Below are 144179 nucleotides of genomic sequence, written 5' to 3' on the forward strand. Positions count from 1 at the left end.
GCACTACCTTGCAGCAGCATCCTAAGGAAGGACATGAAGCAGAGTATTTTGTGGAGAAATGAGATCACAGCACAAGGAGATAGAACCAGTAGGAGTCGTGCACCGAGAACGGCAAGATCCTACTGAGGCGCATAGCCGGTGGCCGGAACGCCGAGGAAGTAACTGACTCCAAGCATTACTTCAAACAGCAGCAGGACAGTTGATTACAGGTTGGCTGTCTACCTTAAATTACCTAAGCGGACATAGGGGGCAAACGTGGAGAGGGGCGTCTCTAGGGTCCCAGAATTGCTCCGAGCCTACCCGTCATACGGGTGCTTCCTAGCCAGATAAACTTGGGGGGACGGAGAAGAGAAAGAACTGATACGAGAGTTGTGAGGACTATCCCGTGGTGCTCAACAGGGAAGGACTACAACACACAGGCGCTAGTTGGTAGGCAACGATTTCCACCTGCAAAGGGAACTCTGGATGTGCCTTCGGACCGGCCGGTCTCAGCCAGCCCTGTTAGCAGTGCTCTGGATTGCGGATCCCGAAGCCTTCAGTAAAAAGGTAAAGAGACTGCAACCCTGTGTCCTCGTTATTAATCGCACCTCGCATCATCACCACCTATACTACTGGGAAGCCCTGGGGATATACTTCACCTGTGGGAAGGTATACCATCTAGCTGCCATCACACCACCACAGTGGGCCCCAGCAGCGTCGGTCACCCTGACCGAATACCACAGGTGGCGTCACGAACCCTTGACAGACTTTCATCACCTTTCATTGGACGCCCTTTAGCAGGGTCACGGACCGGGTCAAGCCACCGTGACAACCCCAGGACCGAAACAGAGAGGACCGGTACCGAGTACCCTGCGGCCCTGTGTCTGGGGGCGCTCCATACATGTCCCATGGATTATGTGGGCAAGACTGGTAGAGAGGTCAGAAGAAGGGTGGGTGAGCACATCAGATAAAAAACAAACGGGATACTTCCCTGGTGAGACATATGAATGGAACCCATCAGGGTAATCTAGAACAGGTTTCTTTCTGCGTCCTGGAGGAGGTGAAGCCAAATCCAAGGGGAGGAAATTATGACAGATATTTGTTACAAAGGGAATGAGAATGGATTTTCCATATGGGATCCCTAGCCCCTGCTGAGCTTAATGTACAAAATGCATATGCCTGCTTTCTCTGAAAAACCAAAGCTGTTAAGTCCTCTCATTGTGTCATTTTTATAGCCATGCTTCTCTGTAATGTCCCAGTTTAGGGACTTTCACCTATTATGGTGTGTTATCTATTGGTGATATGTGATTATTAATCACTGGGACTATCCGTGTATGTGAAATTCAATCTCCATTTTTATATACCCCACCTTCCCTTTAATATTACTTGGCAATTCCAGGCTCTTCTATGTTCCTATCTTTCAATCAAGAGGGGTGGATCATAGATATAGGTAAAATCAAGGATATATGTTAAATAGATTCCATTATTGCATTTTGACGCTATGTCCTCTGATTTGTATACATCTGTACGGGACAGGAGTAATTCTATATAAATAACACAGGCAGAGCTCCTAATAGACTGCGGGCACCATAATAATATTTGGCAGTGTGTGCAGTCCAATGTGTGAAATACAAGCTAAAAAACCTTATTAGGGTATGTTCACACGTTCAGGATTTCCATCCTTTTTTTTTCAGGACAGTTTTTTTAAAAAACTGCAGCTCTTGGCAGTAAACGCAGGTCCTTTTTTTGGTCCTTTTTTTGTCCTTTTTTGATGCGTTTTTTGATGCGTTTTTTTATGCAGTTTTCTATGCAGAGACTGTTTCCTAGGAAGCTTTTTAGGGCTAAAATGGCTGAAAATACCCTACCCCTAACCCTAACCCTACCCCTAACCCTACCCCTAACCCTAACCCTAACCCTACCCCTAACCCTAACCCTACCCCTACCCATATTCTAACCTTAGTGAAAAAAAAAAAAAAAAAAAATTCTTAATTTTTTTATTGTCCCTACCAATGGGGGTGACAAAGTGGGGGGGGTGTCATTTACTATTTTTTTATTTTGATCACTGAGATAGGTTATATCTCAGTGATCAAAATGCACTTTGGAGCGAATCTGCCGGCCGGCAGATTCGGCGGGCGCACTGCGCATGCGCCCGCCATTTTGCAAGATGGCGGCGCCCAGGGAGAAGACGACCGGACGGACACCGGGACGCCGGGTAAGTATAAGGGGGGGAGATTAGGGCACGGGGGGGGCATCGGAGCACTGGGGGGGGGCATCGGAGCACGGGGGGGGGCATCGGAGCACGGGGGGGGGGGCGGGATCGGAGCACGGGGGGGCAGCCACACTCCGCCCACGCACTTCCGCCCGCTCCCCCGCACTTCCTGCTGCAGCGGTTCTGCACATCAAATCGCAGTAAAACCCGCAGATATATTTTTGATCTGCGTGTTTTACTGCGATTTTGACCTCACAATGGAGGTCTATGGGTGCAGAACCGCTGCGGTTCAGGAAGAAGAATTGACATGCTCCTTTTTTCCGGGAGCTATTCAGCGCGGCTTTTTTTTTACAATTTCCGGACCATGTGCACAGTGTGTCCTGTTTTCCATAGGGTACAGTGTACTGTACCCTGCATGGAAAACAGCTGCGGAACCGCAGCGGCAAAACCGCCGCGGTTCCGCGGTAAAAAACGCACTGTGTGAACATGGCCTAAGGATTGCATTCCATTAGGTGGAACGCAAACTCATCCAACGTATGTGCAGTTCCGTGTACATCGTCACTTCTTTTATCGTAAGACGGAAGTGCACGGAGCGATCAGGACAGATGGTTCCCCGATGCGTTCCAGGCTGGAAAGCACGCGCACGCTGCCACCAGGAAGAACTGGCAATTCCTTTATGCATGAAACTAGTGCACCATGTGAGTACCGCAACCGACATTTCTGAATGGCTATGTACTATCTATAGGATGCATACGACTATGTTCATGTATATGGGACATCTATTGCTGTGTACATACCCTGGACTCTATTGAGGGATGGACTGGGGAATTAGTTTGATAAAGCCCACTTTATAAAGCAAAGTGGGTTTGCATTGCGGCATCTATTCATCTAACCTCCTGAGGAGCCATAAAAGTAACGCAGCAGGGCCTTCTAGGGGTAGCCGTCGTGGAGCTGGGGCGCTATATCTGCTCACATATAGTGTGCCAACCTCCGCTGATAGGTAGGGAGCAGCAGAGGTACAGTTTAGAAAGAGAGTTCATCTTATCAAATTTACGATTAATAATATCTTTATCAAGCAAGGCATTTCATTCCCTTTCCCTGGTCTGAAATACATATATTAGATGCACTGCCTGTTTTTTCTGACCTATACTATAGGGTACTATCTTTCCATGTTGTGAAAGTGTATCAATTGGCACTTACCGGTAGGGCACAACAAGACAATAGGGTCAGCCATCGGTGAGCGGGGGTGCCATTCTCGTGTGGGTTGATATAGGGTGCCAACCTCCGCAGCCAGGCAGGCATACAGACCAGGGTTCATCCATAGAGTCAATGCAGTGTGCACTTTTTGTGTGCGGTGTTTGTAAGTGTTGTATGCCCCGTTTTTAAAGGTTTATAATTAAAAGTTATATTTTATCTTATTTCTTTGGGCTTTTTCTCTCATGCCCAATACAATCCTAACAGTGAAACATGGTGGTGGCAGCATCATGCTATGGGGATGTTTTTCATATGCAGGGACAGGATGACTGGTTGTCATTGAAGGAAACATGAATGCGGCCAAGTACAGAGATATCATGGATGAAAACCTCTTCCAGAGTGCTCTGGACCTCAGACTTGGCCGAAGATTCACCTTCACCTTCCCTCACCTAAACCCAATTGAGCATCTCTGGAGAGACCTGAAAATGGCTGTCCACCAACGTTCACCATCCAACCTGATGGAACTGGAGAGGATCTGCAAGAAAGAATGGCAGAGAATCCCCAAATCCAGGTGTGAAAAACTTGTTGCATCATTCCCAAGAAGACTCATGGCTGTACTAGCTCAAAAGGGTGCTTCTACTAAATACTGAGCAAAGGGTCTGAATACTTTAGTCCATGTGATATTTCTGTTTTTCTTTAATAGAAGTGCAAAATTTACTACATTTCTGTATTTTTTCAGTCAAGATGCAGTGCAGTGTGTACATTAACCCCTTCATGACCCAGCCTATTTTGACCTTAAAGACCTTGCCGTTTTTTGCAATTCTGACCAGTGTCCCTTTATGAGGTAATAACTCAGGAACGCTTCAACGGATCCTAGCGGTTCTGAGATTGTTTTTTCGTGACATATTGGGCTTCATGTTAGTGGTAAATTTAGGTCAATAAATTCTGCGTTTATTTGTGATAAAAACGGAAATTTGGCGAAAATTTTGAACATTTCGCAATTTTCACATTTTGAATTTTTATTCTGTTAAACCAGAGAGTTATGGGACACAAAATAGTTAATAAATAACATTTCCCACATGTATACTTTACATCAGCACAATTTTGGAAACAAAATTTTTTTTGCTAGGAAGTTATATGGGTTAAAATTTGACCAGCGATTTCTCATTTTTACAACGAAATTTACAAAACCATTTTTTTAGGGACCACCTCACATTTGAAGTCAGTTTGAGGGGTCTATATGGCTGAAAATACCCAAAAGTGACACCATTCTAAAAGCTGCACCCCTCAAGGTACTCAAAACCACATTCAAGAAGTTTATTAACCCTTCAGGTGCTTCACAGCAGCAGAAGCAACATGGAAGGAAAAAATGAACATTTAACTTTTTAGTCACAAAAATTATCTTTTAGCAACAATTTTTTAATTTTCCCAATGGTTAAAGGAGAAACTGAACCACGAAAGTTGTTGTCCAATTTGTCCTGAGTACGCTGATACCTCATATGTGGGGGTAAACCACTGTTTGGGCGCACGGCAGGGCTTGGAAGGGAAGGAGCGCCATTTGACTTTTTGAATGAAAAATGGGCTCCACTCTTTAGCGGACACCATGTCAGGTTTGGAGAGCCCCCGTGTGCCTAAAAATTGGAGCTCCCCCACAAGTGACCCCATTTTGGAAACTAGACGCCCCAAGGAACTTATCTAGATGCATAGTGAGCACTTTAAACCCTCAGGTGCTTCACAAATTGATCCGTAAAAATGAAAAAGTACTTTTTTTTCACACAATTTTTTTTGCCTCAATTTTTTCATTTTCACATGGGCAACAGGATAAAATGGATCCTAAGATTTGTTGGGCAATTTCTCCTGAGTACACCAATACCTCACATGTGGGGGTAAACCACTGTTTGGGCACATGGTAAGGCTCGGAAGGGAAGGAGCGCCATTTGACTTTTTGAATGAAAAATTATCTCCATCGTTAGCGGACACCATGTCGCGTTTGGAGAGCCCCTGTGTGCCTAAACATTGACGCTCCCCCACAAGTGACCCCATTTTGGAAACTATACCTCCAAAGGAACTAATATAGATGTGTGGTGAGGACTTTGAACCCCCAAGTGCTTCACAGAAGTTTATAACGCAGAGCCATGAAAATAAAAAAAAAAAATTATTTTCTCAAAAATGATCTTTTAGCCTGCAATTTTTTATTTTCCCAAGGGTAACAGGAGAAATTTGACCACAAAAGTTGTTGTCCAGTTTCTCCTGAGTACGGTGATACCCCATATGTGGGGGTAAACCACTGTTTGGGCACATGCCGGGGCTCGGAAGTGAAGTAGTGACGTTTTGAAATGCAGACTTTGATGGAATGCTCTGTGGGCGTCACGTTGCGTTTGCAGAGCCCCTGATGTGGCTTAACAGTAGAAACCCCCCACAAGTGACCCCATTTTGGAAACTAGACCCCGAAAGGAACTTATCTAGATGTGTGGTGAGCACTTTGAACCCCCAAGTGCTTCACAGAAGTTTATAATGCAGAGCCGTGAAAATAAAATATCATTTTTCTTTCCTCAAAAATGATGTTTTAGCAAGCATTTTTTTATTTTCACAAGGGTAACAGGAGAAATTGGACCCCAGTAATTGTTGCGCAGTTTGTCCTGAGTACACTGATACCCCATATGTGGGGGTAAACCACTGTTTGGGCACACGTCGGGGCTCGGAATTGAGGGAGCACCATTTGACTTTTTGAATACGAGATTGGCTGGAATCAATGGTGGCGCCATGTTGCGTTTGGAGACCCCTGATGTGCCTAAACAGTGGAAACCCCTCAATTCTACCTCCAACACTAACCCCAACACACCCCTAACTCTAATCCCAACTGTAGCCATAACCCTAATCACACCCCTAACCACAACCCTAATTCCAACCCTAACCCTAAGGCTATGTGCCCACGTTGTGGATTCGTGTGAGATTTTTCAGCATCATTTTTGAAAAATCCGCGGGTAAAAGGCACTGCGTTTTACCTGCGGATTTTCCGCAGATTTCCAGTGTTTTTTGTGCGGATTTCACCTGCGGATTCCTATTGAGGAACAGGTGTAAAACGCTGCGGAATCCGCACAAAGAATTGACATGCTGCGGAAAATACAACGCAGCGTTTCCGCGCGGTATTTTCCGCACCATGGGCACAGCGGATTTGGTTTTCCATAGGTTTACATGGTACTGTAAACCTGATGGAACACTGCTGCGGATCCGCAGCCAAATCCGCACCGTGTGCACATAGCCTAATTCTAAAGGTATGTGCACACGCTGCGGAAAACGCTGCGGATCCGCTACAGTTTCCCATGAGTTTACAGTTCAATGTAAACCTATGGGAAACAAAAATCGCTGTACACATGCTGCAGAAAAACTGCACGGAAACGCAGCGGTTTACATTCCGCAGCATGTCACTTCTTTCTGCGGATTCCGCAGCGGTTTTACAACTGCTCAAATAGAAAATCGCAGTTGTAAAACCGCAGTGAAATGCGCAGAAAAAACGTGGTAAATCCGCCATAAATCCGCAGCGGTTTAGCACTGCGGATTTATCAAATCTGCAGCGGAAAAATCCGCAGAGGAACAGAATACGTGTGCACATACCGAAACCCTAACCCTAGCCCTAACCCTAGCCCTAACCCTACCCCTAACCCTAACCCTATTCTAACATTAGTGGGAAAAAGAAATTTCGTTATTTTTTTATTGTCCCTACCTATGGGGGTGACAAAGGGGGGGGGGGGGTCATTTATTATTTTTTTATTTTGATCACTGAGATATAATCTATCTCAGTGATCAAAATGCACTTCGGAACGAATCTGCCGGCCGGTAGATTCGGCGGGCGCACTGCGCATGTGCCCGCCATTTTGGAAGATGGCGGCGCCCAGGGAGAAGACGGACGGACCCCGGCAGGATCGGTAAGTATGATGGGGTAGGGGGGAGCACGGGGGGGGGGGGGGGGGGAAAATCGGAGCATAGGGGGTGGATCGGAGCGCGGGAGGGGTGGAACGGAGCACGGGGGGGTGGAACGGAGCACGGGGAGGGTGATTGGAGCACGGGGGGAGCGGAGCACAGGGCAGAGGGGAGCCGGAGCAGTGTACCGGACAGATCGGAGGGCTGGGGGGGCGATCGGTGGGGTGGGGTGGGGGCACATTAGTGTTTCCAGCCATGGCCGATGATATTGCAGCATCGGCCATGGCTGGATTGTAATATTTCACCAGTTATAATAGGTGAAATATTACAAATCGCTCTGATTGGCTGTTGAAAGTGAAACTGCCAATCAGAGCGATCGTAGCCACGGGGGGGTGAAGCCACCCCCCCTGGGCTGTACTACCACTCCTCCTGTCTCTGCAGATCGGGTGAAATGGGAGTTAACCCTTTCACCCGATCTGCAGGGACGCAATCTTTCCATGACGCCACATAGGCGTCATGGGTCAGATTGGCACCGACTTTCATGACGCCTACGTGGCGTCATGGGTCGGGGTTAATGAGAAAAAAAATGAACTTTTTTGAATTCATCTAATGGCTGCAATGAAACAAAGAGTGAAAAATTTAAAGGGGTATGAATACTTTCCATACCCACTGCATATATGTGTATATATATATATATATATATATATATATATATATATATATATATATATATATATATATATATATATATATTAGCTGAATAAAGGAAAACTGACAACACTGTGTTCTTGTAAGAGGGTGGACAAGAAATCCTGTCCCCCTTAAGAAGACGTTGTGACAAGTGTGTCTAAAGTTATTTTTGTGTGTTGTTATATTTATGGCTATAATATAAAAATCAATACTAAAAGGAAAACCTGTAGCGCTCACAACAAATTATACCTGCAGCAAACAGAATAGCGGTACCACCCACCGCAAACAAAAAGATAAATCTGATAAAAGAGAAAATAACTGTCTGCGCTGGAAAACCCGCTAGAGGACCATATGACAAAGTCCGTTGGCACAGTAAATAAGTCCAGTGAATATTACTGTTACAATACACGCTCAAACTACCTCAAAATATATAAAAATCAATAAAAAATATATAGCTACCTGAGGAAGTAGTCAGAGGGAGATAAGAATCCTTCAATGTATTTTTCTCGAGACGCCCGAAATAAGTGAAAAAGATGAAGTGCCAGATGATTTTTGATCAGTAGCGATTACTTTAAAGTTGTTGTTTTCTTCCAATCCTTTGCTGGGAAAAGATATAGTCCACAACTAATCCCGTGATGATCCGGATCGCCGGCACTGCCCCGGCCGGTGGCAGCGCACGTCTGCGTGCAGAGAAGTGTGTCCACGCTGCTGGACGAAGCCGTTAGGTCTTCTGCACTCGCAGGACCTAGTGTGATGTCACAGTCACGTGAATAATCACGTGACCGGCTATGGAAAGAGCTTAGGATCACGTGATTATTCACGTGACTGTGACGTCACACTAGGTCCTGCGAGTGCAGAAGACCTAACGGCTTCGTCCAGCAGCGTGGACACACTTCTCTGCACGCAGACGTGCGCTGCCACCGGCCGGGGCAGTGCCGGCGATCCGGATCATCACGGGATTAGTTGTGGACTATATCTTTTCCCAGCAAAGGATTGGAAGAAAACAACTTTAAAGTAATCGCTACTGATCAAAAATCATCTGGCACTTCATCTTTTTCACTTATTTCGGGCGTCTCGAGAAAAATACATTGAAGGATTCTTATCTCCCTCTGACTACTTCCTCAGGTAGCTATATATTTTTTATTGCTTTTTATATATTTTGCGGTTTGAGGTAGTTTGAGCGTGTATTGTAACAGTAATATTCACTGGACTTATTTACTGTGCCAACGGACTTTGTCATATGGTCCTCTAGCGGGTTTTCCAGCGCAGACAGTTATTTTCTCTTATAATATAAAAATGCATTTATCCCTATGGCCATTGTCTATGTCATGTTCCTACGGTGTTAACTGTGAGGCTGGCCCCTGGAGGACAGGGGGAAAGGTGCGACCTATAGGGGATCCAGTAGGAAGGTTTTAGTGACATAGGAGGAAAGTAGTCAGTGTTGAGGAGGAGTGTGTTGGAGAGCAGGTGACAGGGAGAAGACAGGTTTAATAGTGGTGGAACTACAATGCTCAGCAAGGAAAGGAATTAGTTACAGAGGCGGCAGGGTATCACAAGCAAGTGGAGACCCCTGTAAGAAAAAAGCTTATAAGTCCAGGAAACAGTGCGTAGTCGTCGGGAAAGGTCAGAGAGGCCCGGCGCCTGCGCACTGCTGTACTTTGCTCTGCCCTCAACAGGGCAGACAAAGTACGCCTGCATGGGGCCGAAGAGTGAAGACAAGAAGAGGACGTCATTGTAAGAAGATGGGAGGCCCCGGACCGGACCGCGATGCCCATCGGACCAGAATTGCAGCGGGACCACCCCTGGGTGAGTATAATATAACCTCTTTTTCTCATCTTTCAGGATACATCGGGGGCTTATCTACAGCATTACAGAATGCTGTAGATAAGCCCCTGATGCCAGTGGGCTTAGCTCACCTTCAATTTTGGGGGTGACAGGTTCCCTTTAAAGACACAGGTTATAAATTCAGCCACCACTAGATGGTGATATAATGCAACAAACCAGCACATAAATACAAACATATTGCTCTATATTCAGATGGTCAGAACACAAGGAAAAACAAAATAATTTCTCCTGTTCTGAGTTAGTTACTTGTCTCACACTGTTGACTCCCACCTATATTTAAAATAAGCTGGAGTCATTGTTATCATCCAAGTACTTCCTGTCCATAGCCTGGAATAGGTCATTTACATATAAATAAAAAAACCTGTGGATTTCTCTGGAATGAGACATGGAATCACAGATATCAAGGTATAATTTTATCCAGCTTCTTATGACCTGCATGCCCATATACACTGATGAGCAAAAGGGTAACAATGTTTTGAACTTTTGAATGTCAGGCTCCATATCTCGTTATCTACTACTGCTTAGAATGTGAGACTACCATCTTTTTATAGACAATCATATTGGCTATCTCATGCATAAATTTGACTGGCAACTATTTAGCATATGATTAGTTATGCTAATCACTATTATCATTATTATTAATGATGAGCCTCCAGCTCAAAAATATCTCCAGAATCCTTCCTTTCCTCAACCGTCAATCTACTAAAATGCTTGTGCATGCCCTCATCATCTCCCATCTTGACTACTGCAGCATCCTTTTTCGTGGCCTGCCTGCTACCACCCTTGCACCAGAGGCGTAACTAGGGTTTTGGTTCAGGAGGGGCGAAGCTTCTGAGTGGGACCCTAACCAGGTAACCTTGATTACAACTCGATGACGCACCCTAATAGTGGAGGAGAACCTCAACAGATGACAGATGTTACTGAAAAGAATCTATATATACTGTATAATCGGTTAAGGTCCATTTCCGTCTGTTTGTTTGTTTGTCTGTAACGGAAATCCCGCGTCGCAGATTGGACGCGCCGGCCGGCCGCGTCTAATCAGCGATATTGGGGCAGGATTTAAACACCGCTTCACTTTTTAATATTGATGCTGCCTATGCAGCATCAATAGTAAAAAGATATAATGTTAAAAATAATACCGTATTTTCCGGCGTATAAGACGACTGGGCGTATAAGACGACCCCCCAACTTTTCCAGTTAAAATATAAAATCTTAAAAATTGGGGATCTTCTTATACGCCGTATGTCATCTTATACGGCCGGTGACTAATGTGCCTTTTTTTGGGGGGGGGAGTGGTCCCGATGACGGAGGGGGCGTCTCACAGGGAAGTGTGAGTATGCCCCATTACCTCATATTATAGCTGCAGCGTCAGCGTGGGGTGCTGGGGAGCGGCGGCGGCCGCTGCTCCTTTGTGCCGCGTGGGTGCTGTGGGGCGGCGGTTCCTTTTGGTACAGCGTCGTGGCTCTGTACTGTGGGGCGGCAGCGGCGGCGTATCTTCAGGGAGAGTCAGTCGGGGCTCCTCCGGCATCTCCCGAAATCCCGGAGGCGCCGGCAGCTCCATTGCTGCGATGCGGTGGCCTCCGGGAAAATGGCCGCTGGGGGCGGCGCAGGCTCAGATTCAGATCTCGTCCCGAGATCTCGGGAGAAGAGATCTGAATCTGAGCCTGCGCCACCCCCAGCGGCCATTTTCCCGAAGGCCACCGCATCGCAGCAATGGAGCTGCCGGCGCCTCCGGGATTTCGGGAGATGCCGGAGGAGCCCCGACTGACTCTCCCTGAAGATACGCCGCCGCTGCCGCCCCACAGCACAGAGCCACGACGCTGTACCAAAAGGAACCGCCGCCCCATAGCACCCACGCGGCACAAAGGAGCAGCCGCCGCTCCCCAGCACCCCACGCTGACGCTGCAGCTATAATATGAGGTAATGGGGCATACTCACACTTCCCTGTGAGACGCCCCCTCCGTCATCGGGACCACTCCCCCCCACCCACCATAGATACCCGGCGTATAAGACGACCCCCGACTTTTAAGAAGATTTTCAGGGGTTAAAAAGTCGTCTTATACGCCGGAAAATACGGTAATTAAAAAAAAAATCGTGATATTCTCACTTTCCGGCGTCCCTGGCAGCTTTTCCCGCTCCTCGCGATGCTCCGGTCCCAGTAATGACCCCAGATGATGTAGCGGTCTGACCCTATAGTATAAGACAGATCCCCATAGGCAGACCCTGTAGTATTAGGCAGACCCCCATGGGCAGATCCTGTAGTATAAGGCAGACCCCCATAGGCAGACGCTGTAGTATTAGGGTACTTTCACACTAGCGTTTTTTTAAATCCGTCACAATGCGTCGTTTTGCAGAAAAAGCGCATCCTGCAAAAGTGCTTGCAGGATGCGTTTTTTCCCCATAGACTTCTATTGACGACGCATTTGCGACGGATTGCCACACTTCGCATCCGTCTTGCGACGGATGCGTCGTGCTTTGGCGGACCGTCGGGAGAAAAAAACGCTACATGTAACGTTTTTTTCTCCTGATGGACCGGTTTTTCCGACCGCGCATGCGCGGCCGGAAGTCCGCCCCCACCTCCCCGCACCTTACAATGGGGCAGCGGATGCGCCGGAAAAATGCATCCGCTGCACCCATTGTGCAATGCAGCAAACGCTAGCTTCGGAATCTCTCCCCGACGCATTGCGACGGGGAGATTCCGACGTTAGTGTGAAAGAAGCCTTAGGCAGCACCCCATAAAAAAATAAATACTCACCTCTCTTCTTCCTGGTTGCTGCGCTGCTCTGAACGCCCGCTCATCTCCTGACAGCGGGCACCGGGCAGTGACGTCATCGCGCCCGCTGTCAGCGTCACCAACATCAGATGCTGACAGGGGGATGATGGGGGAAGGAGCGCAGCGCTTCTTCCCTCATCATTGCGGTCAGCAATATCGGCTAAATGCCGATACAGCTGATCCTGCGATGACAGGCGGGGAGCCCACTGCTGGCATCGGGGCCCCCCTGCCTGCTCAAGGGCCCCATAGTGGCCGGTGGCAGAGCAGGGAGATCTATATTCTCTCTGCTCTGCTGCAGAAGGTAACTGTATCGGTGCACTGCACGCTGATACACTTATAGTAGCGTAGCTCCAGGTGGGCCCTCTCTGAGCACCGGGCCCGGGGCCACCACACCCTCTGCTTCCCCGGTAGCTACGCTACTGCCTTGCACCTCTCCAGTCCATCCTTAACTCTGCTGCCCAATTAATTAATCTCTCTCCTCGATTCTCCTCCGCTTCCCCCCTCTGCAAATCTCTTCGCTGGCTCCCATTCCCTCAGCGTATCCAGCTCAAATTAGTAATACTAACCTACAAAGCCATCCATAACCTGTCTCCTCCATATATCTCTGAACTAATCTCCAGATATCTTCCCTCACGTAATCTCCTGTCCTCCCAAGACTTCTCTCTTCCACACTTATTCGCTCCTCATCCAACCGCCTCCAAGACTTTTCCCGAATATCCCACATCCTCTGGAATTCTTTGGCCCAACACGTCCGACTATCAACCACATTCGGATCCTTCAGACGGAACCTGAAAACCCACCTCTTCAGGAAAGCCTGCAGCCTGCACTGATCCCGCTGCCTCCTCACCACTACCGAAGCTACTGCCTCACCAACACCAGAGCTGCTGCACCCCCCCAACCTACTTTCTCCTTCCCCACCATCCTGTAGAATGTAAGTACGCAAGGGCAGGGTCCTCGCCCCTCTGTATCAGTCTGTAATTGTTTGCTTACTGTAAGTGATATATGTAATTTGTATGTAACCCCTTCTCATGTACAGCACCATGGGATCAATGCTGCTATATAAATAAATAATTATAATATTATTATTATTATTATTACTATTATTATTAGTTATGCAGATTCCTGTCATATCACTGCTTTGTTACTGTTTTGCTCCTGGTTGTGGAAATATTTCTTCCTGTATACTGCAAATTACAACCTGTTCTCAGATTCCTTAATAGCTCAGTGTGTCATTAGGTTGATTCCCAAGCGAAAGGTCACTAGTTCGAATCGAGGTGCAGCAATGATGAAGATTTACCAAGAAAAGAGAAACAGCATCATCCAGCTCATCCATAGTGGTCTCTTGGCCAAGAAAATTGCTTCATGTGAATGCCATGACAATTGGAAGAATATAAACTAAAGTCCGTACATCCATGAAAAACCAACAGGTGGATGTCAAGACAAAAAATTGGAGTCAACAAGTCGGCCCATCACAAGATCTATTAGTTCTGACTTGACAAACACAGCAGTGGAGGTGGCTCGTAAGATTCGTAATAGTGAGATCACGGATATCAATGTAAGCACCATGCAACACACATTACACAAGTCTAGAATAGCAGAGAAGCCTCGACTTAAATATCATATGAATCGCCTCAAGTTTGCAAAAAAGTAAGAAAACGTGACAGTAGAAGATTGGAAATGGGTGATTTGGAGTGAGGAGATTAAAGTCAATAGACTAGACTTTGATAGCTGAAAATGGGTCTGGAAGAAACAAGGGATAACAGGGCTAACGGATTGAGAAATTGAAGTTCACTGCAGTCCTCCACCAGTCGGTCCTTTATGGCAGAGAAGCCCAACAGAAGTGCAAGACATATGAAAGCCTGCATAGAGTTTTCTAAAAAAACACATGAAGGACTCCCAGACTATGAGAAATAAGATTCTCTTGTCTGAAGAGACGAAGATAGACCTTTTTGGTAATAATTCTAAGCGGTATGTGTGGAGAAAACCAGGCACTACTCATCACCTGCCCAATACAATCCTAACAGTGAAACATGGTGGTGGCAGCATCATGCTATGGGGGTGTTTTTCAGCTGCAGGGACAGAGCAACTGGTTGTCACTGAAGGAAACATGAATGCGGCCAAGTACAGAGGTATCCTGGATGAAAACCTCTTCCAGAGTGCTCTGGACCTCAGACTTGGCCGAAGGTTCACCTTCCAACAAGATGACCCTGAGCACACAGCTAAAATATCAAAGGAGTGGCTTCAGAACAACTCTGTGACTATTCTTCACTGGCTCAGCCAGAGCCCTGACCTAAGCCCAATTGAGCATCTCTGGAGAGATCTGAATATGTCTGTCCACCAACGTTCACCATCCAACCTGATGGAACTGGAGAGGATCTGCAAGGAAGAATGGCAGACGATCCCCAAATCCAGGAGTGCAAAATTTGTTGCATCATTCCCAAGAAGACTCATGGCTGTACTAGCTCAAAAGGGTGCTTCTACTCAATACTGAGCAAAGGGTCTGAATACTTATGACCATGTGATATTTCAGTTTTTATTTTTTTAATAAATTTGCAAAAATTACTACATTTCTGTTTTTTTTCAGTCAAAATGGGGTGCAGAGTGTACATTAATGAGAAAAATGAACTTTTTTTAAATTACTAAATGGCTGCAATGAAACAAAGAGTGAAAAATGTAAACGTGTATGAATACTTTCCGTATCCACTGTATCTTCCCTGTGATTTATGCGATTATCTTCTTCTTGCTGCAGGTTTTTAACATGATACCCTTCCCTAAGCTTAGCTTCCTTTGATACTTATCCTTTGGTCTGAAAGTGCACAAGTGGAGAGGGTCGTTATGGACAGGCTAATACACTCCCTACCGAGGCCAGTGCAATCCTGGGATGCCCAGGGAGATCCCCGTAATGCTGATGACCTAGTGAACCTGGCTGAGAGGTACCTGGCGGTCCAGAGTTCTGTGGGAAAGCAAGGAGTTGTAGCATCCCCATACTGGGGTTCCCAAAGCAGAGCTGACACCCAAAAGAGGAGAGCTAGAGCCACACCTGGGAGTGTCCAAGAGCACGGGAGTTAGTGTCCAAGGTTCCTTCACATAGCATAACTTGTTGGAGGTGTCATACCCCTGGCCACATAGCCACCCGTTGTCCCATGACCACCGAGCCAATGGACTGCAGCACAGGATGTATTTTTGCATATCCGGCCTGCAGTGCTGACCCCCAAATGGGAGAGAAGCTGCAGGCATGCCCCTGTGACTGTAAGCGGGGTGCAAATGACTGGTCTTCTGGACTCAGGGAGTTTGGTAACCCTAGTGAGGGCTATCATTCCCCATCGGCTGATTCCTGGAAAGATTGTGAGCATCTGCTGTATTCATGGTGACACTAAGGGCTATCCCATGGCCCAAGTGGTCATAAACACAAACTGTGGCACCGAGTCCCATTAGGTTTACGTGGCCAAGGACCTAATGCACCACTATGTATTATTTTGGGACTTGTAGGCAAAAGGGAGGATGTCTGGTTGTCCAGGCAATAGCCAGGTTCCTCCCAAAGAAGCCTCATCGCAGGCTGCAGATGATAGGTTTCCATTTTGTGTGCTTGTTGGCGATGAGGAAGCATCAACTGAGGCCAACGATCCTGAGCTGGAGGTGTCTGGGGGAAACTTTGGAACTGCCCAACTCAGGGACCTAATTCTTAAAGGGGCATTTGAAATTGTTACTTTATTAAATGGTGTGCCTCAGGATCAGGGAGCCAACAGAGAGTTTCCTCATTTTGCTGTGATTGGTGATCTGCTTTATAGGGTAACCACGCCAAGAGGTGAGGTGTTAGAGCAGTTATTGGTACCAGGGCCCTATAGACGCAGAGTGTTAGACATGGCTCATTCCATTGTGTTGGATGGTTACCTGGGGGCAGATCAGACCCAGGAGCACATTCTGCAAAGATTCTACTGGCTGGGGTGTTACAGAGAAATTATGAACTTTTACTGTTTCTGCACCATGTGCCAGCTGGCCTCCCCAGTAGCCCACTTCTGCAGTTCTCTGGTACCATTGTCCATCATTGAGGTGCCATTCAAGCGGATAGCAATGGACCTAGTGGGACAACTGGTGAAATCCGCAAGAGGACATTAATATACATTGGTGGTCCTGGATTATGCTACCCAGTACCTAGAGGCAGTACCCTTAAGAAATGCCTCTAGCAAGTGTATCTGCAGCGCATGTCAGGGCCATTGGGATACTTTGTACTGGGCCGGCGGTTCTTAAATTGGATGTGTCACGGCAGCAGTGACCCGGTCCGTGGCCCTGGGCGTAAAATATAAGAGTCAATGAAATGGGAATAAAGTCTATGGGGAAAAGGGGAATTGTTCGTGACGCCACCTGTGGTACTCGGCAAATAGGAGATGCTAGCTGGCGTTGTTTAAATAGATCACTGGGGCTGATGGTGATGCAGCAGAGTTGGTACAGATCTCCACAGGTAGAGCTTGAGTCCCAGGCCACATAGGTTGTAAAAGATGGAGATGCTGATGATGGATGTTGTGCAGGGCGGATGGCGCAGTAAATAAGTGTGAGGACACAGCGGGGTGCAGTTTCCAATGCTTCACTCACAGTTCTTAGTTGCCCCAGCCAGGGTGCTGTGCCCTCCGAGTAGTTGGTCCAGCCAGCTCTCAAGCAAATTGGGTGCACCTTCCAGAACCCCCTTTCTATGCTGGTTTCACCTCTCCTCTCCGCGCCTGCCACACAGTGTCCCAAGCCAGAAGCCACAGATCTTGTCAGGCAGTGAGCTCTAGTCCCCCTGCATCCTATCTGGCTGCTTTTTCAGCGAATGTTTGCAGATGTGGCAAAAACCACAGCCTCCGGTTATCTAGCTGAGTCTTTAGTTTGTCCACTAGAATGGGGACAGTCCCCTGACTGCGACCTGGTCACTCCACCTGACTATGGTCAGCGTGAATACGAGCCCCACGGGTGGACTTCTCACTACCCGTGCCTCTAGGACTCCTTCCTTCTCTTCTTCCTTTAGCTTTTTTCTCTCTCTAGCTCCCTCTGACAGGAACTCCTCAGCATGTCTGCTTCTTTTCACTTCCTCTCACTTACTAACTATTTAGATCTTTCCTGACTCCCTCTACTGTTTCCATGACATCTCTGCTTTCTCCACCCACACCCTCTACCTATTAACCCTCTCCAGACTGGGATGAGGCCATCTTCCCCAAGGGTACACCCAGATGCCTTGACTGAAGTGTCTAGTGTTGGATGCTGGTGTTAAGGTTCTGTGCAGTGCCTCCTCCTTACCCGAGAGCGGAATACCACACCTGTGGATGAGGTGCAGTATCTCTGTGGCAGCTGGACCCCAGGGGTGCCACATATCTCTAAGGAGCTGATCCAAATCTTCTCCCGAACTGGGCAGTTGAAAGACATACTAATGGACCAAGGGACCCCCTTCATGTCGAAGGTCATGAGGGAGCTGTGCAAGACCCTGCAAATTTCCCAGTTCAGAACCTCGGTATACCATCCCCAGACTGATGGACTTGTGGAGAGGTTTAACAAAACCTTGAAGGCGATGCTAAAAAAAGCAGAGGAGGACGGCTGAGACTGGAACTGTCTCCTTCCTTACTAGTCCGGTTCACTATGTATTGATTTAGGCCTTCGCCGGATTTTTTTGGAGAGTCTGAAAACTATACATTTTTGGAAAGGTTATAGTATAAGCAATACGAAAAACAATGTTTCCATTTGCCCCGAGTCCCACGTGACCGCCATATTGGATTTTACAAAATGGCTGACGTAAAACCAATTTTCGTTAATATCTCAGCTTATAAATAACATAAAAATAAAATTTGACAGCTAAACATACATTTTAGGGCTAAGAAATGCAATATTACTAGTTGCAGATGTGTTTTAGATATTTACTACAGCAGTTTTTTATAATTAATTAGTATTGACATAATAATACATAATGACAGGAATCACATGTTTTTTTTTTCTTTTATTACAGGAGTTGAACATGACAGACAAACCACAAGCTACTGAAGTCACTTGTGAAGGTGAGGCACCTATCAACTGGAAGCTATGTATGCTCTGTCAGTCTTCCAATGGCAATGAGAAGTTGGTGCAAAATCCTCGGATACAGTCTTACCAGCGCGTTTTGGACATAGTAGCAGAGAGGGCAAGTTTACAAGATGGCAACTATGTTGATATCCATCGACGGATTAGCAACAGGAAAGACACAATCGCTACACATCAGGCAGTCTACCATCGAAGTTGTTACACAAATGCAATTAACAACGACCAAATACAACGAGCCCGGGACCGTTATGCACATGCATTAGCTACTGGTAGCCACATTACCAAGAAACGAGGATTAAAAAGAGGACGTGCTGAAATGGACGAATCAGGTTCATTAACATCTGACTCTTCATCACCATTCACGAGGTCACATACATGGCCACTGGATAAGGAAAAATGTTTCTTTTGTCAGAACGATGAGAATGAGAAGCTTTATAATGTGAGGACAGTCAACGCAGGGAAATCGTTGAAACAAGCTATTGAAACATCAGATAATTTAACACTGAAAACAAGACTGAACACATGCATTGCACCAGGGGATGCACATTCTATTGACGTCCGGTACCACAAAAGCTGTTGGACAAAGCATGTTTTTCATGGACAACGAGAACGTAGTACCAACAGAACAGACCACAAAGAACCCTTATTACAACGTGCAAGTCTGCTAGAGTTGATAAACCTAGTGGATATTCAAACACAGAACCAATCATATCTATCTATACAAGATATCGAAACCACTTATTTGAATATGCTTGGTATAGAAGGCGTGGAAAATCACAAACCTACATTCACTAGAAAGTGGCTCAAAGAAATTATAATGAATGCCTTGCCACATCTGAAATCCTGTCTTTCAAAAAACAGAAGGGAATCAGCAGTTCTTTATTCACCAGAAGCCTGTGAGGAAATCATGGTTAATTCTGCAATGGAATGTCGTAGTGATGATGCAGACAACATGCAGACAATCTACAAAGCAGCACAGTTAATTAGGAAAAGCATTGCTAATTTTACAACGGAAGTCAATGATAAAAACACCATAACGGTCACTAGTGACATAAACGACGTTCCAGCAGAATTATATTCCGCTATCCGTTGGATCATAACAGGGCCGATTGACAGCCTTGAAACTCAAAGAAGGACCAAAATTGTTGACCGAGCAGCACTCACTATGAGTCAGAACATCATGTATGAATTCAAATCAAAAGCTTTCGACTGAAAAAGAAGTGAGCAAAACTATGTTGTCAACTCTTGCTACCTTCGTATGTTTTGCTTACTCTCCAAAAGGCATTTTTATTAAGAATATTCCCGAACTGCGATGGCATCTATTTTGCAAGCATATGGCAGAAAGTGACAGGTTACCTCCTACACTCGGAGCTCTAAAACAACATGTCCTCAGAGTCCATATCCAAGCCAGAGTGTGGGGACAAGCTAACATTGCTTTGCAGGATTCTCAGCTGGATCCCGAGAAGAATGGCTATCACAAAGGGTTGGATGGACAGTTGAAACCAACCATGACAGATGTTCTTCCAGCTCCAAAAGCAATAATCGAGATGATTAGTTGTCAATGCAAACATGACTGTTCTTCTTCAAGGTGTTCGTGCCGAAAAAATAACTTATCCTGTACCGATCTTTGTCAGTGTGACAGCGAGTGTATGAATGACGAGGACACTCAGACCAAATATGAAACTGATGATGACAGTGATGGTGGCGATATGTAAAGACACTCTGGTTGTTCAAAAGTTAAAAACATTAACTCTCTGCTTTTCGAGTTCGAAAATTTGTTCAAATATAAACCGATACAATTTGTAGTCGTATATAGAGTATTTATTTGGATACCACTGCATTTCTTAGTACTCAAAATGTATGTTTAGCTGTCAAAATTTAAGTTTTACGTTACTTACAAGCTGAGATATTAACAAAAATCGATGTAAATCAGCCATTTTGTAAAATCCAAGATGGCGGCCACTTAGGACTCGGGGCAAATGGAAACATTGTTTTTCTTATTGCTTATACCATAGCCTTTCCAAAAATGTACATATTTGAAACTCTCCAGAAAATTCCGGCGAAATTACATAGTGAACCGGGCTATACCTGCTGTTCTCCATCAGGTAAGTTCACCAAGCTTCCATCGGCTTCTCCCCATTTGAACTGCTCTATGGACAACACCCTCGGGGACTCCTGGATGTGGCAAAAGAATCCTGGGAAGCGGAAACCACCCACTATAGAAGTGTGGTAGAGCATGTCACCCAGACGGAAGAGAGGATTGCCAATGTGATGCCCATTGTGAAGGAGCACCTCCTCAAAGCTCAGGAAGCCCAGTCCAGAGTGTATAATAGGTCAGCCAGCGTAAGACAGTTCAACCCAGGAGATCGAGTACTTGTGCTGGTGCCCTCGCTAGAGACCAAATTTCTGGCTAAGTGGCAGGATCCCTGTGAGATAGTGGAGAAAGTTGGTGAGGTCAACTACAAAATCCACCAACCTGGGAATCCGAAGCCCTACCAGGTGAAGCTGATTAAATTGTGGCAGGACAGAGAAACCGGGGAAGCTCTTTGTCTGCTGGCAAAGTCTAATGTTAGTGCAGAGGATGTTAAGGTGGCAGACACCTTATCCCACTCACAGAAGCAGCAGTGCTGACAGTTACTGCAGCATAACAGGGATCTGTTCTCGGAACTTCCAGGATGTACAAATAATAGAGCATAAAGTCCTGACGGAGTCTCATGTCCTGGTCAACCTGAAGCCTTATCGGATTCCTGAAGCCCGCCAAGAAGTGATCTCAAAGGAGGTGAAATAGATGCTGAGCCTGGGAGTCATCAAGGAATCCAAGAGTGGCTGGTCCAGTCCAATAGTGTTAGTGCTAAAACCGGATGGGGAATGGCGATTGTCTAACAACTGTAGGAAGCTGAACGAGGTGTCTAAATCCAAAGCATACCTAATGCAACTGGTCGATGAGTTAATTGGGAGGCTAGGGCCGGCTCAGTATATTACTACCCTTGACCTCACAAAAGGGTATTGGCAAATTCCCATGTTCCAAGATGCCAAGGAGAAGACTGCCTTTTCAACACCAGATGGATGCTTTCAATACACAAGGATGCTGTTTGGGTTATAAGACACTCCAGCAACATTCCAGAAAGCCATGGACTGGATCCTAGCTCCCCAGAAGAGGCATGCAGCAGCCTACCTGGACGATATTATGATCTTCAGCAAGGATTGGGGAAGCCATCTGACCAAGGTCCAGGCTATATTTGATGCTCTACGGAAGGCAGTGTTTTCGATAAACCCAAAGAAGTGCACCTTGGGAATGGAGGAAGCAAGATTCTTGGGCTACGTTGTAGGCAGGGGTGAAGTAAAGTCCCAGATGAATAAACTTGAAGCGATCCAGGGCTGGCCACAACCGCTCTCAAAGAAGCAGGTCAGGGCATTCCTGGGCATTGTGGGCCATTACTGCCGGTTTATCCTGAACTTAGCCATGGTAGCTGCCTCTCTGACACACCACTTAACAGGACAAAGTTGGCTATGGCTAAGTGGTCTCCAGAAGCGGAAACGGCCTTCCAGGAGCTGAAGCTGGCCCTGTGTAAACAGCCAATGCTGGTAGTGCCCGATTTCTCCAAGGAGTTTGTAGTCCAGGTGGACACATTGGATGTTGGGCTGGAATGCTGTGTTATCGCAAGAGGTGAACAGCGAAGAGCACCCCATAATGTATCTTAGCCGTAAGTTGTCATTCTGCGAGAAAAACTATTCCATAGTAAAAAAGGAATGTTTAGCCTTCGAGTGGGTGCTGAACTCTCTAAGGTACTATCTCTTAGGCAGGAGGTTCATACTAGAGTCAGACCATGCCCCACTGAAGTGGATGAAGGAGAAGAAAGGGAACAATGCCCGAGTGACCAGGTAGTTCCCAGCACTTCAGGATTTTAACTTCCATGTGGAGCATAGGCAATGAAACAGCATGGCAATGCTGACGCTCTGTCGAGAGTCCACTGTTCATTAGCAGAAGGTGTTAAGCCCCCCAGCTTTGGGCAGAGGGGAGGGTATGTAAGATGGCCACTGGACAAGTCCTTGAGGGGAGATATGTGTCATTGCGGCTATTCGCTGCGGTGATGTGAGCTTGGAAGCATGCTCCAGCACATATAGTGATGAGAGCGTTATTTGGCCATTCCAGTGCCGGGTTTTACAAGCAGTCATAAAAGATGGGTGGGAATGACTGCTCACATATCCCAACCCTCCAGGGGCATGGTTTGGCATATAAAATGGTGGCCGAGACTCTCATTTAGTGTCTGTGGCTGGAGGTGTGGAGACCTCCATTGTGTGTTGCTAAAGACACCGACCTGAGTGGGTGAACCAGCTTTAATATATGGACTATTAGTTTCCTGTTTGTTGTTTACTTTGTGCTGGAAAAGGCTGTTTGTATTTCTATCCAGGGCGGTTAATGCAGTTTTAATAAACGTGCTTGGACATTTCTGCAATACCGCTTCTTGTGCCTATCTCAACTGCAGCCGAGTGAGTACAGATCTCTATAACACCTTGTCACTTGGCAACTTTCTTCACTATCTGTTGGCACTTTCATAATATCTGACTTTATAAATAGGTACACAGATATTAATGTCATTTATTAATACATTTCAATTTATAAGTATACCATCCCTGTATTTATGTGATCATCTTCTTGCTGCAGCTTTTTTATATGATACCCTTCCCTAATCTAGCTTCCTTATACTTACCCTCCGGTCTGAAAGTGGACATGCGCTGCCTTCACTATCCCATTTATTTCCGAAAGTGCTTTACAGCTGACCGCATGTGTTCCAAGCATAGGGTTCACCTAGCACTTTTCAGGAAATTCAATTACCATCTGGGGTGTGACAGATGCGTCATTTGCTGCTATGTCATTCTTGTCATCGGGTCTTCTCACATTGGTTGCTTATCCGCATTAGTAAACTGCTGCCCCTCACTAGAACACACCCTTAGAAGAAGTTTGTGGCAAGTTAGGACGCTAGTCTTGACATCTCTGGTCATCCTGTTATTGCTGTATCTCTCAGTTTAGGTGATTATTTACTGAGGCGAGTCACAAGACTTACAGGTGCTTCTCACAAAATTAGAATATCATCAAAAAGTTAATTTATTTCAGTTCTTCAATACAAAAAGTAAAACTCATTTATTATATACAGGTCCTTCTCAAAAAATTAGCATATAGTGTTAAATTTCATTATTTACCATAATGTAATGATTACAATTAAACTTTCATATATTATAGATTCATTATCCACCAACTGAAATTTGTCAGGCCTTTTATTGTTTTAATACTGATGATTTTGGCATACAACTCCTGATAACCCAAAAAACCTGTCTCAATAAATTAGCATATTTCACCCATCCAATCAAATAAAAGTGTTTTTTAATAACAAACAAAAAACCCATCAAATAATAATGTTCAGTTATGCACTCAATACTTGGTCGGGAATCCTTTGGCAGAAATGACTGCTTCAATGCGGCGTGGCATGGAGGCAATCAGCCTGTGACACTGCTGAGATGTTATGGAGGCCCAGGATGCTTCAATAGCGGCCTTAAGCTCATCCAGAGTGTTGGGTCTTGCGTCTCTCAACTTTCTCTTCACAATATCCCACAGATTCTCTATGGGGTTCAGGTCAGGAGAGTTGGCAGGCCAATTGAGCACAGTAATACCATGGTCAGTAAACCATTTACCAGTGGTTTTGGCACTGTGAGCAGGTGCCAGGTCGTGCTGAAAAATGAAATCTTCATCTCCATAAAGCATTTCAGCCGATGGAAGCATGAAGTGCTCCAAAATCTCCTGATAGCTAGCTGCATTGACCCTGCCCTTGATGAAACACAGTGGACCAACACCAGCAGCTGACATGGCACCCCACACCATCACTGACTGTGGGTACTTGACACTGGACTTCAGGCATTTTGGCATTTCCTTCTCCCCAGTCTTCCTCCAGACTCTGGTACCTTGATTTCCGAATGACATGCAAAATTTGCTTTCATCAGAAAAAAGTACTTGGGACCACTTAGCAACAGCCTCTGCCGCTGTTTATGGTTCAAAAGTGGCTTTACCTGGGGAATGCGGCACCTGTAGCCCATTTCCTGCACACGCCTGTGCACGGTGGCTCTGGATGTTTCCACACCAGACTCAGTCCACTGCTTCCTCAGGTTCCCCAAGGTCTGGAATCGGTCCTTCTCCACAATCTTCCTCAGGGTCCGGTCTCCTCTTCTCGTTGTACAGCGTTTTCTGCCACATTGTTTCCTTCCAACAGACTTACCATTGAGGTGCCTTGATACAGCACTCTGGGAACAGCCTATTTGTTGAGAAATTTCTTTCTGGGTCTTACCCTCTTGCTTGAGGGTGTCAATGATGGCCTTCTTGACATCTGTCAGGTCGCTAGTCTTACCCATGATGGGGGTTTTGAGTAATGAACCAGGCAGGGAGTTTATAAAAGCCTCAGGTATCTTTTGCATGTGTTTAGAGTTAATTAGTTGATTCAGAAGATTAGGGTAATAGGTCGTTTAGAGAACCTTTTCTTGATATGCTAATTTATTGAGACAGGTTTTTTGGGTTATCAGGAGTTGTATGCCAAAATCATCAGTATTAAAACAATAAAAGACCTGACAAATTTCAGTTGGTGGATAATGAATCTATAATATATGAAAGTTTAATTGTAATCATTACATTATGGTAAATAATGAAATTTAACACTATATGCTAATTTTTTGAGAAGGACCTGTAGAGTCATTATAGAGTGATCCATTTTAAATGTTTATTTCTGTTAATGTTGATGATTATGGCTTATAGCCAATGAAAACCCAAAAGTTATTATCTCAGTAAATTAGAATATTTTATAATACCAGCATGAAAAATGATTTTAAAATCTGAAATGTTGGCCTACTGAAATATATGTTCAGTCAAGGCACTCAATTCTTGGTCGGGGCTCCTTTTGCATCATTACTGCATCAATGCAGCGCGGCAAGGAGGCGATCAGCCTATGGCACAGCTGAGGTGTTATGGAAGCCCAGGTTGCTTTGATAGCAGCCTTCAGCTCACCTGCATTGTTGGGTCTGGTGTCTCATCTTCCTCCTCCCATAGAATCTATGGGGTTAAAGTCAGGCGTGTTTGCTGGCCAAGCAAGCACAGTGATACTGTTGTTTTTAAACCAGGTATTGGTACATTTGGCAGTGTGGACAGGTGCCAAGTCCTGCTGGAGAATGAAATTTCCATCTGCAAAAAGCTTGTCGGCAGAGGGAAGCATGAAGTGCTCTAAAATTTCCTGGTAGACGGCTGTGCTGACCTTAGTTTTTATAAAACACAGTGGACCTACACCAGCAGATGACATGGCTCCCCAAACCATCACTGACTGTGGAGACTTCATACTAGACCTCAAGCAGCTTGGATTGTACGCCTCTCCATTCTTCCTCCAGACTCTGGGACCTTGATTTCCAAATGAAATGCAAAATTTACTTTCATCTGAAAATAACTCCTTGGACCACTGAGCAACAGTCCAGTTATTTTTCTCCTTGGCCCAGGTAAGACGCTTCTGGCATTGACTATTGATCATGAGTAGCTTGACACAAGGAATGCGACATTTGTGTCCCATGTCCTGGATATATCTGTGTGTGGTGGCTCTTGATGCAATGACTCCAGCAGCAATCCATTCATTGTGAATTTCTCTCCCTAAAATTTTTTTGAATGGTCTTTTCTTAACAATCCTTTCAAGGATGCAGTTATCGAGTTTGCTTGTGCACCTTTTTCTACCACACTTTTTCTTTCCACTCAACTTTCCATTAATATGCTAGGAAACAGCACTCTGAACAGCCAGCTTCTTTAGCCATGACCTTTTGTGGCTTAGGCTAGTTTCACATTTGCGTCTATGTGCATAGCATATCATCCACATTGATAAATGCATGAAAAAACGCATGCAAACGCAGCATTTTTTTTATCTGCATCAGCTTGCACATGACAGCAAAAAAAACCAGTGTTTGCATGCATTTTTGCTTGCATTTGCACTTTTTATGCGCATGCGTTTGATATTTCCTGGAGGGCGTGTCTCAATACAGTTCCTAGACATGCGCAGTCTGAAGTATGCAAGCGCATCGAACACATGCTTGTGGAGACTGTCAGTGACTGCCTCCTGGACATCTGTCAAGTCAGCAGTCTTCCCCATGATTATGGAGCCTACTGAAAAAGACTAAAGGTACTGTCACACTGAACGATATCGCTAGTGATCCGTGACGTTGCAGCGTCCTGGATAGCGATATCGTTCAGTTTGACACGCAGCAGCGATCTGGATCCTGCTGTGACATCGTTGGTCGGAGCAGAAAGTCCAGCACTTTATTTCGTTGCTGGATCTCCCGCAGACATCGCTGAATCGGCGTGTGTGACGCCGATTCAGCGATGTCTTCACTGGTAACCAGGGTAAACATCGGGTTACTAAGCGCAGGGCCGCGCTTAGTAACCCGATGTTTACCCTGGTTACCAGCGTAAACGTAAAAAAACCAAACACTACATACTTACATTCCGGTGTCTGTCCCCCGGCGCTCTGCTTCCTGCACTGACTGTGAGCGCCAGCCGGAAAGCACAGTGGTGACGTTACCGCTGTGCTCTGCTTTCCGGCCGGCGCTTACGCAGTGCAGGAAGCAGAGCGCCGGGGGACAGACACCGGAATGTAAGTATGTAGTGTTTGGGTTTTTTTACGTTTACGCTGGTAACCAGGGTAAACATCGGGTTACTAAGCGCGGCCCTGCGCTTAGTAACCCGATGTTTACCCTGGTTACCAGGGGACCGGCATCGTTGGTCGCTGGAGAGCTGTCTGTGTGACAGCTCTCCAGCGACCACACAGCGATGCTACAGCGATCAGGATCATTGTCTAGATCGCTGCAGCGTCGCTTAATGTGACGGTACCTTAAGGGACCTTTTTAAACACTTAGGAAGCCTTTGCAGGTGTTTTTGTTAATTATTCTAATTTACTGAGATAATGACTTTTGGGTTTTCATTGGCTGTAAGCCATAATCATCAACATTAACAGAAATAGATCACTCTGTTTGTAATGACTCTATATAATATATGAGCTTCACTTTTTTTTTATTGAAGATGGAACTCAAATAAATTAACTTTTTGATGATATTCTAATTTTGTGAGAAGCACCTGTATGTATAATATCCTATGTATGTTTAATCTTCATAGTGTCATCTGAACAGCTATTAATATCAGGATATAGTAGCATCCTTTCCATGAGGCACTCTGTTAATTTTAACTGTTCTAATTTTACTATTATTAATATTTATTTTTATTATGATGGATTTTTTTGTTACTTTGGAAAAGTATTAATTGCCAAAGAATGGATTAACTGCCTGTCTGTGGTCTCTAAGATGTCTCCTGTGTGCCTACGACTTGCAGTACCTTTGCTACCTGTCTGTGATCTCTCAGATGTCTCCCATATGCCTGCGGCTTCCTGTATCTCTGCTACCTGCTTGCGGTTTCCCCTACCTCTGTGACCTGTCTGATCTCCAGGATGCCTCCTGACAGCCTGTGGCTTCCAGTACCTCTGCTACCTCTCTACATCTGCTGCCTGCCTGCTTCTGCTACCTGTCTGTGGTCTACCTCTTCTAACTTTCTAACATTAGGAGAAAAACGAGTCAATGCTAGTTATTAGAAATATGAAAAAAAACTTTATTTGGGTCAATTAATCACATATAGAAATCTTTTAAGATAATTTTAAAAAGGCACAGTTTACAGAGCAACCAATATTAAGGCAATGTAAAGGCATATAAAATAGCGGTAGGTGACAAGTAATCCAAATAAATGAGTGCCGGTGAGAAATGCCAAGGCATAAGAGCTATATACTGAAAAAAATGCTGTAGCAGACAAAATGTCTTATTTAGACCATGACTGAATAACTTGAGCCAAGCAATGTTATGGATCCGTTAGGGCCAATGACCAATGCATATCCATGTGGGTGCTAATAGCTACCAACTTGTACTCTACGCCCCCTGAAGAAGGAAAATCTGTATCAAAATGTGCGTTGGGGAGTGATTTCCGGGACGTATGCCAGGCAATATGACGGGTAATTAAATCTTTTGACTTCCTATATTGCTGTCTTTATTACTCTTAGTACAATGACTGTTTAGAGTCGACTCATTAGGGCTTTTTTGCTTTGTTATTGGAGTACAAGTTGGTAGCTATTAGCACCCACATGGATATGCATTGGTCATTGGCCCTAATGGATCTATAACATTGCTTGGCTCAAGTTATTCAGTCATGGTCTAAATAAGACATTTTGTCTGCTACAGCAATTTTTTCAATATATAGCCCTTATGCCTAGGCATTTCAGACCGGCACTCATTTATTTGGATTACTTGTCACTCACCGCTATTTTATATGCCTTTACATTGCCTTAATATTGGTTGTTCTGTAAACTGTGCCTTTTTAAAAATATCTGAAAAAATTTCTATATGTGATTAATTGACCCAAATAAAGTTTTTTCATATTTCTAATTACTAGCATTGACTTGTTTTTCTCCTATAATGTTATATATTATTGACTCGCTTTGTCTTCACAATATGCAATTTAGCATAGGTAATACTTTTTGACTGATATGTTTTGGGGATTATTTATACAACTCTTCTAACTTTCTGAAGTCTCCCAAATGTCTCCAATCTGCCTGAGGCTTCCAGTGGTGTTTCTACCTGTTTGCGGTTTTCAGTACCTCTGCTAGCTGTCTCCAGGACATCTCCTGTCTGCCTGCAGCTTCCAATACCTATGCTACTCGTCTGTGGTCTCCAGGACATCTCCTTTCTATTTGCAACTTCTGTTACCAGTCTTCCGGTCTCCATGACGTCTCTTGTCTGCGTGGGACTGTCAGTAACTCTACTCCCTGCCTGCGTTCTCCTGGACGTCTCTGGTTTTCCTGCAGCTTCCAGTGCCACTGCTACCTTTCTGCAGTTTCCTTTCTGCCTGTGGCTGGAAGTGCCACTTCTGTCTCTTGTCTTCAGGCTGTCACCTGCCTGCAGCTTGCAGTACCTATGCTACTTATTTCCCACTTGTTTCATCAGCCTGCTGTACCAATGCTCATTACCTATGTGCCCACCAGATGCTGGGCTTTCAGGATCCACCTGATCTAGTGAGCCTTAAATAATGTTACCACAGCAGCTGGTTTGACTGCATGTGCTGCTGGGTTGGTGGCAATCACCTCGTTCCATGTGCAGCTAAATGACCTGTTATGTAAAGAGGAGTTATAGGAGTTTAAATCGAATTCATGTAAAGTGTTCATTCTCCAACACCTCATGAAATGCTGGGTAGCACAGCAGTTGTCCAGACTCAGAAGGCCTGTATTACAAAAACCATGGCTGACAACAAAGTATTTCTAGAGCTATTCTGTGACAAAATCACTAAAGAAGGTGCAGGATGGCTAAAACACTGGGTAATGATGTATGTGAGTGTGCACTCAGCACACAGCCTGCAATCACGCACCAATTGAACACTAGCCCTTCTTTTCATCAACTATAAGATAACAAAAGAGGCAGAAAAGGTGTTTGTCTGCAGAGGTGAGGGCTTCCTCTTCGCAATCATGGCAGGAGGTGACAAAGGGTTACTGATAGCAAGCAGTGAGCCAGCACTGCAATGTAACACACAAACTCATAACAGTCTCACCCCACCTACTTCACCTTCAGGCAAGAAAGAGTGTTTTTACTCTGATTAGGTAAAAAAAAAAAAAACATCTTAAACAGCACCAGTGCCACCCACTGGCCATCCTGTAGTAACACATGGCAATAACTCAGCAAGGGAGAATTCTGAGGAGGACTTTTTGAACTTTGACATAATTAGTGTTGCAGCATACTAAGATGTGGGGCGCGCGTATACCAAGATGAGGGGCAAGTGTTTGCATGTTCAGGGTATGCAGCCTAGGTTAAGAAAGCTTTTACTAAAGCGACGCAGGCATATGTGAAATTGGCTGTAATCTATGGCTTGCTAATGCAGGCAGTATGGTCACAGTGGCTGCACGAGGTGCCGCAAGCACTTATGGCATGAGTACAGACAATGATGTTATTAGAGTCAGAGATCTGGAACTCCAGCTCCCAAATACTTGCCCGATGCCCCAGATCTTCAGCTGCCATCACTTAGAAATGTGTCAGCCTCACCATGACATTATCATAGTTTGATCACTTGATGGAGCAAGGAGCCACAAGCTCCCTGCCATATCACTCTCCGTATTAAGGTACCATCACATTAAGCGACGCTGCAGCGATCTAGACAACGATCCCGATCGCTGCAGCGTCGCTGTGTGGTCGCTGGAGAGCTGTCACACAGACAGCTCTCCAGCGACCAACGATGCCGATCCCCTGGTAACAAGGGTAAACATCGGGTTACTAAGCGCAGGGCCGCGCTTAGTAACCCGATGTTTACCCTGGTTACCAGCGTAAACGTAAAAAAACCTAAACACTACATACTTACATTCCGGTGTCTGTCCCATGGCGCTGTGCTTCTCTGCACTAAGCGCCGGCTGGAAAGCACAGCGGTGACGTCACCGCTGCGCTTACACAGTGCAGAGAAGCACAGCGCCGGAGGACAGACACCGGAATGTAAGTATGTACTGTTTGTTTTTTTTTACATTTACGCTGGTAACCAGGGTAAACATCGGGTTACTAAGCGCAGCCCTGCGCTTAGTAACCCGATGTTTACCCTGGTTACCAGTGAAGACATCGCTGAATCGGCGTCACACACGCTGATTCAGCGATGTCTGCGGGAGGTCCAGCGACGAAATAAAGTTCTGGACTTTCTGCGCCAACCAACGATGTCACAGCAGGATCCAGATCGCTGCTGCGTGTCAAACTGAACGATATCGCTAGCCAGGACGCTGCAACGTCACGGATCGCTAGCGATATCGTTCAGTGTGACGGTACCTTTAGAGACCGCATGCCGCTAAAGGACTACAGATTAAAAGGTGTGAGTGTCTCGATGCAGGCGGCATAATGACTTGCATTGCGCCACCTATGCTAGCTGGCTGTGTGTGTGCATCAGAAGAGGAAATAGAGGCTGCAGTGGAGACAGAATCAGGAATAAGTGGGCATAAACTTTATTGATGTTTATATTAAGGGGTCCATGATTCGGGGGCTGTTGTGTCCACCATACTGTGTTGGGTCTGTGGGGGCATCATATTATGCGAGGGGTATCTGTGTGTGTAGGGCTGTGTGGGCAACATACTGTATGTGAGGGGCTGTGGGTGGTAACTGGGGATATACCGTGGGGACTCACTGTGGCATCATCTTGGGGGCATTATGGGGCATCATCATACCTTGCTGGAGGCAATGTCAGATCATCATACGATGCATGTGGAGGGGTTACTGTGCGTGTATCATTTTGTGGATAAGAGGCATTTTTGAGGGCATCATTCTCTGTTATGGCCATGGAAATGTTATTGCAGTGAATAAGAACACCAAGGGGCTTCAAAGGGCACAAAAAGCTGAAAGTCCCTCTCTGTCTTCAAAAGTTAAAAAGTATGTCCGTGTCTGCATCCATGTGCTGTGACTCCACCTCTTCCGACAATTTTTTTGTACGTGAGAGGGGGGCCCAATAAAGGCTTTGATATGGGGCCCTATGATTTTCATCCACTGCTCAGAGGCATTATTAATTCTGAAGAGGGCACTCATGGACCTTATTTGTTTTAAGTGACGGCATTATTCATTTTGATTGGTGCATTCAGGCAACATTATTAATGTTAATAATAACATTATTAATACTCGGTACTCAGAAATTATTACCTTCAAGTGGACACTTTACGCATTATTACTTTTTATAGAGGCAGTGCAACGATTGGGGGAGATGTGGAGGGAGGTCCACAAATGCTGAAGTGGATGCAAAACCACCTACATAACACAATTCCACCTCTAACATAACTTTTTGAAATTATGAAAATGGTACCTGAGAGTGTGGATGACGTCCTAGACCATCACCCAGACTTGGTAGCTTGTTACTCGATGGACAAGAGGGGCAGTCCTTCTTCCAATGTCCCGGATCTCCACAATAAAAACATAATTTCCCATCACGTCATCATTTCCTCTCCTTCTCTTTGAAGTTGGTGGCACCAACTTCCATAGTGTCCTTGAATGACATCATCTCAGACTTGGCAGGCAATACAGCAATCTCACGCTGGATAATTCCTCTCTCCCGTAACCTCCCATCCATACAAATGGCCTGGGTCATGGCCTCCTCCAGGGAACTAGGTAGCGTATGAAGGGCCAGCGCATCCTTGAGATGATACGAAAGTCTTCTCTCAAACATCTGAGAGCAGAGTCACCCCAAGACACCTAAACACACCAGCGCCTAAACTCAGAACAGTACTGTTCAGCAGTGAGTTCATTCTGGGAGAGACCCATGATCATTGCCTCTGCTACCCTGACCCGGCCTGGTTCATAATAAATCAGTCCCAAAGCCTCAAAGAATCTGTCCACAGACACACGCTCGGGGAAGAAGCAGGAAAAGAGAAAGCCCACGACTGAGGTCCCTCCCGTAGTAAGGAAATGATTATCCCCACCTGCTGACTCATCTCCAGAAGATCGGAGTCTAAGAGAAAAAAATAGCTTGCAACTCTCCTTAAAAGTTTGCAATCTCTCCCTCTCCCTGGAGAAGGTATCTGGGAGCTTGACTGTAGGTTCAGGAGATTGCAATGAGACATCAACAGTGTTGCTTACAGTCAGTCTGCAGCGATTTTACTGTGTCAGAAAGCTCCCTTTGCAGGTGGTTATAAGACGAGGCCAAGGCCCTCTGTTCCACAATCGGGTCTTGTATCACCACTGTCAAACTGTTCATTTGATCTGCCAAGGTATGGAGTGGATCCATAGCAAACAGAGCAGAGGAAAAAAATGCAGAAATCCCTTTAAATGTATTGGTCAGCTATAATGTCATGCTGCTGCATTGCAGTATAGCGCAACCTCCACCAGAGGGAGGTTGAGAGGGAAGTGAGACTGCGTACACAGAGGAGCACCACAGAGCAGCAGCACAGGCGCCACCAAGTGGCGAGAAAGTGGTCAGATAAGCCGAGTCAAAAAACAGAGGCAGAAGTACTAAAGGGATCAGAAGTACACGTGGTCAGGAACAAGCCAGGAGGTACAGCAACGGTTAGTAGTGGATAAGACAAAGTCAGAAGGCAGAAGCAAGTCCGAATACAAGCCAAGTCAGAAACCAGAGAAAGGTAGAACTATAGCTGACACCACCAGCAGGATGCATATGAATAAATAGCAAACCTGAACTCAGAATGACGCAGAGCAAAGTTAACCCTTGACATGATCCGCCCGGAAAAATAGCAGACAGGATTAAACCCTGGAACCGATCATGACAAAAAGACTTTATTCTGACTGTGTCTTTATTTACCTTGTAATTATAGGATTAGTAATGGATGGGTGTCTTATAGATGCTTCTCCATTACTATGCCGTGGACTTGATGTCACCTGACAATACAAAGGTGACATCAACCTCACAAATATGAACCTCACTTGCTATCGCTACAAGGCAAGTTGGAAGTGTTAGGCAAAGCACCAGAATTGGCGCATCTAATAGATTCCACCTTTTCTGGGCAGCTGCGGGCTGCTATTTTTAGGCTGGGGGGCCTATATTCATGGCCCCTTACCAGCCTGAGAATACCAGCCCCCAGCTGTCTGCTTTAGCAAGGCTGGGTGGAGACACCGTGCCGTTTTTTTAAGTTATATATTAACATAATTAAAAATACGGCATGGGGACCCCTCTATTCTTGATAACCAGCCTTGCTGAAGCTGACAGCTGAGGGTTACAGCCCCAGCTGTGAGCATTGCCTGTCTGGCTATCAAAAATACAGGGGAACTCACTCAGGTTTTTTTAAATTATTTATTTCCAGCACAGGAGCAGCTGATGAATACTCCCATCCGCCGCTCCTGCTCTCACTGTTATTAGCAGCAGCAAGTGTCAGCTGATGGGAGCTGTAGTCCCATCAGCTGACACCAGTGCCCGGAGGTAAACTTTATACCACCAATCACAGCTGAGGGCTCACGTTGTGTTTTGACAACATATGTATTGTGAGCTCCTCATCACGGTCTCTTTTTGCGTGTATGATACAGACCCCTTGGGTAATTTTTGGAAAACTTTGCACATTGTGCAATGGTCAAATTTATACTCTCAATCTCTATAAGTAATAACTTATCAAATCCCCCATGTGTATACTAGAGATAACAGAGGAAAAAAACAAAATAACATTTTTTAAAATTAAATAATCTATTTCACATTTAAATAATAAAATTAAAACAAGGGAATATCACAAAATTATTGAGGGTCATACAGAGACCAGGAATTATGAACAATTGGACATCTAATATATAAGGCTGAATGTATGTGTGTGTGTGTGTGTGTGTGTGTGTGTGTGTGTGTGTGTGTGTGTGTGTGTGTGTGTGTGTGTGTGTGTGTGTGTGTGTGTGTCCGGGATAGGCATCTGCACCGTCGCAGCTACAGCCACAAAATTTTGCACAGTCACATGTCAAGACCCCGAGAGCGTCATAGGCTATGTTGTGAGGTGAAATTTTAACCCCGCGCTTTCCAATTCACCAAACAATTTTGCCCCTATCTACATAATGGGGAAAAGTGAAAGGAAAAGTGTTGGAGGCAAATTGACAGCTGCCAGATGTGAACAAGGGGGATTTAAAGAATGAGAGCGATGGCGCCAAAGAGTATATACCGTACAGTTGCTAAGGTGGGGCCCCGACATGGGATACTCACCATACACAGGGATATGAACACACACACAAAATGCGCCACATACTACCACGTGCTTGAACACATATTACCCTCAGCACACATTTCACCACACATACACCAACCTCGTCACATAAAAGTCGAAACACAAAAGTCGCTGCTCAAAACTCGCCACGCGCAAAACTCGCCACATGAAAAAACTAGGCTCTTGCAAAACTCGCCACAAGTGCAAAACTCACCTCATGGAAAACTTGCATACGCGGAAAAATTGCCACATGCACAAAAGTTGTAACACATGCAAAAGTTGCCTCACACAAAACTTGCACATACTCAAAAGGCACCACACATAAAACTCGCCACACGCAAAACTTGGCATGTGCAGAACTTGCTGCACACAACTTGCTACACTAACCTGTCACATGCAACTCGACACGCAAAAAGTTGCTACACGCATGTCCCCACACAAAACTCATCTCACAAAAGTCGCTACATGCATGTCAACACACACAACTTGACAAACGAAACTCGCCCTAAAACACACACAAGTCTGGTATTATCCTTCAAAAATAAAAATCTGATTAATAAGCAGACAAACTACAAGAGCAACAAATGTACCATATGTACATATGCAGCTGTCAGTCACATGACCTGTCTATTATGTGTATGTGTGAGTGTGAGCTAATATATACAGCCAGGGGAAGGGCTTCCTGTTGGCTGGGGATTTATCAGGCTGCCAATTTAGCTTACAAATACTGAGGTAAAAATACTAAGCAAATAACGTGTGAACGAGGTCTAATACAGGAGGAGATGACACAGGTATATACTATATACAGGAGAGATGACACACAGGTATATACTATATACAGGAGGAGATGACATACAGGTATATGCTATATATAGAAGATGACATACAGGTATATACTATATACAGGAGGAGATTACACACAGATATATACAGGGGAGATGACACACAGGTATATACTATATACAGGAGGAGATGACATACAGGTATATACTATATATAGAAGGAGATGACATACAGGTAGATACTATATATAGGAGATGATGACATACAGGTATATACTATATACAGGGGAGATGACACACAGCAGGTATATACTATATACAGGAGATGACATACAGGTGTATACTATATATAAGGGAGATGACAAACATGTATATACTGAGGTAAAAATGAGAGGTGTGAGGTGAAAATGAAAAGGTGTGAGTGCAAAATGAGAGGAGTGAGGGAAAATAGTGGAGTGATCGGAAAATGACAGATGTGAGGTCGAAATGACAAGTGTTAGGGGGGAATGAGAGAGAAAATGAGAGATGTGAGGGGGAAAATGAAAGATGTGATTGGGAAAATGAGAGGCGTGATGGGAAAATAAGAGAAGTGAGATGCTATAACTAACCACAGATATTTACTATGCCCAGGCAACGCCGGGCTCTTCAGCTAGTCTAATATATAAAGCTGAATGTGTGTGTGTGTGTGTGTGTGTGTGTGTGTGTGTGTGTGTGTGTGTGTGTGTGTGTGTGTGTGTGTGTGTGTGTGTGTGTGTGTGTGTGTGTGTGTGTGTGTGTGTGTGTGTGTGTGTGTGTGTGTCCGGGATTGGCATCTGCACCGTCACAGCTACAGCCACAAAATTTTGCACAGTCACACGTCTGGACCCCGAGAGCGTCATAGGCTATGTTGTGAGGCGAAATTTTAACCCCGCGCGTTCCAATTCACCAAACTATTTTGCCCCTATCTACATAATTGGGAAAAAGTGAAAGGAAAAGTGTAGGAGGCAAATTGACAGCCAGGAGGAAATGGCATACAGGTATATACTGTATACAGGGGAGATGACATACAGGTTTATACTGTATCCAGGGGAGATGACTTACAGGTATATCTAATAAATAAAGGTGTGTGTGTGTGTGTGTGTGTGTGTGTGTGTGTGTGTGTGTGTGTGTGTGTGTGTGTGTGTGTGTGTGTGTGTGTGTGTGTGTGTGTGTGTGTGTCCGGGATTGGCACCTGCACCGTCGCAGCTACAGCCATAAAATTCTGTGGGATACTCACCACACACGGGGATATGAACACACACACAAAATGCACCACACACTACCACATGCTTGAACACATATACCACCCTCAGCACACATTTCACCACACATGCACCAACCTCGCCACATAAAAGTTGAAAGACAAAAGTTGCCACTCAAAACTCGCCACGCGCAAAATTCGCCACATGCAAAACTCACCACATGCAAAAGTAGGCTCACGCAAAACTCGCCACACATGCAAAACTCACCTCATGGAAAACTCGCCTCACACAAAACTTGCACACGCAGAAAAATTGCTACATGCACAAAAGTTGCAACACATGCAAAAGTTGCCTCACACAAAACTTGCACATACTCAAAACGCACCACACGTAAAACTCGACGCGCGAAACACACTAACCTGTCACATGCAACTCGACACAAAAAGTTGCTACACGCATATCGCCACACAAAACTCATCTCGCAAAAGTTGCTACACGCACGTCGCCACACAAAACTCATCTCACAAAAGTCACTACATGCATGTCACCACACGCAACACAACACAAACAAATTGACTCATGAAACTCGCCCTAAAACACACGCAAGTCTGGTATTATCCTTCAAAAATAAAAGTCTGATAAATAAGCAGACAAATTACAAGAGCAACAAATGTACAATATAGGAAATATGGCAGCTGTCAGTCACATGACCTGTCTATTATGTGTATGTATGAGCTAATATATACTGCCAGGGGGAGGGCTTTCTGTTGGCTGGGATTTATCAGTCTGCCAATAGCAACCAATCACAGCTCAGCTTCTACTTTGCTACAGTTAATTAATCTGAGCTCTGATTTGTTAATATAGGCAGGACAATCTCAGTATAACAAAGCTTGTGTGAGGTAATAACATGTTGTTAGGGTGTGTTGGTGGAAAGGCCGATATCAGTCACATTACCTCTATGTGAGAGGATATAGAAACTGCCAGTTACAGACTATTTTTACGACAATAATGCCTCATAAGAAAAGGAATTCCATGGCACGAATGTCAGCTGATGCGAAAAGAAAAGCTGCATTTCGGGCCAATGAAAAATGGGAAGACCGAGAAACAAGGCTGACACACATGAGAACAGCAGCTGCTTTCTCAAGAGCCAATGAACTTTCTGAGCAGAGGGAAGCGAGGCTTGCAGACATGAAAACAAGAGCTGCTTCCTCAAGTGCCAATGAACTTTCTGAGGAGAGGGAAGCGAGGCTTGCAGATAAGAGAAGAGCTGCTTCCTCAAGGGCCAATGAGTCATCTCAGCAGAGAGAAGGCCGACTTGCCGCTAAGAGAATTGCTATTTCTTCCACCAGGGCACAGGAAATGGTTGGAGATTTGAAACATGCTGCCTTTTGTTACCAGTCAGAATAATCCTAAAGTTCAGATAGGAAAAATGGATGTGGTCTGCATGTACTGCAGTGCCCTAAAATGGAAAGATGAACCTCCAGGTTTATGCTGTGCAAATGGCAAGATAAAACTTCCACCTCTCCTGTCACCACCAGATCCCCTAAAGTCTCTGATGACAGGTACCAGTACAATATCAAAGCATTTCTTGGACAACATCAGGAAGTACAACTCCTGCTTCCAAATAATATAATTTGGTGCAACAAAAGAAATGTTTACAACAGGATTTATGCCGACATTTAAAGTTCAAGGACAGGTTTACCACTCAATTGGCTCACTGCTTCCATTACAAGGAGAAGAACCTCAATTTCTTCAACTCTTCTTCATGGGAAATGCAGAAGCAGAAGCTCAGCGGAGATGCTCTTTAATTCCTAACACTCGCCTTGATATTTTCACTATTTTGCAGCAGTTCCCTCACTCCAACAATCACATACCTCCCAACTTTTGAAGCCGGGAAAGAGGGGCAAATTTTAGGCCACGCCTCTGACTACACCCATTCATTAGTCCCACCCATATCCACGTCTCAACCACACCCATTTAGCACTGCTGATCACACTGTTCATAAAGAATAATTATAAACAAAAAAATATGGCCACACAGTGCGCCATACTGTATAATGGCCGCACAGTGCTCCATACTGTATAATGGCCCCACAATGCTCCATACTGTATAACGGCCCCACAATGCTCCATACTGTATAACGACCCCACATGATGCTCAATACTGTATAACGGCCACACATGATGCTCAATACTGTATAATGGCCCCACATGATGCTCAATACTGTATAATGGCCACACATGATGCTCAATACTGTATAATGACCCCACAAGATGCTCAATACTGTATAATGGCCCCACATGATGCTCAATACTGTATAATGGCCCCACATGATGCTCAATACTGTATAATGGCCACACATGATGCTCAATACTGTATAATGACCGCACATGATGCTCCATACTGTATAATGACCGCACATGATGCTCCATAGTGTATAATGACCGCACATGATGCTCCATAGTGTATAATGACCGCACATGATGCTCCATACTGTATAATGACCGCACATGATGCTCCATACTGTATAGTGACCGCACATGATGCTCCATACTGTATAATGACCGCACATGATGCTCCATACTGTATAATGACCGCACATGATGCTCCATAGTGTATAATGACCGCACATGATGCTCCATAGTGTATAATGACCGCACATGATGCTCCATAGTGTATAATGACCGCACATGATGCTCCATAGTGTATAATGACCGCACATGATGCTCCATACTGTATAATGACCGCACATGATGCTCCATACTGTATAGTGACCGCACATGATGCTCCATACTGTATAATGACCGCACATGATACTCCATACTGTATAATGACCGCACATGATGCTCCATACTGGATAATGGCCGCACATGATACTTCGTACCATATAATGGCCGCACATGATGCTCCATACTGTATATTGGCCGCACATGATACTTCGTACCATATAATGGCCGCACATGATGCTCCATACTGTATAATGGCCGCACATGATACTTCGTACCATATAATGGCCGCACATGATGCTCCATACTGTATATTGGCCGCACATGATACTTCGTACCATATAATGGCCGCACATGATGCTCCATACTGTATAATGGCCGCACATGATACTTCGTACCATATAATGGCCACACATAGCTACTCCTACACACGCAGCTGCGCTCCGTACACTTTGCACACACGGCTCCGCTCCGTTCACATGGCTCCACTCCATACACCTCATACACACACGTCGCCGCTCCATACATCTCGTACACACGGCACTACTCCGTACACCTCATACACACACCGCTCCGCTCCATACACATTGCACAATCTGCTCCGCTCCGTATACCTTGCACACACACGGCTCCACTGCGTACACCTCATACACATACGGCTCCTCTCCATACATCTCGTACACACGGCACTACTCCGTACACCTCGTACACACACGGCTCCGCTCTATACACATTGCACACGCTGCTCCGCACACCTTGTACACACATGGCTCTGCTCCGCACACCTCGTACACACGTGGCTCTGCTCTGTACACCTCGTACACACGTGGCTCCACTCCATACACCTTTCACACTCTGCTCTCATCCGCACACCTCTTACACACGATTCCACTCCATACACCTTTCACACGCTGCTCCGCTCCGTACACCTCATACACACGCGGCTGTGCTCCGTACATCTCGTACACACGCGGCTGTGCTCCATACACCTCGTACACACGACTCCGCTCCGTACACCTTTCACACAGGCGGCTGTGCTCTGTACACCTCGTACACACGCGGCTGTGCTCCATACACCTCGTACACACGCGGCTGTGCTCCGTACATCTCGTACACACGGCTCCGTACACCTCTTACACACGACTCTGCTCCGTACACACGCGGCTGTGCTCCATACACCTCGTACACATGGCTCCGTACACCTCTTACTCACGACTCCGCTTCGTACACCTCGTACACACGACTACGCTCCGTACACCTCGTACAACACGCGGCTGTGCTCCGTACACCTCGTACACACGCGGCTGTGCTCCGTACACCTCGTACACACGCGGCTGTGCTCCGTACACCTCGTACACACGCGGCTGTGCTCCGTACACCTCGTACACACGCGGCTGTGCTCCGTACACCTCGTACACACGCGGCTGTGCTCCGTACACCTCGTACACACGCGGCTGTGCTCCGCTCCGTACACCTTTCACACGCTGCTCCGCTCCGTACACCTCGTACACACGCGGCTGCGCTCCGTACACCTCATGCACACGGCTCCGTACACCTCGTACACACACGACTCCGCTCCATACACCTTTCACACGCTGCCCTGATCCATACACCTCGTACACACACGGCTCTGCTACATCCACACTGTAAACACCTCCTGACCTCACACAAATACGCTGCCTTACCCTCCTCCGGCGCCATGGCAACCAGCAAAGTCTTGTACACGGAGGTCCTCCTCCCGATCATGTGACCCACTGACTCCTCCCATCCTGTGACCTCATCACAGGTCCTGTGCACAGAGCAGCCATTATGTGGTGTGCTGCTGTGCGGGCTGGGTACAGGGACTCAGGGAGCTCTCAGCTGACCGGGTGATATCACACGCCTCCCAACCAGTGCGGGACAATTAATGTCCTGCCTGGGATCGCGGGGCTGACTGTCAAAATCAGGACAGTCCCGCTGGATGGTTGGGGGGTATGCAATCAATATGTTCAACTTTTCAAGACTGTACTTGAATGCATGCCAAATGACGATTACAAGGTTGTCATTTGAGCTGACAAAACACCACAAGGTGAGCATCAGCGATGTTTCAATGCTCCCACATTTGATGAGGTAGCCATCTTGATTGTAGGTAATGATTTTCAAAGCCGTGACATTGTGCTTCAGAAAAGGAACAATAGTTTGCAACGAGTAGCAGAAACTCACAGGTCCTATGATGCACTGCAATATCCAATCATCTTTTAGCAGAGACAGGATGGCTATCACTTTGGAATTCCTCAGACAGATCCTACAACAGGCAACCCTTCAGGAAAAAAGTGTCTGCCATGGACTTCTATGCATATAGGATCATGACAAGATTTGCAGAGGAAAATCACATCTTGAAATGCAAGCACACCTTCCACCAATTTATTGTTGACATGTATGCAAAGATTGAGAGTGAACTTCTTTTATATATCCGACTAAATCAAAAGAAGCTCAGGGCAGAGGAATATATTCACCTTAGAGATGCTGTTGCAAATGATGCTGATCCAAAAGAGTTGGGGAAAATGGTTATTCTTCCATCAACTGTCACAGGCAGCCCACGACACATGCATGAATACACACAGGATGCAATGACTTATGTGAGAAAGTATGGCCGTCCAGATCTTTTCATCACCTTTAGGGCCCCTTTCCACTTGTGAGAAAAACGGACGAGTGCAATCCGATAAAAAAAATCGGATTGCACTCGGACCAATGTTTTTCAATAGGTGACATTCCATTTGCGATTTTTTTCCCAGCCGAAATCGGACTGAGAAAAATCTGTCGGCTGAGAAAAAAATCGCAGCATGCTGCGTATTGCTGAGATTCTCGGACGAGACTCGCCAATGCAAGTCAATGGGTGCGAGAAAAAAAAACGCATGGAATACGGACCATCCGTATTCCATCCGTTTTTTACGGATACCTTACCATTCTGTGGCACAGAACACTGTAAATAGTCCTGTAAATGACTGTATAAAAATAGTTGCAGAGAAAAAAAACGGATTGCATACGGATGTAAAAACGGATGATGATGCGATTAAAAAAAAAAAAAAAAATCGCATTACACTCGCATGACAATTGCACACGTTACATCCGTTTTTTCGGTCCGTAAATCAGACCGTTTTTTTCTCACACAAGTGGAAAGGGGCCCTTACTTGCAATCCTGCCTGGGAGGAAATTGGAGGGCACCTGTCGCTGGGACAAAAAACTGTGAATCGCTATGACCATATTGCTTGGGTTTTCAAACAGAAACTTTCAAAAATGACTAAACTCATCACAAAATCACATATTTATGGTGAGACGCAGTGCTGGATGTATTCAGTTGAATGGCAAAAAAGAGGCCTTCCTCACGCCCACATTTTGATCTGGCTGAAGCAAAAAATACAGCCTACCGAAATTGACAATATCATCAGTGCCGAATTTCCAAACCTTCAGATTGACCCCCAAAAAAAAAAAAGGTAGAAAAGAAGTGCACTTACCCGTATATGCTAGTCACAATATTTATTCGGACATAATACAAAACGTGCACGGAGGGATGTGAAAAAAGCGGACAACGGCCGTTTCATGCCTCAGCACTTCAACGGGTCCAAACACTGAGAGGAAGTAAGGAGGATCTATATCCAAGTCCAAACGGTCTTCTGACCCTCCTCCCACTCCCATCAGTGAGGTAATACAATCACCTGTTACTCCAATGTGAACGGTGAAAGATAAACACAGATATACGGTTAAAACATCATTAAAAAACCAAGACATACAAAAACATGTGAAACATAGACACAGCAGTAATCATTTTATAAATCTCTACATTTCTAAAGAAAGACTGTCATATCGATCCTTTCATTGAGGCCAAGGGGACCTAATGCATCTGCGCGCAAGATCCACCTCCCCTCTCTCTGCAATAGCAAGCGCTGTAGATCTCCGCCTTGTCGTGGTAGAGTAACTTTTTCCAACCCTACAAATCGCAATGTCTGCACATTGCCTTCATGGTGAGTCCTGACATGGTTAATAAATCTTGGAACCCCCTTGCCAGTTTTAACAGAATAAAAATGTTCTCTTATTCTGATAAATAACGGATGGATTGTCTTGCCGATATAGAAAAACCCACAGGGGCAGAGAATCACATATACGACATAAGTAGATCTGCATGAAATAAATTCCCGTACTACATGTTGGATGGGGCCAATTCTAATATGCTTGCCAATAAGATGATAATTACAAAAATTACAATGACCGCATTTGAAATTTCCTTTTGGAGTACCCGCCATGAGCCAATTATTTTGGTCAGAAAAAAACCTGTTGCGTACTAAATGATCCCTAATATTTTTACTTCTGCGGCATGCAAAAAGGGGGCCTCTTTCTACCACCTCTCTCAGGTCCGCATCCTGATTTAGGATCTGCCAGTTCTTTCGAATCGCAGTCCTAATAGCAGCATCCATCAGGCCAAATTCAAAACAAAAAACAAACCTTTTTTCTTTTTTCTTAGATCTATTTACGGACATTTCTATTGAATCGGTATTAGTCGCCCTTTTTAACGCCCTATCTAAGACTGGCTGCGGATACCCTCTTTTTGTGAATCTCCTATACAACTCCTCTGATTGCTGTTTAAATCCTGCTGAATTACTGTTGATTCTTTTAACACGTAAAAACTGACTAAAGGGTAAAGCCTGGTTTGTGTAGCGTGGGTGGGCACTATTATAATGCAACAGTGAGTTTGTTGAAGAAGGCTTTCGATGTACTTCAGTGTGAATTGTGCCCTCAACTATCCGCAATTTGACATCTAGAAAAACCAGCTCATTACCCCCAAATTGTGACGTAAATCTCATATTCATGGTATTAGACGTCTTTAACCCCTTACCGGCATCGGACGTACTATACCGTCCGATGCCGGCTCCCCTGCTTTGATGCAGTGCTCCGCGGTGAGCCCGCACCAAAGCCGGGACATGTCAGCTGTTTTGAACAGCTGACATGTGCCCGTAATAGGCGCGGGCAGAATCGCGATCTGCCCGCACCTATTAACTAGTTAAATGCCGCTGTCAAACGCAGACAGCGGCATTTAACTACCGCTTCCGGCCGGGCGGCCGGAAATGACGTCATCGCCGACCCCCGTCACATGATCGGGGGTCGGCGATGCTTGTGAATGGTAACCATAGAGGTCCTTGAGACCTCTATGGTTACTGATTGCCCATCGCTGTGAGCGCCACCCTGTGGTCGGCGCTCACAGCACACGTGCAATTCTGCTACATAGCAGCGATCAGCAGATCGCTGCTATGTAGCAGAGCCGATCGTGCTATGCCTGCTTCTAGCCTCTCATGGAGGCTATTGAAGCATGGCAAAAGTTTAAAAAAAAAGTTTAAAAAAATGTGAAAAAAATAAAAAAAACATAAAAGTTTAAATCACCCCCCTTTCGCCCCAATCAAAATAAATCAATAAAAAAAATATCAAATCTACGCATATTTGGTATCGCCGCACTCAGAATCGCCCGATCTATCAATTAAAAAAAAGTATTAACCTGATCGCTAAAAAGCGTAGCGGGAAAAAAATTCGAAACGCCAGAATTACGTTTTTTTGGTCGCCGCGACATTGCATTAAAATGCAATAACGGGCGATCAAAAGAACGTATCTGCACCGAAATGCTATCATTAAAAACGTCATCTCGGCATGCAAAAAATAAGCCCTCAACCGACCCCAGATGATGAAAAATGGAGACGCTACGAGTATCGGAAAATGGCGCAACTTTTTTTTTTTTTCTTTTTAGCAAAGTTTGGAATTTTTTTTCACCACTTAGATAAAAAATAACCTAGTCATGTTTGGTGTCTATGAACTCGTAATGACCTGGAGAATCATAATGGCAGGTCATTTTTAGCATTTAGTGAACCTAGCAAAAAAGCCAAACAAAAAACCAATGTGGGATTGCACTTTTTTTGCAATTTCACCGCACTTGGAATTTTTTTCCCGTTTTCTAGTACACGACATGCTAAAACCAATGATGTCGTTCAAAAGTACAACTCGTCCCGCAAAAAATAAGCCCTCACATGGCCAAATTGACGGAAAAATAAAAAAGTTATGGCTCTGGGAAGGAGGGGAGCGAAAAACGAACACGGAAAAACAAAAAATCCCCCGGTCATGAAGGGGCTAGATACTCCACAAAGTGTGTAAAAGATTCCTGGTGTCCCTCCCATACTATGAAAATATCGTCCACAAATCTTGCAAAGAATTTTATGTGCTTGAGAAAAGGATTATTCACAGAATAAACAAATTCTTCCTCAAATTTAGCCAAAAATAAATTTGCTAGAATGCAAGCTACTGGGGTGCCCATGGCAACTCCCTCAATTTGTTTATACCAGTTGTTATCAAATTGAAATGCATTGTGTTCAAGGATAAAGGATATACCTTCACAAATGAAGGCAATGGTGTTAGTATCCGTGGGGGTATTTTCCAGGATGTTTCTAATTGTATCGACACTCACCTTTTGGGGGATTCTGGTGTATAGACTTTCAATGTCAATTGAGGCCAGACAAAAGTCTTCCCGCCATATAAAGATTTTAAATGTGCCTAGAAAATCTCCCGTGTCCCTAACATAAGAGGGTATGTCCCGCAACAGCGGGCGTAACAGCCAATCTAGGTAGGCAGACAGCGGCTCTGTGATGGACCCCACACCGGACACAATAGGACGGCCGGGTGGCTGCGTTAAAGACTTGTGAACCTTCTGGATATGGTGCCAATGTGCTTTCCTCGGATAATCTGGTAATAATTTGTTGGCCTGTTTTTCTGAAAAAAACTTTCTTTTCTACATTCCGCCTCAAAAAAGAACGTAAAATACCCTTAAATTTGGATGTGGGATCTCCCTTTAATTTTTCATATGTGGTAAATTCTGACAATTGCCTTAATGCCTCTTTTTCATAATACTCCCTTGATAAAAGGACTATGTTCCCACCCTTGTCCTCAGATCATATTATAGTGTCCGACCACCCCTGTATCTCCTTCAAAGCCCGTAACTCCCCTGGTGATAAATTGTCGGGAGATTTTTTGTACAATAGGGCTTCGATATCTTTCAGAACCTGTGTTTCAAAAACATCTACAAGGTTGCCTGGAGATATCTGGGGCATATAAGTGGACTTGACTCCTCCGGTAAATGGTAAGCTGGGAACGTCTTTTTGATAGGTGATCGAGACCGTGGGATCCGTGAGACTAAGGAGTAATAAAGCATCATCCTGTATGTCCTTTTTTTCTTCTCCAGCTATAAATCCCAAGGGTCCTATGTGACATGGTACTTCTCCAGAAAAATTCTCTGATGAAACCGGTCTCGATGTATTATTATTATTATTTATTATTATTATTTATTTATATAGCACCATTGATTCCATGGTGCTGTACATGAGAAGGGGTTACATACAAGTTACAAATATCACATACAGTAAACAAACTAACAATGATGGACTGATACAGAGGGGCGAGGACCCTGCCCTTGCGGGCTTACATTCTACAGGATTATGGGGAAGGAGACAGTAGGTTGAGGGTTGCAGGAGCTCCGGTGAAGTATTGATTTTTTTAGGTGAATTAAATGACTTAAAGAGATGGATTTTTCTGGTGGCTTTGAATAAGTCAATTTTAAAATCCACCAGATTGAATTCTGCCGGCAAACAAAAACTAAGGCCTTTGGATTAAAACCGAGCAATGCCTTTCATCCAGAACGTGGTCCGTCAAATTTATAATAGTATTTTTTTCTATTACATCGGTCTCCAAGAGACCTGTTTCCTTTTTCGATGATTTCCTTCCGCCAGTTCTTCTGCCCCCACGGCGCGTCCTGCGTCTAAAGGGGATGCCATATTGTCCCTAGAATGCGTGGCGGAATGAGTTCTAGATGTACCGCTTAATTCCTCGGCGGCACTGGAATCGGAATCGGTAGTCAGATAGTCTTTTTTGTTATTGTAACGGTTTTTCCCTGTAAAGCCTTTTTTCTGATGTTGTCTTCTTTGAAATTTACGATAATTACTGGGGTGGTTTCCTTTATTCCATGTGAAGACTCTTCCACTTTCAAAGTCATTTTTATTGCGTATGAATTTGTCGCGTTTTTTTGTTTTAAGTCATTTCCCACTCCTTTACAAATAATTCGTTATCCTTGAATTGTGACATTTCTTTCATGACTCTGAGACCTCGTGGAACCCGTCCACAGTCAACATAGGATTTTAACTAATTATTAGTCCAAAATAAATTAACTTCTCTTTCAGCAATGGAAAAAAGCTTGTACTCCAAAGTCTTGGTGCTTAAAAAAGTAACATCCTCATGTAGTTCACATTCTGAAAAATATGAATCCACATTTTCCCTGCTAGTAGTCCGTGTGACAAAGGTATGGCCTCTGGTTCCATTATTCCGGAAAAACAGCTGGTGAATAATCACTGCTGAAGAGGGTGTATATTCAGAAATCCAACACAGCGTGCTCATGGTAAGAAATGCAGCAACACAATTTCAGGAGCAAAAGCAGAAAAGAGACCTCCGCACAGCTGCTATATAGTTGGATTCTGTGCGTAGAATGACCCAAGTCACTTAGAGAGCCAAATACCTTCTATAGTAGAGACGGGGTGCAGCCTCCAAAGTGATACATAATAGTCCAAAAAAAAAAAAAGGTAGAAAAGAAGTGCACTTACCCGTATATGCTAGTCACAATATTTATTCGGACATAATACAAAACGTGCAGGGAGAGATGTGAAAAAAGCGGACAACGGCCGTTTCGTGCCTCAGCACTTCAACGGGTCCAAACACTGAGAGGAAGTAAGGAGGATCTATATCCAAGTCCAAACGGTCTTCTGACCCTCCTCCCACTCCTATCAGTGAGGTAATACAATCACCTGTTACTCCAATGTGAACAGTGAAAAATAAACACAAATATACGGTTAAAACATCATTAAAAAACCAAGACATACAAAAATACACATTTTCCCTCCCTGCTAGTAGTCCGTGTGACAAAGGTATGGCCTCTGGTTCCCTTATTCCGGAAAAACAGCTGGTGAATAATCACTGCTGAAGAGGGTGTATATTCAGAAATCCAACACAGCGTGATATTTTCCCTCCCTGCTAGTAGTCCATGTGACAAAGGTATGGCCTCTGGTTCCATTATTCCGGAAAAACAGTTGGTGAATAATCACTGCAGAAGAGGGAGTATATTCAGAAATCCAACACAGCGTGCTCATGGTAAGAAATGCAGCAACACAATTTCATGAGCAAAAGCAGAAAAGAGACCTCCGCACAGCTGCTATATAGTTGGATTCTGTGCGTAGAATGACCCAAGTCACTTAGAGAGCCAAATACCTTCTATAGTAGAGACGGGGTGCAGCCTCCAAAGTGATACATAATAGTCCAAAAAAAAAAAAAGGTAGAAAAGAAGTGCACTTACCCGTATATGCTAGTCACAATATTTATTCGGACATAATACAAAACGTGCAGGGAGGGATGTGAAAAAAGCGGACAATGGCCGTTTCGTGCCTCAGCACTTCAACGGGTCCAAACACTGAGAGGAAGTAAGGAGGATCTATATCCAAGTCCAAACAGTCTTCTGACCCTCCTCCCACTCCTATCAGTGAGGTAATACAATCACCTGTTACTCCAATGTGAACAGTGAAAAATAAACACAAATATACGGTTAAAACATCATTAAAAAACCAAGACATACAAAAATACACATTTTCCCTCCCTGCTAGTAGTCCGTGTGACAAAGGTATGGCCTCTGGTTCCCTTATTCCGGAAAAACAGCTGGTGAATAATCACTGCTGAAGAGGGTGTATATTCAGAAATCCAACACAGCGTGATATTTTCCCTCCCTGCTAGTGGTCCATGTGACAAAGGTATGGCCTCTGGTTCCATTATTCCGGAAAAACAGTTGGTGAATAATCACTGCAGAAGAGGGAGTATATTCAGAAATCCAACACAGCGTGGCAGATTGACCCATTGCTGTTTGACACCATCACAAAAAACATGATCCATGGTCGGTGTGGGAGTCTCAACAAAAATTCTCCCTGTATGATTGATGGCAGGTGTTCAAAGCATTACCCACGATCCCTGGTCCAAGAAACCCAAACAGGACAAGTTGGATATCCAGTCTACCGAAGAAGAAAGCCAGGGGATGGTGGTTTCGCAGCAATCACTCCAAGAGATAGAAATTGACAACAGGTGGGTAGTGCCTTACAACCCTTTGCTCTCAAAAATCTCCCAGGCCCACATAAATGTCGAATCTTGCCACTCTGTGAATTCAATCAAGTATATCTACAAATATGTCCACAAAGGAAGTGATCAAGCAGTTTTTGAACTCCAGAAAAATGGACGTATTATTGATGAAGTGGAGGCATTCCAGTTGGGCGAGTACATAAGTAGCAATGAAGCTGTTTGGAGAATACTAGGATTCTCCATTCATGAGCGCTACCCAGCAGTTGTGCATCTGAGTGTGCACTTGGAAAATGGACAGAGAATTTATTTTAACCCAGCAAACTTGCAGCAGCAGCTCCTAACACCACCTAAGACCACCCTTTTGGCATTTTTTGAGCTGTGTCAACAAGACCCTTTTGCAAAAATAATTCTCTACTGTGATTTACCAAAGTACTACACTTGGAATGCCTCCAGAAAAACACTGGAACGGACGAAACGGGGGCTTTATATTGAAGGCTATCCAGGGGGGAAAGCAACTGATACGCTTGGTCACGTCTACACTGTTCATCCGTCAAATTCAGAGTGCTTCTGCCTGCGCATTTTACCTCATGTTGTCAAAGGCCCTACATCATTTTTGACCTCTGAAGACTGTCGGAGGCCATGTGTGTGAAACATTCAGGGAAGCTTGCCAAAGAAAAGGACTTCTGGAAAATGATGGACACTGGGACATGACCCTCAGTGAAGCAGCAGCCACTCAAACCCCAAAGCGACTAAGACACCTCTTTGCTATTATTCTAACAACCTGTAGCATTTCAAATCCTCTTGAGATTTGGACAATCTGATCTCAAAACTGACAAAACTGATCTCAGTGAGGACATCCTCATGCAGATTAGAAGGGAAAATCCTCAGCAACTCATCAACTTCACTGAGGAAATGTTCAATGAAACTTTAATGCTCCTTGAAGATCAGTGCATAGCAATGTCAGGAAAAGCCTTTCAGTTGCTTGTTTTGCCTGCTCCAATAAGAAATCCTGAAGGCATCCAAATGTGTAGGGAGATTTTCATAGAAACAAACTACAATATTGATGAACTGACAGCATTTGTGTCTCAGAACGAGCCAATATTGGTACCAGATCAAAGGGACGCCTATAACTACATTTTAAGCTTCAGTGAAACCAACAAAGGTGGGATTGTCTTCCTTGAAGCTCCAGGTGGAACAGGAAAGACGTTTGTAATCAACTTGCTCCTGGCAAAAGTTCGACAACAAAAAAATTGCACTTGCAGTGGCATCTTCTGGAATTGCAGCTACGCTTTTAAAAGGTGGCAGGACGCTCCCCCCCGCCTTCTCAGGGGCCCCATAGCGTCTGGGCGGCAGAGCAGGGAGATCGATTCTCCCTGCTCTGCGCCAATACAGTTACAGTAGCATGGCTCCGGGTGGGCCCCCTCAGAGCACCGGGCCCGGGGTGCCCGCACCCTCTGCCCCCCCCGGTAGCTACGCTACTGCCCCTTATAATTGAAGGCTTGGTACCTCTGTCAGATCCCAGCCATATCTCTACAAAATCACTTGACATTACTGCAAGATCTCACAGCATACAAAGGAATCAACACTAGTTCCCTGGTCGTTCATCCAGGGAACTAGTCTGATTGCCGTATGTGGAGTCGGGAAGGAATTTTTGTCCCCAAGGTGGAGCTTACTGTTTGCCACATGGGTTTTTTTTGCCTTCCTCTGGATCAACATGTTAGGGCATGTTAGGTTAGGCTATGGGTTGAACTAGATGGACTTATAGTCTTCCTTCAACCTTAATAACTATGTAACTATGTAACACACCTGTTGCTGAGGCAGCAATTAAAACTTTCAACAGACTCCTGTTGTACCTCAGTGAGATTATGTTAAGTATGGCTTTTTTTTAACATTGAGTTTCCATCTGCAGAAAAGGTTGAGATGGTACTGGCTCTGCAGAAGGAAGGTAGCAATGTGTGTTCAACTCGCGTGCAGCTTGCCAAAGACCTTGTGTCACACAAGAAGTTTCACCACTTCAGGTAGTCCAACACAAAAAAACTATTTGTTGCACTGGAAATAAGAGCATCCACATATCATTGCCTCCTGATGATCCGTAGAGGTGAAACGCATTGACGTGCAATAATCAGCATATATGATGAGTATCGATCCTCACTCTCTGTTATCATTTATATATATGTAATATCAGCTAATAACTAGGGCTGAATATTGCTGTTTTTTTTTCCTGTCTTACATTTATGATGTGGCTACCAAATGTGAGCTTACCATTTAAACATGTTTAAGTAAACTAATATCTATAGGGTCTCCAAGGGTCAGCCGTTGTTGAGTGGGGGCGCCATATCTGCTGACAAGTAGGGTGCCAACCCCCACAATCAGGCAGGTTTTGTTATCAGCAGGGAACAGAGTGAGGTTCTTTTTCTTCACGAGCACTTTTTGCATTTTGTGTCTTTCACCCTGCCACAATCTAACCTTCAGTCAATATTGGCTTTTATAAATCCCTATCTAATTTTCCCCTCATGCATATCTGATGGTCCAAATGAGACACTAAGCTGGGTGCATGTAGGAGATATAGGGTCAGCTGATATTGAGTGGGGGCGCCAATCTCGCATATATATATAGGGTGCCAACCTCCGTTGATAGGTAGGATTTATTAGGTTGATGTGGTAGGGATTATCTAGATTGCACGGCTGTGTGTTTTTGTTTGTGTTTTGTTGTTTGTAGCTGTTACATGGTTTTAACCCCTTAGTGACCGAGCCAAATTTTTGAAATCTGACCAGTGTCACTTTATGTGGTAATAACTCTGCAACGCTTCAACAAATCCCAGTGATTTTGAGATTGTTTTTTCGTGACACATTATACTTTATGATAATGGTAAATTTAGTTCAATATTTTTTGTGTTTATTTATAAAAAATATAAAAAATTTGAGAAAAATGTTAAAAAATTAGCAATTTTCTAAATTTGAATGATTATCCCTTTAATCCAGATAGTCATACAACAGCAAACCATTAATAAATAACATTTCCCACATGTCTGCTTTACATCAGCATCATTTGTAAAATGTTCTTTTATTTTGTTAGCATTTTAGGAGGTTTAAAAATGTAGCAGCAATTTTTCATTTTTTTCAAAGAAATTTACCACATTTATTTTTTTAGGGACTTATCCATGTTTGAAGTGACTTTAGGGGTCCCATATATTGGGAAACCCCTAAACGTGATATCATTTTAAAAACAGCACCCCTAGACATATTGAAAACTGCTGTCAGGTAGTTTATTAACCCTTCAGGTGCTTTACAGGAATTAATGCAAAGTGGTATGACAGAAATGAAAAAGTGTATGTTTACCACCTAAATGTTGCTAACTTCTAAACAGATTACTACAGCCATCAGACTCTAAGGCCGCTATTTGGTCATGAATTGCCAGATTGAAAATCGTGAATGATGTTGCTGAACCCTCCATTACACTCATCCGTACATTCAGTTCGTCACTGAGCACTCAAGAAGACCAGATACAGTTTATTCTCCAGTGTATGTCTCCTCACACATTGGCCCCGCCCTCCTCATACATTTACCCTCTCACTTTCCATACAGCCTCTTCACAAATCCCCCGACTTCCCATACTGTATCCGCACCCATCCCATCCCATCACCTTCGCTCCCTATACTGTGTCCTCATCAATTTTTCACTCACTCCTCATACTGTGGAAAAGGGGCAACTAGTCTGGGTTGACTAACACCCCATCAACTAAATAAAGCCCTCAATAGCATAGGAAAAGGAGACATTATAAATGCTTTTTTAAAACATTTATTTAACTGAATTACATTATGCAGGGCTGGTTAGGCAGGGAGTTTAATCATGCATAGGTAAATGCTGCTGGGTTGGAGGGCATGGAGGACCTTTAATGGGTGGAACTCCTAGACTGGTAAAGCCTATACACTAAGTGCAAGGGCTGAAAAACATTTAACCCTGGGGGGTATAAATATATATGTACATTGTAGTTCAGCGTTCACTGAATGTGTTGGGCGACACTCACTTGGCAGCAGGATTAAGGCACACAGGAACGATTTTCCTCTTAAACCATTCCATGTGGTTTATTATGCACTCATAAACTACTGTAAGCCATGTTATACATCACAGACCTAACCTACAGTCCGCTCTCAACTGCGGTTATGTCCGCACAGTTCATTAACTGACCCATGTCAGTGCACACAGTTTCCCATGTTCTGGGATACCTGATTGGCATCGCTGCAGGCTTCACAGGCTGGCATTACATGGGTCCTGACTTCCAGGGAAGCTGCCTTACTGGGATTACCGATGCATACTATGACTTGCTTTACAAGCTGAAACTCCGTCAGTTCCAGACCCTCAGAAGAATGTAGATTCCCCCAACACAGATAGCCGTCACGGACTCTGCAGGCACATTATTATTATTATTATTATTTATTTATATACAGTAGCACCATTGATTCCATGGTGCTGTACATGAGAAGGGGTTGCATACAAATTACAGATATAACTTACAGTGAGCAAACTAAAAATTACAGACTCATACAGAGGGGCGAGGACCCTGGCCTTGCGGGCTTACATTCTAGAGGATGGTGGAGATGGAGACAATAGGTTGAGGGTTGCAGGTGCTCCAGTGTTGGTGAGGCAGTAGCTTAGGTAGTGGTGAGGAGGCAGCAGGGTCAGTGCAGGCTGTAGGCTTTCCTAAAGAGGTGGGTTTTCAAGTTCCGTCTGAAGGATCCGAATGTGGTTGATAGTCGGACGTGTTGGAGCAAAGAATTCCAGAGGATGGGGGATATTCGGGAGAAGTCTTTGAGGCGGTTGTGTGAGGAGAGAATAAGTGTGGAGGAGAGAAGGAGGTCTTGGGAGGACCGGAGATTACGTGAGGGAAGATATCGGGAGATTAGTTCAGAGATATATGGAGGAGACAAGTTATGGATGGCTTTGTAGGTCAGTATCAGTAAGTTGAACTGGATACACTGAGGGAATGGGAGCCAGTGCAGAGATTTGCAGTGGGGGTAAGTGGATGAGTAGCGAGGAGAGAGATGAATTAGTCGGGCAGCAGAGTTAAGGATGGACTGGAGAGGTGCAAGGGTGTTAGCAAGGAGGCCCCAGAAAAGGATGTTGCAGTAGTCAAGGCGGGAGATGATGAGGGCATGCACAAGAATTTTAGTAGATTGACGGTTGAGGAAAGGACGGATTCTGGAGATATTTGTGAGCTGGAGGCGACAGGAGGTGGAAAGAGCTTGAATGTGCAGTTTGAAGGACAGGGCAGAGTCAAGGGTTACTCCGAGGACTTCCGGTACAGGGGAAAGCTTGATGTCGTTAATTGCGATAGATAGGTCAGGTAATTAAGATCTATGGGATGGAGGGAAGATGATGAGTTCAGATTTGTCCACATTGAGTTTGAGGAAGCGAGAGAAGAAGGAGGACATGGCTGATAGACACTCCGGTATTCTGGACAGCAGAGAGGTGACATCTGGGCCAGAAAGGTAGATCTGAGTGTCATCAGCATAAAGGTGGTACTGGAATCCATCAGACTTTATGAGTTGTCCCAGGCCAAGTGTATAGATTGAGAAGCGTAGGGGTCCTAGAACAGAGCCTTGGGGGGCTCCAACAAAGAGAGGATGGGATAAGGAGGTAGTGTGGGAGTGAGAGACGCTGAATGTGCGTTTGGAAAGGTATGAGGAGATCCAGGGTAGGGCAGGGTCTTTGATGCCAAAGGAGGAGAGGATCTGTAGTAGGAGGCAGTGGTCAACTGTGTCGAAATCAGAGGACAGGTCTAGAAGGAGGAGTACAGAGTATTGTCCGTTAGCTTTGCATGCCTCTTCCATGTGTCTCCCAGTAAACCTGTACTCTTGCAGGACCTTCCAACAGGACCCATGTGACCAAACCACTGTTTCATTATATCGTATCAGACACACCCATTGATGGGAGGTGTGTGGTTAGTCCAGCCCCTTATACATTAAGCAAGGCTCATAGAACTACAAGTCTCAGAGAAACGGTCGAGGCTTACATCGCAGAAGATCTCCTCCTCTGTGACACATACCGGCCATTCACAACAACGCCGATCACTGTCTCACAACTTATACAGTATGTAAAAGAATCATACTGTAGAGGTAGGTCTCATACATATCCTGTAAAAATTATGAAGGAGGGCATCATACACACCGTGGAAAAATTTTGAGCAAGGGTTGCTCTATATTTGAATTTGCCTTATGTTCCGATGCTGTCATCTGGTGGGAGTGAGCAATCTGGGTCAATCCAGGTCTTGTTCATTTTGATAACAGTCATCCAGTCAGCATTTTCAGGTCATAGGTGGATGCGCCTATCAGTTATTATGCCCTCGATGCCACTGAAAACCTGCTCTTACAAAACGCTAGCGGCAGGGCAGGCCAGGCCAGCACTTCTAAGTTGTAGAGGAACAGTTCATGCCACGTGTGCAAATTAATACCCGATAGTTGTAAGGTACAGAGGAATCAAGGAGAATGCTGGTGCGGTTGGCTAGGTATTCCTTCACCAGCTTTAAAAACCTTTCCCTCCTTGTCACACTACATCAGCACATCAGGGCCTGGGTGCTGGGTGGGTCTAAGGAAACTGTCCCAGACCTTTGATAATGTTTCCATGCCTCTGTTGGACCTGGTGTGTGTCTCCCTCGTCTCCCCTCCTTAATTGTCCAAGGATCTATGACCTCTGCCACCAGCGTTGTAAGATGGAAATTTTTTTCTAATTGTTCTACAAGGGCTTTCTGGTATTGCACCATTTTACTAGCCCTCTCCCCTACAGGAAGGAGAGAAGGAAAGTTCTCCTTGTACCATGGTCGAGAAGGGTGAACAACCAGTAATCTGTGTTGGACAAAATGCTTAAAACGCATGGTTCACGGGAAAGGCAGAGGGACATAAAGTCAGTAATGTGTGCCAGCCATGTGTCCCAACAAGTAAGACTTCTCAGTCCGCACCAGGAGGACGAATCTCCATCACCTCCTCTTCCTCCTCTTCAGCCTATCGACGTTGAACAGATGGAATGAATTTGGTGTAGGTAGGTGGAGATAAGGCTGGGCTGTGTACACCCTGTGTACTTTTTTCTTCATCTCCACCTGGTCCACATATAAAGCTGCCTCTTTAATTGTGAACAGCAAGTGTTTGAGTAGAGACAGAAGCAGGACGGTTATGCTGAATATGGCATCATTGCCGCTCACCATCTTGGTTGATTCCTCAAAGTTTTGCAGAACTTCACAGATGCCCGCTCGTCAGTTGTTATGTGCAAAAGCTGACCGGAATACCGATGGGCATGTTGTACCTGGTATTCAACTACTACCCTCTGCTGCTCACAAAGCCTTGCCAATATTTGCGATGTGGAGTTGCTGGCACAAACAAGCGAGGAATGTATGGAGGACTATGGTGTGCATTATACTGTATGGTGAACTATGGAATGCAGTATATTATATGGAGGATTATGTCGCGGACCATTATAATATTTTGAGGGCTATGTGGAAGACTTTATACTGTCTCCAAGCAATTATATAGTGTGAGGGTTTGTGTTGTGAATTCTGTGGCTGAATTCACTCCTGTGGTCACAAGTGGTATTGCAGCCTCTGGGCTTCCTCCCTCAGGTGTTTTGGTGAGCTTGTTGGCTGCCTTGCTATTTAACTCCACCTGAGTCTGTCTTCCTGGCTCCTTGTCAATGTTCCAGTGTTGGATCTGAGCTACTGCATCTTTCCTGTGGCCTGCTGCTCTGCTAGATAAGTGTTACTTTGTTTTTGTTTCCGTTTTTTCTGTCCAGCTGTGCTATTCTCTTTTGCTGGAAGCTCTGAGACGCAAAGGGTGCACCGCCGTGCCGTTAGTTCGGCACGGTGGGTCTTTTTGCCCCCCTTTGCGTGGTTCTGCTTTAGGGTTTTTTGTAGACTGCATAGTTCTCTTTGCTATCCTCGCTCTGTCTAGAATATCGGGCCTCACTTTGCTGAATCTATTTCATTCCTACGTTTTGTCTTTTCATCTTGCCAACAGTCATTATATGTGGGGGCTGCCTATTCCTTTGGGGTATTTCTCTGAGGCAAGTCAGGCTTGTATTTCTATCTTCAGGCTAGTCAGCTCCTCAGGCAGTGCCGAGTTGCATAGGTAGTGTTAGGCGCAATCCACTGCTGCTTTTAGTTGTGTGAGGATAGGTTCAGGTATTGCAGTCTGCAGAGATTCCACGTCTCAGAGCTTGTTCTATTGTTGTTGGGTTATTGCCATATCACTGTATGTGCGCTGATTACTGCACACTGTGTTGCCTGATAGCACAGCATAACAGTACAAGGAGCCAAACCAATGATTCTCAATAGAGGGAAAAAAGAAGTCCTGACATCATTTTTTTTTTCCTCAGCTCTGTCTTCAGTTTTTTTTGGTTTTTTTTTCCCCTAGACATTAGAGTGCTTCAGGACACAGCTGTGGACATGGATATTCAGGCTCTGTGCTCCTCAATGGATAATCTCGTTATAAATGTACAAAAGATTCAAGATACAATTGATCAGAAATCTGTTATGTCTGCTAATGAAAGGTGTAATGAAGGCAATCCAGAGACACAGTGTGCCTAGCGATCAGAGCGCACACAGTGATCTGACAAATACCCAAAATCAAAAGAACGAGCTCTGAGACGTGGAAACTCTGTAGACTGCACACCTGATCCTATCCTAAACACAACTAAAAGTGGCTGTGGATTGCGCCTAACCACTACCTATGCAACTCGGCACAGCCTAAGAAACTAGCTAGCCTGAAGATAGAAAAATAGGCCTGACTTGCCCCCAGAGAAATACCCCAAAGGAAAAGGCAGCCCCCCACATATAATGACTGTGAGTAAGATGAAAAGACAAAACGTAGGGATGAAATAGATTCAGCAAAGTGGGGCCCGATATTCTTAGACAGAGCGAGGACAGTAAAGCGAACTTTGCAGTCTACAAAAAACCCTAAAGCAAACCCACGCAAAGGGGGCAAAAAAGACCCACCGTGCCGGACTAACGGCACGGCGGTACACCCTTTGCGTCTCAGAGCTTCCAGCAAAACAATAGACAAGCTGGACAGAAAAAAGGCAACAAAATAGCAAAAAAGCACTTAGCTATACAGAGCAGCAGGTCACAGGAACAATCAGGAGAAGCTCAGATCCAACACTGGAACATTGACTAGGAGCAAGGATAGCAGCATCAGGTGGAGTTAAGTAACGAAGCAGCTAATGAGCTCACCAGAACACCTGAGGAAGGAAGCTCAGAAGCTGCAGTCCCACTTGTGACCACAGGAGTGAATTCAGCCACAGAATTCACAACAGTACCCCCCCTTGAGGAGGGGTCACCGAACCCTCACCAGAGCCCCCAGGCCTACCAGGATGAGCCGCATGAAAGGCACGAACAAGATCGGGAGCATGAACATCAGAGGCAAAAACCCAGGAATTATCTTCCTGAGCATAACCCTTCCATTTAACCAGATACTGGAGTTTCCGTCTAGAAACACGAGAATCCAAAATCTTCTCCACAATATACTCCAATTCCCCCTCCACCAAAACCGGGGCAGGAGGCTCAACAGATGGAACCATAGGTGCCACGTATCTCCGCAACAATGACCTATGGAATACATTATGTATGGAAAAGGAGTCTGGGAGGGTCAGACGAAAAGACACAGGATTGAGAACCTCAGAAATCCTATACGGACCAATAAAACGAGGTTTAAATTTAGGAGAGGAAACCTTCATAGGAATATGACGAGAAGATAACCAAACCAGATCCCCAACACGAAGTCGGGGAGCCACACGGCGTCTGCGATTAGCGAAAAGTTGAGCCTTCTCCTGGGACAAGGTCAAATTGTCCACTACCTGAGTCCAGATCTGCTGCAACCTGTCCACCACAGAATCCACACCAGGACAGTCCGAAGACTCAACCTGTCCTGAAGAGAAACGAGGATGGAACCCAGAATTGCAGAAAAATGGAGAAACCAAGGTAGCCGAGCTGGCCCGATTATTAAGGGCGAACTCAGCCAACGGCAAAAAGGACACCCAATCATCCTGGTCTGCAGAAACAAAACATCTCAGATATGTTTCCAAGGTCTGATTGGTTCGTTCGGTCTGGCCATTAGTCTGAGGATGGAAAGCCGAGGAAAAGGATAGGTCAATGCCCATCCTACCACAAAAGGCTCGCCAGAACCTTGAAACAAACTGGGAACCTCTGTCAGAAACAATATTCTCAGGAATGCCATGCAACCGAACCACATGCTGAAAGAACAAAGGTACCAAATCAGAGGAGGAAGGCAATTTAGCCAAGGGCACCAGATGGACCATTTTAGAAAAGCGATCACAGACCACCCAAATGACTGACATCTTTTGAGAAACGGGAAGGTCAGAAATGAAATCCATCGAAATATGTGTCCAAGGCCTCTTTGGGACCGGCAAGGGCAAAAGCAACCCACTGGCACGAGAACAGGAGGGCTTAGCCCTAGCACAAATCCCACAGGACTGCACAAAAGTACGTACATCCCGTGACAGAGATGGCCACCAGAAGGATCTAGCCACTAACTCTCTGGTACCAAAGATTCCAGGATGACCAGCCAACACCGAACAATGAAGTTCAGAGATAAGTTTATTAGTCCACCTATCAGGGACGAACAGTTTCTCCGCTGGACAACGATCAGGTTTATTCGCCTGAAATTTTTGCAGCACCCGCCGCAAATCAGGGGAGATGGCAGACACAATGACTCCTTCCTTGAGGATACCCGCTGGCTCAGATAAACCCGGAGAGTCGGGCACAAAACTCCTAGACAGAGCATCCGCCTTCACATCTTTAGAGCCCGGAAGGTACGAAATCACAAAGTCGAAGCGGGCAAAAAATAACGACCAACGGGCCTGTCTAGGATTCAAGCGCTTGGCAGACTCGAGATAAGTCAAGTTCTTATGATCAGTCAATACCACCACGCGATGCTTAGCTCCTTCAAGCCAATGACGCCACTCCTCGAATGCCCACTTCATGGCCAGCAACTCTCGGTTGCCCACATCATAATTACGCTCAGCGGGCGAAAACTTCCTGGAAAAGAAAGCACATGGTTTCATCACTGAGCAATCAGAACCTCTCTGTGACAAAACCGCCCCTGCTCCAATCTCAGAAGCATCAACCTCGACCTGGAACGGAAGAGAAACATCTGGCTGACACAACACAGGGGCAGAACAAAAACGACGCTTCAACTCCTGAAAAGCTTCCACAGCAGCAGAAGACCAATTGACCAAATCAGCACCCTTCTTGGTCAAATCGGTCAATGGTCTGGCAATGCTAGAAAAATTACAGATGAAGCGACGATAAAAATTAGCAAAGCCCAGGAACTTTTGCAGACTTTTCAGAGATGTCGGCTGAATCCAATCCTGGATGGCTTGGACCTTAACTGGATCCATCTCGATAGTAGAAGGGGAAAAGATGAATCCCAAAAATGAAACTTTCTGCACACCGAAGAGACACTTTGATCCCTTCACAAACAAAGAGTTAGCACGCAGGACCTGAAAAACCATTCTGACCTGCTTCACATGAGACTCCCAATCATCTGAGAAGATCAAAATGTCATCCAAGTAAACAATCAGGAATTTATCCAGGTACTCACGGAAGATGTCATGCATATAGGATTGAAACACTGATGGAGCATTGGCAAGTCCGAACGGCATCACTAGATACTCAAAATGACCCTCGGGCGTATTGAATGCAGTTTTCCATTCATCTCCTTGCCTGATTCTCACCAGATTATACGCACCACGAAGATCTATCTTAGTGAACCAACTAGCCCCCTTAATCCGAGCAAACAAGTCAGATAACAATGGCAAGGGATACTGAAATTTAACAGTGATCTTATTAAGAAGGCGGTAATCAATACACGGTCTCAGCGAACCATCCTTCTTAGCTACAAAGAAGAACCCTGCTCCCAGTGGTGATGACGATGGGCGAATATGTCCCTTCTCTAGGGATTCCTTCACATAACTGCGCATAGCGGCGTGTTCGGGCACGGATAAATTAAATAATCGACCTTTAGGGAATTTACTACCAGGAATCAAATTGATAGCACAATCACAATCCCTTGGAAACATATCTGAGATGTTTTGTTTCTGCTGACCAGGATGATTGGTTGTCATTTTTGCCGTTGGCTGAGTTCGCCCTTAATAATCGGGCCAGCTCGGCTACCTTGGTCTCTCCATTTTTCTGCAATTCTGGGTTCCATCCTCGTTTCTCTTCAGGACAGGTTGAGTCTTCGGACTGTCCTGGTGTGGATTCTGTGGTGGACAGGTTGCAGCAGATCTGGACTCAGGTAGTGGACAATTTGACCTTGTCCCAGGAGAAGGCTCAGCTTTTCGCTAATCGTAGACGCCGTGTGGGTCCCCGACTTCGTGTTGGGGATCTGGTTTGGTTATCTTCTCGTCATATTCCTATGAAGGTTTCCTCTCCTAAATTTAAACCTCGTTTTATTGGTCCGTATAGGATTTCTGAGATTCTCAATCCGGTGTCTTTTCGTCTGACCCTCCCAGACTCCTTTTCCATACATAATGTATTCCATAGGTCGTTGTTGAGAAGATACGTGGCGCCTATGGTTCCATCTGTGGAGCCTCCTGCCCCTGTTTTGGTGGAGGGGGAATTGGAGTATATTGTGGAGAAAATTTTGGATTCTCGTGTCTCTAGACGGAAACTCCAGTATCTGGTCAAATGGAAGGGTTATGCTCAGGAGGATAATTCCTGGGTTTTTGCCTCTGATGTCCATGCCCCAGATCTTGTTCGTGCCTTTCATGTGGCTCATCCTGGTCGGCCTGGGGGTTCTGGTGAGGGTTCAGTGACCCCTCCTCAAGGGGGGGGTACTGTTGTGAATTCTGTGGCTGAATTCACTCCTGTGGTCACAAGTGGTATTGCAGCCTCTGGGCTTCCTCCCTCAGGTGTTTTGGTGAGCTCGTTGGCTGCCTTGCTATTTAACTCCACCTGAGTCTGTCTTCCTGGCTCCTTGTCAATGTTCCAGTGTTGGATCTGAGCTACTGCATCTTTCCTGTGGCCTGCTGCTCTGCTAGATAAGTGTTACTTTGTTTTTGTTTCCGTTTTTTCTGTCCAGCTGTGCTATTCTCTTTTGCTGGAAGCTCTGAGACGCAAAGGGTGCACCGCCGTGCCGTTAGTTCGGCACGGTGGGTCTTTTTGCCCCCCTTTGCGTGGTTCTGCTTTAGGGTTTTTTGTAGACTGCATAGTTCTCTTTGCTATCCTCGCTCTGTCTAGAATATCGGGCCTCACTTTGCTGAATCTATTTCATTCCTACGTTTTGTCTTTTCATCTTGCTAACAGTCATTATATGTGGGGGGCTGCCTATTCCTTTGGGGTATTTCTCTGAGGCAAGTCAGGCTTGTATTTCTATCTTCAGGCTAGTCAGCTCCTCAGGCAGTGCCGAGTTGCATAGGTAGTGTTAGGCGCAATCCACTTCTGCTTTTAGTTGTGTGAGGATAGGTTCAGGTATTGCAGTCTGCAGAGATTCCACGTCTCAGAGCTTGTTCTATTGTTTTTGGGTTATTGCCATATCACTGTATGTGCGCTGATTACTGCACACTGTGTTGCCTGATAGCACAGCATAACAGGTTTGTGTGGGGTCCACCATACTGTGTCGAGGGCTATGTGGGGGCAATTTTACTGTTTGGAGGGCTAGTCAGGGCCATTACACAGTGTTTTGTGGCCATTATATTGTAGGTAGACCCATTATAATAATAATAATCTTTATATAGTGCTAGCATATTCTGCAGCGCTTTACAGGTTGCACACATTATTGTCGCTGTCCCCGTAGGGGCTCACAATCTAAATTCCCTATCAGTATGTCTTTGGAATGTGGGAGGAAACCGGAGTACCCGGAGGAAACCCACTCAAAAACAGAGAGAACATACAAACTCTTTGCAGATGTTGTCCTTATTGGGGCTTGAACCCAGGACTCCAGCGCTGCAAGGCTGCTGTGGTAACCACCGCGCCACCGTACTGCCTGGAGGGCATGGAGGGCTGTGTGGGTGTCACAGATGGGTGATCATACTGTGTTGAAGTCACCATTCTTTGCCGGGGGAGTTCAGGTGGGGTACAGTTGGGTCATCATACTTTGCATGTTAAGGGTACTGTAAGGGTATCATACTGTGTTTGCATGGTACTTTTGTTAGCATCATACTTTATGGGTGCAATGAAAAGAAAATCTAGGGCTTTAGTAGGAGGAAAATTACTTTGTAAGAACTGCAAAATTGTGAGATATGCTGTTCTGTGGCCCGACTGATTAACAATTATTTTGTTGGGGTGGGGACCCAATTAACACTTCTGCTATGGAGCCCCATTAATTTTGTGTACACCCCTGCCCTCCAGCCATTATTTTTTACAGAAATGGTTGCCATCTCTGTGCTCTCACGTGCAAGTGAAAGTGGGCTACTCACTTGACTTGTCTTTGAACTCAAAATTTTACTGCACGATTAACACATCGAGCAGCAGCTAAGGGCATGGACAATACATGAATTTCATGACCAATAGGGTTAATGCTTTGAGTTGTAAAGATGCAACAAAGGAACTAGGATAAGTGATGAAGTTTCCATGGCTGTAAGCTATATCTGCGTCCACTACCAGGCAGCAGTTATCTGTCTCATTCAACATTGCATCCTCCGAACATCCAACTGCCCAATCCTTCTGTGTCCTGACATTTTGTCAAGTGGCTGTCTGGCCTTACCAAAATCAGGGTTAGATTAACATTTATCTAATATAAATGCCAGCCTTATAACTAACCATTTAGGTGAATGTTTTCTTTAGTTTACAATGCAAATGAATCGGCTCCAGACTGGATATTTTCCTAGAACAGTCTGTTAATTAATAACTGTTATGTAACCTTTACAAGGCAGAAAAGGTCAGGTGTCAGTGTTCACATCTTTAAGTCATGTTTGATATTAGGTAAACGATAAGTGTCATCACCAGAGAAAAAGATCCGATGAGATAGCAAAATCATACAAATTCAAATATTACTGAAAATGTAATGCCAATAGTATAAATTCTGCACTATCTAGTATTGAATTCTTAACCTTAATTTAAAGTGTCATCTGAATTTTTTTGTGCTAATTAAAGACAGATTGTAATAAAGCTCTGTTTTTGGAAGCCTGTAATGCAACCGTCACATTAAGCGACGCTGCAGCGATATAGACAACGAGCCGATCGCTGCAGCGTCGCTGTTTAGGTCGCTAGGAGACGTCAAACACGGCAACAGCAGAACGATGGAGGAGCGATGCAGTGACGTACTTATCATTCTTGCTGGTTGTTAGCTCCATGAAAAAACATTGCTGGCATCGTTGATTTTGCTGTCAAACATGACGAATCACGCCGACCTGACGACAAATAAAGTTCTGGACTTCTAGCTCCGACCAGCGATGTCACAGCAGGATCCTGATCGCTGCTGCGTGTCAAACACAACGAGATTGTTATCCAGGACACTACAACGTCACGGATCGCTGTCATTCTCATTCTAAAGTTGCTCAGTGTGAAGGTACCTTTAGCTCTTAATGGGGCTTCCACTGACAAGCTTTGTACAAGTCACTCCATTTAGAAGTTGCAAGGGGAAATTTGGCCTTCAGCGTTTAACCATGTATACATGGATTTGGATTACATCCATAGAATGGCAACTGGCCAGTGGAATGATCTGAAGGGTTGTGAAACCGGGTTGTTACCGTGAGATCAAAGTCCTGACTCAAGTGCAAGAATGGCATCACCTAGTGGCAGTGGTCACAAGAGACTGATGAAGGTCTGAGCAATAGACCGAAAATTTTCACCTTTTTGGATTGCCAATTGGAAATAAATTTCACTATTTGTATCATTTTGGAGTGCTGACTTTATTTTCATTCAATTACAGGACCGGATCCTATTTGTGTACCCTATCTCAGAAGTGCCATGGACATCATGTATCTGCCCTCCTGACAGGAAACTTCCTCTCTTCCTTCACTTTAGCCCCTCCCACTCTGAGATAATCCCAACCATTAAGTCTACCTGTCCCTATGAACTATCTGTGGCTGGAGTGACCAAAACTCTACTCACTAATTACTCACTGAACTAAACACATTGCACATCAAAATACATTGCAACTATACAGTATGTGTGTTCAAGAGGGAGAATGGCCAACACCACATCCTTATGCATGTACGTGAAACCTTATGTAGGCTTTATCCAAATGATCTAGAAGGCCATAAAATGTATACATATAGACTACTATGCAATCTTAAATACTCAAAGGGCCTCCATACCTACAGTTCCTCCAAGATGCACCATCTTTTTCTCTAGAAGCAATGTTTCTAGGAGAGAATATCAGCTCTGTAATACATTATGCAACTATTTTTTTCACAACAATCCAAACAGAAGCAAACGGGGAGCATATGCCAGTAATACAATTCCAATAACTTTATTAATAATGATGAACAACAAAAAAATTATAACAGTTAAAAGATGAAGATAAAAATGCACAATACAGCTGCCCAGCCGGGTAGTAGATCCCTATATATAAGATGAATGTCTCATCAGTTTTCCAATCATATGGCTAAAGTATCACGAATAGGGTTGTAATCTATATTATTATATATAGTGACCATATTACTTGGGAACACATATTCTATACATTAAGGTGGTCAATCACAGCCTATAACCTTACTTTTAGGTGTTCCCAAAAAGGTCACTTAATGTATTACCCAAATATCTTAACTGAAAAAGAGGCTTAAGCTTAATGCAAACGTTCAACAATATCCAACAAAGTGACTGTATATGTATAGGTTTCTCCTCAATAAAAAAGGTTACACTGTGACGCTAACTTGTATCATATAGAATGTCAATATTCAGAATATATGACTCAAATATAGTCTATCAAGTAAAGTGCTTAGTGCTTAATCAAAATCTCATACAGGCCATGTATGAGCCTGGCATGTGCTCACACAAGTAAGGTGAGAGTCTCCAATATAGCAGTCATAGCAGTGGTCACACCTAACAAACAGGAGATGAGTTTAAATTTGCATAAATGAAAGGGGTGTATGACCTGGTTAGGCAGCGTGGGTCTCTCCTGTTTGTTAGGTGTGACCACTGCTATGACTGTTATATTGGAGACTCTCACCTTACTTGTGGGAGCACATGTGTAATACATGGCCTGTATGAGATTTTGTTTAAGCACTAAGCACTTTACTTGATAGACTATGTTAGGGGTCGAGTTACTGCCTCTGCACAGGGGGAATCTCGGGCCATCTCCGCTGCGGTCTCCCATTCTTCTCCTGCTGCAGTGGAGCCTGCTCAGCAGAGACGTCGATCCCAGCGTCTCGCTCAGTCTGACTCTGTGCTAAGAGTTACTGCTGCATTTCCTGCTTCTGCCATTGAAGTCAGTGCTGGGCAGCGGCGAGCAGACACTTCTGGGACTAAGTCCTGCTTTTCACGTTCTGAGCATGCCCATGAGTAAGATCTCTCAGTGGAGATCGAGGGTCACATGATCAGATACTGCAGCTAAGGTCATTGGTCCTTCTTGGAAGGTCCTTGTAGGTGCTAGGACTAAGTCCTGCTTTGCACTCTGAGCATGCCCAGGGCAAGATCTCTCAGTGGAGATCTAGGGTCACATGCTCAGGTACTGCAGCAACTCCATTGGTCCTTCTTTGAAAGGTCCTAAACGTGCTGCAACTATTTAAGGCTCGCATGGCCGCACGGCCATGCGCTAGTATTGTCTGTTGTGAATTCTGTTATCGAACTCCCTCCTGTGGTCATGAATGGTACTTCGGCGAGTTCTGTCCATGGACTCCCTCTGGTGGCTGTGAGTGGAGCTGCTGCTTCTGAGGTTCCTTCCACAGGTGACGTAGTTTATTCTTTGGCTGGCTGCTCTATTTAACTCCACTTAGATCGTTACTCCATGCCAGCTGTCAATGTTCTTGTACTGGTTCAGTTCGCTCTTGGATCTGTCGGGTGTCCTGTCTACTCCAGCAGAAGCTAAGTCCCTGCTAGTTTATTATTTGTTCTTTGTTTTCTTGTCCAGCTTGCTATCATGATTTTGTTTTGCTAGCTGGAAGCTCTGGGATGCAGAGGGGCACCTCCGCACCGTGAGTCGGTGCGGAGGTCTTTTCGCACACTCTGCGTGGTCTTTTTGTAGTTTTTTTGTGCTGACCGCAAAGTTACCTTTCCTATCCTCTGTCTGTTTGGTAAGTCTGGCCTCCCTTTGCTGAAACCTGTTTCATTTCTGTGTTTGTGACTTTCATCTTAACTCACAGTCAATATATGTGGGGGGCTGCCTTTTTCTTTAAGGAATTTCTCTGAGGCAAGGTAGGCTTTATTTTCTATCTGTAGGGCTAGTTAGCTCTTAGGCTGTGAAGAGGCGTCTAGGGAGAGTCAGGAACGCTCCACGGCTATTTCTAGTGTGTGTGATAGGATTAGGGGTTGCGGTCAGCAGAACTCCCACTTCCCAGAGCTTGTCGGTTTAACCATCAGGTCTTTTCGGGTGCTCCTAACCACCAGGTCATAACAATTGTCTATTGTTATGTGCTTTGCGCCAGTGTGGTCACATGAGTGTGTGTTCAGGGACCAGGCTGAAATAAGCCCCTAGAATGCTGGCACCTCTGGCGACGAGTTTGTGTTTGGATGTATTCAGGGACCCAGCTGAAATAAGCCCCTAGAATGCTGGCTCCTCCGGCGAGGAATTTTGTGTACGTGTGTGACCACTGACTGCTCTCTGTTTGGGCTGTTAGCCTGTGCCTCTATGGAGTCTAACAGGGTACAGTGCTTCTCTTTCACGGCTACTCGGTGAATTAACAGACTTGGTCTATACCGCCATATAGTGCCGCTGTTTGCTAGCAGCAGGTACTCCTGCACGGTGGACCCCGGGCTGCGAACGCACCAATATCAATAAAAACATCTCTATTTACTCGGTGCAGTCAGTGGTCACACACGTACACAAAACTCCTCGCCGAAGGAGTCAGCATTCTAGGGGCTTATTTCAGCCGGGTCCCTGAACACACACTCATGTGACCACACTGGCGCAAAGCACATAACAATAGACAATACTAGCGCATGGCCATGCGGCCATGCGAACCTTAAATAGTTGCAGCACATTTAGGACCTTTCAAAGAAGGACCAATGGAGTTGCTGCAGTACCTGAGCATGTGACTCTAGATCTCCACTGAGAGATCTTGCCCTGGGCATGCTCAGAGTGCAAAGCAGGACTTAGTCCTAGCACCTACAAGGACCTTTCAAGAAGGACCAATGACCTTAGCTGCAGTATCTGATCATGTGACCCTCGATCTCCACTGAGAGATCTTACTCTGGGCATGCTCAGATCGTGAAAAGCAGTCCCAGAAGACAGAAGCACATGAACAGAAGGACAGCACCACAGCAATTGTGAAAAAACAGCTCCCATATTTATTCTGCCATCTGCAACGTTTCGGTCCGTGGACCTTTTTCAAGCATAGTGAAAAGACAATACAACCACCATTATATACCCTTAGGCCAAACCCATTAATTAACAAGCAACCAATGGTGTGGCTCCATACACCTGGAAAAAATACATCATAGTGTAACATACATATACACATATAAAAACAGTCCCACATTGCCAGCCCCCTATATATACTAGCCGCTAACATAGTCCAACTACCTCTGATCGCTCGCCGTTATTATATCACACTCATAAATCCCCAATAAGTCCCCAAAGTCCACAATGCAAACAAATATCACTCGCACCAATCCGGGTACTGCATCCACGATCGTCATGGCATTGTGGGCGTGTTCAGAACAGGAGCAATCCAATCAGCTCCTAAATCTTAGATCATGTGATCGACATATGCCCAGCATGCAGCGCTCCTCACCGCATTAGTTCATACACTGCTGGTCCACATGTCAGTAGTAAACAAACACCGCCCACTCTTGTCCAATGGTGCACATTGTACTGCGCATGTCCGTGACATTATCCCTGTCCGTAGCTCATATGCGCATGTCGCAGTCCCGGACTCCAGCACAATCAGCACACTGAGTCCATATAGTCGGCAACTGCGCATGACAGAGGAATTCTCCATAGATCTCTTCATGACAGATGGCTCCAGTGAGCGGTCCCATAGCGCTATAATGACGGAATCCAGCATAGTCAGCACACTGAATCTATTTAATCGGCAACTGCACCTGACACAGTAATGCTCCATAGACATTTCTCCACTGGACGCCTTATATATTTATCCCCAATATCGACTATTCCTATATTATTACTTAGCAAATGCTAAGCAGCTTGAGGCTGGGCAAGTACCAGCATGGGAGACTGGCTGGGAATCCCTGGTACCAAAGGTGTTTGTGATCTATGTATGTCCTTGCAAGGAGTTTGATACGGACTGAGTTTAGGTTATCATGATGGTTGTTTTTTTCTGTATATGTCGTCTCTCATTACAGGCCCATATGAAAAGATGTAAATATTTAAAATGACGGATCACATAATATAGGAATAGTCGATATTGGGGATAAATATATAAGGCGTCCAGTGGAGAAATGTCATATTGTATACCGTTGTATACTATGGACCTGGAGTGGAAAAAATACTATACTTACCTATGAGCCTGGATGTACTTTTGCGCGCTGATTGTAGCGCTATGTGACCGCTCACTGGAGCCATCTATCATGAAGAAGTCTATGGAGCATTACTGTGTCAGGTGCAGTTGCCGATTAAATAGATTCAGTGTGCTGACTATGCTGGATTCCGTCATTATAGCGCTATGGGACCGCTCACTGGAGCCATCTGTCATGAAGAGATCTATGGAGAATTCCCCTGTCATGCGCAGTTGCCGACTATATGGACTCAGGCTACGTTCACACTAGCGTTTCCCGTTTTGCGTCGTGTTTGCGTCGGGCGACGCAGCGGCGACGCATGCGTCATGCGCCCCTATATTTAACATGGGGGACGCATGCGTCTTTTTGTGCTGCATTGTGCGACGCATGCGTCTTTTTTGCCGCAAGCGTCGGACCAAGAAAACGCAACAAGTTGCATTTTTCTTGCGTCCAAATTTCGGCAAAAAACGACGCATGCGTCGCAAAACGCAGCGTTTTTGCATGCGTTTTGGTGCGTTTTAGCGTGCACAACGCTAATGTGAACGTAGCCTCAGTGTGCTGACTGTGCTGGAGTCCGGGACTGCGACATGCGCATATGAGCTACGGACAGGGATAATGTCACGGACATGCGCAATACAATGTGCACCATTGGACAAGAGTGGGCAGTGTTTGTTTACTACTGACATGTGGACCAGCAGCCTATGAACTAATGCGGTGAGGAGCGCTGCATGCTGGGCATATGTCGATCACATGATCTAAGATTTAGGAGCTGATTGGATTGCTCCTGTTCTGAACACGCCCACAATGCCATGACGATCGTGGATGCAGTACCGGATTGGTGCGAGTGATATTTGTTTACATTGTGGACTTTGGGGACTTATTGGGGATTTATGAGTGTGATACAATAGCGGCGAGCGATCAGAGGTAGTTGGACTATGTTAACGGCTAGTATATATAGGGGGCTGGCAATGTGGGACTGTTTTTATATGTGTATATGTATGTTGCACTATGATGTATTTTTTCCAGGTGTATGGACCAACACCATTGGTTGCTTGTTAATTAATGGGTTTGGCCTAAGGGTATATAATGGTGGTTGTATTGTCTTTTCACTATGCTTGAAAAAGGTCCATGGACCGAAACGTTGCAGATGGCAGAATAAATACGGGAGCTGTTTTTTCACAATTGCTGTGGTGCTGTCCTTCTCTTCATGCGCTTCTGGATTTACCTACTGGGATGAATCCCCTGGTGAGGACGTGCACTCTGCTGTCCATAGAGACATTGCCATTATAGGGTGCGTCTTTACTATTAATATTTGATACTTGCATTGCTTTAGTCCCAGAAGCGTCTGCTCGCCGCTGCCCAGCACTGACTTCAATGGCAGAAGGAGGAATGCAGCAGTAACTCTTAGCACAGAGTCAGACTGAGCGAGACGCTGGGATCGACGTCTCTGCTGAGCAGGCTCCAATGCAGCAGGAGAAGAATGGGAGACCGCAGCGGAGATGGCCCGAGATTCCCCCTGTGCAGAGGCAGTAACTCGACCCCTAACATAGTCTATCAAGTAAAGTGCTTAGTGCTTAAACAAAATCTCATACAGGCCATGTATTACACATGTGCTCCCACAAGTAAGGTGAGAGTCTCCAATATAACAGTCATAGCAGTGGTCACACCTAACAAACAGGAGAGACCCACGCTGCCTAATCAGGTCATACACCCCTTTCATTTATGCAAATTTAAACTGATCTCCTGTTTGTTAGGTGTGACCACTGCTGACTGCTATATTGGAGACTCTCACCTTACTTGTGTGAGCACATGTGTAATACATGGCCTGTATGAGATTTTGATTAAGCACTAAGCACTTTACTTGATCGACTATATTTGAGTCATATATTCTGAATATTGACCTTCTATATGATACAAGTTAGCGTCACAGTGTAACCTTTTTTATTGAGGAGAAACGTATACATATACAGTCACTTTGTTGGATATTGTTGAACGTTTGCATTAAGCTTAAGTCTCTTTTTCAGTTAAGATATTTGGGTAATACATTAAGTGACCTTTTGGGAACACCTAAAAGTAAGGTTATAGGTTGTGATTGACCACCTTAATGTATAGAATATGTGTTTCCAAGTAATATGGTCACTATATATAATACTATAGATTACAACCCTATTCGTGATACTTTAGCCATATGATTGGAAAACTGATGAGACATTCATCTTATATGTAGGGATCTACTACACGGCTGGGCAGCTGTATTGTGCATTTGTATCTTCATCTTTTTAAATGTTATACTTTTTTTTAGTTGTACATCATTATTAATAAAGTTATTGGAATTTTATTACTGGCATATGCTCCCCGTTTGCTTCTGTTTGGATTGTGTATAGGTGTGGGAAGCGCCACAGTTTAGGCCCCCTTTGCGTATAGGTGTGTTTTTTTCACAAGCTCCATCTGAATCTGTGGTTAAAAACCTATGTATAAATTGGAGGCATAGTGTGACCTATGAGTAGTCCATAGCCAAGCTTTTATTGACGCATACATGGGCTATTTCACTAGAAATAAAACATTTGTTTCATGACTGTTCCATGTTTTCTTACATCATATTGTACATAATATCATTAATTTACTGTATTCTATTATTCAACAACATTCTGATATGAATAGTGTTATAAAAATAATAATGGAAGAGTGGAAGTAAACTTTGTACGTTGTGTCAAGGCCACAAATGATGAAAACATTGATCATTTGCTTAAGGTTTGTACCTTACATTGCTGTATTAAGTTGGACATTTGCCTAATCATTGACTCTTGTTTGCTGACATGTTGAAAGGGGTAAAGGTGATTTATCCTTATGGTAACCATGTATATAAGTTAGCAGGGAATATGAATTATTTGCTGGGTACAGTGACCACAGTGAATATTGTGAGAGGTGAACAGACCAAGTTTTCATCTTGCTCCTTCTTCCGGGAAGGATGAAGGTCTCTACATTACTGTTGATTTCCATCCAGGTATTCTTAGCTACTGCTGGGCGATCTCGTGGTAATAAAGAACCAGAGATAACTTCCATTGCTTGCAATGACCCTGCTGTAGAAGCTGTTGCTGATTTGTCTTTACGTCAGCTAAATGCCAACCGAAGAGAAGGGTCTGTGCTTGGACTAAAACGAATTTCCAACGTACAACAACAGTTCAATGTAAGTATGATATAAATCTGATCTACAATATCAATACTTACTGTCAGGGGTGGACACTGACATATATCTTACATAGTCTCCTTTTTTATGTATATTGCCGTCATTTATTACACAGTGCCTCTTTCGTTATGTACAGCTGCATCTCTTACATATTGGATTATATAGAGCCCTGTTTTTATTACATACCATCCTCTCGTTAGAAAATATAATGAAGTGACTGCTGATGGAGCATCGTAAAGCTTCTTTTCTAATGGAGGACCTGATAGACTGGTTGTCTGGTCACCGTCTGCTCCATCAGCTGTCATTTTATATTCTAACAAGACAGGGGACTAGGTAATAAAGAGAGTGCACCGTAAATAACAAGAGTACACTATGTAAAAGACAGTGCTGTACAGAACAGAAAAGGAAGCTATATAATAAGGGACGACACCATATATAACTAGAGAGGATGGTGCGTAATAAGGGATGCTGTTATACATATTAAAAGAGGAAACTATGCAACTACAGATGGCACTATACATAATAAGTGAGTACACTATATACTAAGGGACTATGCTATACATAATAAGTACACTCTATACTAAGGGACTGTGCTATACATAATAAGCAAGTACACTATATACTAAGGGACTGTGCTATACATAATAAGTGACTACACTATATACAAAGGGACTATGCTATACAGAATAAGTAAGTACACTATATACTAAGGGACTGTGCTATACATAATAAGGCTACATTCCTGTATCCATGTGCAGTGTCGGTGTGCTGCCCACTTTTAAAGATGCATTGAGCATGTTCTATTCTGATCCTGAAAATTGGATCACAATAGGACATTCTCTAACCCTCACGGATCTCACTCTCAGATCTGTGACTTTCATGCATGTGTGAATGGACCTATAAAACTCTACGAGTCTGTGTGCTGTCTGATAAAAAATATGGAAGCACACAGACATTTCACACAAATGTGAGATTGTAGAATTAGGGATATTACAGATAACATTGTTACTCCAAGTCACACAGTGCAGATACAGAATAATATTTACATCCAGGCACTTACCGCTGATGTATTGTCTGATAAGAGACGTTTTCTGCTTTTTCTTCTCCATCTAGTGAGACCTTCATGTTGACATATCCCAGCTAAGACTCATCTTGTTACGATGATCTTCAAAGTCCAGAAAATAACGAGGACACATACACTGTATACATGCATGTGTCTCCCCACTGAAATCGGATATGTACTCCACCATTTATATACTATTAGCCAAGCACCATTAAAAATATAAAGTGATGACCAGCACTGTGCACCTTATTAACTATAATCTCTCCAACCCAATAATATAAATTATTCAGTCTGTGGCTCTCCCCAATTAACTGTAAGGCTATGTGCAGACGGAAAATATGCAAGGTTTTACAGTGCAAGCAAAGTGAATGAGATCCCTGATGTCTCATATTTTTTCCTTGCAAATTTGCAGCAGATTAAAATCTGCATAATGTCAATTCTTGCAGCATATTTCACCCATAATAATGAGTGGGGGAAATGCGTAACAAAAGCATGGCAAAAACGTTGCAAAAAAATAACACATTAGGACAGTATTCCCCAACTCCGGTCCTCAAGAGCGACCAACAGGTCATGTTTTCAGGATTTCCTTAGTATGGCCCACAGGTGATAATTGCATCATCTGGATAGGCAAGAATTCCATGACCTGTGCAATACTAAGGTAATCCTGAAAACATGATCTGTTGATGTCTCTTGAGGACCAGAGTTGGGGAGCACTGCATTAGGATATGTAGCAGAATTTTCTCCTGCAAATCCTCCACATGTGCACATAGCCTTAGTCTCTCTCTTGTTTCCCCCATTCATTATGTCCTTGATAGCATCATAATGAATTTGTATGTGGGAGAAAATGCTATCGGGTACCGAGCATCCTCCTCCTCCCAATTCATTGCAAGTTCCTGACAGCGTCTTCTCCCACCTTTCAGTTCATTATAAAATCTTCTATGCACCTTACCCTCCCACTCCCCAATAAATTTTAAGTCCCGATAGCATCACTGTGTGTGAATTGTGAGATGGGGGAGGACGCTATTGGGAACTCAGCACCCTCCTCCACCACCCAAATTATTTTACTTATATATCTAACATCCTCCTCTGCTTCCTCCTGTTTATAAGTACATTATAAGTCCCCCTTCCTCCCATCCCAATTCCCCACATCCCTCATTGTCCTCCTCCCCCCACCTCCATCATTGACCTCTCCACCACACCCATCATTGTCCTCTCCCCCACCTCCATCATTGCTCTCTTCACCACCTCCATCATTGTCCTCTCCACCACCTTCATCATTGCCCTCTCCAACACTCCATCATTGCCTTCACCCCCACCTTCGTCATTGCCTTCTCCCCACCTCCATCATTGCCCTCTCTCCACCCCATCATTGCCCTCTCCACAATCTCCATCATTTCCTTGTCCACCCCTTCCATCATTGCCCTCTCCAGCACCTCCATTATTGCCCTCTCTCCACTCCATTATTGCCCTCTCCACAACCTCCATCATTGCCCTGTCCACCACTTCCATCATTTCCCTCTCCACCACCTTCATCATTGCCCTCTCCACCGCCCCAATTATTATTCTCCCCATCACCTTCATCATTGTCCCCCAATGTACTGTTAAAAAAACACACCACCACTCACCACTCTGCAAGTTCCCCCGCAGCTGCAGCATCATCATTGCCAGCAGCTCTCTGTCTGACACAGGCACGTGCTGATTGCTGATGTCATACAGCCGCGTGTCTATTAGACAGAAAGCACTGGAAGGAAGCAATGGAGGGACCCCTTCCCTCCACTGCCATGTTCTCCTGCAGGCAGCGGAGCTGCAGGGATCACCACACATGAGGGCAATCTGGCCAGCCCCCCGGAGCCTCGAGGCCAGAGAAAGGCCAGATTGCCCTCATTATTAGCTGCCCAGCAGGGGCCCCCTCCATCTCCGGGCCCTGATGGAGCTGCACCAGCGGTGTGTTCACCCCTGCTTACTGTATAATGCAATCCCTGCATGTTCATTGGCTGTCTAATACGCGAAAAACATGCGGGGTGGTGACTTGAGCATGCCGCTCGAGCACCTGCGATACTTAATTGAGTAATGAGTGCACCCAAGCACCTTGATGCGCGACACTCGCTTATCACTAGTGTTTTCATATTTGGTCAGTAGTCCAGTAGACAGTTTTGACAATATATATATATATATATATATATATGCACAGTATATATATATATATATATATACCCCCTCATTAAAGGTGCTCATAATGCCAAGTGCCTGCAATGCCTCATGGCTTACTTGGTAATTTCTATATAAATATGGACTACTTCCTGAAATTCTTCTTAGACATTGGTGCATCAGTGTAACTCAGACATCAAACAACATTGGATAATTTTCATGTGACCTAAAATAAACTGAACAAGAAAAACAGTACTTTGTCATCTCTCTCATTACTGTAGCCTGTATGTATCCAACACGGTACCAATATATATATCTTTCCTGTATGTATCCATACACATTGAAACGTCTCCAAAATACAACCCCTTATCCAGACCAGATTGCCTATGAGTTTTTCCCAGTTCTATATTATATAATATACATACCGACAATATTTTTTAAGAAGGGCTGTGCCACCTAGAAGGCCACTTTTCAATGCAACTTTTGGTAGGTCATCTCAAGGATGTTTCACTTGTAAATCTTCTGAATAAGAAAATAATCTGATAAAGGTAAATTGTGACCACACTGTTCTAACTTAATAATTGAGACTTCCTAGGCTATGTAAGCATGACCAAGTCAAGGCCTGCGACACTTGCTATGTTGTGACACAAAAATATTATTTTTTATTTAAAGGAGGAGAATGGATTTGTATTTTATCTGACCATGGATGTTTTGGAAACTCAATGTCACGTACTGAGTCGAGAACTTTGGAAAGATTGTAGGGCCAAGCCTCGTCATGAAGCGGTAAGTGCATCAGGACAATCATTGTTTCAGTCTTTATTTAACAACCAAAGAATGATATACTAAGTACTAAAGATGCTTGGCATGAAGAGCTTGAGAAATTTTGACACGGAGCAGTCATTAGTAGTGGTACTTTGTGTAGATTTTTTAAAATCTAGGTGGATGTTATCAGCATTTTCTCTGGGGGAAAATACTTCTCCGTGTATGATGCTGACCAATCATAAGCAGGCTGTAACACTCAAAGGAAAGAGCTTGTGTCCACCACAGCTTAGGGCAGATTTCCCTGTGTTTGAATTCTAACCTCCTGCATGAGAGTGTTGGGGGAGGGGCAGTGCTGCTGAGTTTAGCTATGTCACACTAAAAACCCCTGTTACAGCTACCAAGAGGCTGCAATCAGCCCGAGAACTGACAACTGGCTCAGCAATGCATCAGTGCTGAACTGGCCTTCAGTCAGTGCTAAGACTGGTTACAGCTGCTGCTCACTATGTACGGAACAGTGACTAAGCCACACCGACCGCAACTGAAAGTCGTAGGCTGCTGGGAGAAAGAAAGTTAATTTCCTACCATTAGCCTTGCCTTCATTGTGGCAGCTGCACAGCTTTAGACTGCTATTAACCTGCAGATTAACCCCTTATCTACAGGTTTATAGCATTTGGGGACATGACACATTCTCTTTAATTTGCAATAGCAGTTGAATAATTTTGATTGTAACTGAAACTATTATCATGCTCCCATAGCCTTTAAAGGGTGAGTTCATTTTAATTATCTTATTTCCATTGGGTTCCTTTATGTAAACATAAGAAAGTCAGTCCCATATCTTTCTGGATATGAAAAGACAGAGTACCCCTTTACCTTGTGGTTCAGAAACCTCTTCTTATTGAACCTTTATTCTGGAATGCCTTGGCTGTGACAATTAAATAAAAAGATGGTCATTCCTGAAATATAGCTATGTATTTTGACTTGCCCTTATACATGCACACTCAAATCTGGGAAGTGTGTAGGTTTGCTTTAACGGCTTGTCCAGTCTTGGCACGAAAGTCTGTAATCATGTAGAACTGTGAATTCTCATAGCATGCCTGGATCAGCGTGTCATGATTCTCCAGGGCTGGTGGTGAGACTGGGCGGTCATGTGATCACAGGTATGGGATATGCATACTTTTGGCCGCATTCATAGAGTGACTACAGTCTTTTGTGCCAAACCTGGACAACCCATTTAAAAGGGAACCTTTCACCAGGTTTGGCCGATATGAGTTACAGCCACCGCCTTTCAGGGCTGATATACAGCATTCTATAATGTTGTATATCTGTCCCCGATCTGACTTGTATGCAAAGAAAAATTACTTTTATTATACTCACCTACAGGGTGGGGCGGTCCTGTCCGAGACGTGTCGCCCTTTGTGGTCCAGCGCCTCCCATCTTCTTGGTTCGTGTGGATGACGCGTCCTTGCATCATCCACACAGGCTCCCCGTCATCGCGCTCCTGCACAGGTATACTTGTCTGCACTGCTGAGGACAGAGCAAAGTACTGCAATGCGCAGGTGTTGGGCCTTTCCCGGCACTGCAGTACTTTGCTCTGCCCTCAAAAGGGCAGATAAGTACACCTGCGCAGGAGAGCGATGCCAAGCAAACTGTGTGGATGATGCAGGGACGCGTCATCCACATGAAGCAAGCAGGAGGACGGTGGTAGTAAGAAGATGGGAGGTGCTGGACCAAGAAGAGCGCACCCCTTGGACCAGACCGCCCCGCAGGTGAGTATAAAAATAGTGATTTTTCAGTTTTTCCGGGTCGGGTTGGGGCTTATATACAGCATTATAGAATGCTGTAGATAAATCCTGAAAGGCGGTGGCCACATCTCATATCAGCCTAACCTGGGGACAGGTTCTCTTTAATTAGAAAGAGAGAGATTGCCCAATGCTAGACACTTCTGGTTGTGCTTTTCTCCTAACTGAAGGGAGATACAACATGCTCAATCCTCCTTTCCACTCCAAGCAGAAGTAAGGGTTCAATTGTATTTCTCCTGTTGTGAATTCTGTTGTCGAACTCGGTGAGTTCTGTCTATGGGCTCCCTCTGGTGGCTATGAGTGAAGCTGCTGCTTCTGAGGTTCCTTACACAGGTGACGTGGTTTATCCTTTGGTTGGCTTCTCTATTTAACTCCACTCAGATCGTTACTCCATGCCAGCTGTCAATGTTTTAGCATTGGTTCAGTTCGCTCCTGGATCTGCCTGGTGACCTGTCTTCTCCTGCAGAAGCTAAGTTCCTTATTGTTATTTTTGCTCATTGTTTCTTTGTCCAGCTGGTTATCCTGATTTTGTCTTGCTAGCTGGAAGCTCTGGGATGCAGAGTGGCACCCCCGCACCATGAGTCGGTGCGGAGGACCCTTTTGCACACTCTGCGTGGTCTTTTGTAGGTTTTTGTGCTGACCGCAAAGATTCCTTTCCTATCCTCTGTCTATTTAGTAAGTCTGGCCTCCCTTTGCTGAAACCTATTTCATTTCTGCGTTTGTGACTTTCATCTTTACTCAGTCATTATATGTGGGGGGCTGCCTATTCCTTTGGGGAATTTCTCTGAGGCAAGGTAGGCTTTATTTTCTATCTCTAGGGCTAGCTAGCTCTGAGGCTGTGACGAGGTGCCTAGGGAGCGTCAGGAGCGCTCCACGGCTATTTTTAGTGTGTGCGATAGGATTAGGACTTGCGGTCAGCAGAGCTCCCACATCCCAGAGCTCGTCCTGTATGAGTTTAACTATCAGGTCGGGTGCTCCTAACCACCAGGTCATAACATTCTCCTACACTTTGGGGAATATTTGTTAATCTAAATAGAATTATATTATTACTGCTATATTAGCGAAAAAGTACTTTTATGACATGCACAATATTTATGACACAATTTTGACACTTAATAGTTAGTGTTGAGCGATACCGTCCGATACTTGAAAGTATCGGTATCGGCCGATACCCGAAAAATATCGGATATCGCCGATACCGATATCCGATACCAATACAAGTCAATGGGACATCAAGTATCGGAAGGTATTCTCATGGTTCCCAGGGTCTGAAGGAGAGGAAACTCTCCTTCAGGCCCTGGGATCCATAGGGATGTGTAAAATAAAGAATTAAAATAAAAAATATTGATATATTTACCTCTCCGGCGGCCCCTGAACTCAGCGCGGGTAACCGGCAGGCTTCTTTGTTCAAAATCAGCGCTTTTAGGACCTGAGAATCACGTCCCGGCTTCTGATTGGTCGCGGGCCGCCCATGTGACCGCCACGCGACCAATCACAAGCCGCGACGTCACCGCAAGCTATTAACGCGCTCATTTTTAAAAATGAGCGCGTTAATGGCTTTCAAAGACGTAGCGGCTTGTGATTGGTCGCGTGGCGGTCACATGGGCGGCCCGCGACCAATCAGAAGCCGGGACGTGATTCTCAGGTCCTAAAAGCGCTGATTTTGAACAACGAAGCCTGCCGGTTACCCGCGCTGAGTCCAGGGGCCGCCGGAGAGGTAAATATATCAATATTTTTTATTTTAATTCTTTATTTTACACATCTCTATGTATCCGATACCGATACCCGATACCACAAAAGTATTGGATCTCGGTATCGGAATTCCGATACCGCAAGTATCGGCCGATACCCGATACTTGCGGTATCGGAATGCTCAACACTATTAATAGTATATGTACAAATAGGGAGCAAGGCCTTGCTGAAAATGGGCATGACATGTTGGAAAAGGGGCACTGCTGTGTGACACAATGTGCCAAAGTTGTGACATACATTTCTGGCAAAAAGTAAGGCAATCAGTAAATGGTAAAATTAATTTACCAAACAGTGTGGACCATTTGCATAGATTTGGCGCATTTTAAAATCGTCTAGTCCAAGTTTACATTCTCTAAATATTAGCCAGCATTAATAAACATGCCCCAATGTGCATTGTCAACTGTTGCAGAAATAGGTAAGTTTGTCCAATACCGATATGCAGAGAACAGTTTCACTGATAACTTTTAAAATCCTGCATCCTCTAAAAATAAGTATTTTCAAGGATAGTTACCGCCATATAAATGTATTAAAACATAACTGAAGTGTAGCTCCAGGGATAGTGTACTGCCTGGTCTGACATTGAATGTAGAATGCATGTTAGGCAGCACAGTCCCTGACACAACCAAACAACGCTCAATGAGTAATATGCACAGGTCCTAGTATTTAAAATATAATCCATACACCATACTTTCTGGCTCTCCATACTTGATATGATTGGGTAGAAGATTATCCTTGGAGGTGGACATTAATGCAGTTATATATTGCCATGAGCCTCTTTAAATCTTAGAAATTCAGCTAACTTTCTATTCAACTGTCCATTCCATAGCAATATACATTATAACTGTTTGTTTGTGGCAATCTTACTTTTTATTCTTCTTTATGGCAATTCTAAAATCTACATTATTGTTACAGGTCTTTGGACAATGCAAAGTGATATTCCATTTGAATAAACCCAAAAGAATTGCTTTTCTCCAAAGCTATGATTGCACATTGAGTCCAGGTACGACTCTTGACTAAAACAGCAAAAAAAGATACAATATCTGAAGGGTAGCAGCCATGCAACTGGCAGAAGGCCGTGTGGCCTTAAATTTGTCCTGTTAGAGTTATTAGAGAGGATGGTGTAGCAACAAGAGAAGGCACAAAAATAATGAAGTATTAGGGTTATTGGATAATGTTAGGAGTTAAATTGAAAGGCGCTAAAGCTGTACAGATGGCTATCAGCCGAACCATGTTTCAGGAAATCGTTCAGCCACCACTTATCACAGTCGACTCTACTGTTCTCTATTGGAAAGCCTCTGTCTGACACATTGGCCAGCAGCCAAACATCAGTCAGCCAGCACCCACATACACATTAGACAGTAGAATTATGAAAATTGTCTCTTCAGAGAGGAAGAGAACTAGAACTCTGGTGCCACCTATTGGAAGTAGCAATCCTAACAGTCAATGTTGACCCTTTAACGAGCCTTGTCACGTGACTTAGGATAATAGCCAAACCACAATCTCAATTTGCAGACCTGTGTTTCGGGGTACTGTCCTTCGTCAGTGCAAAGTGGAGATCTAGTTTGGCTCAATTTGCATAAATAGCATATTTCCCAGAGGAGCATTGCAGCTTTAAGTCTCCTCATCTCGGCATGCTTAGCATATCAATCTCCACAAGGAGAAACGATACTTCTTGGATATCGGTCAGACGCCTCTCATATAGCCAAACCAGATCTCCACTTTGCACTGACGAGGGGCAGTACCCCGAAACACAGTGTCTGCAAATTGAGATTCTGGTTTGGCTATTATCCTAAGTCATGTGACAAGGCGTGTTAAAGGGTCAACATTGACTTGTAGGATTGCTGCTTCCAATAGGTAACACCAGAGATTTAGTTCTCTACCTCTCTGAAGAGACAATTTGCATAATTAGTATATTTCCCAGAGGAGCATTGCGGATTTAAGTATCCTCATCTCGGCATGCTTAGCATGTCAATCTCAGCAAGGAGAAACAATACTTCTAGGATATTAGACAGTAGAACAATCTTGTCCATATTGGTGGGTTTGTTCCTCATTAGTCTAATTAATATGGGGCTTTAAGAGTTAATGAATATGTACAGATGATATACAAAATGTACACATCCCTGTTAAAATGCGAGGTTTAGCATTTAAAAAAATCATACCAAGAAGAATAATTTCAGAACTTTTCCACCTTTAATGTCTAATGTGTACAATTCAATTAAAAATAAACTGAAATCTTTTGCTGATGAACATAAAAAAAATAAAATAATGTGGTTGAATAAATATGTGCACACTCTTAAACTAAAATTTGAACCTTGGAATTTCTGACAGCATTCAGTCTTTTTTTGGCAGTAGTCTTATCAGCATGGCGCATCTGGAATTGACAATCTTTGCTCACTCTTTCTTGCAGTAGTGCTCCAAGTCTGTCAGACTGTGGGTCTGGACTTTGGCAGGGCCATTCAAAAACGCTTATATTCCTCTTTCAAAACCATACTTTTGTTGATTTGGAGACAGAATTAGGGTTGTTGCATGCTGAAAGGTAAAATCCCACTTAAAGGGACTCTGTCACCTGAATTTGGCGGGACTGGTTTTGGGTCATATGGGCGGAGTTTTCGGGTGTTTGATTCACCCTTTCCTTACCTGCTGGCTGCATGCTGGCTGCAATATTGGATTGAAGTTCATTCTCTGTCCTCCATAGTACACGCCTGCGCAAAGCAAGATTGCCTTGTGCAGGCGTGTACTATGAAGGACAGAGAATGAACTTCAATCCAATATTGCAGCCAGCAGGTAAGGAAAGGGTGAATCAAACACACGAAAACTACGCCCATATGACCCAAAACCAGTCTCGCCAAATTCAGGTGACAGGTTCCCTTTAATCTTCAGCTTTTTATTAGAGGCAGACAGCTGGGGGCTGGTATTCTCTGGCTGGTAAAGGGCCATGGATATTGTTTCCCCCCCCAGGTTAAAAATAGCAACTGCCCAGAAAAGGTGCATCTGTTGGATATGCCAACTCTGGCGCTTTACCTGGCTCTTCCCACTTGCCCTGTAGTGGTGACAAGAGGGGTCATATTTGTGGGATTGATGTCACCTTTGTAATGTCAGGAGACATGAAGCCCATGGCTTAGTAATGGAGAGGTATCTATAAAACACCTATCCATTACTAATCCTATAGTTACATTGTAAATAAAGACACAGCCAGAATAAAGTCTTTTATTTGAACTAAAACAAAACACTTTTTTTAAATTTAAAAATAACAAACACAGTTATAATTACCTAACGCCTAATTCCAGTGAGTCCCTCGTCTCCTGTAATAAAACAAAAATAAAAAATCAACAATATCCCTCATCTGTCCCTTGTTCTGTCCCACATCATAATCCATGTTTGGAGGATAAACAGTTTTCAAGCTGGGCAATGCCAAGATGCAACCGTCCAGGCTGAGAACCACTGGTAAATGAGCTGCTGCCAGCACAGAGTCAGTGACTAGCGGAGACATCACTGAGGCTGCGTTCCCAGCCGGCAAATGAACTGTGGTGCGATCTCAGTGAGATCCCCACAAGCACCGTGAGAAAGTCTCATGGTGTAGAGGCGAGTTCAAATTCACTGCAGTGAAATTATTCCAGTGAACTGTGGGTTCGGGTTCGGGTACTCTTCTGGAACCTGAACCCGAACTTTATGTAACTGTTTGGCTGAACCCAAACATCCAGGTGTCTGCTCATCTCTACTCCTGACTGACAACTTTCAACAATGAGATCCCTTTGCTATGTTGTAAGCTGTTTAAGGACTATAACTTTTTTAAATTAAAATGCAACTAAGAAAATGTCAGAAAAATCCAGTTAGAACAGCAAAATTTTATATAGAGTTAGGCCATGTGCACACGCTGCGGATTCCGTTGCGGAATTTTCCGCAGCGGATTTGATTAAATCCGCAGTGCAAAAAGTACTGCGGATTTATCACAGTTTTTTGTGCGGTTTCCACTGCGGTTTTAGACACCTGCGGATTTTTAATATGGAGCAGGTGCCAAACCGCTGCGGATTCCGCACAAAGAATTGACATGCTGCGGAAAATAAACCGCAGCGTTTCCGCGCGTTTTTTTCCGCAGCATGTGCACAGCGGTTTTTGTTTTCCATAGGTTAACATTGTACTGTACACCACTTGGAAAACTGCTGCGGATCCGCAGCAAAAACCGCAACGTGTGCACATACCCTTAATGAGAGTCATTTTAAATTAATCAATTTAAAATTAGGCCAACTGACAGGTCTGACCAGGGGTTGGCTGGCAAATTTTAGCCTGGGGGGCAAGCACACAGCAGTGGCCCATGAGTCGTGGCCCATCCTTAAAGGGGTTGTTGGATCTTAAGCTATATGTCTACAGTCACTATGTGTGAATCCTCATATCATGCGCACTGTGAGGATTCTCTGGTGCCGGCACCGTGAACAGGTGGTCTTGTGACTGCAAGCATGCGAAAAAAAAAAAAATATATATATATATAGAATTTGACACACACACACAGTTCTACTGTATAGTGACAGTCACACACCCAACCCCACTGTATAATGACAGGCACAGCCCCGCTGTATAATGACACACACACAGTCCTACTGTATAGTGACAGGCACACACCCAACCCCACTGTATAATGACACGCACAGCCTCACTGTATGATGACACACACGCACAACCCTACTGTATAACTAATGACACACACACAGCCCCACTGTATAATGACACGCACAACCTCACTGTATAATGACACACACATGCGCACAACCCTACTGTATAACTAATGACACACACACACAGCCCCACTGTATAATGACACGCACAACCCCACTGTATAATGACACGCACAGCCTCACTGTATAATCTCACGCACACACACACTGTATAATCTCACACACACAGGGCCGGAGAAAAAAACAGCCCTGCCACACAAACCCCACATACTATAACACTCCCCATCCCCGATCATTGAATTTTGCTATACTTTGTCCTGCCCTTCAACACTCCTCTTAAAGGCGTTATTTGAAGAGCCACATGTGAATGGCGCTGCAGTGCGCATGATCGACCACAGGTCCATTTACATGGTGCTCTTTACACCGCAGGCAGGCGCCGGGGACACCCTGGGGACGAGGAGAGCCCAGAGGATGACAGAGGACTGAGGAGGACAGCGCCCAATGACCACTCTGTAGAGGAGTCACAGCAGAGGCGCCATCTCCCTCACAGGGGACCAGCGCTCCTCCTGCCGCCCAGCGTCTCTGCTCCGGAGCTGGGCACCACCTCCTCTTCCTTTATTAGTGTCCCCGGCGCCTGCGCTGTAAGTTTGAAGGGCAGCACAAACTGAGCATGCCCGAAAAAAACTGACAGTGCAGGTGCCGGGGACGCTAATGAAGGAAGAGGAGGCGGTGCCCGGTGCTCAGAGTACGGAGTGATGGCTGGGAGGCATTTGTGTCAGGGGGGAAAGACATGCCCCCTGACAAACTACAGGTATGACAGGCAAATTCTAAAAACAATTATTTCAACGTTGGAAGGAACCCAAACTAAAAGAGCCACCTTCACAGAATGCAGCATTAGTGCTGCACAAGGTGTCTCTTTTAGTTAAAAACGCCTGAGGGGGGTGACAGGTTCCCTTTAATACAGGTGCTCATTAGGGTGGAATCACAGTAGCATATGGCATCGGATATGATCTGCCAATACAAGGACTGTATACTACGTCGCTGTGCAATATGCTACGTGGCTCTGTGCTGTATACTACGTCACTGGGCAATATACTACGCGGCTGGGCAATATACTACGTGGCTCTGTGCTGTATACTACGTGACTGGGCAATATACTATGTGACTGGGCAATATGCTCTGTGCTGTATACTACGTGGCTGGGCAATATACTACGTGGCTGGGCAATATACTACGTGGCTGGGCAATATACTACGTGACTGGGCAATATACTACGTGGCTCTGTGCTGTATACTATGTCACTGGGCAATATACTACGTGACTGGGCAATATGTTCTGTGCTGTATACTACGTGGCTGGGCAATATACTACGTGGCTGGGCAATATACTACGTGGCTGGGCAATATACTACGTGGCTGGGCAATATACTACGTGGCTGGGCAATATACTACGTGGCTCTGTGCTGTATACTACGTCACTGGGCAATATACTACGTGGCTGGGCAATATACTTTGTGGCTGGGCAATATACTTTGTGGCTCTGTGCTGTATACTATGTCACTAGGCAATATATTACGTGGCTGGGCAATATACTACGTGGCTGGGCAATATACTACGTGGCTGGGCAATATACTACGTGGCTGGGCAATATACTACGTGGCTGGGCAATATACTACGTGGCTCTGTGCTGTATACTATGTCATTGGGCAATATACTACATGGCTGGGCAATATGCTCTGTGCTGTATACTACGTGACTGGGCAATATACTACGTGGCTGGGCAATATACTACGTGGCTGGGCAATATACTACGTGGCTCTGTGCTGTATATTACGTTGCTGGGCAATATACTACGTGGCTGGGCAATATGCTCTGTGCTGTATACTACGTGACTGGGCAATATACTACGTCGCTGGGCAATATAGTACGTGACTGGGCAATATACTACGTGGCTCTGTGCTGTATATTACGTTGCTGGGCAATATACTACGTGGCTGGGCAATATACTACGTGACTGGGCAATATATTACGTGACTGGGGAATATACTACGTAGCTGGGCAATATAGTAAGTGACTGGGCAATATAGTATGTGGCTCTGTGCTGTATACTACGTTGCTGGGCAATATACTACGTCGCTGGGCAATATACTACATGGCTGGGCAATATACTACATCACTGGGCAATATACTACGTGGGCTGTTATGAAAGGCAATTCAGGAACACAATGTACATAGCGATCAGAGCACACACAGTGATCTGACAACAACCCAAAATAACAGAACGAGCTCTGAGACGTGGGAACTCTGTAGACCGCAATTCCTAATCCTTTCCAAACACAACTAGAGGCAGCTGTGGATTGCGCCTAACGCTCCCTATGCAACTCGGCACAGCCTGAGAAACTAACTAGCCTGAAGATAGAAAAATAAGCCTACCTTGCCTCAGAGAAATACCCCAAAGGAAAAGGCAGCCCCCCACATATAATGACTGTGAGTAAGATGAAAAGACAAACGTAGGGATGAAATAGATTCAGCAAAGTGAGGCCCGATATTCTAGACAGAACGAGGATAGGAAAGATAACTTTGCGGTCTACACAAAACCCTAAAGAAAACCACGCAAAGGGGGCAAAAAGACCCTCCGTACCGAACTAACGGCACGGAGGTACACCCCTTGCGTCCCAGAGCTTCCAGCAAAACAAATAGACAAGCTGGACAGAAAAAATAGCAAAGAAGCACTTAGCTATGCAGAGCAGCAGGCCACAGGAATGATCCAGAGAAACACAAGTCCAACACTGGAACATTGACAGGAAGCATGAATCAAAGCATTAGGTGGAGTTAAGTAGAGAAGCAGCTAACGACCTCACCAGATCACCTGAGGGAGGAAACTCAGAAGCTGCAGTACCACTTTCCTCCACAAACGGAAGCTCCCAGAGAGAATCAGCCGAAGTACCACTTGTGACCACAGGAGTGAACTCTGCCACAGAATTCACAACAGTGGGCTGTGCAATATACTACATGACTGGGCAATATATGTTATATAGGTGATAACGCTGTGTATACATGTACATATATGTGTATACGTACGTGTGTGTGTGTATACACACGCGCGCACATGCACACGCACACAAACACACTACAGTGTCACCTACAGTTAGGGCCAGAAATATTTGGACAGTGACACAAGTTTTGTTATTTTAGCTGTTTACAAAAACATGTTCAGAAATACAATTATATATATAATATGGGCTGAAAGTGCACACTCCCAGCTGCAATATGATAGTTTCCACATCCAAATCGGAGAAAGGGTTTAGGAATCATAGCTCTGTAATGCATAGCGTCCTCTTTTTCAAGGGACCAAAAGTAATTGGACAATGGACTCTAAGGGCTGCAATTAACTCTGAAGGCGTCTCCCTCGTTAACCTGTAATCAATGAAGTAGTTAAAAGGTCAGGGGTGGATTCCAGGTGTGTGGTTTTGCATTTGGAAGCTGTTGCTGTGAGCAGACAACATGCGGTCAAAGGAACTCTCAATTGAGGTGAAGCAGAACATCCTGAGGCTGAAAAAAAAGAAAAAAATCCATCAGAGAGATAGCAGACATGCTTGGAGTAGCAAAATCAACAGTTGGGTACATTCTGAGAAAAAAAGGAATTGACTAGTGAGCTTGGGAACTCAAAAAGGCCTGGGCGTCCACGGATGACAACAGTGGTGGATGATCGCCGCATACTTAATTTGGTGAAGAAGAACCCGTTCACAACATCAACTGAAGTCCAGAACACTCTCAGTGAAGTAGGTGTATCTGTCTCTAAGTCAACAGTAAAGAGAAGACTCCATGACAGTAAATACAAAGGGTTCACATCGAGATGCAAACCATTCATCAATACCAAAAATAGACAGGCTAGAGTTAAATTTGCAGAAAAACACCTCAAGAAGCCAGCTCAGTTCTGGAAAAGTATTCTATGGACAGATGAGACAAAGATCAACCTGTACCAGAATGATGGGAAGAAAAAAGTTTGGAGAAGAAAGGGAACGGCACATGATCCAAGGCACACCACATCCTCTGTAAAACATGGTGGAGGCAACGTGATGGCATGGGCATGCATGGCTTTCAATGGCACTGGGTCACTTGTGTTTATTGATGACATAAGAGCAGACAAGAGTAGCGGGATGAATTCTGAAGTGTACCGGGATATACTTTCAGCCCAGATTCAGCCAAATGCTGCAAAGTTGATTGGACGGCGCTTCATAGTACAGATGGACAATGACCCCAAGCATACAGCCAAAGCTACCTAGGAGTTCATGAGTGCCAAAAAGTGGAACATTCTGCAATGGCCAAGTCAATCTCCAGATCTAAACCCAATTGAGCATGCATTTCACTTGCTCAAATCCAGACTTAAGACGGAAAGACCCACAAACAAGCAAGACCTGAAGGCTGCGGCTGTAAAGGCCTGGCAAAGCATTAAGAAGGAGGAAACCCAGCGTTTGGTGATGTCCATGGGTTCCAGACTTAAGGCAGTGATTGCCTCCAAAGGATTTGCAACAAAATATTGAAAATAAAAATATTTTGTTTGGGTTATGTTTATTTGTCCAATTACTTTTGACCTCCTAAAATGTGGAGTGTTTGTAAAGAAATGTGTACAATTCCTACATTTTCTATCAGATATTTTTGTTCAACCCTTCAAATTAAACGTTACAATCTGCACTTGAATTCTGTTGTAGAGGTTTCATTTCAAATCCAATGTGGTGGCATGCAGAGCCCAACTCGCGAAAATTGTGTCACTGTCCAAATATTTCTGGCCCTAACTGTATATAAGGTATATTCGCATCAGTAGCAGTGTCACCTATATAAGATATAGACTGCTATACATACATTATAGTGGTATAGTGATTATACACAGCAGTATCACCTAAATAATGTATATATAGCAGTCTATACAAATTATATATGTGCAACTGCTGTATATACATTAAAAAAATAATCTTGGGACTCACCCAGGTCCCTGAGATTGGGGGGAGGTCGGGAGGATGAAGAGCTGAGGTGGGTCGGGTCCTCCTGTCCAGCGTCAGCGGTGAAGAGGATCAGAGGCATGGGTGAGCAGTCTTCTCTGACGCTGGTGCAGGCCGGCCAGCGTCAGACACAGTCAGGTGGAGGCGCCCTATGCGCGTCCGCGCCGGCCTTTTCAAATAACTCCATGTGCGTGCGTGGTCTCCTGTTTGCCCGTAATGGCACAGGCAGCAGACGAGCATGCGCAGCACAGGCCAGGAAATATGACCGCGGCCGTGCTCGCGCACTAGCGTGGGCCGCCATGACACTTATCAGCGCGGGCAACGCTCGCACACAGGACCTGGCTAAGTTTTAAAGGGCCGGCTGGAGAGATTCGGCACGCTATGTATTAAGATCGCTGCCAGTCCTCCAGCGGCCCTGTGCAGCTGTTTACGCACCGGCCCGGGGGGCATATGCATGCCTGCCACCCGGCCCAGTCCGCCCCTGGGTCTGACCTCTGGGTGAGATCGTTCTGCTTCACAGCCCTGTGCAATTGCAGACAGGAGCTTCCGAGCTCGCACAGTTCTGTGAAGCTGTCAGACCTGTGAGTGGGTGGATGAGGTGGAGGGAATCACTGATATGCTTCTGTGTTTCTACAGTAACATGCTCGCTGTCAGACCATGAGATGAGCTCAGGGAGCATAGGTTGTGTGTACACTGGGGGAGGGGATTTCGGGGGGGGGTGGGGGTTCAAGGACAGATAAAGAAGCTTGTAGACGGAATAACACCAGGGGGCGCTAGGGAGCATACTTCAGAAGATAAAAGTTTGTTCGTTTTTGAATGGAACATAATTTTTAATAATTGTAAATTACAAAACCATTTGTTTCCACTTTTTATGCTTGGTTAAATGTATTCTTTATAGGGGCATAACTCCTTTAACCCTTTAACGACCAGGGGTATTTTTGGTTTTGCATTTTCATTTTTTGCTCCCTTTCTTCCCAGTGCCATAACTTTTTTATTTTTTGGTCAAAATGGCCATGTAAGGGCTTGTTTTTTGCAGGATAAGTTGTACTTTTGAAGAACGACATTTGTTTTACCATGTCATGTAATAGAAAATGGGAAAAAAGATTCCAATGCAGTGAAATTGCAAAAAAGTGCAATCCCACACTTGTTTTTTGTTTGGCTTTTTTGCTAGGTTCACTAAATGCTAAAACTGACCTGATATTATGATTCTCCAGGTCATTAAGAGTTCCTAGACATCAAACATGTCTAGGTTATTACTTATCTAAGTGGTGAAAAAGAATTACAAAGTTTGTAAAAAAAAAAGTTGCCATTTTCCGAGACCCATAGAGTCTCCATTTTTAAGGATCTTGGAACTGGGTGAGGGCTTATTTTTTGTGCACCGATCTGATGTTTTTATTGATACCACTTTAGAGTGTATGCAATCTTTTAATCACCCTTTATTGCACTTTATTGCAATGTTGCAGTGACCAAAAAAAGTAATTCTGGCTTTTTCATTTTTTTTCTCGCTTACTTACTCGTTTACTGATTGGATTAATCCTTTTTTGTATTGATAGATTGGGTGATTCTGAATGCATCGATACCAAATATGCGCATATTTGATTTTTTTATTGTTTTTTTAATGGGGTGAAAGGAAGGTGATTTCAACTTTTACATATTTTTTTTTTTAATATTTTTAAAAACATTTTTTTTACTTTTTACTTGCTTCAATAGTCTCCATGGGAGGCTAGAAGCTGCACTTGCCCGATCGCCTCTGCTACATAGAGCAGGGCTGCAGTCCTGCTCTATGTAGCAGATATGCTCACTTGCTATGAGCGCCGACCACCAGGGGGCACTCATAGTGATCCAGCAATGGCAACCACAGGGGTCTCCTGCTGACCCCGGGGTGTCATGCCAACCGATCGGCGACCCGCGGTCATGTGACATGGGTGCCGATTGGAGGAGGTAATGACGCACTTCCTACACATGCATGTTAAATGCTGCTGTCAGCGTTTGACAGCAGCATATAACATGTTAACAGCCGCAGGTGAATCGCGATTCCACCCGCGGCTGTTCCAGGCACATGAATACAAATTTCAAAAAACTGACCGTCACATCCAGACATAGACTTGGTCTGAACAGGTGCTTGCCTAGAGTCACCAACTCATATACAATCAAATAAATAAGGCATTACTCTGTACCGCCATAGCTTGCAAACATGAAGCATGAAAATTGAATTGCATTACCGCACTAGAAATATGAAAAATTGATAAAGCTTAGCGCGTAAATTGGCCAATTCATGTATACATGGAAGCCACGCTAAGGCGTTTCTCTTTTCCAAGTTCTAACACTGCCAATCCTCTCTTAGAATAAAGTCTTCATCTGTATGGGAACTTGTGAATCCTCTCTCAGACTAAGCTTTCTCAGTTTTTTATATTTCAAGTGTGATAATGCAATTCAATAATGCAATTCAATTTTCATATTTCATGTTTGCAAGCTATAGCGCTAAAGAGTGCTGCCTTTTTATTTGATTGTTCCAGGCACATGTCAGCTGTTCAGTTCAGCTGTCATGTGCTGGAAAAAGTGCAGGCTCATTAACATCATTGGATGTTAAATAGTCTTAAAAACAATAACCGACTGAAATCATGAAAATAATTGTAAGGAATTTTATTTGTTCCATATTTCAGCCGCTCGAGATGGATTGAGTTGTGCTGGTTGCCATTTTTCTATACCACTGGATGACAGTAATATTCAAAAGGTTGCAGAGGAGAGTTTGGAGAAGTTTAACAAGGAAAGTGACTACAACAAATACTTTGTTCTTGGAAACATCACAAAAGGAGCTCGACAGGTAAAGATAAAACAAAAGCAGCCAATTATTCATAATTTATTGCAAATGCAAATATATCACTTTTAAGGTGCACAAACATTGTGCATTCTGTTATCATCTACATTTGTGAAGTCGCCAATAAACATACAGGCAATATAAGACAACCCTGTAAATGCTGGAATATTTCAAATGTCAATCAGAGCTGTCCAATTTCCTCCAACATATACTTTACATCACATACTGAATTATTGATGCCATTTGCCTTTTTAGTCATTAAAAAAGAGCTTCTTACTACTTTTCTCTCCTAGAAATAAGCAAATCATGGCTATGGTTTAGAGCAGGTAAGTGGCTGGAAATGCATTGGATCCAGACATATTTGAATTCTATATTCAATAAATAAGATCTTATTCTCTATCTTTGTGGTAGAACTAAAGATGCATTTTTGGAACTTCAAAAAGCCACAAATTTTCATGTATTAAAATGAGGTTTTGCAATGTTCTAAACATTGTGCTAGTTACAGTCACACTTCACTGGTGTAACCCACCTTTAACTAACGATATGTACTCATTTTCCTAGGTGGTTGCAGGAACAGCTTACCATGTGGAATTTATGATTCATGAGTCTATCTGTAACAAATCAGCTGAAGATTTCTCCCTGTGTGATCCACTGGACTGTGAATTTGCTGTAAGTAGAAAGACATACTGATAGGGAATTTAGATTGTGAGCCCCAACGGGGACAGTGATGATGATGTGTGCAAACTGTAAAGTGCTGCGTAATATGTTAGCGCTATATAAAAATAAAGATTATTATTATTATTATCAGGAGACTAATGGTATTACCATATATACTCGAGTATAAGTGAGATTTGCAGCCCATTTTTAGGCTGAAAGTGCCCCTGTAGGCTTAAACTTGAGTCATTGTCCCACAGGGTTGGCGGGGGAAGGGGCGCGGCAGGAGTGACGGCTGTCACATCATTCTCACCCCCTCCTGACACGGTCTCTGCACTTCCCTGCTTCTGAGATGGTCTCTGGCGCCGGCAGCTCTTTCTGTGTTCAGCGTTCACGTGGTACCGCTCATTAAAGTAATGAATATGGACGCGACTCCACTCCCATAGGCGTGGCGCGCATATTCATTACTTTAATGAGCGGTACCACGTGACCACTGAATACAGGAAGAGCTGCCGGCCCCGAGACCATCTGAGAAGAAGAGACCACACCAGGATGGGGTAAGTATGACAGGGGAGGGTGAGCCATGCGATATTCACCTGTCCCCGTTCCACCACCGGGCTCTGTCTTTCGCATCCTCTGGCTGTTACGTTCAGGTCAGAGGGTGCGATGGCATGTTTAGTGCATGCCCTCTGCCTGAACAGTCACTGCAGAGACCCGGAAGACACAACGGTGCGTGGCAGTGGAACAGGGACAGGTGAATATCGCAAGTGCCGGTGGCCTGAGCCAGCAGCTAATACAGCACCTGGCCCCCATAGCACGCTGGTGTCCTGCCTGCTCAGGACACCAGCACCTCTCCCCCAGCGATGAGAGGTGAGTATGTCTTTTTTTTTTTTTTTTTATCGCAGCAGCAGCATATGGGGCCATCAACCTTTATGGAGCATTATATTCTATGGAGCATCTTATGGGGCCATCAACCTTTGTGCAGCATATGCGGCATATTCTATGGAGCATCTTATGGGGCCATCAACCTTTATGGAGCATTATATTCTATGGAGCATCTTATGGGGCCATCAACCTTTGTGCAGCATTATATGGGGCATATTTTTTTATGGAGCATCTTATGGGGCCATCAAACTTTATGGAGTATTATACTCTATCGAGCATCTTGTGGGGCCATCAACCTTTGTGCAGCATTATATAGGGCATATTTTTCTATGGAGCATCTTATGGGGCATCATTAAGCTTTTATGCAGCACTATATGGGGCATATTTTAATATGGAGCATCTTATGGGGCCATTATTAACCTTTATGCAGCATTATATGGGGCATATTTTTTGTATGGAGCATCTTATGGGACCATCATGAACTTTATGGAGCATTATATGGGGCGTATTTTGTATGGAGCATCTTATGGGGCTCCTGATTCAATATGGATATTCAAAAACATTTAACCTACTGATGTCTCAATTAATTTTGCTTTTATTGGTATCTATTTTTATTTTTGAAATTTACCAGTAGCTGCTACATTTCCCACCCTAGGCTTATACTCAAGTCAATAAGTTTTCCCAGTTTTTTGTGGCAAAATTAGGGGTCTCGGCTTATATTCAAGTACATACGGTAATTTCAGTTTTTTTCTAATTATCACTTGTGAGGCCTTCCACTTCTACTGTAAATAACTTAGCATAAATCAAATGTATAGAAGAATATAAGAAACTTTGTAATATTTCTTATCATGGAAATGTTTCTTTCTCCATTTAAAAAGAATCAGTTAACAGGATCTCACACCACAAATTATTTACATGTACATGTAACTTTTTCAAAAACAAGTCCCACAATACCTTTAAATGGCAGTACCAGAGAAATCAGCATTTGAATAACTATACGAATGAGACTTAAGAACTATTTGTAGATCTGAAGCCTCTCCAAGTCCAGCTCTATCTCCATACCCAGCCATGCCTCCTCCTATAGGACTGATGGCTCCTTTGCCTGAAGTCCCACAGCAGAAAGACTGTCAGTCAATCAAGGAGGAGGCAGTTTAGAAATTGGGGAATGGAGTTAGGCTACTTTCACACTAGCATCGTACGACACACGACGCAATGCGTTGTGGCGACGTACCAATGCATGCTGTGAAAGCGCAGCACAACGGGGGCAGTGGATGCAGTTTTACAACGCATCCGCTGCCCCATTCTGAGCTCTGGGGAGGAGGGGGCGGAGTTCTGGCCGCGCATGCGCGGTCAGAAATGGCGGACACAACGCACCAAAAAATGTTACATGCAACGTTTTTTGGTGCCGACGGTCCGCCACAACACGACGCAACCGTCGCACGACTGTTGCAACGTGTGGCAATGCGTCGCAATGCGTCGCTAATACAAGCCTATGGAGAAAAATGCATCCTGCAGACAACTTTGCAGGATGCATTTTTTCTGCAAAACGACGCATTGCGACGTCCGTCGTACGACGCTAGTGTGAAAGTAGCCTTAGGGTGACAAAGGCTTCAGATCTACAAATAGTTCTTCAGTCTCATTTGTATATAAACTCAAACGCAGATTTCTGAGTAATGGAGGAATGAACTGGCCATGTAAAAGTATTGCTGGACTTGTCTTTGAAAGAGCTACATGCACATATAGTTTGGAGTGTGAAATCTTGTTGACAGATTCCCTTTAAGAGTCAATTCTACCCTCTCCCTGTCTTCTGAACTCACCATCCCCTCTGAAAACAGCTTTATTCCAAGTGTTTTTATCATAGCAAGACAGACTGCCAGGATAGTGAAGTTTCAGGTTACATAGCCCAATGAAGCACAGTGAGACACAGGCAGATCATATTGCAGCTTATAAGCAAATTTATTTCACTTATGTGCTAGATTCACAGCCACACAGCTCAGTATTGCTGTATAATGTCCTCTAAGTTACCATTGCTTATGTATGAATTCCCTTCTCTCTGTGTACTGTGTATGGGATACATCATAGCAGTTAGATAAATAAATCTCCAGCCATTAGATCATATATGTCAGAGACAACTGAAAATTAGAGCTAGAACCACGCACGAACCCACGTACAGACACGCGCAACAGCTTACACTGAACAGTCACCTAAAATGACATGTTTAGGGTGGAGGGGTTTCAGAGAGTTAAAAAAAAATAACAAAAACAAAAACAAAAAGTTTAAAGTGAATCTGTCACAAGTTTTTCCCACTTAATCTGATGCAACAGGGAAGACCTTAAAGCACAGAAGCATAATGAAGGCCATCCCACTTACTGGGCTTCTAAATGTAGTTTGAATAAAATCAATGTTTTATTAACAGGAGATTATAAGTAGAGAACCTGTTGACAAATAGTCAAGTATAGTAATGAGCTCTGTATAACCCCGCCCCCACCACTGATTGGCGGCTTTCTGTGTACTTTGCACTAAGGCAGCAAGTTGCCAATCGGTGGTAGGGCACGGTTATACAAAGCTCAACATTCAGAGAATTACTAGAGCTGCAGCAGATAAAACAGTGATTCTATCAAAATAACAAGATGCTCAGGAAGTGACACCATTGGAATCAGGGTCTCGTCCCTACATTATGTTGCCCTTAGATGGAGTAGCAAAAAGTGGTGACTAATTTCTTTTAAAAATACTAACAAGAGTTTTATAATGCTGCTTTCACACATCAGTTTTTTGTCGTCAGGCAGAATCCGGTGAATTTTGAAAAAAACGTATGTTTTTTTTCTCATAGATTTGTATTGGCAATGGCTGGCTTTCATCTGTTTTTTGCCGGATCCGTCGAAAATCTGTTTTTTCTGTCCTTCGAAAAAATGGACAGCGACAGATCTGGCAAAAAACGGGTGAAACGTGGGCTCAAATGGTGGAATCCGGTGACGGATTCCATTTTTTTAAACAAATCATGCATTTTCCATTCTGGAGTCTCTCTCTCCCTTTCTCTCTTCTCTCTCTCCTCTCCTCTCCTCCCCAGAACCCAAAATAGCCGGCAGATCAAGAAACTCGGATCTGGTGAAAAAACGAATCCGTCGCATCAGTTTTTCACAATTTCCAACGGATCCGTTTTTTTTTTTTTTCAAAATTCACCGGATTCTACCTGACGACAAAAAACTGATGGGTGAAAGGAGCCGTAACCGACCACTGACGCAGTTCCAGCTCATTGTCGCTGCCATCAGTCTTTGTTGACCACCTACAGAGGCAATATCATCACTAAAGCACATGTGACCACTGCAGCCAGTCACTCTTGCCTCATACGGACTGCCTTGGCCTCATGAGGGTCACAAGTGATATATTATCCCATCCAATAGCATAGAAAAATAATGCATTGTTTAGATAGATTGTCATAGCACATTAATGGTTTGCTCTGGAAAATGCCTCTTTAATTGCTTTATTAGGGAATAGGGGACATATGTCAATATACCCCAAATCTGAAGGAACGCAGAGGAACTGAAGCTGCTAACTTCTTCTTTTGATTTCAATTGATTCCATATAATGTTTTTAGATCTCCAGGAAAACTGAGTAAGTTCTGTAGCTGCTAAAATTATTATTTTACTGCCAATAATCTGTTATGTTAAATGCTAGATTTAATTAATTTATTGTATTTCTATTTTCACCAGCATTCTGGCTACTGTAAGGGTATGGCTGTTCGGAGCATACCAGGCCAAAATAATGTGAACAATGTCAAGTGTAAAATATTTGAACCAGAGGTATGACGATAATATTATAATATGAGTAAAATCCTGATTATATGTTACTCACAATGCGATTGTCAGTTCATGCTGCCCATTAAATAGTAAAAAAGATTCACTTTTGTTTTTTCTAACATGAAGAGTCATTTCAAAATAGTATAACTGTTGCTTAATCTTCATCTATATGAAAGCCTCTAGTAACTGAGATGATATTTCACCGACCTTTTTATTAAACACCAGTGATTGTCTTACCGCTGTCTCTAACATCATGTCCTCCCTCTATCTGAAACTAAACCTGTCAAAAACTGAACTCCTCGTGTTCTCTCCCTCTACTAACCTACCTTTGCCTGACATTGCCATCTCCGTGTGCGGTTCCACCATTACTCCAAAGCAACATGCCCGCTGCCTTGGGGTCATCCTTGATTCTGACCTTTCATTCACCCCCCACATCCGATCACTGGTTCGCTCTTCTTACCTGCATCTCAAAAACATTTCTAGAATTCGCCCTTTTCTTACTTTCGACTCTGCAAAAACTCTTACTGTTTCACTTATTCATTCTCGTCTGGACTATTGTAACTCTCTACTAATCGGCCTCCCTCTTGCAAAACTCTCCCCGCTCCAATCTGTCCTGAATGCTGCAGCCAGGATTATATTCCTCACCAACCGTTACACCGATGCCTCTACCCTGTGCCAGTCATTACACTGGCTACCCATCCACTCCAGAATCCAGTACAAAACTACTACCTGTTATGGCTGGCAATCAGGCAACACAGCGTGCAGTAATCAGCGCACATACAGAGATCTGGCAATAACCAAAAACAATAGGACGAGCTCTGAGACGTGGAATCTCTGTAGACTGCAGTACCTGATCTATCCTCACACAACTATAAGCAGCAGTGGATTGCGCCTATAACTACCTATGCAACTCGGCACTGCCTGAGGAGCTGACTAGCCTGAAGATAGAAATACAAGCCTGACTTACCTCAGAGAAATACCCCAAAGGAATAGGCAGCCCCCCACATATAATGACTGTTAGCAAGATGAAAAGACAAACGTAGGAATGAAATAGATTCAGCAAAGTGAGGCCCGATATTCTAGACAGAGCGAGGATAGCAAAGAGAACTATGCAGTCTACAAAAAACCCTAAAACGAAAACCACGCAAAGGGGCAAAAAGACCCACCGTGCCGAACTAACAGCACGGCGGTGCACCCCTTTGCTTCTCAGAGCTTCCAGCAAAAGTTAATAGCAAGCTGGACAGAAAAAACAGAAAACAAACTAGAAGCACTTATCTAGCAGAGCAGCAGGCCCAAGGAAAGATGCAGTAGCTCAGATCCAACACTGGAACATTGACAAGGAGCAAGGAAGACAGACTCAGGTGGAGCTAAATAGCAAGGCAGCCAACGAGCTCACCAAAACACCTGAGGGAGGAAGCCCAGAGACTGCAATACCACTTGTGACCACAGAAGTGAACTCAGCCACAGAATTCACAACAACTACCCTTATCCACAAAGCACTCCATGGCTCAGCACCACCCTACATCTCCTCCCTGGTATCAGTCTACCACCCTACCCGTGCCCTCCACTCCGCTAATGACCTCAGGTTAGCATCCTCAATAATCAGAACCTCCCACTCCCGTCTCCAAGACTTTACACGTGCTGCGCCGATTCTTTGGAATTCACTACCTAGGTTAATACGATTAATCCCCAATCCCCACAGTTTTAAGCGTACCCTAAAAACTCATTTGTTCAGACTGGCCTACCGCCTCAATGCATTAACCTAACGATCCCTGTGTGGCCTATTTATTAAAAAAAAAAAAAAAGGGTTCCTCGCATCATGTTCTCATACACTTTATGCAGTATTAGCCCTCTGTGTCTGTACTGCTACATACTTAGGCAGATAACTGGTTCATGCAGCTTTACATGAACACCCGAGCCTTACACTATGGCTGGTCCGAATAACTAAAGCAATTGTTATCATCCACCTCTCGTGTCTCCCCTTTTCCCCATAGTTTGTAAGCTTGCGAGCAGGGCCCTCACTCCTCCTGGTATCTGTATTGAACTATATTTCTGTTATGCTGTAATGTCTATTGTCTGTACAATTCCCGTCTATAATTTGTAAAGCGCTGCGGAATATGTTGGCGCTATATAAATAAAAATTATTATTATTATTATTATTATATTTTAATGCTAATTTTGTTATCAGTAGTATTAGCATCACTTTCTGTGTCTTATCCTGATTAGAAATGTAGTGAGGTGTTGGTTTACTAGACCAAAATATACTATAAAAGCACCAAATGCCCATACATCAAAGTGTTTGTGCCAGTTTTCTGCGCAAGATGTCATTTTCACACCAGTCTGTCCCACGTATGCCAATATGGGAGGTGTTGGGCCTGAAATGGGGCATGGCAATGCTCGGCTGACTTATTCACAGAATCATAGAATAGAATCATAGAATGGTAGAGTTGGAAGGGACCTCCTGGGTCATCTGGTCCAACCCCCTGCTCAATGCAGGATTCACTAAATCATCACAGACAGGTGTCTGTCCAGTCTCTGTTTGAAGACTTCCATTGAAGGAGAACTCACCACACCTCTCATGGCGGCCTGTTCCACTCATTGATCACCCTGTCAAAAAGTTTTTTCTAATATCTAACCTGTGTCTCCTCCCATTCAGTTTCATCCCATTGCATCTAGTCTTTCCTTGTGCAAATGAGAATAAAGATGATTCCTTTTACTCCACTATGCCCCTTCATTAACCCCTTAATGACCGCCAATATGTCTTTTAACTGATCTGATATATAAGGGAATAGCATTCCCATACAGGTGACTATCCAGCAGCTGTCGGCTGTACACAATAGCTGATAATTTGCTATATCAGCCACATCAGTGTTTTCACCGTCCATATCTGTTTAACCCCTTAGATTCTGCCGTCAATAGTGTCTACATCATATAAAATGGTTAACAGGGTGTGGCTTCTCCCTCTTTATCCGCATCGGCACCCTGAGATCATGATTCTGTGGTCCTGATATTTGCCATTGCAATTCACAGCCAAATAGCAGCCGCAGAGTCTCCGGGCTATAGTGATCTGTTCAGAAATCAGCGACATATAAGTAGTAAAAATACATTTTTTTCATTCCTGTCATGTCACTTTTGCATTCACGCCTTAACATCATCTGAAGGATTAATAAACTACCTGACAGCAGTTTTCTATATGTCAGGGGGTGCTGATTTTAAAATGGTATCACTTTTGGAGGTTTTCCAATATCAAGGACCCCAAAAGTCACTTCAAACCTGGATAGGTCCTTAAAAAAAATACGTTTTGTAAATTTCCTTGAAAAAATGAAAAATGACTGCTACATTTTTAAACCTCCTAAAAGGCTAACAAAATAAAATTACATCTTACAAATGGTGCTGATGTAAAGCCGACATGAGGGAAATGTTATTTATTAAAGTTTTTGTGTGGTATGACTATCTTGGATTAAAAGGATAATCATTCAAAGTTTGAAAATTACAAATTTTTCTACATTTTTGTCAAATTTTTGATATTTTTTATAAATAAACACAAAACATATTGACCTAAATTTCCCATTAACATAAGGTACAATATGTCACGAAAAAGCGGTCTCAAAATCATTGGGATCTGTTGAAGCGTTCCAGAGTTATTATCACATAAAGGGACACTGGTCAGATTTCAAAAATTTGGCCCTGTCACTAAGGGATGTACAATGCCTAATGATTCGGAGCCTAGGTGCCTGTAAACTGTTCAGTATAGTGGTTATAAAATCAAACAAGTTCACAATGCACTTTTAATATTTAAAATTACACTGTATTTCTGTGACATTTTATTCCGTGCAGTTTTCTTTCAACAATTTATATCACATCATATTAGAGTAATTTTTCTTAAAAATAATAATGTCTTTATTTTTAGGCAGCTGTTGTGGAAGAACAGAAACATAATGAAGGCCATCCCACTGATCAACCAAGTAATGACAAAAAAGATCATGGAAAGCATGGTGACAGAGGAAGAGGCAAAAAGCATGGTCACAAACGAGGACATGGCCATGCTAAGCATCGTAATAGACATTGGCATAAGCATGATCATAACAATGACAGTGGAAGTCATGAGCATGATCATGAACATCTACACAATTATGAACATCATCATAGCCAACCACAAAGACCTCGTGGTCCTCCATTCCATCCACCCAAAACATTGGGCACCATTACATATCTTTCTGAAAATGAAAAACCAACTACAGCTTCTCATGTAGAACAAGAAAAGAAAGGTAAAGGACTAAGACCAGACAGAAAATGGGAAGGAAAACCATCAAAATCATTTATTCGTCCATTCCCTGAAATTCCATCAACATCAGATCAATGCCCTGGTCCAGCCAAGAATCTTCCAGTTACTGAAAATGTTCCCAGTATAGAAGGAACGCAAGAACCAACACGACTTCCAAAATAGACATAATCTAAAATGTGAAATATAACAATCTTGTATTCCTATTTTGTGAAGAACATCCGTCAAAAAAAATATAAATATGTAAAACAAAGTTTCAAATAGATTGTGTTTTGTTTAAAATGAAGCTCAATAACATTTTGATTGTATTAATTCCAAAGGGAAACCATATGACTCTGAAATTGTGTGACTAAACGGATTAACCTTATGCCTCTTTCACACGTCAGTGTCTCCGGTACGTGTAGTGACAGTTTTCTCACGTACCGGAGACACTGACACAGGTAGACCCATTCAAATGAATGGGTTTATGCACATGTCTCCGTGTTTTCACAGACCGTGTGTCTGTGTGCAAAACACGGAGACATGTCCGCTTTTCTCCGGCAGCACATACCGCAATACGTCCCGCACACAGAGAACAGGGTGCACTCTCCTCCGTGTGCACGTACCGCCCGCAGGAGAGACAGCGCTACAGTAAGCGCTGTCCCCACTGCATGTGGTGCTGAAGCCGGCATTCATTCCTTCTCCCCAGCAGCGTTCGCTGGAGAGAAGGAATGAAAAATCAAGGTTTTTTTTTTTTGTTTGTGTTAAAAATAAAGTTTGGGGTCACCTCCCGCCTCCCATCCCCTGTGCGCCCGCCCGCTTGCCGAGAAATACTCACCCAGCTCCTGCGATGCATGCTCTCAGCGCCGGCAGCCTGTCCTGTGTGAGCGGTCACGTGGTACCACTCATTACAGTGATGAATATGCGCATATTTTTAACACAAACAAAAAAAACCTTGATTTTTCATTCCTTCTCTCCAGCGAACGCTGCTGGGGAGAAGGAATAAATGCCGGCTTCATCACCAAAAGCAGGGGACAGCACTTAACTGTAGCGCTGTCTCCTGCATGGTCCGTGTGGTCCTCAGTCGGCACACGGCGCGGCACATGGCTGCCGCACGTGTGCCACACTGATGTGCTACGTGAGCACATGGACACACGGACACAGATAACTCCGGTACTGATTTCTCCAGTACCGGAATTATCTGGACGTGTGAAACCAGCCTTAGAGAAAACCCACATTCATTTCCCAACCCATTACTTAACCTCTTCATGACCAGAGGTTTTTGCGTTTTCATTTTTTGCACCCATTCTTCCCAGAACTATAACTTTTTAATTTTTTTGTCAATATGGTCATGTAAGGGCTTGTTTTTTGTGGGACAAGTTGTACTTTTGAAAGACACCATTGCATTCACATGTCGTGTATTGGAAAATGGGAAAAAAAATTCCAAGTGCGGTAAAATTGCATAAAAAGTGCAATTCCACAGTTTGTTTGTTTTTTTAACCATGTTCACTAAATTCTAATACTGACCTGCCATTATGATTCTCCAGGTCATTACGAGTTCATAGACACCAAACATGTCCAGGTTCTTTTTTATTGAAGTGATGAAAAAAAAAATTAAATTTTGGGGCTGAGTGAGGGCTTATTTTTTGCACACTGAGCTGACATTTTTAATGATATCATTTTGGTGTAGATATGATCTTTTGCTCGCCCGTTACTGCAATTTTTTTGCAATGTAACGGCGACCAAAAAAACATGGTTCTGACGTTTTGAATTTTTTTCTCCTTATGCCATTTAGCAATCAGATAATTTTTTTATATTGATAGATCAGGAGATTCTGAACGCGGCGATATCAAATATATGTATATTTGATTTTTTTATTGTTTTATCTTGAATGGGGTGAAAGGGGTGTGATTTGAGCTTCATATTTTTTTAATATTTTTAAAAACATTTTTTTAAGTTTTTGCATGCTTCAATCGTCTCCATGGGAGACTAGAAGTTACACTACTTCGATCACCTCTGCTACACACAGGCAATGATCAGATCGCCTCTGCGTAGCAGAAATGATCACTTCCTATGAGTGACAACCACGGGGCGGCGCTCATAGCAATCCGGCAATGACAACCATAAAGGTCTGCTTCTGACCTCTGGTTATCATGCCGATCCATCGGTGACTGACGTTTATTTGGCGGGGTCACCGATGGGAGTGATTTACGTCGCGCTTCCGGTAAACACAAGTTAAATGCAGCTGTCATAGACTCACAACAGCTTTAATCTAGTTAACAGCTACAGGTGGATTGCAATTCCACCCTTGGCTGTTGCAGGAACATGTCAGCTGTATATATCAGCTGGCATGTGCCCAGAAAGTGCTGGCTCAGCACTGGAGCCTATACCAAACAAGGGGAGTCTGACATCGGCGTACTATTACACCCGCTGTTGGAAAGGGGTTAAAAACATAAGACACCATACTGTGTGAAAAGGCCAAAGCATCCTTGTTTATTAAATAACAGCAGACAATAAATATAGCATCAAGTACAAATCGATATAGGTACAAATAGCATAACCGCCTGAAAATGAGGGGTCATGGAAAAAAGGTTCAATTTTTCCTTATTGCAAAACACAGTTCCTCTAAACCGCCCTCAACTGCACTGCACAGGCTTGAGGGCATACGGCTGCATGTTGCCCATACCAAATGCCCAGTAGAGACCTGCTTATAACTCCAGTAATGACACTGCATCAAATGGGGGTCACCCATGTCTGTACTGGGTTCCCGCTATCCTTCCGTGCAATCCACTACCTTTAAAGATGCCCCTGCTTTTCCAAAACAGAAAGCATACATGACCCTTTAAGAATGCGGGTCCCGCCACAAATATAAAGCTTTCTCAGCATTTTCCATTAATTCCAAGGCACTGATATCTATACCAATTGTGTTCAAATTAACTCCATCAGACCTCAAAAATAGGGGCTTCCAAATCGCAGTGCCATACCACTACCTCACCAACCCATGTGATGAAACAATACACTTCATGATTTACTTTAATGTGCACCTTATTGATCCTCTCTACTGACCGTGCATGTTTCCTTGTGAGGCGTGACAATGTCAGATGAAACAAGCACCAAACCCGGGTGGATGACAGGAGACTAAGGCAATCATACTTTGTGTTATAGATCAAGTGTCTCGAGGCCCTAAAACCAAATCATTCCCACCAGTATGTAACACTAGAATATCAGGTGGTCTATCCAAAGAAACATGAAAATGTAATTCTAGACTTCGAAACTTTGTTCAGCTGAAGTATTGTGAAGATTAGATATGTGTGCATTTTTTTTTGAGTTGTATCTGGCATTCCTTGTCTAACGTAAAAATAAAGGTGTCATCCCTTTTCTTTCTCTGGTAACTAAGGAATGCTTATGGTCAAATATACGACTATCATATCTGCTATTCTGCAAACTCTGTACTTTACACACCTTCCTCTTCTGCTACTTAAACTCGAAGAATTTGTATTGGGGCAGACAGGTGATTGTGTTGACATCTTGTCCAGCCGTCATTCTCTCTCCATGCCGGCATGATCACTAAAGGACAAATCATCTTACATATTCAGGTCTAGACGAATTCTACTTGAAAGACTAAAACTCCACCACTGACATTTGGAGCATTGACTGGGAAATCCAACATCTTTCCCTCACTGGAGAAGTCTGTAAACCGTGCACGGGGGGAGTTCTGAAACTCTTTAAGTAAGTCCTCCGTCTTAAAATTAGGCGTCAACAGAGGAATTATCTATTATCCCGGACTGAGGGAGAGTGACGAATTTCGTCTTGTCCAAGAACCTCTGGGAATCGTCTATATCTGAATAATTATCATTTCTATTGTATTCGGTAACCTTGTTAATCCAGTATTAATGTTATTCTAGGAATTGATTTGGGAACTGTGATTGTGAACATTTCTAACTGGAGTTTGCAGATGCCTATAAATTTGAAATTGTTCCCATGCAATTGGGGTTGTAAAACTCCTCTAAGTTGCGAAGCTCCATAGATTTGATTGTAGTTTGTTAGTTCTTGTAAGAAATTCCGTAGAATGGGTACACAGCCAGTGTGAGAAGGTTACTGTGGAATAAAAGACTCCTTGTGAACGTTAAACGTATCTAGATGGGAGGGTTAAGGATGACTCTCGGGGATTGAGGAATCCACTGGATTAACCTAAAATAGACCCCAGTATAAGATACTTTTTTGCTGGTGTCTGTACTTTGTTGAATGTTGTTTCCTGGTAAATGTGATGTTTTATTGGTCTTTTAAAATTGTAGAACTTAAAACGCCATAAACATATGTTTTATGTTACATATGAGACTCCTTGAATGATCTCTTGAGTGAATGGATAAGGATTGAAATATAAAATCCTGAGTGTATAAGGGAGTCCAGTTAGGTGTGGTTGACAGTAATTTGCGGACTGGAGACAAATCATAGGTTATTATAGCGGTATAACACACCTAGGTACACGGCACCTGATCCCCAAATAGAGAATATTCCATGTTGTATTGTTATATATGTTTTTCTTTTAATAAAACTGAGTGACTGAACCCTCCTTGTTTAAAAAGTGGACACAAAGTCAGATTTGTGGCAGTCAAATGAGACCTTATCACGATCACGAGTAGACTCCGCGCTGGTGGTGCTCTGAATACCTGATTTTAAGAATGTGAACGTCTCTGGAAATAAAGAGGCGGTGTCAATAGACTTTATCTCAGCACTTCAGTTCTAGGAGTACGAGGGAACTTTAATTTCTGAGTTTTTTTGTCTGACAATAGATGTCTGTGTGCATGTCCAGTCCCTAACTGTGAAAGTTGTTGTATATTGTGTGTTTGTACTGTTACACTAGAGAAAAGTCCTTGTGAGCTTATCTAGCTCGTTCATATCAGTGACCACATTTAAGGTACCTTCACACTAAACGACGCTGCAGCGATCCAGACAACGATCCGGATCGCTGCAGCGTCGCTGTTTGGTCGCTGGAGAGCTGTCACACAGACCGCTCTCCAGCGACCAATGATGCCGGTAACCAGGGTAAACATCGGGTTACTAAGCGCAGGGCCGCGCTTAGTAACCCGATGTTTACCCTGGTTACCATCCTAAAAGTAAAAAAAACACGCTTCATACTTACCTTCCGCTGTCTGTCCCCGGCGCTGTGCTTCTCTGTACTGGCTGTGAGCACAGTGGCCGGAAAGCAGAGCGGTGACGTCACCGCTCTGCTTTCCGGCCGCTGTGCTCACAGTGAGTGCAGAAAAGCACAGCGCCGGGGACAGACAGCGAAGGTAAGTATGAAGTGTTTGTTTTTTTTACTTTTAGGATGGTAACCAGGGTAAACATCGGGTTACTAAGCGCGGCCCTGCGCTTAGTAACCCGATGTTTACCCTGGTTACCGGCATCATTGGTCGCTGGAGAGCGGTCTGTGTGACAGCTCTCCAGCGACCAAACAACGACGCTGCAGCGATCCGGATCGTTGTCTGGATCGCTGCAGCGTCGTTTAGTGTGAAGGTACCTTAAATGTGGTCACTGATATGAACGAGCTAGATAAGCTCACAAGGACTTTTCTCTAGTGTAACAGTACAAACACACAATATACAACAACTTTCACAGTTAGGGACTGGACCTGCGCTTAGTAACCCGATGTTTACCCTGGTTACCAGCGAAGACATCGCTGAATCGGCATCACACACGCCGATTCAGCGATGTCAGCGGGAGAGCCAGCGACCAAATAAAGTTCTGGCCTTCTAGCCCCGACCAACGACATCACAGCAGGATCCTGATCGCTGCTGCGTGTCAAACTGAACGATATCGCTAGCCAGGACGCTGCAACGTCACGGATCGCTAGCGATATCTTTTAGTGTGAAGGTACCTTTACCATCATGACCCCACTCCTTGGGGACCTTTCTTGTTTATTACATTGTGTTGTCACACTCTGTCTCTCCCAGGCCTTCATTGGATGGAAGTGGCAGGATATAGAGATTCAAGCTGGTAAATACCTAGGACATAGTGTAATCAGTGAGGATTATTTAGTTCCTGAGGATTAGTAACAGTAATTGAATTGTTCAAACTGGTTTCTTATCTTCTTGTTGACATTTGAATTCCACTGATGTTTGTCAGACTTCTTACAAGTGTGTAGAAATCCATTGTAATCAAGGATTTATATTGTGCATAGTTCTCATTTTGTTGTTTGTCTTCTTTTGTAAAAGAATTCCATGTAACATTCTTATGGGACTTAGACCCATAGCTATATTTTAATGTACAGTTCCTCATTATAAGGCAGGATTGTTATTGATCATTTCATCTGATGGCTGAAAAGTTGTTAAGACTGTAAAGAGGGTATCCCTTAACCCCTTCCACGTTCAGGAAACGCTGCGTGTTTGACGCTGCATTGAGCCGCAGCGTCAAACATGCAGCGTCCAGATGTTACAGCATAGTGGAGGGGATTTCATGAAATCCCGTCTCCACTATGCATTAAAAGACGCATGCGGCAGACCCGCGGAAACGGACATGCGGCGCGTCTTTTAAGAACGCAGCATGTCCTTACATTGCTGAAACAACGCAAGGACAACGCAGGTGACCTGCCAGTGACCTCAGGTGCAGATTTGGTCAGGATTTTACCTGCATAAAATCCTGACCAAATCCTGATGCAATCCTGAACGTGGACACATACTCTTAATGAAACTGGATATGGTCCTTTTTCATCACAATACCCAGAGATAACAGTCTTCAGATTAAATGTACATTGTGTACTTGTTGGTCATAAACTCATAGGCCTAACTCTAACACAAATAAAGAGTTAAGAATTGTATGTTCCTAAAAATAGACCATTCAGGTGTCACTTTAATCTTGAACAACCAGAAGAACCTACCACCCAAGCCGAACAAACAGCCTTGGGATTGGGATATAAATTGTAAACATGGGAAATGTTTGAGGCAAAAGTGTGGAATGTGGTTGTCTGTGGTGTTATGATAAGAAGGGACCACTAGAAGGGGATATTAAGTATATGCATAAAATAGACCCTGAATGTGTAAAGTACCTCGATAAAAGGCATAAAAGGTTTGGATATGATGGTAAACTTCTTATGATGAAATGTGAAAATTTGGTACATGAAATAGAAAAGTGTAATGAAAGGAAATATTTAATTTGGTTGAAGTAGAAATACATTTACACAACACTTCACTTCCTGAAGTTACCCTCCTCCTGGGAAGCCATGAGGTAACGCTTCTTGTTGATTCAAGAGCCACTAGAACCACCTTAGTAAATCCAGAAGAGATATCCACTATTGGACTGACTGCTGCCTGTATAGTGGTAAAAGGAGCAAGTGATAAGACACATAGAGAACCATTGTCTACTGGTGTAGTGGAGATTCGGGACCCCGGCAAAGGTAAAAGTGCAACTGCACAAATTATATTATCACCTGCATGTCCCTGTAATATGCTTTGGAGGGATATGATGCAAGCCCTGGGCCTGGGAATAATTCCTACAGCTGCAGGACTTCAGGTAAGATCCCTGGTTGAGATAATGGTGGTCCAAGGGTATGGGAAACCCAGATACTATTACAGTTTAGATCTAATAACTGCAGGACTATCCTCAGTTACTGAGTTCCAGGAAAATCACTAGCAAAACCTGAGATTGTGAAACCTGCAGACTGGGTCCTTGTGAAGTTAATAAAGAAGAAACACTGGCACCATCCAAAGTGGGAGGGTCCTTACCAAATCCTGTTGACTACTCCTACTGCATTCAAGATTGCTGAGTGCTGCGTCTCCTGTATCCATCTCTCACACTGTAAACTTGTCAGACAGGTTGGGACAGGGTAGAATCTGACTTGCTGCTCAAAGTGCAACTAAAAAGGGAGGTTTTCCACAAGGGAAAACTTGTCTCAAACTGGTGAAGACTCCCATTCATCCCCCTCCCTGACAAGATGGTTAGGTGTAGGATGTGTACATCAGGGTTAGTCACATGTATGGTGATGGGAGACTGGAGAGTTGTAGACCCAGCAGGAGAGGAAAATCCAGGGCGGTGGAATGGATTCAGATTTAAGACCTTGAATCTTACTTTGAAATCGGACAGGTGGCTACCATGTTAGTGGACTTCTGACTGCTATATAAAGGATGAAGAGATAAGGAACAAGCTGTCACATTAGCAGAGTCCAATAAGTATGTTTGTATAAGTTAAATAGCAAGGGGGACAAATGTGTGTTGACTGGCGTAAGGCTGGGGTCACATTGCGTTATGTGACCCGGTTTAACAGACTACGTTACAACGCGGTGTAACATAGTCCGTTAACGCCGCCATTGCTAGTAATGGCGAATGCATCACTAGCGCACGCCCACATTGGGCTGGCGATGTGCCATCATTTGAGTGAAGGACCGCGAACGCTGCTTGCAGTGTTCGCGGTCTGTTCCTCGCTAGCGCAGATCGGGGGATCTGTGCTAGCGGGATCGGCTAACGCGATCCCTTTTGGGACATTGCGTTAGCGCAGTCCGTAGCGCTATGCGCTAAACGGACTGCCCTAACGCAATGTGACCCTAGCCTAAAGCATCGTGGACAACTATGGCCCGAGACTATAGGTATAAGCTTTATGGCTACACAGATTTAAAAGCCAGACTCTCCATTAGGAAAAGGAGACATCCTTTTGCACAAATAAGGATAATTGTAATCAGCTACTGATAACTTTAAAAACCCCTAAGATGAGGGATCAAAGGTTATATGCCATAGGAGCTGATGTACCAGGAAAAGACCCAATAGGAGATTTCTACATAGAAGTTCATAATAATACCACACTAGCTATAGAGACAGGCTATGAGGAGAAGAATAAATTGTTAGAATGGATTAAATATAGTGCAAAGAGCCTTAAAAATTAAATTTTATAGCTTGTGCAACAGCCAGACCATAGTTAAGAACTGTTTCCTTTTCCCTTCAATGATCAGGAAGATCTGGAAGGATTACAGTGTATAGTTAAGTTATATAGTAAGACTTATGTCTTTATGCCAAATGTTATCTCTTTTATTTCCCCCATTTGAAAAACCAGATATCCCACCACAGGTGATTGCTTATCCTCAGTAGCGGATTATAATGAGGTGGTGTGGGGGAGCCATGGGCAACCGCTCAGATTGACGGCCGCCATCAGGGCATTACTGCCCTGACTGGCGTATGGGCCCGTGGGCAGAGGGGGCCCACATTGGGCCCCATCTTATCTGCTCACCGGGCCCCTAAAGGTGCTGCGGCAGTTTAACGCTATTGACGTGCAGGCACGTGCCCGCATGTCAATAGTTAACAGCCGCCAGCTAATTGGAGGCTGGCAGCTGAAGTCAGCCGCAGCACGTACGTCGCCGGCGTCTGATGTCATTGTCAGTCGCCGGCGAGTGCGCGCTTCAGCAGCGTGGAGGGAGCTTCGCCGAAGGAGTGCGGATAGGTGAGGAGAACTCATTTTTTTGCTTTTTTTTATTGCGAACGGCAATCCGGGGGGCCCGGGCCAGAATGCTGGACACTGGGGGTAGAGATGCTGGACACAATGGGGGCAATATGCTGGACACACTGGGGGCAATATGCTGGATACACTGGGGGTAATATGCTGGACACACTGAGGGCAATGTGCTGGACACACTGGGGGCAGTATGCTGGACACACTGGGGCAGATTGCTGGACACACTGGGGGCAATATGCTGGATACACTGGGGCAGATTGCTGGAGACACTGGGGGCAGAATGCTGGACAAACTGTGGGCAATATGCTGGACACACTTGGGCAGAATGCTGGACACACTGGGGGCAATATGCTGGAGACACTGGGGCAGATTGCTGGACACACTGGGGGCAATATGCTGGACAAACTGGGGGCAGAATGCTGGACACACTGGGGGCAATACGCTGGACACACTGGGGGCAGATTGCTGGACACACTGGGGCAGAATTCTGGACAAACTGGGGCCAATATGCTGGACACACTGGGGCAGAATGCTGGACACACTGGGGCAATTTGCTGGAGACACTGGGGCAGATTGCTGGACACACTGGGGCAAGATGCTGGACACACTGGGGGCAGGATGCTGGACACACTGGGGGCAGGGTACTGAACACACTGGGGGCAGTATACTGGACACACTGGGGGCAGAATGCTGGACACACTGGGGGCAGAATGCTGGACACACCGGGGGCAATATGCTGGACACACTGGGGCAGAATGCTAGACACACTGGGGGCAATATGCTGGAGAGACTTGGGCAGATTGCTGGACACACTGGGGGCAATATGCTGGAGACACTGGGGCAGATTGCTGGACAAACTGGGTGCAATATGCTGGACACACTGGGGGCAGAATGCTGGACAAACTGGGGCAATATGCTGGGCACACTGGGGGCAATATGCTGGACACACTGGGGCAGATTGCTGGACACACTGGGGGCAGAATGCTGGACAAACTGGGGGCAATATGCTGGACACACTGGGGCAGAATGCTGGACACACTGGGGGCAGAATGCTGGACAAACTGGGGGCAATATGCTGGACACACTGGGGCAGAATGCTGGACACACTTTTGTAGATCTTGAGTCTCTAGTGGCTTTGCTATTTAGTTTAGTGTAGGTCGCGTAAGCGTGGGGACCCTTGGTGTGGGTTACGAGCTTGCGTATTTTGGCCAAAATATCAACCAATACCTCACTATTTTTGAATATTTTTTGCGCAATATTTTTTTCGGGGTGCAGCCAAGCCCAAACACATTCAGTCTCGCATGAGGGGTGTTTGCACTGGGATGCATTGAGAGTGTACTGGCCAGCCCGCCTAATCGACAAGTAGGGGCATGACTAATAGGCTGTGAACCAGACACTATGCAGCACCATTGTGTGAACAACGCCCTTGAATTTTTGTAGACCTTGAGTCTCTAGTGGCTTTGCTATTTTGGACACACTGGGGGCAATATGCTGGACACATGGGGCAGAATGCTGGACACTGGGGCAGAATGCTGAACACACTGGGGGCAATATGCTGGACACACTGGGGCAAAATGCTGGACAAACTGGGGGCAATATGCTGGACACACTGGGGCAGAATGCTGGACACACTGGGGGCAGGACTTGAGGCATGGGCAGAATGTAGATACGGGGCGTGATTGGAGACACGGGGCAGGATTGGATTATGGGGCAGGACGGATACGATGGAGGCTGGTGGGGCAGGATGGGGAGATCATACGGGGCAGGATGGGGAGATCATATGGGGCAGAATGGATACTCATGAGGGCAGGATGCGAGAACATATGGCTGGAGCCAGGAATGAGACACACGGGGCCAGGGTGGGGAATATTATTACCATAGGGGCTAATTAAGGGATATTATTACTGCAGTGATGTATTTATTTTATTTTTTGAGTATACTGTTTTAAATGGGGAGGCGGTCCTGTTACTGTGCAGAGTGACACTATATCACCTTTTTTTCTTCATGTGATGTAATGTAGAAGTTGTGAAAAATTAAGTAATGTGTTCTGCAAGCGGAGCTCGAGATAACTGTGTTATTTCCTGCAGAAACGAGTCCTGGCTGGAAGGAATGATGGCGGTCTGTGCTGGATGAAAGATGAAGGACTTCACCTAGAGACGTCACTGGTGAGTCAGTGTTACCTATACACTGACACTATACACTGTATACTATATACAGCGGTCCTGTGTACAATGTCACCAGTGATCACTGTATTATCTATACATTATATACAGAGTTCCTGTGTATAATACCACCAGTGATCTCTGTATTACCTCTACACAGACACTGCATACTAAGTACAGATCTCCTGTGAATACTGGCACTTATGGTGATAGTATTGTGTTTTGTTTTTTTTTATTACTGATCAGTATTGTAGTATTCAGTCACTGTGGTGGTAATATGTGGTCTGGAAATGGTGTTGTGGTATTTGTCCCTTGTATGTAGTATTATTCGGTCACTATGTGGTCTGGTCATGGTGTGGTGGTATTAAGTCACAGGTTTGGCATGTGGGGGTGACACCATTAGGCCCAGTTTAAGTTCTACAAAACAGGAAAACCATTTTTGGTAACCTTTGTGTGTATTGAGCCGGGGGGGCGCCAAACTCGGGAACAGCCCCGGGCGGCAAAAGCTCTAGCTACGCCTCTGCCTACAAATAAACTGAAGCATATGCCAAGTAAAAATTCAAAAACATTTTTTATTTAACAAATATTGACTCACAACTGTTTAAAAAGATTCAGTTGATGAATACACACATATGGACCTGAAAACACAGAACATAATATACCCATGCCATAGAACACAAAAAAGAAAAAGACTATGCACACAGTGGGATCAGCTTCATATAACAAATTTTATTGTACATAACACCTCACCACGCACAAAAGCACAGTAAGAAAAATCACATTTAAAAACAATTAAAAACTAAAACAACCTATCCACATCCCCCTCAATACGGTCACAAGGATCCATACAGTCATATACAATCAATATGTAAATAATATAACAGACATACAGGAGTTAGGCAGAATAACATCAACACATATTTATATTTAATATCTAATACTGCCAACTGAAGAAGTCTAGATGAAGGAAATATATCAATTTGATCCTAAATGCGACCACTATAACCCAATCACACCACGGGTCTGTGACAAATATGCAATTATGTCCCAAAAAAAAAAAAAAAAAATGTGTCAGACACTGAACCAGAAAATATCACTGGTATGACCCGTTAAGACCATGCCCCTAATCTGGCACCCCGAATAATACGTTACCAAAACATCACAGAGCCTGTTACTGGAAAATCAATCCCTCATGAGTATCCAGGGGGGAGAGGTGAATGAACGTGCCCTTAAGGGAGATGTAAGCACAGCAGGCATGCACTAACCAGTGCTTCCAAGTGTGACGGGGTTATCCAGACAATGGAGCTGGGATCAAAGAAGTCCAGAAAGGTATGGGGAGAGGGGGAGGAGGATAGGAGCCCAACGCGTATCGACGCTGCTAAGGCCGGCTTCACACTCAGCGTATGAAAATACGGTCCGTATATTACGGCCGTAATACGCTGAAATGTCCCGAAAATAGTGGTCCGTAGCTCCTCCGTAGGCAGGGTGTGTCAGCGTTTTTTGCGCATGGCATCCTCCGTATGTAATCCGTATGGCATCCGTACTGCGTGGTTTTCTCGCAGGCTTGCAAAACCAACATACCGCTATAGAAATGATCCATGTGTCCCAAAAAGAAAAAAATATATATATACTGTCTATATATATATATATATATACATATATATATATATATATATATATATGTCATTAGACACATATATGTATATATATATTAATATTTATTCCAGCGCTATACAGCTTGAAAGCCGGTAATTCAATTACCGGCTTTTTCTTTCTCCTTCTTAAAACCCGACATGATTTGAGACATGGTTTACATACAGTAAACCATGTCTTCTCTCCATTTTTTTTGCAGATTCCACACTACTAATGTCAGTAGTGTGTATCTGCAAAATTTGGCCGTTCTAGCTCTTAAAATAAAGGGTTAAATGGCGGAAAAAATTGGCGTGGGCTCCCGCGCAATTTTCTCCGCCAGAGTAGTAAAGCCAGTGACTGAGGGCAGATATTAATACCCTGGAGAGGGTCCATGGTTATTAACCCCCCCCCCTTGCTAAAAATATCTGCCCCCAGCCACCCAAGAAAAGGCACATCTGGAAGATGCGCCTATTCTGGCACTTGGCCACTCTCTTCCCATTCCCGTGTAGCGGTGGGATATGGGGTAATGAAGGGTTAATGCCACCTTGCTATTGTAAGGTGACATTAAGCCTAATTAATAATGGACAGGCGTCAATTATGACACCTATCCATTATTAATCCAATTGAATGAAAGGGTTAAATAAAACACAAACACATTATTTAAAATTATTTTAATGAAATAAAAACAATGGTTGTTGGAGTATTTTATTCTACGCCCAATCCAATCACTGAAGACCCTCGTTCTGTGAAAGAAAAAACATAATAAACCAACAATATACTTACCCTCCGCAGATCTGTAACGTCCAACGATGTAAATCCTTCTGAAGGGGTTAAAACATTTTGCAGCAAGGAGCTTTGCTAATGCAGGCTGCTCCTCGCTGCAAAACCCCGGGGAATGAGTCTAAATATAGATCAATGAGCTATATTTAGCTTCATTTGCGGTGAGGCGCCCTCTGCTGGATGTTCATAGATCGTGGGAAATTTCCTAGAAAGCTCCCAGGCTTTCTAGGCAAGTTCCCACGATCTAACCCTTCATTACCCCATATCCCACCGCTACACGGGAATGGGAAGAGAGTGGCCAAGTGCCAGAATAGGCGCATCTTCCAGATGTGCCTTTTCTGGGGTGGCTGGGGGCAGATATTTTTAGCCAGGGGGGGGCCAATAACCATGGACCCTCTCCAGGCTATTAATATCTGCCCTCAGTCACTGGCTTTACTACTTGAATTACCGGCTTTCAAGCTGGCTTTACTACTTGAATTACCGGCTTTCAAGCTGTATAGCGCTGGAATAAATATTAATATATATACATATATGTGTCTCACTGACATATATATATATATACCTATTCTATGTGTACACATTTATTCTACCTATTGGACTGTAAGCTGTCAGTGTGATTTTACTGTACACCGCACTGAATTACCGGCTTTTCTCTCTAACAGCGCTGCGTATTTCTCGCAAGTCACACTGCTTGTCCGTGTGAAATCCGTATTTTTCACGCTTCCATAGACTTTCATTGGCGTATTTCTTGCGCAGTACGGTGACAAACGCAGCATGCTGCGATTTTGTACGGCCGTAGAAAGCCGTATAAGGGCCCCTTTCCACTTGTGTGAGAAAAAAACGGTCCGATTTACGGACCGAAAAAACTGATGTAACGTCTGCGAGTGCCATGCGAGTGTCATGCGAGTGTCATGCGATTTTTTTATCGCAACATCCGTATGACATCCGTATTGCTGTCCGATTTTTATGCACGGGTCTCCTTTGAAAAGCCGGTAATTCAGCGCAGAGTACAGTAAAATCACAGTGACAGGTTAGATTAAAGTAGATATATACACATAGAATAGGTATATATACATATATATATATGTCAGGGAGACACCTATATATATATATTTATATTTAATGCAGCGCTAGATAGCTTTAAAGCTGGTAATTCAATTACCGGCTTTTGCTTTCTCCTTCACAAACCCGACATGATATGAGACCTGGTTTACATACAGTAAACCATCTCATATCACCATTTTTTTTGCATATTCCACACTACTAATGTTAGTAGTGTGTATATGCAAAATTTGGGCGTTCTAGCTATTATATTTAAGGGTTAAATGGCGGAAAAAATTGGCGTGGGCTCCCGCACAATTTTCTCCGCCAGAGTAGTAAAGCCAGTGACTGAGGGCAGATATTAATAGCCTGGAGAGGGTCCACGGTTATTGGCCCCCCCCTGGCTAAAAACACCTGCCCCCAGCCACCCCAGAAAAGGCACATCTGGAAGATGCGCCTATTCTGGCACTTGGCCACTCTCTTCCCATTCCCGTGTAGCGGTGGGATATGGGGTAATGAAGGGTTAATGGCACCTTGCAATTGTAAGGTGACATTAAGCCTAATTAATAATGGAGAGGCGTCAATTATGACACCTATCCATTATTAATCCAATTGAAAGAAAGGGTTAAAAAAATACACACACACATTATTAAAAATTATTTTAATGAAATAAAAACAAAGGTTGTTGTAATTTTTTATTTAACGCCAAATCCACTCAGTGAAGACCCTCGTTCTGTGACAAAAAAAAAATAATAAACCAACAATATACTTACCTTCCACAGATCTGTAAAGTCCAACGATGTAAATCCTTCTGAAGGGGTTAAAACATTTTGCAGCCAGGAGCTTTGCTAATGCAATGCTATTCCTCGCTGCAAAACCCCTGGGAATGAGTCTAAATATAGATCAATGAGCTATATTTAGCTTCATTTGCGGTGAGGCGCCCTCTGCTGGCTGTTCATAGATCGTGGGAAATTTCCTAGAAAGCTCCCAGGCTTTCTAGGCAAGTTCCCACGATCTATAAACAGCCAGCAGAGGGCGCCTCACCGCAAATGAAGCTAAATATAGCTCATTGATCTATATTTAGACTCATTCCCAGGGGTTTTGCAGCGAGGAGCAGCCTGCATTAGCAAACCTCCTTGCTGCAAAATGTTTTAACCCCTTCAGAAGGATTTACATCGTTGGACGTTACAGATCTGCGGAGGGTAAGTATATTGTTGGTTTATTATGTTTTTTCTTTCACAGAACGAGGGTCTTCAGTGATTGGATTGGGCGTAGAATAAAATACTCCAACAACCATTGTTTTTATTTCATTAAAATAATTTTAAATAATGTGTTTGTGTTTTATTTAACCCTTTCATTCAATTGGATTAATAATGGATAGGTGTCATAATTGACGCCTCTCCATTATTAATTAGGCTTAATGTCACCTTACAATTGCAAGGTGCCATTAACCCTTCATTACCCCATATCCCACCGCTACACGGGAATGGGAAGAGAGTGGCCAAGTGCCAGAATAGGTGCATCTTCCAGATGTGCCTTTTCTGGGGTGGCTGGGGGCAGATATTTTTAGCCAGGGGGGGCCAATAACCATGGACCCTCTCCAGGCTATTAATATCTGCCCTCAGTCACTGGCTTTACTACTCTGGCGGAGAAAATTGTGCGGGAGCCCACGCCAATTTTTTCCGCCATTTAACCCTTAAATATAATAGCTAGAACGCCCAAATTTTGCATATACACACTACTAACATTAGTAGTGTAGAATATGCAAAAAAAATGGTGATATGAGATGGTTTACTGTATGTAAACCAGGTCTCATATCATGTCGGGTTTGTGAAGGAGAAAGCAAAAGCCGGTAATTGAATTACCAGCTTTAAAGCTATCTCACGCTGCATTAAATATAAATATATATATATAGGTGTCTCCCTGACATATATATATGTACAGTTAGGTCCATATATATTTGGACAGAGACAACATTTTTCTCATTTTGGTTACAGACATTACCCACAATGAATTTTAAGCAAAACAATTCAGATGGAGTTGAAGTTCAGACTTTCAGCTTTCATTTGAAGGTATCCACGTTAAAATTGGATGAAGGGTTTAGGAGTTTCAGCTCCTTAACATGTGCCACCCTGTTTTTAAAGGGACCAAAAGTAATTGGACAATTGACTCCAAGGCTATTTCATGGACAGGTGTGGGCAATCCCTTCGTTATGTCATTCTCAATTAAGCAGATAAAAGGCCTGGAGTTGATTTGAGGTGTGGTGCTTGCATTTGGAAGGTTTTGCTGTGAAGTAAACATGCGGTCAAAGGAGCTCTCCATGCAAGTGAAACAAGCCATCCTTAAGCTGCGAAAACAGAAAAAACCCATCCGAGAAATTGCTACAGTATTAGGAGTGGCAAAATCTACAGTTTGGTACATCCTAAGAAAGAAAGAAAGCACTGGTGAACTCATCAATGCAAAAAGACCTGAGCGCCCACAGAAGACAATAGTGGGGGATGCTCACAGAATAATCTCCATGGTGAAGAGAAACCCCTTCACAACAGCCAACCAGGTGAACAACACTCTCCAGGAGGTCGGTGTATCAATATCCAAATCTACCATAAAGACAAGACTGCATGAAAGTAAATACAGAGGGTTCACTGCATGGTGCAGGCCACTCATAAGCATCAAGAATAAAAAGGCGAGACTGGACTTTGCTAGAAAACATCTAAAAAAGCCAGCACAGTCCTGGAAGAACATTCTTTGGACAGATGAAACCAAGATCAACCTCTACCAGAATGATGGAAAGAGAAAAGTATGGCAAAGGCGTGGTACAGCTCATGATCCAAAGCACACCACATCATCTGTAAAACACGGCAGAGGCAGTGTGATGGCTTGGGCATGCATGGCTGCGAGTGGCACTTGGTCACTAGTGTTTATTGATGATGTGACACAGGACAGAAGCAGCTGAATGAATTCTGAGGTATTCATAGCCAAACTGTGTGCTCAGATCCAGACAAATGCAGCAATACTGATTGGTCGTCGTTTCATACTACAGATGGACAATGACCCAAAACATAAAGCCAAAGCAACCCAGGAGTTTATTAAAGCAAAGATGTGTAATATTCTTGAATGGCCAAGTCAGTCACCTGATCTCAACCCAATTGAGCATGCATTTCACTTGTTAAAGACTAAACTTCAGACAGAAAGGCCCACAAACAAACAGCAACTGAAAACCACCGCAGTGAAGGCCTGGCAGAGCATCAAAAAGGAGGAAACACAGCGTCTGGTGATGTCCATGAGTTCAAGACTTAAGGCAGTCATTGCCAACAAAGGGTTTTCAACCAAGTACTAAAAATGAACATTTTATTTACAATTATTGAATCTGTCCAATTACTTTTGGTCCCTTTAAAAACAGGGTGGCACATGATAAGGAGCTGAAACTCCTAAACCCTTCATCCAATTTTAATGTGGATACCCTCAAATGGAAGCTGAAAGTCTGAACTTCAACTGCATCTGAATTGTTTTCTTTAAAATTCATTGTGGTAATGTCTATAACCAAAATTAGAAAAATTTTGTCTCTGTCCAAATATATATGGACCTAACTGTATATATACCTATTCTATGTGTATATATCTACTCTCATCTAACCTGTCAGTGTGATTTTACTGTACTCTGCGCTGAATTGCCGGCTTTTCTAAGGACACGGGTGCGTAAAAATCGGACAGCACTCACATGGTGCGAGTGCTGTGCGTTTTTTTTCTCGCACCCATTGACTTGCATTGGCGAGTCTCGTCCGAGAATCTCAGCAATACGCAGCATGCTGCGATTTTTTTCTCAGCCGACACAGATTTTTCTCAGTCCGATTTCGGCTGGGAAAAAAAATCGCAAATGGAGTGTCACATATTGATTAACATTGGAAAGGGGCCCTAATACTGATCAGTAAAATACGGCAGATAGGAGCAGGGGCATAGAGAATAATTGTGCCGTATTTTTTGCGAGTTTTACGGACGTAGTTTCTGCGCTCTTACGTCCATAAAACTCGCAAGTGTGAAGCCGGCCTAAGGCGTCTTCGTCAGGGGAAGACGAAGACGCCTTAGCAGCGTCGATAGGCGTTGGGCTCCTATCCTCCTCCCCCTCTCCCCATACCTTTCTGGACTTCTTTGATCCCAGCTCCATTGTCTGGATAACCCCGTCACACTTGGAAGCACTGGTTAGTGCATGCCTGCTGTGCTTACATCTCCCTTAAGGGCACGTTCATTCACCTCTCCCCCCTGGATACTCATGAGGGATTGATTTTCCAGTAACAGGCTCTGTGATGTTTTGGTAACGTATTATTCGGGGTGCCAGATTAGGGGCATGGTCTTAACGGGTCATACCAGTGATATTTTCTGGTTCAGTGTCTGACACATTTTTTTTTTTGGGACATAATTGCATATTTGTCACAGACCCGTGGTGTGATTGGGTTATAGTGGTCGCATTTAGGATCAAATTGATATATTTCCTTCATCTAGACTTCTTCAGTTGGCAGTATTAGATATTAAATATAAATATATGTGTTGATGTTATTCTGCCTAACTCCTGTATGTCTGTTATATTATTTACATATTGATTGTATATGACTATATGGATCCTTGTGACCGTATTGAGGGGGATGTGGATAGGTTGTTTTAGTTTTTAATTGTTTTTAAATGTGATTTTTCTTACTGTGCTTTTGTGCGTGGTGAGGTGTTATGTACAATAAAATTTGTTATATGAAGCTGATCCCACTGTGTGCATAGTCTTTTTCTTTTTTGTGTTCTATGGATCTTATATATGCACGTGGTTGATCTCTTTAGTATATTTTCTGTGCGGTGCCCGCTCCTCTGTTTTTCAGAATATACCCATGCCATAAACATTCAAAAAAATGGATAAATATTCAGAGTGTATAAAGAAAAAAAATGTTTTCTCTAGGGTTCCTCAGAAAGGGCTACCTTATATATAGAGCAAAGCTTTCTTGAGTGTTAATCAATGTTATAAATTCAATACATTTCACTTTGCTATCAATGCTTTTGGACTCATGTCAACCAAATTTGGTATTCAATATAACATTCATCTACTATATAATTGTCTAAGGGTCACTTCCGTCTGTTCTTCTGTCTGTCTGTCTGTCACGGATATTCATTGGTCGCGGCCTCTGTCTGTCATGGAATCCAAGTCGCTGATTGGTCGTGCCAAAACGCCCACGACCATTGCCACGACCAATCAGCGATGGCCACAGTCCGGCAGCAATATGGCCGCTCTTTCCTCCCTGCAGTCAGTGCCCGCTCCATAGGTCAGCCCTCACACAGGGTTAATGCCAGCGTTACCGGAGCGCGGTGTAAAGCACTCCGGTTACCCAGCTATTAACCCTGTGTAACCAACGTTTCACTATTGATGCGGTGTATGCAGCATCAATAGTAAACCGATGTAATGTTAAAAATAATAAAAAAAATAAAAAATCATTATATACTCACCTTCCACCGCCTTTTCCGCTCCTCGCAACGCTCCAGTGACCAGTCCATGCAAGCGGCAGGTTCCGGTGGCAAGGATGGTATGCGAGAAGGACCTGCCATGATGTCACGGTCATGTGACTGCGACGTCATCACAGGTCCTGCGCTCATACCAACCCTGGGACCGGAAGCTGCCACGTGCACCGCACACAGGCGACAGGACTACAAGGGACCCTCAGGACTATAAGGGGCCCCTCGGAAGGTGAGTATATGTTTCTTTTTTCTTTTTTAACCTGTTACATACGAGGCTGGGCAATATACTACATGGCTGGGCAATATACTACGTAGCTGTGCAATATACTACGTGACTGGCCAATATACTACGTGACTGGGCAGTATACTACGTGGCTCTGTGCTGTATACTACGTCGCTGGGCAATATACTGCATCACTGGGCAATATACTACGTCACTGGGCAATATACTTCGTAACTGGGCAATATACTATGTGACTGGGCAATATACTATGTGGCTAGGCAATATACTACGTGGCTGGGCAATATACTACGTAGCTGGGCAATATACTATGTAGCTGGGCAATATACTACATGGCTGGGCAATATACTACGTAGCTGGGCAATATACTATGTCACTGGGCAATATAGTACGTGACTGGGCAGTATACTATGCGTCTGTGCTGTATACTACGTGGCTCTGTGCTGTATACTACGTTGCTGTGCAATATACTACTTTTTACTATTGATGATGCGTATGCAATATACTATGTGGCTGGGCAATATACTACATCACTGGGCAATGTACTACGTAACTGGGCAATATACTATATGACTGGGCAATATACTACGTGGCTCTGTGCTGTATACTACATAGCTGGGCAATATACTACATGGCTGGGCAATATACTACGTGACTGGGCAATATACTACGTGACTGGGCAATATACTACGTGGCTCTGGGCAATATACTACGTGACTGGGCAATATACTATGTGACTGGGCAATATACTACGTGGCTCTGGGCAATGTACTACGTAGCTGGGCAATATACTACGTGGCTGGGCAATATACTGCATGGCTGGGCAATATACTACGTGGCTGGGCAATATACTACGTCACTGGGCAATATACTATGTGTGTGACGCTGTAAGAATCTGGCTGCACTCGGATGTCACCCGAGTGCAGTCCGATTAGAGCATGTATATTCAAACGGAGAGTGGACCCACTGGACCGTGATGACGAACCCCTCTCGGACGAGCTGACCAGGTGGACCGCCCCCTATACAGGGAGAGTTAGGGGCAGGCCCGTGAGGGACTATCGCCACGGAAGCTGGAGGGTCGACTGAGAACAGATGGGAACACAGCAGGCACAAAGGGAAAGAGGGAACAGAAAGGAAATACTGAGACAAGGGAGAAGATGGGAATGCTACAGAGGCACGGAGACTGGCAGGACAATATGGAGAGACCGAGGCTGACGGGAGCAAGGAAAAGATATAGGAGACGGGCAGGTACTGCAGAGGAAAAGGAACTGAAGGAACAAGACAGGAACACAGGAAACAGGCAGGCACTGCAGAGGGCGGAGGAGACCCAAAGTCAGAGAGCTAGGAACCCTCAGAGACCACAGGTGGCCAGAAGCACTTGTAAACACAAATGAACATCAGGCACAGAGAAGCAGCAGGATGCAGTTTACATAGCAGCATGGGAGCTACTTCCGGGTTACAGTCCTCCAGGATGACAGAGAGGACAGGAAAGAGCGCCAACAGAGGAATCAGATGTGCGCACGCGCAGAGCTGAATGCGGCGCGCGCGCGCACCCGGCGAGCTGCAGTGGGAAGAGCCGGCGGCAGCAACGGCATGACAATGTGGCTGGGCAATATACTACGTGGCTGGGCAATATACTACGTCACTGGGCAATATACTACGTAGCTGGGCAATATACTACGTGGCTGGGCAATATACTACGTGACTGGGCAATATACTACGTAGCTGGGCAATATACTACGTGGCTGGGCAATATACTACGTGGGCTGTGCAATATACTACGTGACTGGGCAATATACTATGTGACTGGGTAATATACTACGTGGCTGGGCAATATACTACGTGGACATGCATATTCTAGAATACCCGATGCGTTAGAATCGGGCCACCATCTAGTAAAGCATAAACACATAAATAAGGAAAAGAGTTTTCCATACATCTCTATTTAGATGCCTTTATAGCTTATGGCTCTATGTGAAAATCTTTGTGGGTCCTCACTACATGTAAGATTGCTTGCTATCTCTAAAGACAATAAATAACATTAAAGTGCATAGTGCTAAATAATGTTCAACATTAGTGCAACACATGCTTTAGAAAACTTGCAGAGACAAAACCATATTGTAAGGTGCAAAGACAAGCTACTAAATATGGCAGAAATCAAGGATTACAGAAAATAAGTTTAAGGTGCAGTGGTTAAAGTGCAAGCATGCTACTAAGGGTTTGCAATAGTCTGCCAGACATGAAGGAGGAAGCAAATCAGCTAAGTTTAGAGGGTATACATGACCTGGTTAGCAGGGAGCGCCCCGACGTACGTTTCGCGTTAGCTTCTTCTGTTGGGGATGTATTCATTCACTGAATCTTTTTAAACAGTTGTGAGTCAATATTTGTTAAATAAAAATTTTTCTTTATTTTTACTTGGCATATGCTTCAGTTTATTTGTAGGAGGTATATTATTTTGGAAGCGCCATTTGTGACTAAGTCATTTCTTTTTTGGTTATATGTGTAAATAGTGACAGTGAATACTTACCAATCAGTAGCAGATGTACTCACTTCAGGCTCCTGTCCACTGTGTGAGGTCTGCTCTGCACTGGAGGTCATGGCTATAGCTGCAAGAGAGACAGAAATGATTGCAGACTGCAGGGAGAAAAATAGACAGGCAGACATATAGCTTGTATACTCACATTTTGTAAATTTCTGAGTCTTCACAGAATCCGATTGCTTGCAATCTCTTCCAGAGGCTTGAGAGTAGAGATGAGCGGTGTTCGAGTCGAACTGTTTGCCAATTTCAAATTCGAGCTGTTTTGGGCGGTGTTCGAGTCGTTTGACGAACTTGAACAATTTGCTTAAAATTCGGCTGTTCGAGTTACTGTTCGATAACTGTTTGTTCACCAAAAGCCTAACTTGATTAGCACATTAAAACTGTTTATCATTGTTAATAGACTGTTTCAGTGTATAGTGGGTGGGGGGGGGGATAGATCTGTGCTGAAATAATGCCGATCTCCATTTTTTTTTCCCGCATTTACAGTGGGGCAGTGCAGTCTCTCAGCCTATCAGCAGTGCACACGCACACAGCAATGTGCATGTGATGCACACAAGCAAGGGCATGTGTCATTGGCTGTGTATGTCACATGTCCTTGCCCTATAAATACCAGCCATTTGCCCCGTCGCCACCATTTCCTCACTGCTGCAGCTGAGTGTTAGACGGCACCGCTGCTGCTGTGGGCGCTATACAGTCTAAGAGTGTTTTTTTGGAGCGAATTTTCAGAGAGATAGGTTTAGGGAGTCGGGACTCGGGAGAAGTCGAAACTAGTTGTAATATCAGCACTTTTCAGGGTAGGTCACAGCAGTTCATAGCACTGTTTGCCAGGCAGGTCTGTGCCAGTGCTGTGCAAGTGTGTGTCACAGCATTTGGTGTAATCTAGCTCAGCCTTTTGGGCTAGTAGCATTGTCTGATAGTCATCTGAGTAGCCCACCTGTGAAGCTAGCTACACCGCCTGTGTATCCCAATTTTTACTGCATCTAACCCAGTTAATAGATTTGGGCCTAGGAGCAGTGTCTGCACGTCATCAGAGTAGCCCGCCTGTGAACCTAACTACACCGCCTGTGTATCTAAATGTTTACTGCATCTAACCCAGTTAATATTTTTGGGCCTAGGAGCAGTGTCTGCACATCAGCAGAGTAGCCCACCTGTGAACCTAACTACACCGCCTGTGTATCTAAATGTTTACTGCATCTAACCCAGTTAATATTTTTGGGCCTAGGAGCAATGTCTGCACGTCAGCAGAGTAGCCCGCCTGTGAAACTAACTACACTGCCTGTGTATCTAAATTTTTCCTGCATCTAATCCAGTTAATAGTTTTGGGCCTAGGAGCAGTGTCTGCACGTCAGCAGAGTAGCCCGCCCGTGAAACTAACTATACCGCCTGTGTATCTCTATTTTTACTGCATCTAATCCAGTTAATAGTTTTGGGCCTAGGAGCATTGTCTGCACGTCAGCAGAGTAGCCCGCCTGTGAAACTAACTATACCGCCTGTGTATCTCAATTTTTACTGCATCTAATCCAGTTAATAGTTTTGGGCCAGGAAGCAGTGTCTGCACGTCAGTAGAGTAGCCCGCCTGTGTAACTATCTATACCGCCTGTGTATCTCTATTTTTACTGCATCTAATCCAGTTAATAGTTTTGGGCCTAGGAGCATTGTCTGCACGTCAGCAGAGTAGCCTGCCTGTGAAACTAACTATACCGCCTGTGTATCTAAATTTTTACTGCATCTAATCCAGTTAATAGTTTTGGGCAAGGAATCAGTGTCCGCACGTCAGTAGAGTAGCCCGGCTGTGTAACTAACTATATCGCCTGTGTATCTCTATTTTTACTGCATCTAATCCAGTTAATAGTTTTGGGCCTAGGAGCAGTTTCTGCACGTCAGCAGAGTAGCCCGCCTGTGAAACTAACTATACCGCCTGTGTATCTAAATTTTTACTGCATCTAATCCAGTTAATAGTTTTGGGCCAGGGAGCATTGTCTGCACATCAGCAGAGTAGCCCGCCTGTGAAAATAACTACACCGCCTGTGTATCTAAATTTTTACTGCATCTAATCCAGTTAATAGTTTTGGGCCTAGCAGCAGTGTCTGCATGTCAGCAGAGTAGCCTGCCTGTGAAACTAACTATACCGCCTGTGTATCTAAATTTTTACTGCATCTAATCCAGTTAATATTTTTGGGCCTAGGAGCAGTGTCTGCACGTCAGCAGAGTAGCCCGCCTGTGAAACTAACTATACCGCCTGTGTATCTCTATTTTTACTGCATCTAATCCAGTTAATAGTTTTGGGCCTAGGAGCAGTGTCTGTACGTCAGCAGAGTAGCCCGCCTGTGAAACTAACTACACCGCCTGTGTATCTAAATGTTTACTGCATCTAACCCAGTTAATATTTTTTGGCCTAGGAGCAGTGTCTGCACGTCAGCAGAGTAGCCTGCCTGTGAAACTAACTATACCGCCTGTGTATCTCTATTTTTACTGCATCTAATCCAGTTAATAGTTTTGGGCCTAGGAGCAGTGTCTGCACGTCAGCAAAGTAGCCCGCCTGTGAAACTAACTACACCGCCTGTGTATCTCAATTTTTACTGCATCTAATCCAGTTAATAGTTTTGGGCCTAGGAGTAGTGTCTGCACGTCAGCAGACTTGACCGCCTGTGAAACTAACTATACCGCCTGTGTATCTAAATTTTTCCTGCATCTAATCCAGTTAATAGTTTTGGGCCTAGGAGCAGTGTCTGCACGTCAGCAGAGTAGCCCGCCTGTGAAACTAACTATACTGCCTGTGTATCTCTATTTTTACTGCATCTAATCCAGTTAATAGTTTTGGGCCTAGGAGCATTGTCTGCACGTCAGCAGAGTAGCCCGCCTGTGAAACTAACTATACCGCCTGTGTATCTAAATTTTTCCTGCATCTAATCCAGTTAATAGTTTTGGGCCTAGGAGCAGTGTCTGCACGTCAGCAGAGTAGCCCGCCCGTGAAACTAACTATACCGCCTGTGTATCTCTATTTTTACTGCACCTAATCCAGTTAATAGTTTTGGGCCTAGGAGTATTGTCTGCACGTCAGCAGAGTAGCCCGCCTGTGAAACTAACTATACCGCCTGTGTATCTCAATTTTTACTGCATCTAATCCAGTTAATAGTTTTGGGCCTAGTACCACAGTTTGGCCACTCAGTTCTGCTCGGTTTTCATCCATCGGTTGTTGTGCCAACAACTACAGATACAGAGTTGCCAATTAGTTAAGCACTAAAATGAGTGGCAAAAGGCCTGCTGCTGGTGGAAAGGGGAATAGGCGTGTTGGAAAGGGAAAAAAATGTAGGTGGTAAAGCAACAGTAACATCTGTAGAAGAAAGACCATCTTCCAGCCAAAGTAAGATGTCTACTTCTTTTCGTGGACAATCTGATATGATCCCTTTCTTACGACGCCAAAAATTCCAGGTGAGGCACAAAAACAGCAGGTGCTTTAACGGATATCAAGTGCTCGTTCAAGTGGGCTCTCCTGTTATGATACGGTGGTCTAGGAGCAACATGGAACGAGCCCTGAAGGAAGTGGTAACTGTACTGACTGCAGTCCCTAAGCTCAACACAACACTAGAAGTAGCCGTGGAATGCTCCTAACTCTCCCTAGGCATCTCGTCACAGCCTAAGAGCTAACTACCCCTAAAGATAGAAGCAGGAAAGCTATCTTGCCTCAGAGAAAATTTCCAAAGGATAGATTAGCCCCCCACAAATAATGACTGTGAGTGGAGAGGGAAAAGACATACACAGAATGAAACCAGGATTAGCACAGGAGGCCAGTCTAACTAAATATATAGGACAGGATGGAATACTGTGCGGTCAGTATAAAACACTACAAAAATCCACGCAGAGTTTACAAAAAATCTCCACACCTGACTAAGGGTGTGGAGGGCAAATCTGCCTCCCAGAGCTTCCAGCAAGACAGAATTAATTCACACTGATAAGCTGGACAAACATAGAAAGCACAGAATGGATAAGTCCACAATCTATGGACAGAAAAGGGCAAGCAAAAACTTAGCTAAGCTGAACTGGTCAGGATAACAGGGAACTCCAAAGAGATGTGAATCCAACCAGGAACCATTTACAAGTGGCACTGGCTGAAGATAGAGCCAGACTTAAATAGCCGAGCAGAAGAGCCGATAAGTGGAGGCAGCTGATGACAGCTAACTCCAAGGAGCAGCCATACCACTAGAAACCACAAGAGGGAGCCCAAGAGCGGAATTCACAACAGTACCCCCCCCTTGAGGATTGGTCACCGAACCCTCACCAGAGCCCCCAGGCCGATCAGGACGAGCCAAGTGAAAAGCACGAACCAAATCGGTGGCATGGACATCGGAGGCAACAACCCAAGAATTATCCTCCTGGCCATAACCCTTCCACTTGACAAGATACTGATGCCTCCACCTCGAAAAACGAGAATCCAAAATCTTCTCAACCTCATATTCCAACTCTCCCTCAACCAACACCGGGGCAGGAGGGTCAACCGAAGGAACAACGGGCACCACATATCTCCGCAACAAAGATCTATGGAAAACATTATGAATGGCAAAAGAGGCAGGAAGAGCCAAACGAAAAGACACCGAATTAATAATTTCAGAAATTTTATAAGGACCAATAAACCGAGGCTTAAACTTAGGAGAAGAAACCTTCATAGGAACATGATGAGAAGACAACGAAACCAAATCCCCCACACGAAGCCGGGGACCAACACGCCGACGACGGTTGGCAAAACGTTGAGCCCTTTCCTGAGACAACGTCAAATTGTCCACCACATGAGTCCAAATCTGCTGCAGCCTGTCCACCACAGAATCAACACCAGGACAATCAGAAGGCTCAACCTGCCCAGAAGAAAAACGAGGATGAAAACCAAAATTACAAAAGAAAGGTGAAACCAAAGTAGCCGAACTAGCCCGATTATTAAGGGCAAACTCGGCCAACGGCAAGAAAGACACCCAATCATCCTGATCAGCAGACACAAAGCATCTCAAATAGGTCTCCAAGGTCTGATTAGTTCGCTCAGTTTGGCCATTAGTCTGAGGATGAAACGACGAAGAAAAAGACAAATCAATGCCCATCCTAGCACAAAAGGCCCGCCAAAATCTAGAGACAAACTGAGAACCTCTGTCAGACACAATATTTTCCGGAATGCCATGCAAACGAACCACATGCTGAAAAAATAATGGAACCAGATCTGAGGAGGAAGGCAACTTAGGCAAAGGTACCAGATGGACCATTTTAGAGAACCGGTCACAAACAACCCAGATAACAGACATCTGGGAAACAGGAAGATCCGAAATAAAATCCATGGAAATATGCGTCCAGGGCCTCTCAGGGACCGGCAAAGGCAAAAGCAACCCACTAGCGCGGGAACAGCAAGGCTTGGCCCGGGTGCAAGTCCCACAGGACTGCACAAAAGCACGCACATCGCGCGACAAGGAAGGCCACCAAAAGGACCTAGCAACCAAATCTCTGGTACCAAAAATCCCAGGATGACCAGCCAACACTGAACAATGAACCTCAGAAATTACCTTACTTGTCTATCTATCAGGAACAAACAGCTTCCCCACTGGACAGCGGTAAGGCCTATCAGCCTGAAACTTTCTGGAAAAAAAAGCACACGGTTTTATCAAAGAACCATCAGACTCCCTCTGAGACAAAACGGCCCCTGCCCCAATCTCAGAAGCGTCGACCTCAACCTGAAAAGGAAGAGAAACATCCGGTTGACGCAACACAGGGGCAGAAGTAAATCGGCGTTTAAGCTCCTGAAAGGCCTCAACAGCCTCAGAGGACCAATTCGTCACATCAGCCCCTTTCTTCGTCAAATCAGTAAGGGGATTTACCACACTGGAAAAGTTGGCAATGAAACGGCGATAGAAATTAGGAAAACCCCAAAATTTTTGAAGACCCTTCACAGATGTGGGTTGGATCCAGTCATGAATAGCTTGGACCTTAACAGGATCCATTTCTATAGACGAGGGAGAAAAAATAAAACCCAAAAAAGAGACCTTCTGAACTCTGAATAGGCACTTAGACCCCTTCACAAATAAAGCATTATCACGAAGGATCTGGAACACCATCCTGACCTGCTTCACATGAGACTCCCAGTCATCGGAAAAAATCAAAATATCATCCAAATATACGACCATGAATTTATCAAGATAATTGCGGAAAATATCATGCATGAAAGACTGGAACACAGATGGAGCATTAGAGAGCCCGAATGGCATCACAAGGTATTCAAAATGGCCTTCGGGCGTATTAAATGCACTTTTCCATTCGTCACCCTGTTTAATACGAACAAGATTATATGCCCCTCGGAGGTCAATCTTCGTAAACCAACTAGCTCCCTTAATCCTAGCAAACAAATCGGTAAGCAAAGGTAAAGGGTATTGAAACTTGACCGTGATCTTATTAAGAAGACGATAATCAATACAGGGTCTCAAGGAGCCATCCTTCTTAGCAACAAAAAAGAAACCCGCTCCCAATGGTGACGAAGAGGGCCGTATATGCCCTTTCTCCAAAGATTCCTTAACATAGCTCCGCATGGCGGCATGCTCTGGCACAGACAGATTGAAAAGTCGGCCCTTAGGGAACTTACAACCAGGAATCAAGTTAATAGCACAATCACAGTCCCTGTGCGGAGGAAGGGAACTGGACTTGGGCTCATCAAATACATCCTGGAAATCCGACAAAAACTCAGAGACCTCAGAAGAGGGGGAAGAGGAAATTGACATCAAAGGAACGTCACTATGTACTCCTCGACAACCCCAACTAGTCACCGACATAGTTTTCCAATCCAGCATCGGATTATGTTCCTGTAACCATGGAAATCCCAGTACAACAACATCATGCAGGTTATGCAACACCAGAAAACGGCAATCTTCCTGATGTGCAGGAGCCATGTACATAGTCATCTGTGTCCAGTACTGAGTTTTATCCTTGGCCAATGGTGTAGCATCAATGCCCCTCAAAGGAATAGGGCTCTGCAAAGGCTGCAAGGAAAAACCACAGCGCCTGGCGAATTCTAAGTCCATTAAGTTCAGGGCAGCGCCTGAATCCACAAATGCCATGACAGAAAAGGACGACAATGAGCAAATCAGGGTCACAGATAAGGCTATGTTCACACTAGCGTTGTGCGCCGCTGCGTCGGCGACGCGACGCACAACGCACCGAAAAACGCGCATGCACGCACGCTGCGTTTTTCGACGCGTGCGTCGTTTTTTGACGAAAATCGGACGCAAGTAAAATGCAGCTTGTTGCGTTTTCTTGGTCCGACGCTAGCGTCAAAAAAGATGCACGTGTCGGAAAACGCAACAAGCAAAAACGCATGCGTCCCCTATGTTAAACATAGGGGCGCATGACGCGTGCGTCGCCGCTGCGTCGCCCGACGCTAGCGCGACGCACACTAGCCGAACGCTAGTGTGAACGTAGCCTAAGAGAAATTTAGGCTGTATAGTTGTTCTGTCCTCACTAGCTAAGGCAGGCTCATACGTAGCTATACAGTCAGCTAAACCGCTATACCGGAGGTCCAATAAGGAGACTGTGGTTGAGTCTGTGCTTTATTAAACGTAGTGGTATATTGATGCGGTGAAACTGTGAACAATGATATACATAGAATCAGTGCATGGCATAGAACAGATACATAATACACATGATATACATTATGCATAACATTTAGAAAGCTAGTGACTAAACTAGGAGTACAACTGGTAAACTAAGCTAATATAGAGCAGAAATATCTATAGGAAGCATAAAGACATACCGGCAATGCAATCGCAAGGGGGATGAAGTGAAGCGTCTTTCCTTGAAGGCAAACCGAAGAAAGTGAAAGGAAAAATGGAGGGAAATGGAGGCTGAGCTACCATAATGCATTGCAAAGGAGGAGGAGAATCAGACATGGATAATACAAAAACAAGATTGAACTGCCAACATAACTCTGACCGCTAGAGGGAGCCAAAGCACTAAAAACAAATAAAGATATGAACATCCATACTGAGAAACCTGCAATTACGCAAACAGATAATCAGGGTAACAATATTAGATGGCGGAGACAGAACACTCCCCGTCTGGCATCAACGGATGTCACTACTCCTTTCTTCCGAAGGCAACAATAGGACCAGTTCAGATACCGGTCTGGAAAATGTCTTAGGTTCATTCCCTTTGGTCATCCTTAGCTCAACTTGCGGACATTGCCGTCCTTGCTCGGGAATGTTGCGGTAACTAGTCCAAGTGGCCACTGGTTCCGGTGAATCTGACAGTCTTTCACAAGAACGAGGTCACCTATGTTCAGATTAGGTTTAGTAGATTGCCACTTGGTACGTGGCTGCAGGGTAGACAAATATTGTTTGCGCCACCTGTCCCAGAAAGTATTTGCAAGACTTTGTACCTGTCTCCATTGGCGCTTGTAGAGGTCCTTCGCGTCGAATCCTCCTGGAGGGGTACTGGACAGTCCCGTTTTCTGGGTAAGTAAAGTAGCTGGAGTCAATAACAAGGGCTCCTCAGGGTCGTTAGGAACTGGAACCAGGGGTCTTGCATTGATTATAGCTGCAGCTTCAGCCATGAAGGTGATGAGACTTTCGTGGGTAAGCCTCGCTGCTCCTTTACATTTTTCCATGTCACGAGTTCTGGTGGTCCTGAATGAGCGAGCTATATGAGTCAGGCAGGTAATGGCTGGAGTAAGTGACTTCCAACTTGAGAATCTGTCGAACCTGCAAGATCCAAGCTGGATAACAGAGGTCATTGTATGTAGTGTAGACACCTGAGGGCGGATTTCAGCATCTGAGTCCTCTCCTACAAGTTCGAAGGTGTCTGGAAAACATTCCTCAATGTACAATAGTTTTGGTCCAGAGAGCCACGTTGTGCTTCCTAGTCGACTTGCGTCAACTGCTCTAGTTGCATGATCTGCGGAATTCTGGTCTGTGGGTATGTAATGCCACTGCTGTGGGTGAACTGATCTCCTGATTCGTAGCACTCTGTTATTGACATAAACGTAGAATCGCCTGGTTTCGTTGTGGATATATCCCAGGACTACTTTGCTGTCTGAGTAGAACTTGGCCTGTGTCAGGTCGATATCCATTTCGGATGCGATGAACTCCGCTAACTCAACGGCTAAGACTGCGGCACAAAGCTCTAACCTGGGTATAGTGTGCTCTGGTTGTGGTGCGAGTTTGGCCTTTCCCATGACGAAACCAATGTGGCACTGACATTTGGAGTCTACAGTTTTGAGGTAGGCAACAGCGGCAATTGCTTTGACAGAAGCATCTGCAAATACGTACAGTCTTTGGCTCTGTATCTCAGTAGATGGCACAGGGGTGTATGGTCTTGGCATATGCAAGTTGGAGAGTGCCGCTAATGAGTTCTTCCACTCTTCCCACTGGATCCTCTTATCAGGTGGCAGAGGTGCATCCCAGTCAGATGTTTCCCTAGTTAAGTCTCTTAGTAGGGCCTTGCCTTGTATAGTAACAGGAGCTGCGAAAGCCAAGGGGTCGTACAGACTGTTGATGGTAGACAGGACGCCTCTACGTGTGAAAGGCCTTTCTTCCTGGCTGGCCTGAAAGGTGAAAGTGTCTGATTGTAGATTCCAGAGAAGCCCGAGGCTGCGTTGCATTGGTGCGGGGTCTGACCCCAGGTCCAGGTCTCTGAGACCATTACATAGGTCCTGAGATGGGAACGCTTGCATGAGTTCTTGGCTGTTTGAGGCTATTTTATGAAGCCTAAGGTTTGAGCAGGCAAGCATGTCCTGGGCTCTCCTGAGAAGACTGATGGCAGTCTCATTTGAAGGCATGGCTTTTAGGCAGTCGTCGACATAAAAGTCCTTTTCTATGAATTGTCTGACATCTGCTCCGTATTCTGCTTCTCCTTCCTGAGCCGACCTTTTGAGTCCGTAAATAGCGACTGCAGGTGAAGGACTGTTGCCAAAGATGTGCACTCTCATGCGATACTCTGTGACTTCTTTAGTAGGATCATTGTCTCTGTACCAGAAGAATGTTAGGAAGTTCCTGTCTCTCTCTCTCACAAGGAAACAATGGAACATTTGCTGGATGTCAGCGATGAAGGCAATGGAATCCTTACGGAAGCGCATAAGTACACCCAGTAGTTTGTTATTGAGGTCTGGTCCTGTCAGCAGAACGTCATTCAGGGAGACATCATTAAATTTAGCACTGGAATCAAACACGACTCTGATCTGGCCTGGTTTCTTAGGGTGGTATACTCCGAACATGGGTAGGAACCAGCATTCTTCAGAGTCTTTGAGAGTGGGAGCTAGTTCTGCGTGACGGTTTTCAAAAATCTTTGACATGAAGGAGAAAAAGTGATCTTTCATCTCTGGTTTCTTTTTCAGATTACGAATGAGAGAGGAGAAACGTTGTAATGCCTGATTTCTGTTGTTCGGTAGACGTGGTCTGTGGGTTTTGAAGGGAAGAGGTGCGACCCAGCTGTTGGTCTCATCTTTAACGAGTCCCTTGTCCATTACCTCTAAGAACAACTTGTCCTCTACCGACATTGCCACTTGGTTGTCCTGCTTAGTTCTTTGGAAGACTGTGCACCCTAACTGATCCTCATAGCTTCCCGACACTATACTGCTGTCGTGAGTAAAGTCTATTAAATGATCATGTAGTTGGATGCTGTGTGGCAGTTCCCTGACATGGAACTCATTGTTACAAGGTTGAAACAGAGATGGACGTCCTTTCTCCAATGTATTTGTCAGCATGCTTGTCACAGAAGATGGGGCGTGCATGCGTCCCAAGCATACGTTGCCAATTATGACCCATCCTAGGTCTAACCTTTGGGCATAGGGAGCATTGTGGAGTCCATTGATATGACGTCTCACTTTATGAACCTGTAGGATATCTCTCCCCAACAGCAGAATTATCTGGGCCTGATGGTCGAGTTCCGGTATAAGGTGTGCTATTCGTTTTAAGTGAGCGTGATGGATTGCTACATCTGGTGTAGGGATTTCAGATCTATTGTCTGGGATCTGGTTACATTCGATGATCGTAGGTAGTGGTAGGCAGAATTGTCCGTCTAAAGACTCGATCTGGTAGTCAGTAGCTTTCCTGCCTGCTGTTGTCACAGTACCTGCACACGTCTTTAAGGAGTAGGGAGTGCTTGGCCCTTTGATGTTGAATAGGTCAAAGAACGTTGATCTAGCCAAGGATCGATTACTTTGATCATCCAAGATAGCATACAGTCTTACAGCTTGGTCTCTATGGCCCTTCGGGTATACTTTGACGAGGCATATTTTTGAACAGGACCTACTGTCTATTGTCCCTTTGCAGACCTCGGTGCATTGTGAAGTGATCTCTGGCGTAGCTGTATCAGTGTTCCTTTCCTCCCCGCCATGCTCACTGTCAGCTGGCGTGTTTTGTGTACTCCATGGAGCTGGGCCAGGGTGTAGAGCGGTGTTATGGTCTGTGGTGCCACATTCTGTGCATTTTACACTGACCTTGCAATCCTTTGCGAGATGAGCTGTGGACGAGCAGCACTTGTAGCAGATACCGTTTTCTTTCAGGAAGCTTCTGCGATCTGGCATAGATTTTCCTCTGAAGGCTTTGCATTTCAGGAGAGGATGAGGCTTCTGATGAAGTGGGCACTGCTTGTCAGGGTCCTGCACCTTTGTCTCTGATTGGGAGCAGCCAGCAGACCTGTAATTAGAACCTGAAGAAGAAACATAAGTCTTGTGTACTGCCACAGATGTTCTGCGTGGATTTGCAGGTGGTGACGGTGTGGCATATGGTATTGCAAAGTCAAAGCTGGGATCGTTTCTAATTCTCGCTTGTTGGTGTATGAAGTCTACAAAAACGGAGAAGGGAGGGAATGGAACGCTGTGTTTGTATTTGTACATGGAACCATGTGTGAGCCACCTCTCCTGTAGATTGTAGGGCAACTTCTGGACTATAGGGTTAACACCTCTGGCTGTGTCGAGAAATGCAAGTCCCTGTAGGTCGTCCTCATATTTGGCAACTTAGACTTCCTTCAGCAGGTCGCTTAGCTCTCTAAGTTTCTGGAGACCTTTGTTAGATATTTTAGGAAAGGTTTCGATTCTTTTGAACAAGGCTCTTTCTATTACTTCTGCTGAGCCGTAACACTCATCCAGCCTTTTCCAGATCTCTTTGAGGCCAGTCTCAGGGCGGTTTATATTAATGTCTCTGATCCTTACTGCGTGTTTGACTGACTCTTCTCCCAGGTATTTGACCAACAGGTCTATCTCTTCCCTGTGTTGTAGCCCCAAGTCTCTAATGACATTTTGGAAGGAAGCTTTCCAAGCTCTGTAACCTTCAGCTTGGTCAGTGAATTTCATGAGTCCCTTGGCAACCAGTTCACGTCGTGTGAAGAACTTGGCAAATTCTGTCGTGAACCGGTTGTCAGCAGAGTATACTGGTGATGGGTCGCCCTGATAGTGATGTGAGGTGCGTTCGTACCTGTTAGTGTCCTCATGGTGGCGCCAGCCAGTGTCGTATTGCTTCGGCCTGATGTACGGTGCGTCAGCAGGGTGATCCACGTTGGTTACCTGATGAGGGGCAAGGTAGTCATTAGCAGAGTTGTTTTGCCTCACATTTTCGAGTTTGTTTCTGTCCTGAGCCTCGTGACGACTCTCGCTCACTTCGCTGGAGGTGTCGTATTCTGGTTTTGGTACTGGTTCAGGGTTATAGTTTGGATCAGGAAGGTCATTAACATACTGAGATGTGCGTTGTGGTGAGTCTTGCAGTGGAAACTCCAGACTCGACGTACTGCTTTTCTATGCAGCTTGGGATTTTGCGCGGCTTCTAGCGATTCTGATTCGGCGAGGGCTGCGGCAGCTTCCCTTTTTGCTGCTAGGCTTTCTAAGGCGGCATCCACACGTGCCTTCTCTAACTGCGACCTTCTCTCTTGATCGGCTCTCTCATCATCTATGCGTGCTTTTTCTAACTGCAACCTTCTCTCTTGATCGGCTCTCTCATCATCTATGCGTGCTTTTTCTAATTTAAGTTGCATCTCTTGGTCAGCAAAGCTCGCTCATATTTTGGCAGCTACAGCATTTGCGCGGGCAATGGCGACAGCGCTGCTGATGGATGTTGTCTTTGAGGAGACGGAAGTAACAGATCTTGTCCTATGCGATTTGTGAGACATGGTGTCTTGGGAAAGTGCTTGGCTGTGCAGAGATTGCTGTAGCTGTATTTAGTCCCTGTGTAGCCGGTGACTTGAATCCCACTAGTTGGATGGCTGCCGTTTCACTGTTCTGTCCTCACTAGCTGAGGCAGGCTCATACGTAGCTATACAGTCAGCTAAACCGCTATACCGGAGGTCCAATAAGGAGACTGTGGTTGAGTCTGTGCTTTATTAAACGTAGTGGTATATTGATGCGGTGAAACTGTGAACAATGATATACATAGAATGAGTGCATGGCATAGAACAGATACATAATACACATGATATACATTATGCATAACATTTAGAAAGCTAGTGACTAAACTAGGAGTACAACTGGTTAAACTAAGCTAATATAGAGCAGAAATATCTATAGGAAGCACAAAGACATACCGGCAATGCAATCGCAAGGGGGATGAAGTGAAGTGTCTTTCCTTGAAGGCAAACCAAAGAAAGTGAAAGGAAAAATGGAGGGAAATGGAGGCTGAGCTACCATAATGCATTGCAAAGGAGGAGGAGAATCAGACATGGATAATACAAAAACAAGATTGAACTGCCAACATAACTGTGACCGCTAGAGGGAGCCAAAGCACTAAAAACAAATAAAGATATGAACATCCATACTGAGAAACCTGCAATTACGCAAACAGATAATCAGGGTAACAATATTAGATGGCGGAGACAGAACAATAGTACTAATGGTAACAGACCTAGCGACTCTCTTAGTACGCTTAGGGCAATCAGAGATAACATGAGCCGAATCACCACAGTAAAAACACAGCCTATTCTGACGTCTGAAATCCTGCCGTTCTATCCTAGTCAAAATCCTATCACATTGCATAGGTTCAGGACTTTGCTCAGAGGATACTGCCATATGGTGCACAGCTTTGCGCTCGCGCAGACGCCGATCAATCTGAATGGCTAGAGACATAGATTCGCTCAAACCGGCAGGCGTAGGAAAGCCCACCATAACATCTTTAAGGGTTTCAGAAAGACCTTTTCTGAAAATAGCAGCCAGAGCCTCTTCATTCCATTTAGTGAGCACAGAACATTTTCTAAATTTCTGGCAGTATAACTCTGCCGCTTCCTGACCTTGACACAAGGCCAACAGGGTTTTTTCTGCATTATCCACAGAATTAGGTTTGTCATACAATAATCCGAGCGCTTGAAAAAATGCATCTACATTCAATAATGCCGGATCCCCTGTTTCAAGAGAAAAATCCCAGTCTTGAGGGTCACCACACAGCAAGGATATGATGATTTTTACTTGCTGAATGGGATCACCAGAAGAACGGGGTTTCAAAGCAAAAAACAATTTGCAGTTATTTTTAAAGTTCAAAAACTTGGATCTGTCCCCAAAAAACAAATCAGGAGTAGGAATTCTGGGCTCTAAAGCCGGAGTCTGGACAACATAGTCCTGGATACTCTGTACTCTTGCAGCAAGTTGATCCACACGTGAAAACAAACCCTGAACAACCATGCCAAAGCATATATCCTGAACCACCCAGATATCAAGAGGAAAAGAAAAAAAAAAAAGACAAACTAGAGCACAGAAAAAAAAATGGTTCAGAACTTTCTTTTCCTTCTTTTGAGATGCATTTAAATCATTTTTGGCCACTTGTACTGTTATGATACGGTAGTCTAGGAGCAACATGGAACGAGCTCTGAAGGAAGTGGTAACTGTACTGACTGCAGTCCCTAAGCTCAACACAACACTAGAAGTAGCCGTGGAATGCTCCTAACTCTCCCTAGGCATCTCATCACAGCCTAAGAGCTAACTACCCCTAAAGATAGAAGCAGGAAAGCTATCTTGCCTCAGAGAAAATCCCCAAAGGATAGATTAGCCCCCCACAAATAATGACTGTGAGTGGAGAGGGAAAAGACATACACAGAATGAAACCAGGATTAGCACAGGAGGCCAGTCTAACTAAATAGATAGGACAGTATAAAACACTACAAAAATCCACGCAGAGTTTACAAAAAATCTCCACACCTGACTAAAGGTGTGGAGGGCAAATCTGCCCCCCAGAGCTTCCAGCAAGACAGAATTAATTCACACTGATAAGCTGGACAAACATAGAAAGCACAGAATGGATAAGTCCACAATCTATGGACAGAAAAGGGCAAGCAAAAACTTAGCTTAGCTGAACTGGTCAGGATAACAGGGAACTCCAAAGAGATGTGAATCCAACCAGGAACCATTTACAAGTGGCACTGGCTGAAGATAGAGCCAGACTTAAATAGCCGAGCAGAAGAGCCGATAAGTGGAGGCAGCTGATGACAGCTAACTCCAAGGAGCAGCCATACCACTAGAAACCACAAGAGGGAGCCCAAGAGCAGAACTCACAAAAGTGCCACTTACAACCACCGGAGGGAGCCCAAGAGCGGAATTCCCAACACTCTCCTCCATGTCAACTTCAACATCACAACTACTCCAGTCCTCAGAGTTGTCACCCCAATCGCACTTGCTTCCTAACAGCTCCCAAGTCTCCAGCCGCCCGTCTGAGCATGAGGTGACATACATGATTGAGTCTGTAGAGCTGTTTACGCATACTATAGCCTGGGAATCAGATGTCTGCTCCAGAGCCTCTGTGAATCCAGACGAGGAAATGATCTGCACTGATGCCCAGAATCTTTGCGAGTCGGATCCAGGCCCAGATGAAGCAGGTTCTGAGCATAATGTAGACCCTCGTTCCCAAACTGTAACTCCTGTTGGTGGAGACAATGAGGAAGATAATGATGAGACTGAGATACCGGATTGGAACGAAAACTTGACTTTTCGGTCGGGGCAGGAAGAGGTTGGCTCTGAGGACGACAGGTGTGGGAACACACAGGATGATGATCACGAGGTTGTAGACACCACTTACTGTCAACCCCCAGTCCGCCAGTCCATGAGGTCAGCAGAGGAGGTGGCGGAGGATGCTAGTGACGAGTCTGACGACGAGGTTACGTTGCGCCTTCCTGGACAGACACAGAGTACTGGAAACACGTCAACAACTGCATCCTCAACCCCAACTGTGCCTCAGACCAGAAGTCGTGTTGGCTCTTCAGGTCACACGGGCTCTAAGCCTTGCATAGCCTGGGCATTTTTTGACATTGCAAAGGATGACCCAACTCATGTTGTCTGTAAGATTTGTCAACAAAATCTCAGTAGAGGACAAAAAATGACTAGCTTGAGTACTTCATGCATGAACCGTCACATGGATATGAGGCATAAGTTGCAGTGGGAAGCTCACTGTGCTACAATGCGGCCTAGTGGGCCGGGTCAACCACTGTCTGCCCCATCAAGTGCATCCATGTCCTTTTCATCCTCTGTGACTGTGGGGACAGCAGTCGCACATGGTTTTGGATGCAGACTTACACCTTTTTACCCGCAAAAGCCAGTGTGATTGGCAGGTCGTCAGGACATTTGCAAGTGGAAACACCTGCTGTTGTTGAGCGCTCTTTGACATCGACACCACATTTTGATCAAGGCAACATAACATCTCCACCTGCACCTTCCTCACAGACCAGCAGTTTGCCAAGGACACCCTACTCAACTCCGTCTAAGCACGGCAGCCAGCCCTCAGTCCCTCAGATGTGGACAAGTAAAAGACCATTTCCTCCTAGACATGACAAAGCTAAGAGGTTGAATTTCTCCATCTGCAAGCTGTTGGCTACAGAAATGCTGCCTTTCCGCCTGGTGGACACAGAGGATTTTCGAGACCTTATGTCCGTCGCAGTGCCCCAGTACCAGATGCCCAGTCGCCACTACTTCTCAAAGAAAGCTGTGCCTGCGCTACACCAGTATGTCACACACAACATCACCGCTTCCTTGAGAAACTCTGTGTTTGACAGGGTGCATTTCACCACCGACACTTGGACAAGTAGACATGGACAGGGGCGTTACATGTTGGGGACTGGGCACTGGGTAACTACGGCGACATCAGGAGAAGGGGCTGCTGTCCAAGTCATGCCATCCCCACGAGTTGCTCGTCGATCCTCTATATCTAGAAGTTCCTCCACTGCTTCTGCCTCCTCAACCTCCTCTCGGTCCTCTACCTGCACCCAAAGCCTGTCTGGTAATGCCACCCGCG

General features: G+C 44.5%; 1 protein-coding gene across 2 annotated transcripts; it reads left to right on the forward strand.

Annotated features, from left to right (window-relative positions):
* The first annotated feature begins 8830 nt into the window (after positions 1–8830).
* Positions 8831–103924, forward strand: LOC138680808 (fetuin-B-like). Of its 2 annotated transcripts, XM_069768058.1 has the most exons (8): positions 8831–9118; positions 73860–74042; positions 77926–78036; positions 82479–82566; positions 93899–94059; positions 94615–94722; positions 99303–99392; positions 103300–103924. In XM_069768058.1, the coding sequence occupies exons 3-8, from the start codon at positions 77956–77958 to the stop codon at positions 103834–103836; spliced, it is 1065 nt and encodes a 354-aa protein (XP_069624159.1). In that variant the 5' UTR covers positions 8831–9118; positions 73860–74042; positions 77926–77955; the 3' UTR covers positions 103837–103924. The 2 variants fall into 2 exon arrangements, with proteins under 2 accessions (XP_069624159.1, XP_069624157.1); XM_069768056.1 differs by lacking the exon at positions 73860–74042.
* Positions 103925–144179: the final 40255 nt, after the last annotated feature.

This window comes from Ranitomeya imitator, chromosome 5, assembly GCF_032444005.1.
Source record: "Ranitomeya imitator isolate aRanImi1 chromosome 5, aRanImi1.pri, whole genome shotgun sequence".
Lineage (NCBI taxonomy): Eukaryota > Metazoa > Chordata > Amphibia > Anura > Dendrobatidae > Ranitomeya > Ranitomeya imitator.

What these genes read in the sequence shown, in the direction of transcription:
- LOC138680808 (XM_069768058.1), top strand. Translation starts at nt 77,956, where the DNA reads ATGGATGTTTTGGAAACTCAATGTCACGTACTGAGTCGAGAACTTTGG. An exon ending in CACTGGACTGTGAATTTGCT is followed by an intron (nt 94,723 to 99,302) that starts GTAAGTAGAAAG and finishes TATTTTCACCAG; the next exon opens with CATTCTGGCTACTGTAAGGG. An exon ending in GTAAAATATTTGAACCAGAG is followed by an intron (nt 99,393 to 103,299) that starts GTATGACGATAA and finishes CTTTATTTTTAG; the next exon opens with GCAGCTGTTGTGGAAGAACA.